General features: G+C 46.9%; 5 protein-coding genes across 14 annotated transcripts; 2 read left to right on the forward strand and 3 right to left on the reverse strand.

The window, feature by feature from the left end:
* Positions 1-6,963: 6,963 nt before the first annotated feature.
* Positions 6,964-38,293, reverse strand: FBXW2 (F-box and WD repeat domain containing 2). 4 transcript variants are annotated; one of them, XM_027550663.1, is made up of 8 exons: positions 38,204-38,293; positions 37,993-38,101; positions 32,112-32,621; positions 24,041-24,235; positions 21,940-22,073; positions 17,825-17,911; positions 17,042-17,211; positions 6,964-12,228 (listed from the first exon to the last, which is right to left on the reverse strand). In XM_027550663.1, exons 3-8 carry the CDS (start codon positions 32,599-32,601, stop codon positions 11,940-11,942), a joined length of 1,365 nt encoding a protein of 454 aa, XP_027406464.1. In that variant the 5' UTR covers positions 32,602-32,621; positions 37,993-38,101; positions 38,204-38,293; the 3' UTR covers positions 6,964-11,939. The 4 variants fall into 4 exon arrangements, with proteins under 4 accessions (XP_027406464.1, XP_027406465.1, XP_027406466.1 ...); XM_027550664.1 differs by lacking the exons at positions 37,993-38,101; positions 38,204-38,293 and adding an exon at positions 37,721-37,985 and having other exon boundaries at positions 6,964-12,422; XM_027550665.1 differs by lacking the exons at positions 37,993-38,101; positions 38,204-38,293 and adding an exon at positions 37,721-37,980 and having other exon boundaries at positions 32,112-32,529.
* Positions 38,294-38,340: 47 nt separating this feature from the next.
* On the forward strand, positions 38,341-43,552 carry LOC113897729 (putative UDP-GlcNAc:betaGal beta-1,3-N-acetylglucosaminyltransferase LOC100288842). The gene is made up of 2 exons (XM_027550666.1): positions 38,341-40,944; positions 42,186-43,552. Exons 1-2 carry the CDS (start codon positions 40,939-40,941, stop codon positions 43,287-43,289), a joined length of 1,110 nt encoding a protein of 369 aa, XP_027406467.1. The 5' UTR covers positions 38,341-40,938; the 3' UTR covers positions 43,290-43,552.
* Positions 43,553-45,038: 1,486 nt separating this feature from the next.
* PSMD5 (proteasome 26S subunit, non-ATPase 5) lies at positions 45,039-67,455 on the reverse strand. The gene is made up of 10 exons (XM_027550669.1): positions 67,222-67,455; positions 60,267-60,411; positions 59,136-59,249; positions 57,468-57,596; positions 55,832-55,941; positions 51,949-52,091; positions 51,012-51,203; positions 49,257-49,366; positions 48,714-48,854; positions 45,039-45,883 (listed from the first exon to the last, which is right to left on the reverse strand). The coding sequence occupies exons 1-10, from the start codon at positions 67,392-67,394 to the stop codon at positions 45,626-45,628; spliced, it is 1,515 nt and encodes a 504-aa protein (XP_027406470.1). The 5' UTR covers positions 67,395-67,455; the 3' UTR covers positions 45,039-45,625.
* A 94-nt stretch (positions 67,456-67,549) lies between these two features.
* Positions 67,550-90,517, forward strand: LOC113897732 (protein CutA homolog). Of its 6 annotated transcripts, XR_003512412.1 has the most exons (8): positions 67,550-69,824; positions 71,137-71,459; positions 75,621-75,769; positions 81,749-81,808; positions 83,987-84,032; positions 84,272-84,321; positions 86,803-87,012; positions 87,591-87,677. XR_003512412.1 is itself a non-coding variant. In XM_027550671.1 (7 exons), the coding sequence occupies exons 2-7, from the start codon at positions 71,391-71,393 to the stop codon at positions 86,867-86,869; spliced, it is 441 nt and encodes a 146-aa protein (XP_027406472.1). In that variant the 5' UTR covers positions 67,550-69,824; positions 71,137-71,390; the 3' UTR covers positions 86,870-90,517. The 6 variants fall into 6 exon arrangements, 2 of the variants coding, with proteins under 2 accessions (XP_027406472.1, XP_027406471.1); XR_003512413.1 differs by lacking the exon at positions 86,803-87,012 and having other exon boundaries at positions 84,272-84,383; XM_027550671.1 differs by having other exon boundaries at positions 86,803-90,517.
* Positions 90,518-91,778: 1,261 nt separating this feature from the next.
* On the reverse strand, positions 91,779-112,784 carry PHF19 (PHD finger protein 19). Of its 2 annotated transcripts, none has more exons than XM_027550668.1 (15): positions 112,649-112,784; positions 110,008-110,208; positions 109,277-109,358; positions 106,068-106,163; positions 105,518-105,618; positions 104,839-104,987; positions 103,103-103,198; positions 102,255-102,323; positions 101,935-102,055; positions 99,397-99,464; positions 98,011-98,172; positions 97,145-97,232; positions 96,175-96,260; positions 95,164-95,259; positions 91,779-94,182 (listed from the first exon to the last, which is right to left on the reverse strand). In XM_027550668.1, the coding sequence occupies exons 2-15, from the start codon at positions 110,191-110,193 to the stop codon at positions 93,840-93,842; spliced, it is 1,743 nt and encodes a 580-aa protein (XP_027406469.1). In that variant the 5' UTR covers positions 110,194-110,208; positions 112,649-112,784; the 3' UTR covers positions 91,779-93,839. The 2 variants fall into 2 exon arrangements, with proteins under 2 accessions (XP_027406469.1, XP_027406468.1); XM_027550667.1 differs by lacking the exon at positions 112,649-112,784 and adding an exon at positions 110,714-111,682 and having other exon boundaries at positions 93,271-94,182.
* Between the last annotated feature and the right edge of the window lie 10,019 nt (positions 112,785-122,803).

Below are 122,803 nucleotides of genomic sequence, written 5' to 3' on the forward strand. Positions count from 1 at the left end.
TTTTTTTTTTTGGCCCCACAGTGAGGCATGTGGGATCTTAGTTCCCCCACCAGAGACGGAACCCATGACCCTTACAGCAGAAGCAGAGGGTCTTAACCACTGGACTGCCAGGTAAGCCCCAAGAGTTTTCTATTACTTTTTATTCTCTACCCAAAAGAATTGTTTTGCAAGAGTCAGATATTATCTCATTGGATTCAGCCCTCCCTTGGAAGAGGTTTTTTTCCTCCATATTATAGCAGACCTAAACCTTTGATCAATTTGGAGGAGAAAGTCAGTTTCGTCAAACAGCTTCAGAACCAGGGGGAAGGGTCCTGGCCCTATTTATAACATCAGACTCAGAAACAGAATCTTGTTCAATCAAGACTCCTTTATTTCATTTCCGGCAGGTTAAATGGGCAAGTTGTTCTCTTCGGTTTAGTGGCAACTTTAAGCAGTAGGCAGCCACAATTTGGGGTTAAAACCTCTCACAGAAACTTTGCAAATACTACTTGGCTAGTTTATTGCAATGGCGTAGAACTGATCTTTCTGAGAAAGGTCCATGTGTATTTTTTATTTTTGGATTACAACTTTCTTTTCTTTTAATTGAAGTATAGTTGATTTACAATGTTGTGTTAGCTTCAGGTATACAGCAAAGTGATTCTCTCTCTCTCACACACACACGTTTTTTTTCAGATTCTTCTCCCTTATAGGCTTTTATAAAATACTGAATCATGGTGTGCACCTTTTAAAATTCTCTTTTTTTACCTTGCTCTTGCATTTCCCAAGTTATTCTTCATAACACTATTTGATAGCTGTGTATTCTAGTGTATGATAAGAGAAATTGTGTACAAAATTAAAGGTTATTTATTTATAAAACAAGGGAAGAGTTTATGTAGTCTGCCCACTGATGTCTTGACATGAAATGCCTTACAGTAACTAAATGTAAAAAGGGAATTCTAGTTTTAGAACTCATTCAGAGTGGCTGTAACTTTAAGTGCAAGAAAGTCCTTGCTGTGTTAGTCACTCAGGTGTGTCCGACTCTTTGCAACCCCATGGACTATAACCCACCAGGCTCCTCTATCCACGGAATTCTCCAGGCAAGAATACTGGAGTGGGTAGCCATTCCTTTCTGCAGGGGATCTTCCCGACCCAGGGATTGAACCCAGGTCTCCTGCATTGCAGGCAGATTCTTTACCATCTGAGCCACCAGGAAGCCCTTAGTCTAATTCAATTTCATTCAAGAGCAACAGAATTTCTGTTCCACTCATCTCCAGATGCTATTCCCAAGAATTCCACTAGGTGGTATGACGGGCCAGCTGATAGGTAACAGCCATGGTTCTCAACCTTTGTAGGTATGGGAACCACCTGCCCAACTCCAGCCTCAGAGTTTCTGATTCATTAGGTCTGCAGTGTGGCCCCCAAATTTGCATTTTTACCAAGTTCCCAGGTAATATGAATGTGCTGGAAGGATATCACACGTTGGGAACACGGGATTATAGGAATCAATGTAGACCAATCCTGGGCCCGTTCACCCACAAGTCCATCCAGGTCCTCCTTCTGAGTTTGTGCCAGTTCTACACCATATGGCAGAGAAGGCAATGGCACCCCACTCCAGTGCTCCTGCCTGGAAAACCCCATGGACGGAGGAGCCTGGAAGGCTGCAGTCCATGGGGTCGCTGAGGGTCGGACACGACTGAGCGACTTCACTTTCACTTTTCACTTTCCTGCATTGGAGAAGGAAATGGCACCCCACTCCAGTGTTCTTGCCTGGAGAATCCCAGGGACGGGGGAGCCTGGTGGGCTGCCGTCTATGGGGTCGCACAGAGTTGGACACGACTGAAGTGACTTAGCAGCAGCAGGCCATATGGGCGCAGAGAAGAGTTAGACACTTCCTGTTGGCAAGACACAGTCTTATGGTGGAGAAAAAAGAAATTGAGAAAACAACGCCTTGTTTTTTCAGCTTAGGTTGGCACAATATTCTTCGTAAGTGTTGTTTTTCTAATTCCGTCTCAGAGTTCAAGCGGGAATTCCCCGGCAGTCCAGTGGTTAGGACTTGGAGTTTTCACTGCAGTGGCCCATGTTCAATCCCTGGTTGGGGAACTAAGATCCCACAAGCTGAGCAGCGCAGCCAGAAAAAGAGAGCGAGTTCAAGCTTTGTGCCCTTAAGGCTTGAATGATCAACCAGCTCGAGTCACCTCACATGGCTAAATCTGCTGAACTAGCAAAACTCAGGACTGGCTGCTCTCCTGCAAAACCTCATAGACGGAAAATTTCCTCTGTGAACTCAGAGGTCTGAAGTGAAAAAGCACGCCCGACAACCGCTCCCTGACTCCGCATCACTGAGTGACACACGAGGACAGCTGCGTCCTTAGAGTCTGGACGTGGTGCACCTGGTTGCCTTCTCAATTAGTTCCTCATTGTAAATTTCAACACATTCATTTGGGGAAACATTTTTTTGATTCATGATTGCCCACATTTTCCTATAAATACTATTAATCACCTGTTATACATGTTCAATAGGAAAAGTTTAAATTAAAGTCAGTGCTAGGACTCCCTGGTGGCCCAGGGGTTAAGACAGCACACGTGCAATGCAGAGGGCCCAGGTTCAATCCCGAGTCGGGGAACTAAGTTCCCATGTGCCATATGGCGTGTTCAAAAAAAAAAAAAGACATTCCTATGTATCCTGTACTGATGACAGGTTGATGGCTGGCCCTCTTCTGAAGTACTGGGACTAGACCTACTTTGACAGGCAGTGCACAGTTTGTGACATAGCATGTAAAAAAAAACCCACTCCAGGACGCTTGCTTGGAAAATTCCATGGACGGAGGAGCCTGGTAGGCTATAGTCCAAGGGATCACAAAGAGTCAGACATGACTGGGCAACTTCATCGGATCATTGGATGTTAATTACTGGGATATAAACAGTGATTGTTGAAAGGTTCACTTGACATCAATCCTTTTTATGGACAGAAAATTTCAATGCATGTCTTGGGTTGAATTCTTACTTCTAAATTAGTGATGCCTAGATCACTGAAATTTTATTTGTGACTATAATGCATCTCAATGTTTCCCAAGTTTTTGAAAATGTAAAAAAAAATAGATGGGTAAAAGAGGAAAATAGAATTCAGAAGAAATACAAATAAGCGCACATAAAAATATCTGGGGACTTTCCTGACAGTCCAGTGGTTAAGACTTTGCCTCTCAATGCAGCAGGTGTGGGTTTGGGCCCTGGTCGATGAGCTAAGACCCCACATGCCTCGTGGTCAAAAAAAACAGAACATAAACAACAGAAGCAGTATTGTACAAAATTCAATAAAGACTTAAAAATATATATATATATCTCTCTCCACATGTTAAAGAAATGACGAAATTAAAGCAACCTTGAGATACCTTCTCTGTACCTCCTGAATTGGCCAAAGTTTAAAGTAACTACTCAGCACTGACAATGCTGTGTTGAAACAGGTACACTCAATCTGGCGAGGTGACAACGCCTTTTAACCCATGTGGAAAGCATATGACAAACGCGAAGCAAAAACCATAGAACTGTTACTTCCTGGAAACAGAAGAGGTTTCTGGGGAGCCAGAAATACTCTTCTTGACTTGGAGAGTGGTTATACAGCTGTTCCCTCTATAATGATTCAATAAATGGTGTGTTTTATGCCCTCTTCCATGTCTGTAACAACAATAATAAAAAAAGACAAGTTTCCTTTGCTTTTACCAATAAGTCATGTATTAGGAACCTGTTCTAAGGAAATCATGCACAAAGGGATTCTCTGTAGAATTATCTAAAAAGCAAAATTGGAAATGACCCAATTATCCACCCAAACAGGAATGGTTTAGCAAATTACATGTAATAAAGGAATATTACAAAGTATTATGATAATTGCAAAGACTCAGAGCACAATTCCGACAGCACAATACAAAATAATGTTTCGTGATTACGTAAATCTACACATATATGCGTAAGATTAAAAGAGTAAAGATCATTATGATAAATGAGTCTGAGCAATTTTCTCCAAAAGTTTCTGTTGGTGGATGAGCTTTGCCACAGAGAAAAGAACACGTCGTTAAAATGCAAAGGAGAGGAACATCACACTGGCAAGGACTCCCCATGTCTAACCACAGAGTGGTCATCAAACGTCCTGCTCTGCTGTACTCAGAGCACTTTGGATGTTTATAGAATATGGCAGAACCACATACCCTACGTTCACAGCAGTACTGCTCACAACAGCCAAGACATGCGAACAACCCAAATGTCCACTGATGGACGAAAGGATAAAGATGTGGCAGACGCCCACAATGGAATATGACACAGCCATACAAAAGAATGCAGCCATCATTTTAGCCACCACATGGATGGGCCTAGAGATTATCATAGTAAGTGAAGAAGTCAGAGAGAGAAAGACAAGTACCCTCTGGTATCACTTATCTGGCAAATGTAAAATACAACACAAAAGAACTTATGTACGAGACAGAAGCACACTCATAAGGAGAACAGACTCATGGCTGCCAGGGGCAGTGGGATGGGAGAAGGATGAACTGGGGGTTTGGGATGAGTAGATGCCAACCATTATACACAGAGGAGACACAAAACAAGGTCTTGTTGCTGAGCACAGGAAACACTCAACATCCTGTGATAAACTGTAATGGAAGAGAATATGGAAAAATGTATATATATGTATAACTGAATTACTTTTCTGTGCAGCAGAAATTAATACAACACTGTAAACCAACTGCACGTTAATAATAAACGAAAAAGAACACGGCAGAGCAGGAAGCCTGAAGAGGGAGGGCTGTGTGTACCTGCTCTTCCACTTAACCTCAGTGCTCCGACATCTTCAAGTTATCTCCCCTTCATAACACATAGCCCCTGAGATAATGCATGAAATTTATTAAAATATTAACCGTATTGAGCATCACGTAAGAACTCAATCTTAAATTGTTGCTGGAGAGCCAAAGCATTCACCTAAATTTTAAAAAATGTACAGATCAAGGGTAAAAGCTAATGGTTTGCCAACTGCAAAAGGTACCACGTGATGAACTGCCAAATGAACTGCACAGCGAAGTACTCAGGAACAAAACACTGAGTCAGGCCCAGTGGGGGGATGCTGGTCAGCAGACTAACCATAGTGGGAGGCCAATGGGACCCTACAGGCTGGCCTGAGGACGGGTGGGAACGGCACAGAGGGCTTCCCCACGAGGACACGGGAAGATCCAAGCTGCACAGACAGGCAAAGAAAGAGCAAGGACTGTGTGAAGAGATGAGCTGGACTCACACTACACTGACAGACCTGGACACCTCTGGCTGATAACAGGGAGTCACAAGGCTGTTGGACGGAGCTACCCAGGAGGCTCAGTGGTAAAGAATTTGTCTGCCAACATGGAAGACCCAGGTTCGATCCCTGGACTGGGAAGATCCCCTGGGGAAGGAAATGGAAACCCACTCCAGTATTCTTGCCTGGAGAACCCCACGGACAGAGGAGCCTGGTGGTGAAAGGTTGTTGTTCAATCACGCAAAGACACCGGGATTCTTGGCCCCTGGAGAACAATTCAATCCGGGGCCAGAGACGAGGCTTGATCGCTCAGAGCTTTTGTGTAATAAAGTTTTATTAAAGTATAACGGAGATAGAAAAAGCTTCTGACATAGGCATCAGAAGGGGGTAGAAAGAGTACCCGCTTGCTAGTGTTAACAATGAAGTTACATAATCCAAAGACTATCTGGAGGTTGTAAAGACCTCATCAGACCTACTCCCATAATTTACATTTTAAGATAACACTGTCCTCAGGCAAGATACATCCTTGCAAAGACCAGGTCTACTCCCATAATCAACATTTTAAGATAACAGAAGGTTGAATCCAAAGACTGTCCTTAGGCAGGATACATTATTGTTATATAATCCTAAGGAATGTGGAGAAAAAAAAAAAGTTTGTCCTTTCTTCCTCCTTGAGAATTCCAGACCCCTCTCTCCTTGGGGACCCCTAGACTCCTTATCAACCTGCCTAGGAACCGACTCTCTCAGTGGTGGCGGTGGACGGTGGGGGTGGGGGAGTCCTGCAAGAGCAGTCGGACATGACTTAGCGACTGTACAAGGCTGCTGGACAGAGGAGACACGGGCTCCAAGGAGTGGTGGGGGAAATGCCCCAGCAGCAGAGTCCATGGTGGCTCGGGAGGGGCACACGAGCGGTGAGGGGGCTGGGCAGGGGCCCAGGTCTGGACTGAAGAAACTGAAGTAGGGAGAGAATGGGAAGAGAAGCAAGAAAAGGTAGGAGAAACCCATGTCTGTGAATGCTGAGCACCAGGCCTCATTCCCCCCACTTACTACTCCTGGAAGCAACCAGCCACCCTTTCAAGCCTCAACCTCCCACCTGTGAAACACAAGGGCCCCGCATGGCCCTGCTGGGGGCTAGGCACGGGGCCATGTATGGGGACGGGCCCAAGCCTCAACCTCCCACCTGTGAAACACAAGGGCTCCACATGGCCCTGCTGGGGGCTAGGCACGGGGCCATGTATGGTGACAGGCCCAAGCCTCAACCTCCCACCTGTGAAACACAAGGGCCCCGCATGGCCCTGCTGGGGGCTAGGCACAGGGCCATGTACGGGGACGGGCCCTAGGCAGTTACATCAAGTAGAAAGGACAAGCCAACCTGGGGATGCACTGATCCTCAGGTGGGCTCAGAGGAGCCAGAGAGGATTCCAAGGTCCGGACCTGCATCAAGACACCGTCCTCCCCATTTCCATCTATTCACGAAGGTCGCCAAAATCCTTCCCTGCACTTTGCTTTTATTTCCACTCTTGGGCCTCGTTCAGAGATCATCACGTTGTTAGACTGACATTCTAGAACGTACAGAAACCGTAGCAGAACAGAGTCGCTTTAGATCATTCGAGGAACAGTTCATTTCAAACACACTTGCTTTTGAAAAGCTTCCTTGGAATTGGCCGGGGCGGGGTGTGGGACAAGCAAGCAGTCTTCATGGCAGAACGCAATTTTTAAGGAAACGCAGCTTTATTTCTTTCAAGTACAAACAGTAACTCAGGCTTGGCGAACCAAATGTTGCCTGGTCAAGGGAACCTGCTTTCATGTATGGAGACAAATGATTGCTAGTTAGCACAATCACTCACGGGTGAAGAATGCTTCTGTGACGCACGAAAGTAACTTCTCATCTTACAGAGACATGTTGCTCCGCAGTCATTCCACTATTTGCTTAAGCAATCCCTTCTGCCCCGCCCGCCCACCCCAGACAGCGCCAAAACAAACTTCACCTCACTCCGCCGAGATCACAACACACATCAAATAAGTGAAACAAAAGTTCCACGCTGCCATAGGTGCTGGGTTGGTGAGAACAGCCTGTTTCAACCTGAGCATTCTCATCAAGAGAACTAAGTCTAAATGAATGAAATGTGTCTGTTCACAATGTCAGTATATGGACACCAACAGCGGTGAGCTTTTTTCATCTGAATTAATAAATTTCCAGGTTTAAATATGCAAAAACACATTTTTATTTGAGTACATTCATGAAGAGTAGAAGTTAGCTGGGTTTCTTAAGCTGCAATCATTAAGTATGTTCACACTAGTCAAGACTGTAATACAAGTTTTACGCAACAGGGGAGACTGGAAACACATTCAAACAACTTGAGAGCAAAACCCCTTTTTGCACCGAGCGTGGTCCTTCAGCCCGATCAGGCTGAAGGAATGGTGCAAAGATAACTGGTAATCCATTTGATGATTTATCCTGAAATCAGTTTCCTAGAGTAAGCATAAGGAGCTGCAGATCAGGACACAAAGGTGCCTGGCAGGCATTTCTGTCAAGAGTGCTAACCTGTCCCCTCCGTCAGACACTCTATCTAGGGACTGCAGAATTCTCAAGAGGGTCTTGGTCATCGTAAACATCTTGGCAAGCACCAGCATAAGCAGGCAGGAAGGCTGTGTCCAGGGGATGGACCTGGGGCCTCTCCCCTGTGCCAACAACCCTATGGGCGGAAGGCAAAGGGGAGAGTGCGCCCTGGCCCAGGCTGCCTCCCGGGACAGCAGTCTGACTACACACTTCCCTACAAACACTGGCAAGCGGTTGGGACACCAGGGCCCGGCAGAGGCCCAGACGAGGAGGCGCGGAGAGCTAGGAGCGGAACGGTGGGGAGACCCGTCTCTAGGCACCCCGGAAGCCGGGGCAATGACCACGGCTTCAGGCCGCTGGCTGGGTTTGGCCAAAGCAACGTGTCAAGCCGGGCTCCACTCTCCTTAGCCACTTCTGCTCAGTTGAAACGCCTCACCTGACAGAAACAATTTCTTCATGACTAACGTAATACTGTTTGCAGAAGTTATTTCTTTTCTCCCTAAGATGTTTTACAAATGCAGAGCAGTAAACACTCTCCTGAGAGCAAATACTAGCATGATCATGTAATCCTCACTCATGTTTTCCTGAGCATTTCCAATGGCCAGAACAGAGCAACTTTGAACTATGAAAAAGGAGGTGCACACCTTAAAACCCAACAGCAGTATTCCACTTCTCCCACTTAAAAGCCATTCAAACATGGGCACTTCCTGTGGGACTTGTTCAAAGTCGAGCCCCTCCCCTGGAGGAAGTCTTTCTTCCTACTTCTCCGATGGGTCTAAGAAGTCCGGTGAAACCCAGCTGTGACATCACTTACAGTCTTCAAATAATGGGGCCTGCTGGGGGAACCAGTTTCCTTTGGAATGGGAACCAAGCCTGCTGAGACCTCACACCCCCTCAGCTCTCTCGGGCCCCATCCTCCCCCCAGAGCCCCAGGTTCTTATGTGTCCCTCCACAGACCCGAGCAGAGAGCCACCCCACCTTCCACCACACTAGGGTCACTGGAGAAATCCAAAGCTCGTGAAGAAAGACGGAGTCTATCTGCTCATGACCTGAGAATGTTTCAGAAAAGAGAATACTCCAGAGAAGAGGCAAAGGCAAAGCCCTAGCGTCTGCGCTACGGAAGCAGACGTCGGTGTGCGGGAAAGAGCGCCCCAACTCTGTGAGAGGAGCCTGAGTCCCCCGTCCACTGCGCTCACCAACTCCCCACCTCGCTTTACTTTTTTCCAAAGGATGAGTCAGTTTTCCATTTTTATAGAAGCTGCTGTTGTTCAGTAGCTAAGTCGTGTCCACCTCTTTGCCACGCCACGGACTGCAGTACACCAGGTTCCTCTGTCCTCCACTATCTCCCAGAGTTTGCTCAAATTCATGTCCACTGAGTTAGTGAGGCTATCAAACTATCTCTTCAGCCCCCTTTTCCTTTTGCCTTCAATCTTTCTCAACATCAGGGTCTTCTCTTAACGAGCTGCCTCTTTGCATTGGGTGGCCAAAGTATTGGAGCCTCAGCTTCAGCATCAGTCTTTCCAATGAATATTCAGGGTTGATTTCCTTTAGGACTGACGGATCTCCTTGCTATCCAAGGGACTTCAAGAGTCTTCTCCCTCACCACAATTCAAAAGCACCAGTTCTCCGGTGCTCAGCCTTATTTCTGGCCCGACTCTCACATCTGTACGTGACTACTGGAAAACCACCGCTTTGACTCTGGTCCGCAATACTATGTGAAGAGGGGTGAAGGCAGGACTCCGAGCGCTGCGCTGCCTTGATGGTAACTTTGGTATTCACCACTGAAGAGTGGAAGGAGACGTGCCATACAAGCTTCAGGGCTGTCATTTCCAAGTTTTCCCCACAGATGACTATGTAACCGCGTGCTCTTTAAAGCAAGTGTATGGGTGTTGGAAGGTGAGGTGGGGCTACGGGTGATCATCAGATCTGTGATCTCTGTTCCACGCTCCAGGTGGATGAAATGAGAAAAGTCATTTCCCCTCACCGTGGCCCAAAGCCTCCTGAGGTTCCTGAGCAATGGAGTCCAGCTTTGAACCTAGTCCCATTTCTTAAAAGGACCAAGCAGCGCTCACCCACAGAAATCAACGTGAGATGGATGTGGGGCGTGAAGATCTTGTTCTTTCACCCGATTTCCTCAGAGTCTCGGCATGGATATTACCTAAATGCACCCTTGGAACCAACTCAATTCTCTAAAACCCTGACTTTGCAGCATTCGGAGGTCCGTTGTCAGGCTCTAGGGTGATAGGATTTGGGAGAGCAGCGTCCCCCCTGTACTTTGAATCATTCTCAGCTCTGCCAGCAACCTTTTTCCTACCTGAAAAATGGGTTAATATCAAAATTAACAAGAAGAAGGAATCCCTCATATTCCCAGGCAGAGCCTCCCACTCAGGTTCCAGCTCTTAAATTCATCTTCTAACTATTAATACTTTCCTGTGGGTCTGTGAATGAAACAACCCCCCCCACCCCCGAATCCTCTGTCACACAATGGGGAACTCCTGAATTCTTCCCAACACTTGTTCCCTCGACTTCCTCCCTAACGTTTGTGACAATTACATTAAAACACTGCCCCTGCTGAATCACAGCCATCGTCTAGTCTGCAGGAACGAGAAGGTGGGGAACGGAGCTGGCAGCCTGAAGACTCGCTGTGTTACTGGCCCACTGTATTTTACTCCAAGCCACTGTCCACATCTTTAAAATTAGGGAATTACAAATACAGTTCTGGATGCCTACCTCCGGCTGAAAAGTCAGAAGACCTGCGCCAACACCGGGCTTATTCCTGCCTGACGCTCAGGGCTCTGCAACTGCCCTGCAGACGCGCGTCCCTCGGTACAGAGCCTTCCTGCCCAGAGCGCTGCGCTCACTCACGCTATCTGCATGGCTCCCCGGGCCTGCACGTCTGCAAACCCTCATCTAGCGCAATTCCTTCCTTTTCAACAGAAAGTTAGCCTGCCTGAGGCTACATGTCAAGATAGAGACAGAGGAGGAAGGAGAGTCAGGGTCAGGGGTCTTTCTCTCTGATCTGGCACCCTGCTTCTTCAGAGAACCCCGACTCCTCTCAGCACTTCTTCCACCAACTGCTTACATTTTTTAAAGTGGACTGTGTTAACATTTTCCACATTCCCTTTTATCCATTCTTTTTTTGCATGTTTGATTTCCTTAGAGATGACAACTTTGTATCAGTGATTTCATTTGCAGATGATCTCCAAATGCCAAGAAACAACGAATTAGCAATCAGACAAAACTGAAGCACCAACTTCTGCACAGCTTGGTAGACACAGGACCAGAGAGAATCCCAGAAATCAAACGACAGCCTAACAACTAGCTATACAGACAGGAAACGGGGCCGAGAACGACACTCCTGGGCTGAGGGTTCCTGGGTAGCACGGCCAGGGTTCGGTCTGCCAGCCTGGCGCCTTCCACTGCACCATGGCACCGCTACGCAGTCATGGCGGTGGCAGGTGACCCGGGGCCAGCCTGTTCCACAGAAACAAAGACTACGGAACTTTGTGCAGCTCAGACATGGCCAATCCTGGCTCTGACAAGAACTAGGGTTTAAAGTGTGTCACAAACCATCAATCTATAGAACTGCATTTGCACTGCAGACACATTCTCTTTAGAACTGGTGTTGGCGGAGAGCATGAACGTCACAGGACTTGGTGGTCTCTACAACACGGGCTATTATAAACGCTGAGCCCGCGTGAGAAAAGTTGCTGTAACAACATCATAGCACCTTTGCTTCAATTTCAAAAGAGAAAAAGGCAATGGTAAAAAGCTTTAATCACAGACTGTGTTTTTATAGGCAACCAATTAGCAGATTAATGAGCCACTTAAATTTCTTTACTCAAAATCAATATTCAAGAAAGATGAACCCCAGATGCAGCCTCTCACACTGACCCACAAACTAAGGACAAATGGACCAGCGGTGCACGCCGCCAGCCTGCTGTGCTGTGTGTCAACAGAACGAGCCCCGCCCCGAGCCCTGGCCCCCGCAAACAGATACATGATTGTGCACTGCGCGATGATACCATGAGGTGAGAACTTTGGTTCATGCAGTCGGCTACCACAGAGGCTGCACCCCAAACCCGCAGCCCCGGCACCCGAAGTCAGCGGGCGGAGCGGCTCACGGTGTCAGCCGTGCTCCTTCCACAACACCAGGTGGATGCTGTGGTCGGGCATGCTGGTGGCGAAGACCAAGCCCGTGTCGTTGTGCCCATCCAGTCCGTTCAGCCAGGATGCTTCGCCTGCCAGGAAGCTGGAGCCCCTCTTGGATTTCCTGTACTCGGGGAGAGGCCAGCGGCTAATCAGGCTCTCTGTCCGCAAGTCCAGGATATACAGGTAGCGGTTGTCAAACAGCAGGGCAAAGATGTCTCCAAAGCCAAGCAAGGCCAGGTTTGCTATCTCAGGAGTCTTGATGACCCTGCAAGGATGAGAGTTAAGAGACGTGAACCAGGCATGAAGGCCACTGTGCATCTGTTATGCTGCTGTAATCTTTTCTGGAGACATTTAAGACCAATACAGGGAATCTCCTGGTGGTCCAGTGGTGAGGGCTCCGCGATGCCACTGCAGGGGGCGCAGGTTCGATACTCAGTCGGGGAAGTGAGATCCTCCATCCTGTGAGCAGTGCAGTCAAAGAAAAAAACGATACAAAATTCAAGCAAATTTAAAACTAAATGAACTTTCTTATAAAAAGGAAAATATGAAGACATAAAACTCACCCTACTTTGGAAAAACGGTGTGGGAAAAAACCCTTTGGAAAAAAGGTGTGGGAAAAAAACCCTTCATAATAACATAACACAGGCATATAAGGAAACAAACATTTATAAAAGCATAAAATGCCCATCTAAGCTGGAAAGGATCTTTCAGATTATCTCATTTAATATTTTCATTTCTAAGATGTGAAAACTGAAGTACAGCCAGGGTAAATACTCTGGCTAAGGCTTTACAACTAGCTAGTTACTAGTCAGAAGGAGAGTCTAACATTCCATTCTTACCGTTGGGTAAAAACTGCTATACATCATCCCCATCCCTTGCTTCCTGAACCCCTCAGATATCAGAATCTGAGGATGCTCGCGTCCCTTGGATAGAACGGCACAGTACGGCTAGCCCTCCACGGCCGTGGATGCAGAGCACACAGATGTGGAGGACAGACTGCACTGGCCGAGGGGAACCCCCCAAGCCCAGAAAGAAGGCAGAAAATCAAGTGATTTGGTGCTGCTCTGCTCTGCAGGCAGCAAACACAGGTTCCGCTCAAAACAGTCAGAGGCTGAAAATATAAAGTTTCCCAAATAATTCAGAAACGTTTAATAATAATAGATTCATAGTAAGTTAGAGAAAACTGGGAGAGCAGGGAGGACAGCTTTAACCTTCTCAGGCTGGCAGTTCATAAAACACTGATGACAAAGGCACAAGCGGGGAGAGACCGTGCTGAAGAGGCACACGAATGAGAACAGCAGCTCTCAGTCTCTGCACGCTCAGTAAGGTGACATGCCAGCGTTCTCTTCAGAAGCGCTGGGAAAAGAGCGACAAGACAGAGCTGTGCAAACTGCTGCGCCCGTCCGCCTGAGGCCAGGTGACATCCCGTCTGCTCTACATCTAAACAAGGACACCCGCAACGAGTGTGCGCGCAGACGTTAACCAGAGGAAACGGAGAGAATCACCACAGTCATCACCTTTCGATAGTGAAGGATCCATGAGAGGCCCCGCACGACGGGCTCCAGCAGGGAGGTCGAAGGGAAAGAGCGTACACAGAATCGGACTCCAGTCTGGGACCAGGGAGGGAGGGGGACTCAGCATGAAGACAAAGTCCCGTTCCTCACACTCCTCAGGCCCAAAACGAAACTTCGCAGCCAAACCGGCTTCTCTGTGTTTCCTTGCTTGCTCCTTCACCCAGACACTCAAGACAGGAAATGCGGCAGTCATCCAACTCTAAACCCACAGATCCAACCACCAAGGTCTACTGGTTTTACCTCCTAAATTTTCCTCTGAGTTATTCACTGCGACCTCAACTGCCACAGCTCTGATCTAGGACATCACCTGTTCCTGCACTACCGCCCAGGGTTTTCAGCTGGTCTCCCCACTCTGCTTTTGGACACTGTCAATCATTTAACCTCACACTTAAATTTACACCTATTACCACCTGATTCGAACTTTCAACCCCTTTCCTGGCTCCCACTGTCCTCCCATCTGCCACGCTGGCCTTTCAGTCACGCAGGTGTACCGGGCTCCGGTGGGTCCTGGGCCTTTCAGCAGGCTGCACGCTCGGTCTACCGTGATCCTCACGGCACACTCACACCCCTAGCACTTAGCTAGATGCATCTCCTCACCCTTAACGGCTTGGCCTGACCCTCCTCCTCAAAGAAGCTTTCCTTTACTTCTCAAACTAGGCAGAGTCTCAGAGTACCCCATTCCATGTTGCTCTTCTCCCAACCATTAAAACATCTGCATGTAGTCAGCTGTTTATTGCTTTTTGGAACTTTCTGAAAATTAAAAAAAATTTTCCATCCTCGGTTGAATCTGTGGGTGCAAAACCCATGGCCAACTGTACTTGAATTTCTTACTTTGCAAAGAATCAAGTTCTTTCAAAAGTTCCTGTTTGTATATCCAAATAGCAAAAACTAACAGAACTTTCGTCTGGAATCTGGACTCCACCTGCCATTCTTACAGGAGAAAAGCAGGTGCAGGATTCAATGAAACCTTTATAGACTCCAAGCATGAGAAAGATTACAACACCTATCTTCCACCCTGCCTCAGCACCCCTCTCTTCCAAACTTTAATTCAAACAAAAATATTAGTAAACTACCAAAGACCTGACTTCCCCATGGTGACTACAGTCGTCTCTGGGGGGACCTGGCTGCAGAGCCCTCTCAGATACCAAATGCATGGGGGCTCAAGTCCTTTGTGCAGAAAGGTGCAGTATCTGCATATAACCTACACATCCGCCCATGTATTTCAATTCACCTCTAGATTGCTTGTACCTAATACAATGTAAATACTATGAAAATAGTTGCTGATGCATGGCAAATTCAAAACTTTGCTCTTTGGAACTTTTTGAAAATTAAAAAAATTTTCCATCCTCAGTTGGTTGAATCTGTGGGTGCAAAACCCATGGCCAACTGTACTTGAATTTCTTACTTTGCAAAGAATCAAGTTCTTTCAAAAGTTCCTTCTCTCTGGCTTGCTGCTACCTTGGGCATATGTCTACTGGATGATCCAGCCATGGACGGATGCACGGATGGAGGTGGGGTGGGTGCTGGGCTAGGGTGAGTTGTGGGATGTTCGGCCAGGCCCCTAACCTCTCTCAGCTTCAGTTCCCCAACCTGTAAAATGAAGAGCTTGGACCAATGTTTTCTAGGATCTGTTCCGTCAGGGTGCAATTATCAATTATTTCTAGAAATTATTCTGATAGCTTGGAAATCTAACTGGTTAGAAAAAAAAAAAAAAAGTAGCAGTGTATGTCTGACTCCAGGAAGAGAGTGATGAGGCTGTAACTTTACGACCAAAGATGGGCTGTCAGCTGCTGGCCGGCAGGATCAGATCCCATTCGAGTTGACCTCTAAACAGTTACACGTAAAAACAATGAAGATAAAGTGTTCAATTTTTGTCTCCAGGCAGTCCTTTCTGAAGCACACTGAGTGAGTGAGTGAGTGAAGTCGCTCAGTTGTGTCCGACTCTTTGCAACCCCATGTACTACAGCCTATCAGGCTCCTTTGTCCATGGGATTTTCCAGGCAAGAGTGCTGGAGTGGATTGCCATTTCCTTTTCCAGGGGATCTTCCAGACTCAGGAATCAAACTCGGGTCTCCCGCATTGCAGGCAGACGCTTTACCATCTGAGCCACCAGGGAAGCACGATATGGAACACTAATTCTGTGAGCTGTCAATAGGCACGCCTCCAAGCAAGGGCACCATGCCAATGTGTGGGAGGTACAGTAGGTTAAACAAATTAAAACAGGTTTCTTTACATAGGACTTCTCAGAAGTATTAATAACACAGACTGTCAGGTCCTGAGCTAGATCCCCATTCAGTTCAGTTGCTCAGTTGTGTCCAACTCTTTGCGACCCCATGAACTGCAGCACGCCAGGCCTCCCTGTCCATCATCAACTCCCAGAGCTTGCTCAAACTCATGTCCATTGAGTCAGTGATGCCATCCAACCATCTCATCCTCTGTCATCCCCTTCTCCTCCTGCCTTCAATCTTTCCCAGCAGCAGGGTCTTTTCAAATGAGTCAGCTCTTTCTATCGTGTTGCCAAAGTACTGGAGCTTGAGCTTCAGCATCAGTCCTTCCAATGAATATTCAGGACTGATTTCATTTAGGACTGATCCTCATTAGAGGCAATTAATTTAATCTCTACAGGTGAGACAACTGAGGCACAGAGAGGTTAAGAAACTTACAGAACTAGGTCTTAAAGCAAGGTTTATTTATCACCAAAGTCAGTTCTCTTCATCACCACACAGCACTGGCTTCCCCCAGCCTCCAATATGCTACCATACACTGCCGTCTCCAGAGGGGTCTATGCAGTGAATCACAAAACTGTCCACAGGCCTCTATTTCGGTGAAGAGAAAGCCCGCAGGCTGTAACATTCTCTAAGTACCTCTGTCTTTCTACTAGTCAAAAGAAGGTCACTTGATTCCTTAATGCACAGTTTCAAATGACCAGGAAGTAGAACTTAAAATATTACAACTAGAGGAAATCTGAAAGATCTTTTCATCCAAACTCTTCCATTTTCCAGAAAAACTGGCAGGAGAATCCAGACATTGTGAAAGGGGAAGTTAACTCAGAGTTAAGAAGTGGGATTGGGCTTGTCTGGTGGTGCAGTGGCAAAGAATCCACCTGCCAATGCAGAAGACTCAAGAGACACGGGTTTGATCCTTGGGTGGGGAAGATCCCTTGGAGGAGGAAATGACAACCCACTTCAGTATTCCTGCCTGGAGAATTCCATGGACAGAGGAGCCTGGTGGGCTACGTACGGTCCATGGGTCTCAAAGAGTCAGATGTGACTAAGCACACAGCACATAAGAGGAATTAGAAGCTAGAGTCTCTACGTTCTAACATATACCTCTTTCTAATTTAATTACTGCCTGTAAAATATTTTTGTTTGAGATTTTCAGCACAGATGATGTGAGTAAACATTTCCCCAAAGCAAGTTATTAACTAGTTTACCCAAATACTGTTTTGTCTTTATTAATAAACTGCAACAGACTATTAACAGTAAAGGCCCAAGGAAATATTACCTGAGAATATCATAACTGGCAAAGTCCCACTGGTAGAGGCCCAGTGCCGAACTACAGACAATGTATTTGCCATCAAAATGAAGTCTTGGCTGCAGGCAGATACTTCTATCCTCAGAGACAGACAGCGTCTTTAAGCACTTACAGTTAATTTCTCTCCCAATTGGCCAAATCTACAGATAAAAGAAAGTTAGGAAAGATGATAGATCGCATCACCAGAGAAAAACCCGTTTTTAAACAATGTGGCTTGTGTCTGCTTAAGTCAGAAACAAAGTGAAGTGAACTGGAGACACCACAGGCTTCACAGCTGAGGCAGGGGCTCAAATTCTTATTTGGCACCTATGTGTTGTGTAATCTTGTGTAAAATATCCAACCTCTTCTGAACCCAAGTTCCTGCAATGAAGACAGTGCCTACCATATGGAACATTTTAGAAGATGAAATAAAAATATATGCCGGAGTGCTCTGCAAACTTTTTGCAAATTGCTTTTATTATTATACAAATAGATGTTTATGTTTTCATACTTCATATCTAAGAATGGAGGAGGGCAGGAGATACATGTCTTAAGAAAATGGTAAGAATGCACTGAAGATATATTTCTGTGGATTTTTCCCCCTTCATTTATAAATCAGAGTTAGAAACTGCCTAGAGCACAAAGAAAATGAATTAATTCTCTTTCCAATGGGTTTAAGAGGGCTTAGACTAAAGACATTCCTGCCTCCCTTGAAATATTTCCCTGTACCACACTCTTTCATGAAGCAAATTAATCAAGGGAAAAAAACCTCACCTTGATCTCATATTTGTCTGCACTTAAGAGGATGTAGTCTCCAGGGCTGTGCAAGAGAGACTTGACTTTGCACTTCTGCAAGACCACCTAGAAATAATACATATCCATGTTATAGAAAGACGCTTTTAGTACTATATACATCCCTTTTAAGTGAAATATGAAAAAGAGCTTCAAATGATATGGTATGTGGGTAATCTATAACTCTATGTTAACTATAACTCAAGTTAACCTTTACTAAGAGTTTTATTATAACTAGATTCTCTAGGCTACCAGCAGGATCCAAAAGTGTCTAATATTGGCAGCATTTACTCTTAGCTTTGGTCTGGAAGCAGACATTGGACTGATTTTTAAAATCAGAAAATGTGACGTCATAAAATGATAAGGAATAGGAAATTAAAAAATCCATACACATAATAGGTACAAATGACCTGTTTTCGTAAGTACGTACGTCATAAAGAGAAAAGACATTCTACTTGCGACCAGAATCTGTCTTATGCTGACTCTGCAACCTTGGGCAGGACCATCTAAATTCTTCATCTCTGTTTCCTCATCTTTAAAAACAGAGGTTGGGGGCACCTATTATCTCAGATAATCTCACTGAAAATGAAATAAAACAATGAAAATGAATGTAATAGAAGCTAAAATCCCATGAGCACTTGGGATAATCTATAAACACCAGGTTCTGGTTATTTTAGCATTAAATCAGCATAAAGTGAGAAGGGAGGCCAGGCTCACTCACTCAGAAGCCTGGGCTGCAGATACAAATGAAATCTGCGGGGAGCTGTCCCATCACCTCATTTAATGTTCACAAGAACACTCAGATGATGAAACTCAGGCCCTGAAGGGAACAGTCACTTGTGTAGACATTACAGTCAGGTCCTAGCTCCAAATCCACTGTTTTTTAACTAACACTAAATTGTCTTATGTGACTTTTCTATTTAAAACTGAATGTGCCCAGTACAGATGTGTCTTTCCAGTTTTTGTCTTAACTGTGGTAAAACACACAGAACATAAAATGCAGAATCGTAACCATTTTCCAGTGTGCAGTTCAGCGGTGTTACTGGTCTTCTCACACAGTCGCCCGCCCCACCCAATCTAAAAGCCACTGGTCACCTTTCTCCTTGGTCCCCGTAAGCTCAGCTGGCTTTGCCTCAAAGACACGGCCTCCGCATGTGTCCTTCTCTGTCCTTGGCGCCATCCAAGTCCAAGCCAGGGGTCTCTTTTGCTTTTGCTGCAAAAGCCTAACTGGCCACCGAGCACCCGCTTGTGCCCCATTTGTGCCCCACTCGAATTCGTTCTTTCACTCAGCAGTTATTTTCTTAAAACATGAATCACACCAGACTCTTGCTCAGAACTCCTCGATGGCTTGCTACTACACTTAGAATCATACAGAATCCTTGATAAGGTCTGGTAAAGCACACCGGACGGCTCCCGCTCCCACACCTCCCCCAACTGCAGCTCGGCTCCGCTGGTCTTCCAGGGCATCAGGTTATCAAAAGCTCTGGGTTCTTTCCCACCGCAGGGCCTGTGCACACACCGCGCCCTCTGAAACACTCCTCTACTCTGTACACAGCTACCTCCAATTTATTCTTCATATTTGGCCCCTTTTCTAAAAGCTTTCCCTCAATCAAACTGAATCAGACAACCTCTTAGACTTTCTCAGAGACCACCACACTCCTCCATAAGCACGTAATGCAATTTGAGATTATGTATTTATTTGTGAAATTACTGATTAATAACTATTTCCCCTACTAGACTAACACTCGTGTTAGGCCTGGGTCTACTTTGCTCACTCATATATACTCAGCCCCTCACAGAACAGCACGGTAGGCTCAAGAAGTGTTTCTCCATGGCATTTCCATTAACATGGCTTTTGATATTCACAGCAATTCTTTTCTCTAAAACTAGAAAATACCACAATATTCTTTGAAAGATGCTGTAAATTTTTGTTTCACTTCTTGCAAGATTTTCTCTTAGCATAATGTCCTTGAGGTCCATCCATGTTATCATAAATCGTAAGATTTCATTTTTTTATGGCTGAATAATATTTCAATATACATATACATCCATCCATCAATGAACAACTCTGGTTGTTTCTGTATCTTGACTATTACAGATAATACTGCAATGAACATGCGGATGCATGCATCTTTCTGAGTTTTCCAATTTCTTTGGATAGATACCCAGAAGGGGAATTGCTGGATCATGTGGAAATTCTATTTCTCATTTTTTGAGGAACCTCCAAACTGTTTTTCACAGTAGCCGCACCAATCTACATTCCCCAAAAGTGAATAAAGTTCCTTTTTTCTCCACAACCTCACCAACAATGTGCTATTTCTTGTCTTTTTGGTAATAGCCATTCCAACTGGTATGAGGTGATGTCTCATTTTGGTTCCGATTCACATTTGCATTATCCTGATGATTATGTTGAACATCTTTTCATTTACTTGTTAGTCGCTGTTTTCATTTATCTATACCTCTTCTTTGGGAAAATGTCTGTTCAGATCTTCTGCCCATTTTTTAATTAGACTGTTTGGTTTTTTGCTCTTAAGTTGTATGATTTATCTATTCTGGATATTAGCCCACGACCTATGATTTGTAAATATTTTCTCCCATTCAGTAGACTGCCTCTTAATTTTGTTGATGGCTTCCTTTGCTGTGCAGCTTTTTAGTATAATGCAATCCCACTTTATTCTTGCTTTTGTTGCCAGATTCAAAAAATCACTGCCAAAACCTATGTCAAGATGTTCACTATGTTTTCTAGGAGTTTTATGATTTCAGGTGTGTTAAGTCTTTAATCAATTTTGAGTTAATTTTTATGTACGGTTTAAGACAGTGCTTCAGTTTCATTCTTTTGATGTGGCTGTTCAGTTTTCCCAGCAAAATTCATGGAAGAGACTGTCCATTCTCCATCATATATTCTTGGCTCCTGTGTCGTAAATGAATTGACCATGGACACAAGGGTTTACTTCTGGGCCCTCAATTCAGTCCCACTGACCTAAGCGTCTGTGCTGCTAACATCACGTTGCTTTAATTACTGTGTCTTTGTCACAGAGTTTGAGAGCATGATGCCTGCAGCTTTGTGCCCTTTCAAGGGTTGTTTTTTTTTCATGGTTCCATATGAATTTTAGGATTATTTGTCTTATTTCCTTGAAACATACCATTGGAATTTTGATGCAGACTGCACTGAATCTATAGGTTGCTTTGGAAAGTATGGACATTTGACTGTTCAAATCTGTGAGCATGAAACAACTCTCCATTTATTTGTCTACTTCAATTTCCTTCATTAATGTCTCACAGTTTTCAATACACAGGTCTTTCTGTTATACACTGACTAAATTTATTCCCAGGGCATTTCATTCTTTTTGACGCAACTGTACATGGGACTGTTTTTTCTTTACTTCTTTTTCTGATAGTTCTTTATCAGTGTACAGAAATGCAACAGATCTTGTATATAGATTTTATATCTTGCAATTTTACATGTTTTAGTTCTAACAGATTTCTGATGCTGTCACCAAAATATTATCATCCATTCGCAAATCCTGAGAGTTTTACCTCTTCCTTTCCAACATGGATGCCTTTTTTTCTTCTGCTTTGGCTACAACCTCCAATTATACGTTGAATAAAAGTGGCTAGAGACCAGCACAATGGTGTTTTAAAGAGACTGCACATTTCCCTCTGTTCCACTTCCAGCAAGAGCTTTCTTTTTCAAAATGAAAACTGCTTTTCTGATTTAAAAAGAAACGTGCTTATCCTAAAGGGAAAAAAGTACTCACAACTTCACAAGAAATAATCACCTTCAACACTTCGGTGCAAAAGCACATTCAGAAACTATCATCATACTCTAGGTAGCTTTTGCTATAACCTGTTTTACTCACTCCCTCTATCCACCTAGTATGTTGTGAGCATCCTCCCATGTCCATAGCCATTCATTCACTAATTTACTGAGCGTCTTTCACATGCTGGTCACTGCTGTACACCATCATGCCTTGGGGTTGCATCTATTCCATCTTATGACTCATCTACACTTATGAGTCACTGTCTACCGTCCTCCAACCCGCCCCCAGCTTCCCCACCCTCGGCAAGAGTGATGTCAGCATCAGAAGTCTTCTCACCTTGGTGACCCACTCTGTGTGCCCGGTGAGTGTGTTCAGGCACGTCCCAGCAGATAAAGCCCACACTTTGACAGTGAAGTCTGCAGAGCCACTCACCAAGATGTCCAGTTCGTCGTTGTAGTCGACACTGAACACTAGTGCACACAACACACACAGTTAAACACGCCTCTGCCTGAGGGTCTCGTATGACAGAGTTCAATTACACTTATTCTTCCCAGTGCCCAAGCGTGTGGTTTCTTAACCAGAACTACTGTAAGAAGGGTGCTTTCTCAACTAGCAATTTTTTGCTAAAAAAAATACCCATCGCAAAATTCTTAGTATTATAGCTTATTATCCTAAGGATGGAAAGTCCCTGGAATATACAATCTCTCATATTTGTACTAGCTTCAGAGTCAGAGACAAACAAGTGTAGGAGATACAGGCATTTCTTCTCAGGACTGAGAAGAAAAACAGGTGGACCTACTGAGATTTGTACTATTTACTGCGTAAGATAAAATGTCAAGCGTACTCATACTCAAGAAAAGCCAGGGTAATGAGAAACACAAAGCGAAGATCTTAAGTTCAGACTGAGCCATTCTCTCAACTGTCTGACTTCTTCAGACCTATATCCCTGGCACCTAAACAGTGCCTGAGTATAACAAGTACTTGTGTTCAAATGCCCGTCAAGCTCTGAAGGGACACCAGGGGCGCAGAGATGAAGACACTGCTCTTTTCTTTAAGGAACTCTGACTAAGTGAGGGATAGAGAAGGAAGTCCAAAAAAAAAGTAAATGTTTACCTCTTGCTAGGGAAACACCAAGGAGAATGACTAACTCTGCCCAGGGGGATCAGGGAGGACTTCAGGGAAGAGGCGATATTGGAGGTGGGCCCTGAAGGATGAGCAGAGTTTATCAAGAAAAGAAAGAGAATACTGCAGGTAGAGGGAGCAGCAAAGGCGCGGAGTTAGGAAAAGCCACAGCAATGTCTTGGGAACAGTAAGGAGGAAATTTTTTAGAACAGGGCTCTCTAAGCTAACCAGGTGTAAACTCACCTGGAACAGGTGCAATCCTTGACAATGTGGAATACTGCACTCAGTTTGCTACATAAGCTCCATATTAAATCATGTATCTTCAAATATTAATTACCACAAACAAGTGGTAGCAGACTGAAGAAAAATGTACAGGATGACAAACAAAATGGGGGGGGGGGCAGATTTGGTGGGGTTTATTGTTGTTGTTTTTTTGCCATAAAACAGCTAAATTTAAAGAATTACCATGCAAGGAATTCAGGACCTAAGGGTGAATAAGACAGGTGGGATCCCTGCCGTTCCAGCGCTGACAGGCTGGTGGGGAACCAGTTACCAGACTCACTTGGATGACAGGTGTTACACAGGTTACTGGAAGCCTACAGCAGAGAGACTCAACCTGTTCAGGGTGTCCAGGAAGGCGCTCATAAATGATGCTCAAGAGCACAGACTGTGACTCTCAGAGGCTAATGCAGTGGGTAATGGGGGCGGGGGAGGAGAAGGGAACTAGACCACGTGATTGCTGCACAAAGCTCCAGGATACGACTCGGCAGAGGAGATGCTCTGGTCACAAGGTTTCATTCAGGTGGCCAGTTTACAGACTAAGGCTGCTGCAACCTCATCAGGAAACACGCGGGGACCTCCTTTTCATCTGGTCTCTCAGCAGTCAGATTATCATCAACCAAGCTCCAACTGGATGTAATCTGTGTAGTCACTACTAAGGATTTCCAGTCCTAACTCTACAAATAAAGGGGACTGAATTTACATTTACTCAATTTGGAGGTATGGAATTTGACCAAAACAAAGGGGGCCGACTGTGCAAACAGGAAATAAATGAAACAGGAGAAAAGAACTGCCTCTCCTCGCCTAAGGGTACAAAGGCATTGCGAGTTAAAAAACGGGCCAAGGAAAAGCAAAGCTCGAGGTAAAACTGTAAGAATAACCTGAGTAAGGGATTAACTGTACTGACTGAAGAAGAAGTAGGGGGAATGACAGATTACATTAAAAAACAAAAACAAAAGAGGGACCACATTCTTGGCCCCTGGCCTTAAGCAACGAAGTTAGAGTAACTGGAAAGCCTTGAAGAAAGGCGACCCACCCGCCCCCGTGTGCCCCCGGAAGTGCTGGGTCCTGGCTCCGGAGCTCCACTCCCAGCAGGCCACAGTGTTGTCAAAGGAGCCTGTCACAAGCTTCTGCTCATCAAACTTCACCGCAGCACAAGTGTGGGTCTGGATGCCATAAACACACTGCCCTGTGCTCACATCCCACAGCTTTGCAGACAAGTCGTCTGACCCTTCAAGAGAAAAACAGGGAGGTTAATAAGAAGACAAACACTAAAGAAGTAACATCAGTCCCCAGAATCGCATCCTTAAAGGAGAACTTTAACCTCCTCCAGCACTCCCACGTTATAGCTAGGGAAAACCAAAGCAGAGAGAGAGGAACACAGCCTGTTCTGCATCTCCAAAACAGTGCTAGCAGCCCTGGGACGGACTCCAAGCCTTAGTCCTTTTCCCCAAACGCTCGAGGTTATAGAGCTGTGTTAAGACTGGCGCACCCCTCGGTGCGTCCCTTGTAAATTTCCCTACATCTCTGGCTATCATGAGCTCTCTGACTTAAGCTTAAAATGATGGGTATTACCTGTTACTGCATGTACACACTTGCCTGCCTGTCCATTATCCAACAACTCTGAACAAACAAACAACGCTGAAATAGTAAAGCTGTAGGCTGGAACATGTCCATTCTAAGGCAAGTCAAAGACAAGGCCCGATCACGGGTTAACTTCTATAAAGGCTAACTGCTAATTTCTTGAGCCATCCTGAAACGTGTGAAGGAGCTTCAAAGAAAACAAGACATAAACTATTCCCAGACGCTCATAACAATTCAGCAAAGAGCCTGTAAAGTCTCTTAAGATTATGCAAGATAAAACACAGGTTTCACTTCTGCCTCTGATGAAAACTGTGTAACAATTCACAACATTACTGCTTAGTAACCAAGTCATGCCTGACTCTTTGTGGCCCAATGGACTGTAGCCCACCAGGCTCCTCTGTCCATGGCATTTCCCAGGCAAGAATACTAGAGTGGGTTGCCATTTCCTCCTCCGGGGGACGTTCCAGACCCAGGGATTGAACCCATGTCTCCTGCGCTGCAGACAGATTCTTTACCACTGAGCCACTGGGGAAATCACATTTAAAATCGTAATGATTACTTCATGTTTCACAATTTACCTTTATAAAAATATTAAGAATTGACAAAGAGAAAGTCATTTTGAAGATACATAAATGTAATTGATGTAATAAGGACATGGTATCTTGGAAAAGCACCAACTGATCAGTTTTCAAAAAACTTAAATGACTAAATAAAGCCATGTACAATTCCACCTTTAAGGACTGATCAAGAGCCACTGTTTCAGCCAATGGAAAAATATCTATCAGTTATGAAAGAGCAGAAATTTCACCCTGGGAAATCCCTATGAGAGCATACTGAAATGAAGCCCCTATTTGTTGTCATTTTACTAATTAGGGATTCAGTTTCCTTTCTATAAAATGAAAGGTGAGACTTGGCTGGTGGCTCTCAATGGCATATGAGGCATCAGAATCCACTGGAGAGCTTTTATCAAGACATACAGGCTAGGCCTTATCTTCAGAGATTCTAACTCAGAACATCTGAGGCGGGAGCCAATAATCATGGAACTTGCCAGGCGAACTTATTAGCAACCACTGAGGACCAATGATCTAAGAATACTATCCGACAGAAAGATAAGACAAGCCACATACACAATGTAAATTGTTCTAATATTTACTTTAAAAAGTACAAAAAAGGGGAAATAATTTAATTTTTAACTCAGTATGCCAAAAAAACACATTATCAACTAATGTAATAAATATAGAAATTTATTAATGAAATAGTTTATATTCTAAATCTTCAAAATCCAGCAAGTACTTCCTGTTTCACATCTCAGTTGAGCTAGCCGTATCTCAGGTGCTCGTGATGGACAGCACAGGTCCAGATAACCTTTAAGGTCCTCTCAGATTTTTGGCAGAGTCAACATTCTGTGATTGTATTTCTAGGAAGCTAAAGCAGGAAAAGAAAACATGTTTGGTCCTAACTGAGCTTGGTTCTGATTTACCGCCAGTGTTTCACAGGGTCGCCTTCATTCATTCAACCCATATTTAGAGAACTTTTATGTCAGGCAGGGATCCTGCTCTTATGGTGCTTGGTCTTCCAAGGAAGACAGAAAGGCTAAACAAGCAGTAACAACTCTAAAGTGGTGGGCAGTACAAAGTCCACCGCAGATACGAGGAGCGGATGAAAGGAGAAAGCGCCCCAGGTGAAGTTCTGCTGGACTTACGGCTGTGCTCCTCAGCATCAAGGTGCTCCACAGACACGCCCTAGGAGAAGGCACGCCTGGCTCCACACTGTATCGACCCTAATGGGTGTTCACATATATTTGTTCACTCTGATTTGCTGTGAAGCCAGGCCTTGGTATAGGACTGTGTGAAGAAGGAGTTTCATGGGTTAAAAAATACCCAAACTTGGGACTTCCCTGGTCCAGTGGTTAAGACTCCGAGCTGCCAATGCCAGCGGCACGGGTTCAATCACTGGTCAGGGAACCAAGACCTCGCACGCCACATGGCTCCACCAAAAATAAATCAATAAGAATAAATACAAAATTAAAAAAAAATTTTCAATATTAACAAGTTGAAATCTAAAGGATGAATACAGTGATCAGCACTCTCTCCCCAATCAAAAAAATAAAACATCAACAGTCTATGCCAGAGCTCAGCCAAACTTTTTCTATAAAAGACTGGACAGTAAATAGATTAGTCTTCTTGAGCCACAGTCTCTGGGGCAATTGCTCCACTCGGCTGGGTCTGGCCCCTGTGGTTTGTGGTTTACCAATCCCTGGAATGTAACTATTTAAGTACCTATTAAATACCTCTATTTATTATATAAATATATGTGAACACGCATTAGGATCGATTCATAAAGAACTCCTTGAACCCATTCTACTAAAAACTATCCAGGAATTACTGACAATGCTTGTCAGAATGCGCTGCCTCAAACAGGGGCGCTGACTGCAGCTCAGTGTGACTGGGAAGCAGTGGGAAAGTAATGTTTTTCATTACATGAAAGGGGAAAAAAAGCCCTCTCAATTCAGAAAACAGGGTGAAAACAATCTTTGACGTAAAAATTACAGACATGGGTAACGTAACAAAGGTAAGCAGAAAAATGAGCTGCAACGCAAATAGAGTAAGGTATCTTATCAAGCGAAGTTTAAATATTTACTGGCAGAATCAGATCTCAGCTCTCCAACCACCCCAGTCATTTGACTCTGTTAACCAACTGAATAAACATTTACTAGTGCCTCTTTAAGACAGGCACCTTTCATTCTCCTTTTTAAAACCCTATTAGCCTTCTGTCTCTGCCTCTCCCCTTTCTCTGGGTACACACTTAAAGGATCCACCCTACACTCTGTGCATTCTTTTTCCTCTCTCCTTTTAAAATTTTACTTGCAGCCACAGCTATGATGTGACTAACTCCTAAATCATTCTCTCTAGCCCTGAGCACTCTCGAAAGCTCTCACCCTGCATTTCCAAGTATTACGGGAATCTCCACTTACACATCCAATTAGATTCAGTTCATCCCACATGGAACTCCATCTATCCTCTTGAATTTATCCTCAGTTTCTAGTCTTTTACTAGTACTATCTTCGCATTTATACATGCAGCTAGAAGACTTCAGTCATTTTTGAAATATCCCTATTCCTTGCCACATACCCAATTCACTGCCAAATCCTGTCATTTCTATTTCAATAGCTGCTCTTCCATTCAACTGCTACTTTTAAAAATCTCTACCCCTAGTATCCTGTATTTAAACTCATCGGAACTGCAATGGACTAGTAATTTAATTCGGAAGCTCGAGATCTGTCTGTTAAAAGTTATCAGAAGAATTAATATCTTCTGGGGGAACACTTTAGAAACGGCAGGGTGGCTTCACTGTCACAGCGAGGACATTACTGGCCTCCACTCGGCAGAGCCCAGGGACGCTGGACACACTGCAGCGTCTGCAGCGCACAAAGAGAGTCAGCCTGTGCTCTGCAGGGCATCCCGAAGGTCCTGCCGGACATTCCTAAGTGTAAGGCTTACTCTTAGTTACCTGAGCCCAATTTTTGCTGTTGTACAAAGCCCACAAGCAGGTTAACCGTGTGCTTAATTTTCTATGAGTGTAACCATCAGATAAACTGAGGAAAGATGTTCTTTCCTGGGGACTCTGCTAAGGGCTGTTCAGCATGTGAAAAGATCAAGTCATGGATGGTATCTGTGACACAAATACAACCTTCTCCATTCACAGCTGCCATGCTCACGACAGCACACAGAGGTGCAGACACCTGGTTACCACCTTCCAGAACAGCCACGGTGGGGCCTGTGTTCAACGCTACTGTAAATTACAGTTCTCTTACTTCTCCTCTGGGTCAGACTTTGGCTATTATATTGATTTCCAAAATGTGTATGTATAGATAAGTTGCTTCCATGACTTTTAATTCATGATAGGGGGATATTGTAAAATCTTGTAAGAAGAGGACCCAAGTCTGACAGAAACAAGAAACACTAGTTTCTTTGAAGTGAAGGCTCTGAACCAGACTTTCTGCTCACAAATCATTCAGAGTTCACAGGAAACTGTCCAAATACATGTTCACAGCATTCCAGCCCAAACCTAGTTCTTCAGATCATATTCTAAGAGTCTTAGAGTCCCCGTTTATGTTCTAAGACTTCGGTATTTCCTCCTCCATGCTTGGACCTCTCCAGGCCTTTAGAATGCTTCTCTTCCTGTTGGGAAACCCTGACTGCATCTCACATCTCCAAAATGTGTACATTCTTCAAGACCCAACATAAACACTACTCTACTTTCTCAAATGAAGAAACCATTCCTTCTTTTGAAAAACTACATAACTTTATTTTCCTCATACAATTCAACTACATCATTTTTGGGGTTGGTCTCTCTTTTAATTAAGATATAACTGACAGACAACAATGTACTAATTCTAGGTGTATAATGTAACAATTTGACATCTGTATATAATCTGAAATATTCACCACAACAAAACTAGTTAAATACAGCATCTGATCACACCTCCTTTATAGCTCTTGTTTTTCTCGTTTGCCTGCAAGTCAGAGGTCACAATATAGCCATTTATAGGTTGAATATGATCTAACCACAATATTTTTAAAATTAGAATAATACTTAGAAAATTAATACTTTTTAAAAAATGAGGCTATTTCACAAAAACCTAGGCTTGGGGCTTCTCCTGAAAAGTCAGACCTGACAATTCTGAGTCTGAATTCCACACAGGAATTATCTACTGCAGCAGAGCAGCAACTCCCCGTGGCAGCGTTTTCTATTAGCCACAGTTCACACACAGACTTTTGCTCAATCAGGTTACCTTCCTGACCACAGCGTGTACATTCTTTGAGGAAAGAACAATTCTAATTCTGCTCGCATGCTTACGCTGCCTGTCACACAGTAGGCATTTTAGAAATAAATATCTACGAACAGCACAAAGCACAATACATTCCTTTCTTCCCATTTCAGAGATGAGCAGAATTTCTGAAAGTCTGAACAGACATACAATCTCATACAATCACACAATCTGTACTGTGCTAATGTTAGCATTATTAACCCTTTTGGTAATCCTGTTCCACTGCTTGCTTAAGGGCTGATCTGAGTCACTAAGTTTACTGCCAAATTCAGAATTTCCCAATTCAACAACGGTGAAAAGACAAGCTCTTAAGTGACAAGGTGATACAAACACATTTAATTCTATTAACAAATATTTCTTGCTAGTAACAGTCTCAGGAATGCTGCTTCAAACAAATGCTTTGAATCATTTTCAACAGCACACTTTTCCATAAGCAAAGCCCGTGAATTTAATCATACTAAAAATAAGACAGCATATAGACTCACCCGGAGAATAATCTTAAAATGTGGGGTTGTGTCCACAGTCATTTGTAGATATTAACTGCCCAGGTAATTAGGGAATTCAGTGAACGTATTCCATTCACTTCTGGGCCAAGTAACTAAGGTTTTATTGCATTTCAAAAGTGAACTTTAACAAGACATTAAAAAAAAAAAAGCTGGAGCTAGTTCTGAAAATGAGTCAACTGCCAGTATTGATCCAAGTGTGAGTAAGTGCCAAATTCAAAGGCAATATGGCATCTTAAAAAAAAAAAAACCTGCCAGTGATTATGAGGCAAAAAGAATATTGAAAAGTCATCACCACAGGTGGCAAAGTATACCAAGGTATAGAAGAACAGATGATATTGTTCCAATAATCAGGCTTTTAATAGGACAGGGAAAATAACATGAGCATGAAGTAATCTCAGGATGACAAAACCATGAAATATCTTAAATGTTTATTTTATAAAACTGACAAAGTGTTGAGCATTTCAGAGAATGTCACCACATAAGAAAATGGACATCCTCAATGAATAAAGAAATTCAATTTTAAAACAGTCTTCAGAAATCGTTTCTCTCTTAACTACTGAAAATATTAAACTGAGTATGGTAGGCCTCTGAGGGAGAGGCAGGTTTACCCTAGACTTTGCTGCGGGCATAGCATCAATTCAGTATATCTGCAAAGGGCACTAAGAGGACCTATGAAATCACTCACACTTCTGGATCTGGTGATTCTGCTCTGAGGCTTCTGCCTCAAATGAATAATCCAAAGGGAAAAAATAACGCAGACAAAACTATCCATAAGAACAGAAACAACCTGAGTACGCACGAGTATGGAAATGGCTAAGTGATGACACATTTACACAAAGAAACAGCACATGACAGCCGTGTGGTGTGGCTAACACTCCAGTGTCTGTCAGAAATCACTATGGAGGAAGCACACGAATGTCCCTGTGCTGTGGTGCTGCGCTCAGCTGCTGAGTTGGTTCTGATTCTTTGTGATCCCACAGACAGCAGCCCGTCAGGCTCCTCTGTCCATGGGATTTTCCAGGCCGGAATACTGGAGTGGGTTGCCACTTCCCACTGCGGGGAATCTTCCTGACCCAGGGATCAATTTGTGTCTCCTGCACTGGCAGGCGGCTTCTTTACCACTGCACCACTGGGAAGCCCAGTACTGTATATCATATATGATGGGAGTGAATAGCACTGTGATCACTGACAAGGTGATCTGGGACCTCGAGCCATTCTAAACTCTGCTTAGTCATTGCATACGACAGCTATCAACATGTACTGCCTGACGCACGGGCACTAACTATATCATCATATGCAGAAACACACGCCCATTATAATTGGAAGATGCACATAATTCTAACTTTAATCATTACATTTATAATAAAAAGTTACTTAACTACTTGTTGTTCTTGTTGTTTAGTCGCTAAGTCGTGTCTGACTCTTTCACGACCCAACGGACCATAGTCCGCCAGGCTCCTCTGTTCATGGGATTTCCCAGGCAAGAATACTGAAGTGGGTGCCATTTCCTTATCCAGGGGATCTTCTCGACTCAGATATCAAACCCACATCTCCTGCACTGGCAGGCGAACTCTACCACTGAGCAACCAGGGAAGCCCTGCTTGCTGAGTTTTAAAATACCCAACTATTTTCATTCCCATGCCCAAACTCTTCTAAATTCTTCTCAGAACCACAGGATCTTAGAGCAAGAGAAATAGCTCCCTTTGTATATTTTAAATACAAGGAAACAAACACAGAGAGGTTTCATAATTCTTTCAAAATGAATTATTTGCTAGGACCACACAGCAATTTTTATACAGCTTTTTTTCCCCCAAAATTACTGTTAATAAGAAAAAAAAAAATAAATTTTTAACCAACATGAAGGACCGTATATGGAAAAAAAGCATAGAAAAACGTAGTCAGAGCTTTCAGACTCATATCACATTTATAAGAATGTCTGGAGCTTTCTTCTCATAAAATTTTATAAAAATAATTGTCTTCTCAGAGTGAAAAAGGATAAAGGGGTGGTGGTGGGGAGAGGAGGAACCAGTCAGGGATGGAGCATCTATCTATGCCATCATAGATATCTCAGATAATTAACGACTGCCGTTCTCAAGCCTGAGGAGTATTTTGTTCTGTCTGTAAGATTACACTCCACGAAACGCAAAAATTAAAAAGAAAAAAAAAAAATAGTCAGGCTCTCTTACCTGTACACAGAAGTCCATCTTTGTAGTAAAGTGCATACACTCTGGCACTGTGTCCAATTAAAGATGAGGTCTCAAAGGCTTCATGGTCCTCCAGTTGCTTCATTCTCAGAATAGCCTTCAAATAAACCTTCTTCCAGTGCAAAGCGTCCTGAACAGAATCATCTATCTGCCAGCCCAGACTTTTACAGGCGGTCTGCCACACCTCCGTGCAGGCACTTATCACCTTATTCCACTGTTTAGAGACGAGGCAGCATGTGAGTAGCGTCTGAGGGTCGAGCCATTTTAACAAATAAAAACTGAGCTCCAGGGGAAGGAGTTTGAGGAAGTCCCGCTTGAGCAGAGTCTCCAGGTTATTGGAGAGGTGTCTGAGCTGGACTGCCCCACTCAGACTAATCAGGTGATCCAGAGTTTCATTTTTCTGCAAGTCCGTCAGAGAAAGAAATGTAACAGAAATGTTATCAAGCCATGTCTCAAAGTCCTTTCTCTCCATAAGGTTATGGAAAAATTTACCTGTGGCACATCAAAATATTGTATTAGTTCTGCTCAAAAAGACGGTTCAAGCAAGACTGCTAACAAATGAAGTATTAAAAATTAGTGCAAAAAACTGTTACAACTTTAGAGCTTAGTTACATTACAACTTTACAGTTAATACATTGTATTTATCGGAAATAATTTCCATGGCACAGAAGAAAACATTTGAGAAAACATACTTTAACAAATCATGACCTCCAAGACATAACTCAGTGAAAGTACTTCTGGTGTGTGCCTCAATCCTCCTGAAGTCTAGCACGAGCTACGCATCTTCACAGTAGAAGATTTACAAAGTATCCATTCTTTGTGAAACAGTGTATTCTGTATAATAGAACCCCATCAAAATCAGCATGACACCATTTTCTTAAATACACTCTATTTGGGCACGAAAATCACAAAAATAAGCACAAGGATGTGACCCCCAGAAAGTCAGTCTCTAGGCCAGCAACTTGAGACATCAGTTACCAGGCTAGGTATAACCTGACCTGTTATAGGAATCACAGAACTGACTACTAGCTTTTGCAATAGATGCTTAGGCAAAAAGGTTTGGGGAAGAAAAATAAGCAGATGCAATAAGTTATATGGCTCAGGTGTTCTGGTTCTTCCACTTCCTTTATGGCATTGCCTGTTAGAACATGAATTACCAAAAGCCTTATCTGGCCTTACATGGTCTGTTTTAACAAGGTTAATATGAGCTGGTGACATCTCTTAACCTCATGTGTCCCCAAGAGCCATGAGGGTCCTGGAGGTGTGCACAAATAAGACAAATTAGTCATCTTGATGCTTACAAGACGCACAAAGAAAGGTACCATTTCTTTCACTTAGCACATGAGGAAGCTGCAGGTCAGAGAAGGTAAGTGATTTGCCTACAGCCAACAGTGCTATTAAAATAGCAACAGAACAGACCGAAAGCCAGTGCTCTCAAGATCAGGACTCTTCCAGACACACCAAGTTGTCTCTTATGAAGCCAGCTACCATCAGGAGAATCACAACCTGGTGATAAGATCTGGGAACACTGAGTCCATCAGATTATACCATCTCCCCCTTTAAAGCTAACTGGAACCCCCCCTCCCCCCCAAAAATAAAAGTATCCATCAATCCACATTATGTCAAGTGTCTACCCACTCTTAACAATGGGGACTAAACTAATGGGAAGAGAAGAAAAAGTAAAGCAAATCTGTGAAAACCATCTTTCCCAAGATCAGCCATGTTGATAGATACTAGTGCTGGGCAGTAAGTACATGGGGCTTTTTTTAAAATTAGATTTTCACGTGTTGGAACATTTCAATGATTAAAAAAAAAACAAACTTTCCTTGTAATCTGACCAGTTTCCCATCATACTGTCATACTAATTTAAAAACCTAATGTCCAAATTAACATGAAAGAGGAAAATAAATTCATTTATCAGTTCAGTCACTTAGTTGTGTCGGACTCTTTGCAACCCCATGGACAGAAGCACACCAGGCTTCCCTGTCCATCACCAACTCCCGGAGCTTGCTCGATCTCATGTCCATTGAGTTGATGAAGCCATCCAACCATCTCATCCTCTGTCGTCCCCTTCTCCTCCTGCTTTCAATCTTTCCCAGCATCAGGGTCTTTTCCAGTGAGTCAGTTCTTCACTTCAGGTGGCCAAAGGACTGGAGCTTCAGCTTCAGCATCAGTCCTTCCAATGAATATTCAGTACTGATGTCCTTTAGGATTGACTGGCTGGAACTCCCTGCAGTCCAAGAGACTCTTAAGAGCCTTTTCCAACACCACAGTTCAAAAGTATGAATTCTTCAGCGCTCAGTTTTCTTTATGGTCCAACTCTCACATCCATACATGACTACTGGAAAAACCAAAGCTTTGACTAGATGGACCTTTGTCAGCAAAGTAACGTCTCTGCTTTTTAACATGCTGTTTAGGTTTGTCGTAGCTTTTCTTCCAAGGAGCAAGTGTCTTTTAATTTCATGGCTGCAGTCACTATCTGCAGTGATTTTGGAGCCCGAGGAAATAACATCACTGTTTCCATTGCTTCCCCATCTATTTGCCATGAAGTGATGGGACGAGATGCCATGATCATTTACCAGGTTTACACAAATAGTCAGATCTCACTGTCCAACTTCATTAATATTAAGGTATGTAAAGATCATTTTCATTAATTTCCCAACATCAAATGTGGCAGGAACATTTGTTATCAGACAAAAAGCAGTTAAAGCAAACAAACCACTTCTAATCACATCATCTGGTGTCTAATGTTATCGAATAGTGAATGGACTTATTTTAATAAGTCTCAGGGTCCACGGACAGGGGAGCCCGGTGGGCTGCCGTCTATGGGGTCGCACAGAGTCAGACACGACTGAAGCGACTTAGCAGCAGCAGCAGCAGGGTTTGGGCTAGGTAGGATTCATTAATTTAAGGATTTACTTGGCTGCCAAAAACTAATGAGTTCATGGCAAGTTATATGAACTTAACACAAGATAACAGTGTCCTGGGAATTTCTTGGTTGCCCAATGGTTAGGACTCTGCATGTTCACTGCCAGAGGGCCTGGGTTTGATCCCTGGTCAGGGAACTAAGGTCCCACAAGTTGCTTGGCACAGCAAAAAAAAAAAAGCCACCAACAAGATTAACAAGCCTCCTTTTTCTGAATCCTAACAACCTTTTATCTGTAATATTTCTGGAAAAGTTTTACTTTAAAAAAATCATTCACAGCAAGACAAGAAAAAAGTTTCTGTGAACAGTCACAAAATGTTGCCAACAGCTAATTAATCCTGGCCAATTAAAAATATAACCAAAACACGTGCCCAGGAATCATGTTTTACCGTGAAGAAGTTGGGGGAGGGGCTTCTTCTATCACATCTGCCCGGCCACACACATCAAGTGTGCCACATACACATCTTAGGAATACTGACATTTGTGTACAATGAACTGTTACTTAAATGGACACAAGGCAAATTTATAATACCCATGAAAACAGTATCATTACCAATAACTAAGAGACATTGTAGAGCACACCCAATCAATGAACCCATGACACCACAGAGATTATGGGATGAGTTTGCCATTGAGCACCTTTAAAAACCCAGGCATTTCTGAGATTTACACATTCTCCTAACAAGAATTTTTCTTCCAACTCTTAAAGACTGCCCTTTAAGCTACTGAACCCTTTATGGGAAGGTCTTATCCAGTTCTTCATCTCTCACTCTCATGAAAAAGGCATCTTTTAAAAATAAAGTAGGACCCATTAGCTTTGCAGAATGCACTATTTTTTTTCTTTTTAAATCAGCTTTTGTTTCTCTAAAAAATGAACTGACTCTGGAGAGAACTTTCTTAAGGTCATAGGTCTAAACTGAACTCTTAGAGAGCCTCTAGGAATATCACGTACTGGCAGCACAAGGCCCCACAGGGAATACTTCAGGAAGTGAGATTTCAATTCAACTGAAGGAGGAGTTTTTAAAACATCAGAGTTTTCCAATAATGGAACAGCTGCCTCCAGGGTGGTGAGCTTCCCATTACTGGGAATAGTCAAGGACAGCTAACTATAGAGGCGGATTGAGGTAAAGGAAAATGCTTTGAAGTCAATCAAATCTTCCGCAGATTCAGCCACTTCCTATGTGATTATGGACATACTCAACTAACTTCTGAGCTTCAGTTCTGTCATCTGTAAAATGGAAGCCAGCTCATCTTGGGCACTGCATGAATCACAAACAGTAGGGACAAGCTTAGAACACAGCCCAGTAGGGTAACTCAAATGGCACTTTTTGTTAGTTTTATCACTATGAGTACCTGGCAGGAAAGCTCCAGTAACATCCCCTTCAACCCCAGCACATTACCAGTTTCTCTTTTTGGTCTGTTCCCCCATCCCCCACCCCCATTTTTCTTAAAATGGATTAAAATATACAGGAAAAAAAGAAAAACCTTAAGTGCTCAAACTTACTGGGAATTTAATTTTATAATTAAGGGCAGTTACTGACATGAGGCTGATTTCCCAGGAGAGGCATTCTCTTTCCACCCTCTCCACACTCCATGGTGTCCCATCCTTCCCCCACAAACCCCAACTTCAGACTAAACATAAAACGTGCCCTTTGGCCCTCAGTATTAACAATCACAAAGCGCCGAAACAGATGGATGTGAAAAGATTCCTAAACTGGGAGACAGGAGACGTGGGTTTAGTCTCTGGTTCTGCTATTAAGTCCCTACGTTCCCTCAGGTAACTCTCACCTTTGCACTGGTTTGAAACACCAGAGTACTACTCATAGATGTTACCTCATGTGATTTTCATGACCTCGTGGAAGGTATGAGAACTGCCCTTAATAAATGAAGAAATTTACGGCCCCCAAAGTGGAGTGACTTTCCCTGGGTCTCACAGGAAGGAGCAGGCATATCTTGCCCAGCCCCAACCCTTCTCAAAGTAGCAAAACAAAACTTATACTTCCAGGTCTTACTAAAGATAGAACACTCCTGACTGAACATGATGAATGCAGTTTACCTCTCCTCTCTCAGGACCTGGCCTAATCAAGAGAGAAAACAAGACATTTGCTATCTTTGGGAGGGAGGCTTCATCCTCCCTCTCTTTTCTTATCAAGCACAACCAGGGTTAAAGAGAACAGAGGCTCTGAGCTTATCTAAATAAACTTACATATACATAAAATATCTTTTGAATACTCAAGAAGCTGGTTAATACTGGTTGTTTCCAGAGAATACTGGAGGGTTGAGGAATAGGAGTGAAGGTCTCTTTATGAATTTAAGACCGTATGAATATCTGATCTGTTTATATACACCTTCAGTTTTAAGATGAATTTTTAAAAGCTTTGAAGGAATACAAATAGGGTTTCTAAAACAGGGCTTTGCAACCCCACTTGTTGCTGGGTGACCCTGGGCGAATCACTTCACCTATCTCAACCCAACTTCCTCACTGGTAAAAGGTAACCACTAACAGCATTATCTCCACGTGTTTTTACAAGGAATAAACGGGCTAATGCACATAAAACGTTTAGCATAGTATCCGCACAGTGGAAGCCTACAAGAATGCTGGTTACCACCATTATTTAACATTAACCTTGCTATCTTTATTGCAAGCAGCTCTCCACATACACACCTGTTTCCATGGCATACCCACAATTATGGCGCAGTCCCGCACATTAGTACAGCGTTTTGTACTTCATAAACCGCCTCTCCACACTGCTTCATCCTTCAAACTCATTGACAGCCCTGGGACATCATGGTTAACTCATTTCGCAGCTAAGGAAACTGAGGCTCCAGGAGGCAATCACTCAATGCTCCCATCTCTAAATCAACTCCAGATCCCTTCAACCCGTTCGCCGCTCCCAGGTCCCCTACTCCCGGAGCCGTGTTCCGCGCGGCACTGACCTGAGCGAGCGCCCCGGGGCCCGGGACCTCGCGCCGGGCTCACACCAACTAGGCGCGCTCGGGCCGCCAGAGCCTCGCAGCGGCCGGGTCCGCTCCGCAGCCATGGCGCCTGCAGCGAGAGAAAGGCAAACAGCCCGAGGCGCGGCGGGTCAGCAGAGGCGCGGGCGCCAAACAACCCCCTCCGCGACCCGGCCCCGCCTAGTACACAGACCTGGACCTGCGGCCGCCGCTCCGGGTCCGCAGCCTCACAGGGGAGCGGCTTCCGGTGCTGCCTGCGTCATCTCCGCGCGTCCCTCCACCCGCGGCGCCCAGCGGACGCGGCTGCACTTCCGGCCCCGCCTTGAAGCGGAAGTGTGAGGGCAGAGGATCGTAGAGGGAAACGGAGCACGCGCCGGACGCCTTAGACCTGTGGCACCGGGCCCGAAGTTTACTTCCAGGCGTTATAAACAAATTGTCCAGTGAAGTTATGTCCGTCACCCAATCTGATCTTGCACCGACTGTGCGACACTTTTTCTCATGCTCGCTTTACGAGGAGAGGGGGAATGTAAGAGACGCGTCCAAAGAACAACCACTCATATGACAGACAGTCGTACGTGCAGTTAGTGGTAGAGCAGAGCGAAGGCTCCATGCGTCCGGAGTACATCTAGGGCACTGAACACGTGGGAAATAAAAAGTTGATTCTTTGTGGTGGTGGAAACTAAGTATGGAATTCAGAAAGTCAGGTCTTAAGAGAGTTGGTTTCGTTTGGTAGACAACAGGAACACAGAACTTCTAAGGCAGCGGGTGACTGATGATAATATTACAGGAAAATTTAGGAAGACATGAGTTGACATGTCAGCTTGGGTGAGCTTTATGAAAGAGAAGGCAGTGCTAAGGTAATCAAGAAAACCAGGCACTTCTATTTGCAGCAAATGATCTCAACCCTAATACCCTAAGAGTTTGCTGAATCAAACTGAAAATTCTAGACGGAGCTGGCCCAGAGATAATATTGTATGAACCTCTCATGGACAATGTAACCAAACTGTCTCAGTTTAAGTCCAGAGGATATCCTGGAGCAAAATTTACGGCTCATTAAAAAATGAAAATTGCAAAATGGAATTTGTATTTAATGAAATCCAAGACCCATGTAATCATTCAATTTTGTATAAGTAAAAAAATTCTCATTTGAATTTTTTTAGGATATATATTCCCCACTTTGTAAAAAATCTCCAAGAATCCACGATTGTTGAGAAAACAGCCAGCTTTAAAATGGCAATGAATTTTTTAAAAAATGCAATGAATTATTCCTAGGCAAATAACTACAAAAACTGCTATGAATGGCAGGCAGGAAGATCAACATGCAAAAAGAGAAACATGAAACATAGCCTGGCATAGGAACAGAAGGTTCAGTGCAACTGTTTGTGACAGGAACATAAAAATATGCTGGATGTTGTTTCTTTAATACACTTGCTGATCAAATGGTATTTGGAGTAATTTCTACACATAGTGACAATAGAAATATTGCAAACATCAAATGCTTAGTTTTTCCAGTTTAGGCTAAAATGGATTACAGGTTGTTTTCTATTTTGAGATAAAGTTGCCTGAGAGAGGTAGATGGATGACATAACTGATTTAAGAACAATCTTACATGGCCTACACTAGGAATTCAAAATCCTTCCTGATGAGACATGTATCAAACTACACCATAAGTTTCTTTGGGTAGAAGAAATGCACCCACCAGGGATGACAAGGACCCACTGATGAAGAAAGGTACCCACCAGGGATGACAAGGATCCACTGATGAAGAAATACACCCCCAGGGGTGACAAGGATCCACTGATGAAGAAATGCACCCTCAGGGGTGACAAGGATCCACTGATGAAGAAATGCATCCCCAGGGGTGACAAGGATCCACTGATGAAGAAATGCACCCTCAGGGGTGACAAGGATCCACTGATGAAGAAATGCATCCCCCAGGGGTGACGAGGACCCACTGATGAAAAAAGGTACCCCCAGGGATGACAAGGACCCACTGATGAAGAAATGCATCCCCCAGGGGTGACGAGGACCCACTGATGAAGAAAGGCACCCCCAGGGATGACAAGGACCCACTGATGAAGAAATGCATCCCCCAGGGGTGACGAGGACCCACTGATGAAGAAAGGCACCCCCAGGGATGACAAGGACCCACCGATGAAGAAAGGCATCCCCAGGGATGACAGGGATCCACTGATGAAGAAAGGTACCCCCAGGGGTGACAGGGATCCACCGATGAAGAAATGCACCCCGAGGGGTGACAAGGATCCACCGATGAAGAAATGCACCCCCAGGGGTGACAAGGACCCACCGATGAAGAAATGCACCCCCAGGGGTGACAAGGACCCACCGATGAAGAAATGCACCCCCAGGGGTGACAAGGACCCACCGATGAAGAAATGCACCCCCAGGGGTGACAAGGACCCACCGATGAAGAAATGCACCCCCAGGGGTGACAAGGACCCACTGATGTTTAACACATCTCCTGCACGCGCATGTACCAGGGAGCAGAAACTACTCTGTTTAGTGTCTTGAGATACATTCCCTGTGTGATGATGCTATGGAGACGTATGTGTGAACTGTTCTTTCAACTCCCACACATACTTCACCAGGAACTCCATATAAAAACAAGGGGTCAGCTTCAAGAGGCACACAAGGTTGGAGGCATTTGAAGAGGTTTGCTTTCTATTCTTTGTTCTGGATTCACTGTAGCTGTAACATGATCAGCGCTTGCTCTCCTATAGAGCTAGATAGAAGGTATTCTGGGACAAAAGCTCAGGTTGATTGATAAGAAACCTTATCCTGAAAGTCTCAGGCACGAGGTACTGTACTTCAACTGCCGTTAGACTGAGTGATCCTGAGATACATTTGGACACACTTTGGCATCTGGGCTCAATAATTTCCGAAGCCCCCAAATTGTTCACAGACAACATGCAGGTAAGTTTCTTATAATCTCTGTAGCATTTTATATCTACTAGAATAAGCTTTTGAGTAGGCTGAAGTTTCTTCTTTGTGTAAATCATCAGATGAACTGAAAAAAAATGGAAAGGAGTTCAGATTATAATTGTGGCAATTTGTTTTGCTTCGTTGTTTTTTTCTTATTAAAAAGACATAGGGAAGTAAAAGATGGACTTCGGGAGTTTCTAGTGGTTAAGAGTGAGCTTTGAAACTGACAGGTCTGAGTTCATATCATGGCCCTATCTCACCCTCTTCTTACTCGCTGAATGATCTTGAGCAAATGCCTTAACCACATGGATGCTCAGTTTAAGTCTGAAGATAACCTATCTGAAAGGGATATTAGCAAGACTGAAAGAGTTAAGGCATGTAAAGTGTGTAGCACAGGGCCTGGCTCACAGCCAGTGCTCAGTAAGACGTTAAGTGTCACTATGGGAGTCTTTATTGATTGAAGCTCTGATGAACAGAGACTAAATTCTTCTAATGTCTCTGGCTCTGTTATATTGCAATACTATATTGTATATGTTCTTCCAGATGGAAAGTTTCCATCTCCTTTAATGAGATGGAATAAGCTTGGCATCAGGTATGTCCTAGATCTCGGAAAAGGTTCTGCGCAGATAGCAGGAATCTGCCCATATTGAAAAAGACATTAGGGGACACTGTCAAAACAGATAATGTCAGAATTCAGTATTCAATTGAAAACTCTTACTAGAAGAATGTAAATGTCTGAACATAGCCATTGGCAGTGGTCAACAAAAGCCGCTACTCCACTGTCAAATAGCCTGGACCTTTGGAATCAGAGAAGAAACTGACCCAAGCACACTGGTTCTGGAATACACTGGTCGTGTATTTCCCGAAAGTTTTTAGCCTAATGACACCAACTGTTACTTGATATTCACGTGTCTACGTCTGATTCCTGTTTCCCCAGTGTCTAACACAGGTGCCTTGAGTATAGTGAGTAGGGTTTCATCCAAGCAAGAAAACAGCCAGCATTTTGTTCCGTTTCCACTTTGTGCTAAATACGGGTATGAGTAGTACTGGAGAAGAGAGAGGCATGATGTCCAGGGGACCAAGATCTAGTGAGAGAGGTAACAGAAACGCTAGTAATAAACACTTAAAATAGTGTACTGTTACGTACTTTCAGGTGTACACACAGTGTTCCGGGAGTGTACACACAGAAATGGGGATGGAGCTTGAACGAATGAATGTGTTCTTCCATTTAGGTGACTTTCTGCAGACTTCGGACTCACCAGTGGTGTTTCATCCTGTTTAATGTTATTCTGTTTCATGCCTTGCTTTTTGGGGCTGATTTTGTGGAAGAATATTTTCTGCATGCTTTGCCTTATGTAGATATGAAAATTCTTGAAATTAAGTATAAGGCAAGAAAATTGAACATGGAGCCCTTGAGAAGCAATCTTCCCAAATACTATATCCTGAGCCAGTCAGAGGTGTGTAAAGGAAAGAGTGTATTTTTGCTCTCTCTTATATTCAGTAGCCCAGAAAATGGAACAAGGCGGGATCTCATCAGGAAAACCTGGGGTAACGTGACCAGTGTCGGAGGGCACCCCATTCTCACACTATTTGCTTTGGGAATGCCTGTTTTGGTAACCACTCAGCAAGAGATAGACAAAGAGCCCCAAAAGAATAATGACATAATTGGAGGCATCCTCTTGGACAGTGTTGAGAACCAGACTCTGAAGATTATTGCCATGACGCAGTGGGCTGTGGCTTTCTGCCCAAATGCCCTGTTTGTCCTGAAGGTTGATGAAGAGATGTTTGTCAATATACCAAGCTTGGTGGACTATCTTCTCAATCTGAAAGAACACGTTGAAGATATCTATGTTGGAAGAGTTATCCATCAGGATACGCCCAACAGAGACCCTAATAGCCAAGAATTTGTCCCTTTCAGTCAGTACCCAGAAAAATACTACCCAGATTACTGCAGCAGGGAGGCCTTTGTTATGTCCCAAGATGCGGCTCGGATGATGTATGTAGTTTTCAAAGAAGTACCCATTATAGCGCCTGCTGATGTGTTCATAGGAATTTGTGCTAAGTCCATTGGCCTTATACCCATCCACAGTTCAAGGTTTTCTGGGAAAAGGCACATCAGATACAACAGATGTTGCTATAAGTTCATTTTCACATCCTCAGAAACCACAGATGCTGAAATGCCCCGGGCATGGAAGGAAATTAACAGTGGAAAAGAATGTACGCTGCTTGAAACCTATTATGGGCTTGTTTCCCGCAAACTTCTGACGTATCTTGACAGCTTTAAACGCTTTCACATGGGTACCATAAAAAATAATGCCATGTCTTATGAAGATTAGGATTTCTTTTTCTTCAAAGTGTGTTTTTTTAAAACTACCTCCAACTGCGTTACAGAAAATGTCCCTCCTTCCTTGTGTTTTTATGTAGTTTCTCTGGATCTTTAATTGTACTCAGCAAGGTGCAAAGTGTTTTATTGATCTGATGTACTACACTGAATTGAGATCTCATTTTAAGAAATTTAAATTGGTGTAACGTGATTCTCTTCAAAATAAAACCTTCTGTCTAGAAAAGAGAGGACATAAAATTGAATTGTAACTCAGAAGTCTTGTTTCATTTTTATAATTAATGGGTTTCTAAAAATCACATTCTATGGAACTGTCATGACTCCAGTGATCACAGCAGTGACTGACCTTTTAGAATGCTCAGTATTAAAGAGAAATAATAAATAAGGAATTTAACAAAATGTTCATCTTGTCTGCAAGCAGGAAACATTTTTCGTAATCTGGATGGTGGGATCACATTTAAAAGTTTTAGCTACCTAGTATTTATTAACTTGGAGAAGGAAATGGCAACCCACTCCAGTATTCTTGCCTGGAGAACCCTGTGGACAGAGGAGCCTGGGGTCACACACAGGTGGACACGACTGAAGCGACTTAGCACGCATGCATGCATTGGAGAAGGAAATGGCAACCCACTCCAGTGTTCTTGTCTGGAGAATCCCAGGGACGGGGGAGCCTGGTGGGCTGCCGTCTCTGGGATCACAGAGAGTCAGACACAACTGAAGTGACTTAGCAGCAGCAGCAGCATATACTAACTATTTCACTACCATAAAGACTTGGCTGTCTTGGTTAAACAATTTCCATCAAGTCCTAATTAGGCAGTGTTCTACAAATGGGATGCAACAAATACACATCTCATGTTATGTAGACACTCTATTGGGCTTCCCTGTGTGGTTCAGTGGTACAGGACCTGCCTGCCAATGCAGGAGACGGGGGTTTGATCCTGGGTTGGGAAGAATCCCTGAAGAAGGAAATAGCAACCCACTCCAGTATTGCTGCCTTGGAAATCCCATGGACAGAGGAGCCTGGCAGTCCACAGGGCTGCCAAGAGTTGGACATGACTTAGCGACTAAACAACAACCATGTACTCTGTTAGTTTCCTAGAGGTGCTAACAGAATGCAACAAACTAGGTGGCTTAAAACAGCAGGAATTTCGTGGTATTAGCAGCAGGAAAATGGCCAGTATGGGAGCGTGGACAAACGGAACTAAGGGACACCAGAGATGGTGGAAGACAGATAACTAATCTGGGACAAGAAAATTCCAGTCACTTGAGAATCATTTTGTAACAGAGCAGGGCTGGTTTATCTATGTCACCATGGCTTGAAAGAAACCTATTTCTACATTCTGAACCATCACACTCCGATAACATATTCACATAAAAACCTCTGGACTGGTGACTGCTTTGCCATTTAGAGAGCAGAACACTATAAAACAGGTGGGAACATTTTTTGTCAATGAAAAACAAGTGCATCCTTTGTTAATCAGCGAGACAGTATCCTGGTTTAGGCAAAGGGAGCCTTCCACTCTGACCCTGGTTATTAGGAGTCAGTTTCCCTCTCTTTGATCAACTCAATATTGACCTGAACCTCATAAATTAAAGGTCTCAACAACGAGGACCACCAATAACTAAGATGATAGTTTGGGGACCTTTCCAGTTTAGCATGTTATCACTCCCTCCCGCCCAAAACCACAACGGAGTAAAATGCATTGATAAACAGCAAAAAGGGCATCAAGGAACACTAGAAACATCTTCAAAAGATGTATTTTTTATTTTTCAAAGGAATAATAGTAACAAAAAATCAAGAGATCTTATTAAAAGAATTTATTCTTAGTATAGGGAACATAATTTTAAGATTGCATATTACTTGTTTTTCAAAGAACATTAAATATCCAAGACTTTGAAAGTAGAATCAGTAGGGAGAAAAGGAACCCTCTCTCCCCAAAAAAAAACCCGAAAAAAGGTGAGGGGGCAGGGATGAAAAGAATTCAGAAGCAATTTGGTTCCATTTTAGTTAAAGTGAATTTTAAAATAAGACAGAGAGTAAGTCCATGAAATTTCTTTGGGAGGAGAACAAAACTTCCATCTTCTTGCAGAGACTAAGGCAGTAAAAGGAATCTGAGAAACATCTGGTTCAATTATGACTAAGTCTGCCTGCTTTCCTGGTTTTACATTGAGTTTCAACGCGGAAAGACAACAAATGTGGGTGATAAAGTTACATTAGACACTCCATGATAGTTCTGGGGGGCGGGAGCAGCTCTGTTTTGAAGAATACAGATGGAGTCAAATGCCTTAGGAGAAATTTTGGTCAATAAAGGGTCTAGGCTCTGGAAGAAGTCATTCTGCTCCTTCCACTGCTGTTGTGGAAATAGGTTTCACGTAGTACGGACCTTCACTCAGGTAAGTTCTGAGCCTCAAGTAATTTGGGTTCCCAAAGATTTCTGCAATTGTCTTGGAATTGGCAAGTGCTTTCACCAGTTCATACTTAGCATCCTTTGAAGCTTTGTCATGCTCCACGGACCGATCCATCACATACTCTACAAAACCTGGACTGTTAAACATAAGCTTCTGAGCCCAGGGTTGGTTTGCAATGGCCTGAAATGGAAGGGGGAAAAGAACACAATTCCTCTGAGCCTTAAGAAGTTAGGTGTGTTAATGGAATGGCACAAACCTTAGAAAAAAATCTGGTAACACAAACATTAAAAATGTTACTTTTTACCTAAGTAAATTCCTCCTAAAACTCTAACTTAAGAAAATACTCAAAATATTTTTTAAAGTTTTGTATACAAACATGCTCATTACAGTGTGAAAGGTACACTATAAATCCCTTATAGTGGGAAGATGGGTTAGTAAATTATGGTATCTAGCAATAAAAAATTAAAAATTAAGTATATATTAAGAATAATGTTTATAAAGATAGGTAAATCTGTTATATGAAAAAAATAGATCCAAATTACACACATGGCATAATTACAACGATGGAAAAATTAAAGACTAGAGAAGAAAAGACTACCCTAAAGAAACTCATTCACGTGCATAAGAGTGTATTTTTGAGAATGTTCATTGTAGCATCATTTGTGATAGATGCTATCTAAATCTTCATTTACTGGAGAATGACACATTGCGGTTACACAATGAAATGCTGATGACTTTCCAACTGCCTCTTTTAGTACAGACAAATCTTAAAAACAATGCTAAAGAGAAAAAGCAAGTTGCAGAATGATATGAAGAGCATGATAGCATTTGTAAAGTTCAAGAATATTTGAAATACTGTATTTTAAGGATATATGCATAAGCAGTAAAAGTATGAAATCACACACACACTTGTAAACCCTGAACTCATGACAGTGCAAACACTGAGAACGAGAGGCAGCGGAAGTGAGTCAGGCCGCGGCAGCAAGGTGTGACCGTGCGTCTCAACGTATCCCCAATACACAGACAGACTCTAACACCAACGCTGACACCAGCACTGAGACGAAGCACACCAAACAGGTGTGCTGTGTGCTTTAAAAACCTGCTACTTCTCAATCTTTTCCAAATTTAAAAGTAAAGAATAAGCAATTTTTATAATTAAAAATGTTTTTTAAAACCTCACTACTATATTTTAACAAGGAGCAATCAAGTTTACAGCCTGTCTCTTCCCTTCAAAAGGTGCTCCGCAGCCCATCAGCATCAGCATCAGCTGGGAACTTGTTAGAAACTGAGGATCTCAGGCTGTGTCCCAGAGCCGCTGGCTGAGACTCTGCATCACAACAAACCTTTCAGTGTGAGAATCATCAGCCTGTTCAACAATATTTGAGGATAGGGGGGTTTGAAATAAAAACAGCTGCCCCAACCAGTAAATCAAAAATTATTTCTACAACTATGGCTGAATAAGTGAAGCATAAGGTAGAAGACTAGGGGAAAATAAAGCAATAAAGAGACTGGGCTTCCCAGGTGGCTCCATCAATGAAGGAGATGTGGGTTAGATCCCTGGGTGGGGAAGATCCCCTAGAAAAAGAAGTGGCAACCCGCTTCAGTTTTCTGGCCTGGAGAATCCCATGGACAGAGGGGCCTGGCGAGTTACAATCCACGGGGTCACAAAAGAGCCAAACGCGACTTAGGGACTAAAACAAGAATACCAGTGCAAGAGCCAAAGTGCCCATCACAGTGGCTACTAACAAGAGTGAAACAGTCTAAAAACGGCATTCTTGAAGCTGGCAGGTATTCTGTGTTCTTCAAGACGCAGACTGTCTCACATCCTAGAGGATGCCTTCCCTGTCTGGCCGCCCCCTCTCCTATTCCTTCCTTCTCCAGGCCAAGCATGCTACCTGAGATGCCATTGATAAGATTACTAAAGGGCGTATTACCACATTTCCACCAGCCCAGGGAACCACAGTAAGTGCTGAAGCTACAAAGTTAAATCAGATATGGTTCCTATTTTTCAATAAACTCTGTTAACAGGTCAACAAATAAACATTTTCAACAAGTGTAATAAATAAAACACAGAGGCATAACCCTCACCACAACTATTACAATTAACTATGTATTTACTGCCCAGGTCCCTCCACAGACAGGGAGCTACACGAAAGGAAGGCCTTGTCTATTTTGTTCACTGTTACATCCCCAGAACCTAACACAGAAGCTCAATAAATATTTGCTGAATAAATTAGGAAATGCAAAGTAGGAAAGTCAGCACTGCTGAAGTCAACCTTATGAGTTTGGGCAAAGCTTGCTGAAAAGATATCTGAGCTAGCCCTTGGAAGAATAAATAGAAGTTAACAAGCAGAGTCAGGGAAGAGTGCTGCCTGCAGAGAATGTGGAGAAGGCGATGGCGCCCACCCCAGCACTCCTGCCTGGAAAACCCGTGGACGGAGGAGCCTGCTGGGCTGCAGTCCATGGGGTCGCTAAGGGTCGGACACGACTGAGTGACTTCACTTTCACTTTTTACTTCATGCATTGGAGAAGGAAATGGCAACCCACTCCAGTGTTCTTGCCTGGAGAATCCCAGGGACGGGGGAGCCTGGTGGGCTGCCGTCTCTGGGGTCGCACAGAGTCGGACACGACTGAAGCGACTTAGCAGCAGCAGCAGCAGAGAACACATGAAGGTCCAGAGATATGATGGGAGCAGTCTCTTTGTCACCAGAGCATCCAGGACCAAAAGGGAATGGCAGGAAATTAGGCTGTGGGAAGACCAGGGCTAGGACAGTAAGGGCTTGCTTGATGGCAGGTAAGGAATCTGGAGTTAATTCTGTGATCCTGAGCACCCCCAAACATTTGCCACAGCACCTAATAGCTTTCACCGAAACCATCTGTTCACACATTTGTCTCCCTCATTAGTCTGCGCTAACAGCAGGGGGCAGAAACTTATGGGCTTACTGTAAGTACTCAAGTGTTGAAGGAGCAGAGTCCCAGAAGGGCCTCTGGAAAAGAAGAGGCTGCCTACCGTGAACACTTTTAAGGCAGCACAGTGTAGTTCAGGAAAGGGTTGATTACTGATGCCACGGAAGAGCTCCAGTGGGTCCCGAGATAAAGAAGAAAACCAGGACTCTGTCATCCTCAGGAGGTCGTCAGTCTGCTGCTCAGGCTACATGAAACAAAAGGAAAATCTCAAGACATTAGGAGGTGAGGAGACCTGGGTTCAGATCACACCCTGCCATTAACCAGCTGTGTGGTCTCTGCCAAGTCTGGAGCACTCTTCCCCAAACACAGCCCTGACTTCCCCAGATTTGTTTTGGCTTGCTTTTTAATTTTGTTTTGATGGGGTTGATTAAGCAATCTCTAGGGTCCTCTCCAGCTCTAATACTCTATGATTCCACTTTAACTTAAAAAATGTCACTAGTCATATAATGAAGGATATCTTCTTTCACTAAGAGTGAGAAAGATGGCATTTATTTGGTCGAAATTTAGAGTAAGTTAACTAGTATTATACAGATTCATTCTCCCCCAAATATTCCACTGTCCTTTGTTAATTTCCCAAACCACTTACTGGTAAGTAAAAAAGAGATGACAACGCATCCAAACATCTAATCTTGAGCTCTGTTGAGGCATTCTTCGCTTGATATCCTATTTTCATAAGCAAGCGTTCAAAGCGAGTTCCTGTGAAGAAAAACAAGATACTTTTTATTGTGGTAAAATACATGTAACATAAAATTTATCACTTTATCCATTTTTAAAAGGATACATTCACATTGTTGTGCAACCATTATCCCACCCACCTCTAGAGCTTTATTATCACCTCAAACTGCACTCATTAAATAACAACTTCCCTTTCCCCGCTGCCCCATGTCCCCTGGTAACCACTATTCCACTTTCTGTCTCTGTGATCTGACTATTCCAGGTACGCTGTGTAAGTGGAATCACACAGAATTTGTCTTTTGTGCTGGCTTATTTCACTCAGCACTGTATCTTCAAGGTTCCCCGTGCTGCAGTAGGTGTCAGAACTGCATTCCTCTTAAAGACTGAATGACTCTCCTTTGGATGTGTATGCACCACATCTGTTTATCTGCTCATTCATCAGTGCCTTGTTTCTACCCTTTGTGGTTACTGTGAGCAATGCTATTAATAAGCACAGGTGTATCTATTTAAGTCCCTGCTCTCAATTCTTTTGGGTGTATATACCTAGAAGTGGCATCGCTGGGTCATATGGTAATTCCAGGTTTAGTTTTCTGAGGAACCACCATAGTTTCCACAGCAGCTGCACCATTCTATATTCCCACCAGATGTGCACACGCTTCCCATTTTTCACATCCTTGGTATTTTGTCAATACTCATTTTGTTTAAAAAAACAACAATACAATAGCCATCCTAATGGGTGTTAAGTGAACAATGAGATCTCATAATGCAATAAAAGTACAGAGATCTGGGATCAATGGACCTGGATTTGAGTAGCAGCTGCCCCACAATCTGAATGATCTGAAAAACTTTTCTCAACTTCTCTGAGTTTCAGCTACTTTATCTGTAAAATGAGAGTGACAGCAGTGTGTTCTCTGCACTATTGTAGCAGGATTGTATGTTACAGGTACAAGCACCTAGAAAAGGACATATAACATGGATACTAGCTATGAAACACAACAGCACATGTACTAATAATTTTTAACATCTATTTCACAAGGGCTTTAACAGTGTTGTGCATCTTTTGTGTGTGTGGAATTCACACTACCTGCAAGATACCCATTTCACAAGGGCTTTAACAGTGTTGTGCATCTTTTGTGTGTGTGGAATTCACAGTACCTGCAAGACACCCAGGGATGTGCCAAGAAAGTATCACTCTTGGCATAAAATCTTGTAACATATTTTTGTTTACCTTCCTTGACATATAAATATTAAACAAACGTGTCTTTTCATTAAATATGAACAACCCTGAGAAATATTAACAGCTGTTATGCTGTTTTTATATATGAGGAAAATGAAGCCACGAGCAGTGAAGTGAGTACGAGAAGCTGAAAAAGCTACGTCAATGTTAGAACTGGGACATAAAGCCAAGTCTTTCTGACTCCAGACTACAGTCTCTGTACCATGAATACTACTTAAGAAGATGTAGAAGGGAAACAGTATTTGATCCAGCCAAGCTAAAAAAAAAATTCAGTAATAATTATGAGACTTTTTAGGGGTTAGTCGCAGGTCATGGTAAGAAGACTGTCCTATAAAAGCAGCTTCTACAACGAACTTAAGCATAGCAGCAAATAATTCTTATTTTTAAAAAAAGAGCGCCTTAAAGAAAACCAAAACAAGTCATACCAACCTGTTTTCTGTAAAACTTGTTTTCCTTCAACATTGGATCCCAGAATTCCAATCGTGTCCACTGCTACACCAATCATGGTGGGGTCTTGACTTTCTGTCATTTCAAAGACCTTTTCCATAAAGATAGGATAACGCTCACAGATCTGTTGAGGACTATCCATTATGGCCAGGTTTCCAAAGAACTTCACAAACCCTGAAGATATTTAGAAGAATGTATTTTAATAGAGAAAGAAGACAACACAGATTGTGGGCCCCACATTTTCTCAGGACAGTAACAACCTTCAGGCCAGAAAGCGGAGAAAGGTTATGGTGCTGTGCTGCCCAGAAATCAGACAGGCCACAAGAAGATACTGAAGGATCTGTGGGGTCCTGACGGAACAGAGACTCAGGGTGTCAGCTGATCTGAGTCGGAACACTGAAGCACTGTCATCGGAAAAAAGGAGAAGAGAGAACGAGGACCCGTGGAATCAGAGGAAGGCAAGTCTGGAGTCATTTTCAGGAAGAAAATTTTAAACAGAGATGTTCATCAATGAAATAAGCAAGGCTCTCTAAAATAAACCTTCAATTTCTGAACGTGCTCAAGAAAAAGTAACCAACCATGTCCTACAATAGAATGACTAGAACAATTCTATATTAAAGACTTCAACTCAAGCTTTGACAAATCTGTGAAACATACTCTAAATGTCATTCTGGTAGTTTTATTTATGACTCTTTTGGCTGAGGGTCAAGGGAAACATCCTAATGCTCTAAATAGCAACATTTCTAGAAAATCAGAATCAGCAGCATGTGGCTCCCAGAGCAATAAATTCCACTTCATTAAGGGCCCGTGGGCATCATTTAGAGGAAACTGGCTCTAAAGAAAACAATTCTTGGCTTCCCCTGTCAAAGATTAATTCTGAATCAAAACACAGGCTGTCATTTCCACAAGTATTTCTTACCTGGCAAATAGAAGCTAGAGAAAGGGTCTGCATCTGCCCCAACAATTATGTTAGAAATCTGATCAATGACTCCTTCTTGAGCAAGGTACTGTCGTCCATGATGAGTACAGGCCAGCGATGTCACCATTTCTATACAGGTGGCTCTGAAATGCCAAGGTTTTGCATGTGACTGACAGTTTATAAACTGTTTTCATACAGGTTATTTAATTCTTCCCACCAAACGTGAAAGGTCAATGATCCTGGATCTCCTTTTCAGATGAGGACAGAAGGATGAGAAAATTGTAACTTGTCCAGAATCACAATCATACTGTTTTTCCAAGACAGTTATGACTCAAACCGAGCTCTTCTGATTCAAGGCCCACAGCTGCTGCTTGTTTCCATTATGACACAACCCTCCTCAAAGAGTTTCTAAACCTGTGTTTTATTTTAAAATGTCAAACATGACTTTTTTTTAACACAATTACCTCTACCACATATTTAAAAAATAATTCTTTGGTATCATTTAAAGCCTAACCATGAACGAATTTCCTCAATTAACTAAAACAAGTACTTTTATAGCTGATCCTAAGGTATATTAACTGACTACTTGCAAGTTTTTTTCCTATGTCACTAACTCTGATACTAAGTTAAAGAAACTTAACAAAATAATTTCCTTATTGTGAAAGCTCTGAAACAATGTAACTCCAATGCTTTGAGACAGGGTTAACTGAGGACTGGCTTATACATGTGAGTTTAACAAATTCAGTCACGTTTAAAGAACAGAGGACAATCAGAAAATCATTTAAGAAAAGGAAAACAAAGTCCTGTGTACACAAAGGTAACTATAGTACTCTTATAATAGCAAAATATTTGAAACAAACCAAGTGTTTAAGAGTGAGGAGGTACTGGTAAACTGTGGACTATCCAAGGAAACACTTGGCAGATACCAAAGGGGACTCAGGGAGGAGTAGGGAGCTGGGAATAGAGACTGGAATTAACATTTCTCAATATAGAGCCTGTATCAGCCATTGTACTGGTCTCTATGGTTAATTCACTTAATCCTCATTTTCAGAGTTGTCATTGACATTTAATGTTGTAAATGACAACATTTACAGAGTTGTCATCAAGTTCAGTTCAGTTCACTCAGTCGTGTCCGACTCTTTGCGACCCCATGGACTGCAGCACGCCAGGCCTTCCTGTCCATCACCAACTCCTGGAGTCTACCCAAACTCATGTCCATTGAGTCGGTGATGCCATCCAACCATCTCATCCTCTGTCGTCCCCTTCTCCTCCTGCCCTCAATCTTTCCCAGCATCAGTCTTTTCAAATGAGTCAGCTCTTCGCATGAGGCAGCCAAGGTATTGGAGTTTCAGCTTCAACATCAGTCCTTCCAATGAACACTCAGGACTGATCTCCTTTAGGATGGACTGGTTGGATCTCCTTGCAGTCCAAGGGACTCTCAAGAGTCTTCTCCAACACCACAGTTCAAAAGCATCAATTCTTCGGTAATCAGCTTTCTTTATAGTCCAACTCTCACATCCATACATGACCACTGGAAAAACCATAGCCTTGACTACTAGACAAACCTTTGTTGACAAAGTAATATCTCTGCTTTTTAATATGCTGTCTAGGTTGTTTATAACTTTTCTTCCAAGGAGTAAGCGTCTTTTAATTTCATGGCTGCAGTCACCATCTGCAGTGATTCTGGAACCCAAACAAAGATTCAGCCACTGTTTCCACTGTTTCCCCATTTATTTGCCATGAAGTGATGGGACCAGATGCCATGATCTTCGTTTTCTGAATGTTGAGCTTTAAGCCAACTTTTTCACTCTCCTCTTTCACTTTCATCAAGAGGCTCTTTAGTTCTTCTTCACTTTCTGCCATGAGGGTAGTGTCATCTGCATATCTGAGGTTATTGATATTTCTCCCGGCAATCTCGATTCCAGCTTGTGCTTCCTCCAGCCCAGCATTTCTCATGATGCAGTCTGAATATAAGTTAAATAAGCAGGGTGACAATATACAGCCTTGACGTACTCCTTTTCCTATTTGGAACCAATCTGTTGTTCCATGTCCAGTTTTAACTGTTGCTTCCTGACCTGCATACAGGTTTCTCAAGAGTCAGGTCAGGTGGTCTGGTATTCCCATCTCTTTCAGAATTTTTCACAGTTTATTGTGATCCACACAGTCAAAGGCTTTGGCATAGTCAATAAGGCAGAAATAGATATTTTTCTGGAACTCTCTTGCTTTTTCGATGATCCATCAGATGTTGGCAATTTGATCTCTGGTTCCTCTTCCTTTTTTGAAACCAGCTTGTTCTTTGCAAGGAATGATGCTAAGGCTGAAACTCCAGTACTTTGGCCACCTCATGCAAAGAGTTGACTCAATGGAAAAGACTCTGATGCTGGGAGGGATTGGGGGCAGGAGGAGAAGGGGACAAAAGAGGATGAGATGGCTGGATGGCATCACCGACTTGATGGATGTTGAGTTTGAGTGAACTCCGGGAGTTGGTGATGGACAGGGAGGCCTGGCGTGCTGCAATTCATGGGGTCGCAAAGAGTCGGACATGACTGAGCGACTGAACTGAACATCTGGAAGTTCATAGTTCACGTATTGCTGAAGCCTGGCTTGGAGAATTTTGGGGCATTACTTTGCTAGCGTGTGAGATGAGTGCAATTGTGCGGTAGTTTGAGCATTCTTTGGCATTGCCTTTCTTTGGGATTGGAATGAAAACTGACCTTTTCCAGTCCTGTGGCCACTGCTGAGTTTTCCAAATTTGCTGGCATACATGTTGTTGTCATCAAGGAGATGAGGAAAACTCAGGTCCAGAAAGGTTATAATAATCTAAGGTCGAACAGCTACTAAGTAGTAGAGATGCATGCAAACCAAGTCTCTCCCTCATTTTTAAGAGTCCCAAGTTTTATTCTGTCATGCTGTAGTGCTATTACTTAACAATATCAAAACATATGCGTGTCGGGAATTCTCTGTTAGTCCAGTAGTTAAGAGTCAGCACTTTCACAGCCTAGGGCCTGGGTTCAATCCCTGGTCAGGGAACTAAGATTCCACAAGCTGCACAGCATGGCCAAAAGAGACAAACAAACAAACAAAATATATATATATGCACATGGATTCCCTGGTGGCTCAGACAGTAAAGAATCTACCTGCAATGCAAAAAATCTGGGTTCGATCCCTGGGTCGGGAAGATCCCTGGAGAAAGATGTGGCTACCCACTCCAATATTCTTGTCTGGAGAATTCAATGGATAGAGAAGCCTAGTGGACTATAGTCCATGGGGTTACCAAGAATCAGACACAACTGAGTGACTTTCACTTTACTTTCCCTGGTGGTACAGTGGTTAAGAATTCACCCATCAATGTAGGAGACTCAGGTTCAGTCCCTGGATCGGGAAGATCCCATGGAGAAGGAAATGGCAACCCACGCCAGTGTTCTTGCCTGGGAAATTCCATGGACAGAGGAGCCTGGAAGGCTATAGTCCATGGGGTCACAAAAGAGTGGGACACAACTTAGTGACTGAACCACCATATATGCGTGCGCGCTCGTGCACACACACACACACACACACCCATGTGCATGCTAACATGTTAAGCAATACAAAATGACAGTTGCCATGTGGTTGGCACCTTCTAAAGCACACACAGGCCTAAGGACAGGGAATAGTCATTCAAAAGGAGCTAAACTGTCATGAAGGGCTTTGCTAAGTTCCAGTATGTTGTGATTGCGTAAGGTCAGCCGTGTTCTAAACGCCCCTCCTTCAGGACATACATCAGTCAGGAGACTGCAACCTGAGCATAGGATCCAGGCAGGGGAGGTCATGCTAAGTCCTGAGGTTGTCTCCTGGCCCTCCAGAAGAGGACATTCTGCTTTAAGAACTTCCTCCATCAACATACCTGACCAGCACATCCTCACCAGTCAGTTCTCGGAGGAGCTGGGTTACCAACCCACTGGTGGTACAGCAGTTCAGAGACTCTGGTGACACAGAAGAGATCTCCACAATCAGCTGAGAGAAAGAACAGAAAAGGCAGAAAGGTGAAAAGAGCACCAAACTTGTTTGTTAGATGGCATTTAAGTTAAATGCAGGGCTAGGAAGTATATTATACACTGGCACAAATTACATCTATACTTAATACAACTGAATTTTTAAAAATCCGTAATTTGTCTCCACAAGTAGGACAACTTTGTTGAACTCATAAGAAATTACTCTGGCACAGAAACACTCCATATACCTGGGCATATCTTGACTTTTTCAAAAGAAACCATTAATTGGGACAAAAGCCCCTGTCGGCAACAACAAACAGATTGTAAAAATCATTCATTCGTTCATGTATTCTATCCGTCAGTAATTCCCTTACTCATTCAATAAGCATGTTCTGAGCACTCAGCGAGAGATCTAGGACACCAAGGGTTTTAAGCAGAGGAACGACAGAATCGGATTTCGACTCTTAAAAGGTCATTCTGACTATACGTGGCAACAGACTAGCAGTGACAAAACAAACCGGCAGACCTGTTTGGGTGAAAATCCAGTGCTCCAGGTGACAGACACTGAGAGCTTAAGACCGGGGCTGTGGCAGCTACACCAACGAAGAGAAGTGCATGGGTTTGACTAAAACTGACGCAGTGTGATGACTGAATGGATATGTGGTATGGAGGAGATGGCCTCAGAGAATGAGCTGGAGGTCCAACATCCAGCTGTGTGGACTGTCAGACAGGGTCGATTTGTTGCTGCTGTGTCTCTGAGGTGAATGGACAGAATCAGGGCTTTGTTTTGAACATGGGCACAGCCTAGCTTGCCTTCACAAACCCCAACAATTAAAAGTTCAATAGAGGTTAAGGACTCAGGACACCAAGAAGAAATGGCTATATAAAAAGAAGGAAAACTAAGATTCTTACCTGTTAAGACATGCAAAGACTGTTCTGAAGAGGGAGTTAGACTATAGAAGGTTCATTTTGAATACACAGTCTACTAACTGAATGGTCTTGGGTAAATGACTCCATTAATAGCGAGATTAATGATAATGAAGTATAGAGTTTACTGTGAGAATTGAAGACAATATAGATGAGAGGATTTAGCACACTGCTCAGTGCAAAGCTTCTTCTTATTACCACTAGTACACTAATTTTTTCAAAGTGTAATTTCAAAGGTATCTCCTCTATCACATCAATAGTACTTAGTGAAAGTGAAAGATGCTCAGTCGTGTTCGACTCTTTGTGACCCATGGACTATACAGTCCATGGAATTCTCCAGGCCAGAATACTGGAGTGGGTAGCCTTTCCCTTCTCCAGGGGATCTTCCCAACCCAGGGATAGAACCCAGGTCTCCAACATTGCAGGCGATGTAAATATTTTTTATGTGACTGTCTCACACACTAGGCTGGGAGTTCACCTCTACATTGCTAGCGCCCAGTATAGGACCTAACACAGACTATAGACTCAATAAATACATGTCAAATGAGCCACCTTGCCTTTTTATGTCAGCCCTACCGCATTCTGAACTACAGGCACCAGAGAGTGTGCTTTTAGTCTTACCTCATACACTCTATACCGAACAATGTCATTTGTTTTCATGACACTTTTCAAATCATCCAGCAGATTACTTTCAAATAAAGCCTCCAGTCCAGCTTGGGTCAGTGATATTCTTGACAGGGATTTAATGGCCTTATAAGGAAAGAAAATATCTCTTAAGTAGTCAAAATGCCAAACTGTATTTTCTACTTCCTAAGATTGAAGTGAAAATTAGTGTATGGAATGCACTTTATCCAAGGAGCATTCACTACATTTTACGTATAATTACTTATCATTGGAAAAGATACACTGTATTTTCAATAGAAAATAGAAACAGTTTCTTGTCAAGCAACCCAAATAACTTATGTAAGCTCTCTGATGGATAATTTAGACATGTGTATTCTAGAAATAAAAGGGGTTTACTAGCTTTTTTTTTTTTGACAACCATTTATTTATTTGATCCCATCGATACGAGGTTGCAAATTCAGTTACACAAATCATTAATTCTAAACCTTCACCTCTCAGAAGTGAAGTGAAGTCGCTCAGTCGTGTCTGACTCTTTGCGACCCCATGGACAGTAGCCTATCAGGCTCCATCGTCCATGGGATTTTCCAGGCAAGAGTACTGGAGTGGGCTGCCATTTTCTTCTCCAGGGGATCTTCCCAACCCAGGGATCGAACCTGGGTCTCCTGCATTGCAGACAGATGCTTTACCGTCTGAGCCAGGTGCTAGGTGGATGCTTAATATTTTTTTTGGCCAAGCTGTGTGGCTTGCAAGGTCTTAGTTTCCTGACCAGGGATTGAACCTGTGTCCCCTGTATTTTAAGGCAAATTGTTCACCACTGGACCACCAGGGAAGTTCCTTTAATATAGTTATGTATTTAGTTATTTATTTTTATTTGGTCATGCTGGGTCTTCAGTGCTGCTTGAGGGTTTTTCTCTAGTTGGGGCAAATGCGGACAGCTCTTTTGGTGCATGGACTTCTCATTGCGGTGGCTTCTCTTGTTGCAGAGCACAGGCTCTAGGCACACAAACTTCAGTAGTTGCAGTGTGTTGGCTTAGTTGCTCCGTGGCATCCTTTAGTATAGTTTTAAATTTACTTGTTTTGAACTTAAAGATGTTTAAATTGTGGTGAAATACACTAGAGGAAATTGACCAATTTAACCATTTTAAGTAAACAATTCTTTGTCACTAAGGACAGTCACAGTGCTGGACAGCCATTCTTGTTGTGTAATCACCAAGTTGTGTCTGACTCTTCTGCAACCCCCTGGACCGTAGCCCGCCAGCTTCCTCTGTCCACGGGGTTTCCCAGGCAAGAATACTGGAGTGGACTGCCTTGACCTCCTCCAGGAGGTCTTCCTGATCCAAGGATCCAAACTGTGTCTGCTGCTGGGCAGCAGACTCTGCCACTGAGCCTCCTGGGAGGCCCTGTGCAACCATTCCCACTGCCCTTTCCAGAACTGGTCCATTTCCCAGTGAGAAACCATGTCCATAGAACAATTAACTCTCCATGCCCCACTCCCAGCTCGGGTAACACCTTCTGTTTGTGGTATCTCATATAAGGTATTGCCTATTCTTGGTACCTCATAAAAGTGGAATCAAGTAAAAAAAAAAAAATAAATAAACCTTCACCTCTCAATCCAGAAGGCCTTTCTGTTTTTTAGGACATCGTCACTGCATGTAGCTGACTCACCGTTTTAGCTACTGACAGATTCTCTCCACCAATACAATAAACAATTTGTTTCAGTAATTCAGCATTATTTAGAATCTCAGTAACAGCATCAGAATTTTCAACAATCCTTCCAACCTGAAAGGAAAAAAACAATCAGAAATACTCTTCCAAGGCTGGGCAACATGGAAACACATGACAGTCAAATTTCCTTAGTGTACAGTTATTTTAGGAGTTACTGACTATAGCCATGAGTCATTAAAAATTCCAAATGACTCAGATTCATTAAAGTCAAACACACAGATGGCACAGTCACATCTTTGAAAGAAAAAAGCAAAACAGGCGAGTTGAGGTTTGAGACGCCTCAGTGAGTGAACACAGTACAAATCCGAGTTCTGTCGGCTTTCAGTGGTTAATCGAGAGAGCAGATTAAATAACTTCTTTGAGCCTAACTTTTTGTCTGTCAAATAGGAATGCAACACTTAGCTGCAGGATCATAATAAGGATTAAATGAAACTTAAATAGGTAAAGCCAGAGTGTCTGCAAGGAAATGGTTAATGGGTAACTTGATACCTTCCCCTTTTCCTGAATAAATACTTTAGAGGAAAAAAGAACAAACAGTAACTGAACATCTCTTGGATAACTAACTGCTCAGCTTCTGTCCCTTCAAGATAATCCTCAGCAGCAGCTCTTCACCCAAACAGCAGCAAGTTTGGTTACTAGGCTGGTAAGAGTTACTGTCAGTTTGTTGGAATAGTGACCTTTATAATAGTACTTCATTCATGCCACTGTAGTAAGACTTACCATGGCAATCTTTTTTTTAAGACTTGGGGCTCCTTGGAGGAGAGAAACAGGCTTTATTTAATAGCTTTTGTATCAGGCATTTTACCATATACTAACATCTTATGGTAAAACGTCTGACAAAAGCAACTCCATATTTGACGAAAAACTGATTCAGATGGTGCTTACTGGAACCTCTTCAGCTTGCATTCCCCATTTATAATCAGCTACACACACTAGACTAGACAATTCTTACAGACAGAGAGAGCATGCATTTTCTTCACCTCTCTGCCTCTGGCACCCAGCACAGAGCCTGGCCCAGGGCAGATGGTCACTAAATGTTGATTCCATTACGTGCTAGTGAAATATTCATACCTGGGACAGAGTGAGGATTTTTACAGAATCATTAGGGTGAGTCAGTCCTCTCTGCAGGTCAACCCTGAGGTTCCGGGCCACATGAACGGGCTCCAAAGCTTGCAGCAATCTCTCCAGAATGGATACACACAAAGTAGTCTGTTCCCTAAAGGAGACACCATAGATCTCATCAGTTCCTGTCCTACCAGGTAGGAAGTAACAACCTCATGCTAAAGGAAATCAGTCCTGAATATTCATTGGAAGGACTGATGCTGAAGCTCCAATCCTTTGGCCACCTGATGTGAAGACCTGACTCACTGGAAAACACCCTGATGCTGGGAAAGATTGCAGGTAGGAGAAGGGGATGACAGAGGATGAGATAGTTGGATGGAATTACCGACTCAATAGACATGAGTTTGAGCAAGCTCCGGGAGTTGGTGATGGACAGGGAAGCCTGGTGTGCTGCAGTCCATGGGGTCGCAAAGAGTCGGACACGACTGAGCGACTGAACTGAACAACCTTAATATCTGACACCACGCTTAATAAGGCTCTCCTCCGCACAGAGACAAGACCACTTCTACTAATTTATTCAACATTTACTAAGTATCTATTATGTACTATGTTTGTGCTAGGGATATATCAGATCAGATCAGATCAGTCGCTCAGTCGTGTCCGACTCTTTGCGACCCCATGAATCACAGCACGCCAGGCCTCCCTGTCCCTCACCAGTGAACTCCCGGAGTTCACTGAGACTCACATCCATCAAGTCAGTGATGCCATCCAGCCATCTCATCCTCTATCGTCCCCTTCTCCTCTTGCCCCCAATCCCTCCCAGCATCAGAGTCTTTTCCAATGAGTCAACCCTTTGCATGAGGTGGCCAAAGTACTGGAGTTTCAGCTTTAGCATCATTCCCTCCAAAGAAATCCCAGGGCTGATCTCCTTCAGAATGGACTGGTTGGATCTCCTTGCAGTCCAAGGGACTCTCAAGAGTCTTCTCCAACACCACAGTTCAAAAGCATCAATTCTTTGGCGCTCAGCCTTCTTCACAGTCCAACTCTCACATCCATACATGACCACAGGAAAAACCATAGCCTTGACTAGACGGACCTTTGTTGGCAAAGTAATGTCTCTGCTTTTGAATATGCTATCTAAGTTGGTCATAACTTTCCTTCCAAGGAGGAAGCGTCTTTTAATTTCATGGCTGCAGTCACCATCTGCAGTGATTTTGGAGCCCAGAAAAATAAAGTCTGATACTGTTTCCACTGTTTCCCCATCTATTTCCCATGAAGTGATGGGACCGGATGCCATTATCTTCGTTTTCTGAATGTTGAGCTTTAAGCCAACTTTTTCACTCTCTACTTTCACTTTCATCAAGAGGCTTTTTAGTTCCTCTTCACTTTCTGCCATAAGGGATATATATATACTCTCTAAGGCTAAGATATATTCTCTGATCTCAAGGAGATCATTTAATGGAAGACACAGAAAAATAGGCAACTATAATCCAGGTAGATAAAGGCTAAAGGTTAGGGCTGGAAGCTGAGGGAGCTCAGCAAAGAAGATGGGGTTCAGGGAAGACCTCCCAGAGGGTAACACCTAAATGAAACTTAAGAAAACATGGGAGTTATCTAAGAGAAGTGTTCCAGGCAAAGGGGGTGTGAGCACAAAGGAACACACAAAGGAATGAGACAGTGTTATGCATTCAAGGAACCACAGGTCACTTGGTATGATGGGGTGGGAGAGAAGTGGGGAGAAGGATGAATGACAAAAAGTGAAACAGGAAAGATGCACAGAAGCTGGGCTCTGATAGGTCTTTCACGGGCTGCTATGGAATTTAGCCTTTTCCTAGAAAGCAACGGAAAGCCATTAAGTGGTTTTAAGGCAGAGAAGGAACACAATGAGATCTGACTTGTAGAAATCACTGCATCAGTTTTAGAGAAAAACTTTCAGTTAGAAGTTATTTGATGGTGAGAGGTGATAAAGGAGCAAAAACGAGGAAGTAACAGTGAGAAAGGAGAAGAGGGAAAAGATTCAAGAGCTATTAAGGAGGCAAATTAAGCAGAACTTGATGACCACCAGATGCAGATAGAGGTGTTTCACGAGTAATTTCCTTGTCTCTTAATAGGCCGTACAAATAAATGGGCACTCATGTACTATTAACAGGAGTATACAGTTAAACTGTGCCTGTGTAAAAGGGAATTAAGCAATATAGTAATACACGGCTCCACAGATGGCACAGAATCTGCCTGCCAATGCATGGGACACAAGAGACACGGGTTCAGTCCCCGGGTTGGGAAGATCCCCTGGAGAAGGAAAAGGCGACCTGCTCCAATTTTTTTGCCTGGAAAATTCCACGGACAGGGGAGCCTAGAGGGCTAGAGTCCTTGGGGTCGCAAAGAGTCAGACATGACTGAGCACAGCAACACACAGCAATTCAAAGCAAATGAACATATCCTTTCAACTTGGTGACTGCACTTTGCACAATCAAGCCCAAGAGAGTAGGTAATTTTTTTATTCTCAAGATAAGTCAAAACGTATGTCCACACAAAAACCGTACACCAATGTTCATAGACCCTGCTTGCCAGGGGCTGGAGGAGGGATATGAGGGGGAAATAGAGTGATTGCCAATGGCTACAGGTTTCTATGATTAAGCCTCTGACTGTGTGGATCACATAAGAATGGAAAATTCTTAGAGAGATGGGACTACCAGAGCACCTTACCTGTGGTCAGTTAGAACCGGACATGGAACAACCGACTCGTTCAAAACTGGGAAAGGAGTATGACAAGGCTGTATACTGTCACTCTGCTTATTTAACTTATATGCAGAGTTCAGTTCAGTTGCTCAGTTGTGTCTGACTCTTTGGGACCCCATGGACTGCAGCACACTAGGCTTCCCTGTCCATCACCAACTCCCGGAGCTTTCTCAAACTCATGTCCATTGAGTCCGTGATGTCATCCAACCACCTCATCCTCTGTTGTCCCCTTTTCCTCATGCCTTCAATCTTTCCCAGCATCAGGATCTTTTTCGATGAGTCAGTTCTTTGCATAAGGTGGCCAAAGTATTAGAGTTTCAGCTTCAGCATCAGTTCTTCCAATGAATATTCAGGACTGATTTCCTTTAGGACAGACTGGTTGGATCTGCTTGCAGTCCAAGGGACTCTCAAGAGTCTTCTCCAACACCACAGTTCAAAAGCATCAATTCTTCGGTGCTCAGGTTTCTTTGTAGTCCAACTCTCACATCCATACATGACCACTGGAAAAACCATGGCCTTGACTAGATGGACCTTTGTTGGCAAAGTAATGTCTCTGCTTTTGAATATGCTATCTAGGTTGGTCATAACTTTCCTTCCAAGGAGTAAGCATCTTTTAATTTCATGGCTACAGTCACCATCTGCAGTGATTTTGGAGCCCCCAAAAATAGTCTGTCACTATTTGCATTGTTTCCCCATTATTTGCCATGAAGTGATGGGACCGGATGCCATGATCTTAGTTTCTGAATGCTGAGCTTTAAGTCAGCTTTTTCACTCTCCTCTCTCACTTTCATCAATAGGCTCTTTAGTTCCTCTTTGCTTTCTGCCATAAGGGTGGTGTCATCTGCATATTAAGGTTATTGATATTTCTCCCAGCAATCTTGATTCCAGCTTATGCTTCTTCCAGCCCAGCGTTTCTCATGATGTACTCTGCATATAAGTTAAAAAAGCAGGGTGACAATATACAGCCTTGACGTACTCCTTTTCCTATTTGGAACCAGTCTGTTGTTCCATGTCCAGTTTTAACTGTTGCTTCCTGACCTGCATATAGATTTCTCAGGAGGCAGGTCAGGTGGTCTGGTATTCCCATCTCTTGAAGAATTTTCCACAGTTTGTTTTGATCCACACAGTCAAAGGCTTTGGCATAGTCAATAAGGCAGAAGTAGATGTTTTTCTGGAACTCTCTTGCTTTTTCAATGATCCAGCAGATGTTTGCAATTTGATCTCTGGTTCCTCTGTCTTTTCTAAATGCAGCTTGAACATCTGGAAGTTCATGGTTCATGTACTGTTGAAGCCTGGCTTAGAGAATTTTGAGCATTACTTTGATAGAGTATGAGATGAGTACATGCAGAGTATATCATGAGGAATGCCTGGCTGGATGAAGCACCAGCTGGAATCAAGATTGATGGGAGAAATATCAATAATCTCAGATATACAGATGACACTACCCTTATGGCAGAAAGTGAAAAGGAACTAAAAAACCTGTTGATGAAAATGAAAGAGGAGAGTGAAAAGGTTGGCTTAAAACTCAACATTAAAAAAACTAAGATCATGGCATCCGGTCCCATCACTTCCTGGCAAATAGAGGGGGAACAATGGAAACAGTGACAGACTTTATTTTCTTGGGCTCCAAAATCACTGCAGATGGTGACTGCAGCCATGAAATTAAAAGACGCTTGCTCCTTGGAAGAAAAGCTATGACAAACCTAGACAGCATATTAAAAATCAGAGACATTAGTTTGCCGACAAAAGTCGATCTGATCAAAGCTATGGTTTTTCTAGCAGTCATGTATGAATGTGAGAGTTGGACTATAAAAAAAGCTGAACACGGAAGAACTGATGCTTTTGATGTGTGGTGTTGGAGAATACTCTTGAGAGTTCCGTGGACTGCAAGGAGATCCAACCAGTCCATCCTAAAGGAAATGAGTCCTAAATATTCATTGGAAGGACTGATGCTGAAGCTGCACTCTTTTGGCTATCTGATATGAAGAACTGACTCACTGGAAAAGACCCTGTTAATGGGAAAGATTGAAAGTGGGAGAAGGGGACAACAGAGGATGAGATGGTTGGATGGCATCACCAACTCAATGGACATGAGTCTGAGCAAGCCCCGGGAGTTGGTGATGGACAGGGAAGTCTAGTGTGCTGCAGTCCATGGGTCAGACATGACTGAGCAACTGAACTGAACTGAGAAAAGATCCTGAAGCAATATATAGCCCAGAGAAACAGAAAAATATCTAGAGATTGCCAAGTCAATATACAGAGAATTATTCCCACCAGTTGCACTTGGTATCTACTACCCAATTTCCAGTGACACTGTTTTCTACAGTACTGTTCCTTCCAGCAAACTACCTTCCCCGAAGACCTTATTCTTCAAACTCCACTTCATTTCAGTCCCATTTGCATTCCTGGTGTTAACTTACAGTGTGACCAGTGAAAGTCTCTTCATCTATGATATAAAGTGGCTGGACTAGTTGGGCTGTCTAAAAGTTATGCATCTTTTATTTGGCACATATCATATTATGTGCTGCACCCTAGGAGGGATGCAGAGATGAACAAAATATGGGCCCTGTCGTCAAAGAATTTACAAACTAGAATGAAACACATATGGAATTACAACATAAGGCAAAAATATCAAGTATCCTTAAGAGAAATAATCATAATGTCCTTAAGGAGATCTGAGGTCTGTCACTATAACTGGAGTGACCAAGAAAGACTTTTTGGAGGGGAAGGCACTTCATCTGGGCCCTAAAAGATGGACAGATTTGGAGAGAAGGAAAGAAGGTATTTCCGTTAGTACGACTGGCATAAACAAAGTTAGAAAAGTGCCAAGTCATGCTTAAGGAAACGTAATTAGCGCCACACGGTAGCTGCAGCAGGTGAAATATGTGTAGAGTGGAGAAAAGTGATGAGGCTGGAAAAGCAGGGTGAAAATAAACTGTAGGGGTCCAGATGCAAGACTGAGAAGTCCTACTTTTACACCAAAGGCACTGGGAAACCATGGAAAAGCTGGGAGTCAAACAACCTGAGAAGTTCACCGTGGTTGCAACATTGGAAGAACACACCAGAGAAGTAAACTCAGGGATACTGAGAAACCAAACTAAGGCAACAGGTCTAGCAAGAGGGAGAACACGAGGGCCTGAAATAAAACGGACATATAAGAGGGATTTAATAAGCAGGTCTAAATAATGTTGACTAACAGAATTAATGGAAGCATAACACAAATGAAAAAGAGAGACCTCTTAGAAGGTCAGAGCCAAAAAAGTCCTCTGAAATCATCCAGTCTTGACTCAGTGATTCATTCTTTTTTCAAGAAAGAAGGTCACTTTTAAATTTCTGGATCACAAACATTTTAAGTCTTTTAGGTTATCAGATGATCAAATACAAAGCATTTAAAAATCAAATACTACAGATGTACATAAAATTAAAAGTAAAATGCCTTCCTACCATGCTAAGTTCCATTTCCATATTAATAGCTTCTGATGTACCTTTCAGATATTTCTAATGTTACACTGGCCAGTGTTCATGTGGGTGTGAGAGGGTTGTAATTCTTTTTTAAAAATTACATATAATGGATTTATAAACTCCAACAATTTTTTCATTCAGCAATATATATTAGGGATCTATGTCCATGTATATAGAGAGATAGATGTATCTACTCAATTTTTCTAACAGCTGCATACTGCTCCATGTCATATGTCATAATTTAAGAATCTCCTTTTAATAAATATTCAGGTTGTTCCTAGTTGTTTGCTTTTTGCTGTCAACTTCTGTTGTGAATAAACCTGTAGATACAGTACATTTTGTGTGTGAGTATACCTGCACGTTAATTTCTGTAACAAGAATTACTGGATCAAGGGTACGTGAATTTAAAATATCGACAGAGCCTACCAAGCCGCCAGGATAGGACCTCTGCTAAAGAGGAGAGAAAAAGTCAAGGACTTGGATACGCGTTGGAGGAGCCCTCCCTATAGATAGGCACCCTGCCTTTCGCCTCCTATTTCAAGGATGAAGGCAGCGAGTCCAAACGACGCTCAGGGGCACACCTCAGAGCCTGGACTGGAACCCCGTCTCTTGCCTCTCAGCGCTGGATCCTTCCTCTCTGAAATTTCATCTATTTTCAGCCTTCACTGAGACTGGGAAAAGCCTCCCCCGTCACCACCCCCCATCCCCGGCTCCATACTTAGGGGTGTCATTCTCCCCCGCTCAAGCTGCAGGGTCCTCTCACCGATGGTTCTCGTTGAGGAGGGAGAAGAGCGGACCAAGGCGCAGTTCCGCCGCTTGTTCGCGGAGCTCGCTGAGCGGCACCGACTGCAGCAGCGACTGCAGAGCGCGCAGCTCCTCCAGCGGCGCCTCCAGCCGCGAAACCTCCCTCAGCAGCGCCAGCGCCTGGGCCGCCATGATGCCCCCTCCCGCCAGGGTTCTCCAGTCAGCCCGCCCCGCTCCTGGTTCGCGGGGCGCTTCTTCGAGCCTCGCGAGATCTGCCGGGCGCAGCCTCCCTTCCCTTGAGTTTTGGCTGAGCCCAAATCGCCCCGGCCGCACCAATAGCATTGCTCAGCTGCCGGGCCGCGCGCGTTCGGGAGCTGCCAAGCCTCGCGATACCGGGGCTCACTGGGGTCGCTGCTGGTTACGGGGTGGCAGCTGTGCGTCATCATGGGTGCCACTCAGTGGGCCCGAGTGTCTGGTCTGGTTGCTTCTGTCGCACTGAGAGCGAAGGCTGGGTCAGTGTGCGGCAAGCGGAGTGGTGAGAATGAGAACGAACCAAAGGTTAAACGGCCTTGTCATCGGCCCCCTGGCTCTAAAACCAGGCTGTGGTGGAGGCTTAGGCCGCCAGGGCGGAGCGGAGGCGGTGAACATCCTGCTTCCCGGCCAAACACGTATTAAGAGGAGGCGAAGGGTCAGGCCTCTGGAAGATGAAAATTCTCGAGAAGCTGTAAGAAGGCGTGAGTAACACCGACGTGGGGCCGTGCACACCCTTACGCAAAACGAGAAGGCCGTCGGGGCCAGCATGGAGAGTTTTTCGCGCGTCTGCTCCTAGGTGCTGTGCATTCCCAAGGATGTAAACATCGAGAAGATGGAAACTTCAGTTAATCTTTTGGGTCTAGGATTGGGGGCGGGGTGGGGGGCGGCGATCGCTAAAGGCTGTCTGCAGCCAGGCCAAACAGGTTTACTTGCAACTGTGGAAACCACTGGCAAGGACAACCCAGATGAGTTTTCATGCGAGCAAGGGGTGGTTTGAGTTTAGAAATTACTATAGACTGCGAAATTCGAGTTTGATGGAAGATCCGTTAAATACCCAGTCACCACCCACGTATTCCAAGCAACTCTAGAAACTGATCAGAGCTAGAGGCTTTAACCTCAATAGGTCTTCACCATCAAGGAAATGAGCCTGCTTTGGAAGTGCTTGCCTTTGTGTACTTTTGGGGGAAAAGACAGAAATCCGGGAAACTTAGAGGACGCCAAGGACAGGATTTCCCTTACATTTCGTGCCAGTGCCGCAGGTGACAAAGACCCCAAATTCCACTTGTTTTATGAAAAAAGATATGCTTTCTTGTTTTTCTGGCCATCACTAATCTTATCGTTAACAGCTACCCTCATTTTGGATTGGCTCCATAATTGTTTTATTCTTTGAGCCTGGATTTGTTTAACTCCCCCAAATCTTGCCTTCAGAGTACGCTAATAGTGTTCCCAATCACCCAGACTCATTATTCCTTGCTCATCCCAACGTTGTTACTATGTTTCTCTGTCTGGAACGCACTAGCTATCTTTAGCCTTTGGATCAGAGTGTAATTGAAGCATTCATGGGGTACACCAAGCATATGTTTGACCATTTTGCCCATGGTATTGGGAAAAAAAACAAAAAACCTTTGCTCACTTTAAAAGAAACGTGGCAACAATTCAGCATTGCTGGCACTTTGGTAATAAAAGAGGTGATGGATGATAAACCAGATGCTCTTGATAAAGCTTGGTGGAAGCTTTGCTATGTATGCATGTTTCCCTGGAGCTAAAGAAGAAGCTGAAAAAAAATTCATAGTCTGCAAATTGGATGGGCTTTAAATTCATCAATATGAAACTTAAGTCTCAAGCTTTGGCAGTAACAGAGAGTCTGTATCTTGAGATGATAGATACACGTCTGTACCTTGAGAGGAAGAAGGCAAATCTTTGGAACCAAAGATAAAGATGAACCTAAGGAAACAATGCTGTCCTACACCAGGTGTCAGACTGCATCCGTGCTGCGATTGATATGGATTCTTTCCTGGATCGAGGTTTGGCCTTTAAAAAAGAGACTTCAATAAATTGTATACCTATAGAAGAGGTGCTGAAGAACTTTCAAAATAAAGTAGAGTTGCTGAAGAAAGAGAAGGAAGATACAGACAGTATTGCGGATGAAAGAGACGGGTACAGACTCTGACTCTGAAGAGTCTGAGTTCACCTCTGAATCCAGTAAGGAGGAGGAAAGAAAGAGAGAAGGCAAGATGCCTCCAGAAGAGCCTGTGATCTCAGGCAGGGGCACTGAGGCTCTTACTAGATCTGAACGATCTGCCAAGTTCATAAATGCAGAATTGGACGTTTGGAATCTGACCTTGGAATTGACTCTGAAGAGAGTAGAGGTGCCTGAGTTGCATGCAGAAAGAAGAGAATCCAGAGGTGGTTTCTTCCAGATAGCAGTTCATCCCTTGCCATCCTTTGCCCCAGCATCACCTTCATCATGACCATCCTTGTCATCACCAGCCACACATCCGTATCATTTAGTCATTCAACAAATATTTATTGAACATAATCTGTGCAGGAACCTGTGCTAAATTCTGGGACATCATCTCAGGATCTAAGGTAAAATGGTCATTAACAGTGACCTTTCCTATTAATATAACGGATTTAAAAGATCACAGTCTTGATTTATGTTAGTGGACTTTGAATATAAAGGGTTTTTTTAAGGACCACTCAGCCTCATTTTTTATAATCCTGTTTCTTTCATACATGCTAAGTTCTTCAATCACAACTGGAGATTTTCTGAGTTAACCTTGTTTGGTAGTGGCATGAGAAGGCTCTTGAAATGCTGACGTGGTCTTACATTTTATAAAACACTCTTACATTTGTCTTCTGTTAATCTTCACTTTAGATCTATGAAAGAGGTATTAGCTCTTTCTTTACCAAAAAAAAAGCCCCCAAAGCTCAGAGAGGTTAAGTAATTTGCCTGAGTCTACACAGCCATCATAAATGGTAGAACTAGGGCTACAGCTGGCTTTGTCAGGCACTTTGCTAGAAAGTGCTGTCAGGCCTTTTAAGATAATAGTCCCAAGGAATAAGGCAGACGGGTAAACAGGCAGTTAAACACAGAAGCTGGGAACTGGCAGCTTGCCCGACAGTTTGGGAACCAGGTAGGTTTTGTTTTGTCTGCCCAGTTCAAAACAATTCCTAATTGGTTTTCAGCATTCCCCTCCCCACCTGCTTTGTTTAGGGTACTATTTACATAGAATACAATTTACCAATTTAAGTGTACAGTTTGTTGAATTTTTTAATGTTTGTGTAATCACCACTACAGTCAAGATGAAAAGTAGCTTTCCTCGGCTTAAAAATTTACTTAGGGTCTTACCAGCAGTGTGGTCATTTAAAAATTAAGAAGTTTCACATTAAGAAGCTGGATTAAAAACTTGGAAACCCGGACAGCAGTGGACTCTGCGTCCCCAAAGGGTAACAGTCATGAGCTTCCTGCTTTTGAGTTTGTTTTAGCAGCTGACGTTGAATGCTGCCTCGGAAGTGTGGACAGAGTGCCTTAGGGGAAGTGGGACCCTGGGATTAACCTTGGTAAAGGCTGCACTGATCAGCTGGCCTTGAAAGATGGGTGGGTTTACAGGGAGAGCGGTCAGCAGCAGGAGTGTTTGTTTTAAACCAGGGAGGATTAAAATGCTGTTGGGGGACATGAAGTCAGCCACATGTGGGCTTCATTTATTTGGGTTTGTTTTTATTTTTTTTTTGGTGGGATGGGCCTCAGTGGAAGAGTTCTGTGTATTTGTGTTTGTGGGCTATGGTTTCTGAAGGTTTTATATATCTAAGAAGCTTTAATCTGTACACCTCAGGGAATTTTATGGTTTTTGGTATATGTGAGAATGGGGAGGGAAAATTAGTATTTTTTTTTTTGCAGGGGTTGGAGGTTTGCACAGGCTGTTTGGGTTATATGTTTCTAGAGAGTTGCCCAGTGAAAAATGAGTCGCTCTTTCCCCGCCCCCTCCACCCTCTCCTTCCAGCCAGCCTGGCTGGGACCTGGCCGGGCAGTGGGGCAGGCAGCAGGTGGTAAGAGGAGAGGGGCTCAGGCCCTTGGAGCCCATCCGTCCGCCAGCGACTTTCCCTCAGGCTGCAGTTCCCATAGCCTGTGCTGGCTCAGTCACCAGCGACGCCATGGACAGGCTGGGCTCACGGTGCCCTCTGCCAGGCTCCACTCGGCCCTCTATCTTTATATGCCTCTTGGTGAGTGTCCCACAGTATGATGCTGTGAATCCTCTCGTCTCTAAACCTCCAGCCTGGGGACTGAGGGAAGAAGGGGCATTTGTGTTGTGTACTCCTGGGATTTTGAGCTGGGGGCAGGCAGGTAGGGGTGGATGGTGAAATCCCTGGGGGCACCACCCAGTGTCCTGGAGATTGTGGTGTGATTCTGAAGCTTACCAGCACCCCTTTCTGCCCTGCCTTTGAGGAGGAGTGACTGGGCTGTACTGCCCGGGAGGGTGGGGTGGTGAGGGGTGTTTGCTGGTGCGTTCTCATCTAAAGGTCCCATGCTAGTTTCTTTTCCTCTTGCCAGTGCAGTTACCGCGTCGTTTTTCTGGGGGCTTTGCTGTCTCATCTCTGAAGTATCTTAACACGTGCAGGTTGGCAGTGGCTGCAGAGAGTCTGTTGGTGGTGCTGCTGGTAGCTGCCTTTTGGGGCAGGGCCAGGTGATGGAAAGGAGAACTGTCGAAGCCCCGGGGTCTAGCCCAGCTCCACTGCTCAGCTTTCTGGTGATTTCTTCCCCTCTCTGGCCCTTAATTAACTGGCACACGTCAGTGATGCTTAATATTTTGGGGGACTATAGATTTTCTTTGGGGGGGGTGTGTGAAAATTCTGGATTTGCACCCAAGGAAAGTGTATAGATAAACACAATGTTAATTTCAGAGTATTTACAAATTCCTTAAAACTAGGTATGTTATAAATTTAGAAATACTATGGGGTTTCTGAGGCCCCTTCTGCCTTAGCACAGATTGTAAAGTCAACTGTGAACTCTTCAGGACTTCCCCAATGGTCCATTGGTTAGGACTCCACTTCTACTGCAGGGGAGTTGGGTGTGATCCCTGATTGGGGAACTAAGGTCCCGAATGCCTCAGGGTGTGACCATAAAACTAAAACAAAACCATAACCTCTTAAAGGTTAGGCAGATACTCCAGTACCAAAAAAAAAAAAAGGAAAAAGGCAGAATGAAGTAATTGAAAGGATACATAAAATATTTTGAAACAGTGTAAACTTAGAAAAGATGTAAATATGAAAATGTTATAAACTTACAGTAATAAATATGTTTCTATTAGGAAATATGTTGATATATGTATTTTGCATTCATGTAATATCACTTTCTAATGTACTGTAGTCCACCTTTGATTCCAAACTGACCTTTCATATCTTCTGATTCTTTGTTGAGATGGTCCGCAAACACTTCTCAAGTCCATACGTCTTATCAGGGCTTGTGAAGTGCTGAGGATACAGAAATGAATGAGCTCACATCCAATGAGGGAGACATATGTAAACCACTGTATTTCAGTGTGATCGATGGTACAGTAGAAAGATGTTCAGCAGCAATTCTGGCCTCTACCAATGGCATTTCCTCCCCAGTCATGACATCAAAATTGTCCCTAGATGTGACCAGATGTCCCCTGGGGCAGGGGCAAAATTGCCTCAAGCTGAGAGCCACTAGATTAAGTGAAGCTGAAATAACCCCGCTGTGTCACTTCCTAGTGATGCTCCTTGCAGTTCAGAGAGCCCAGAATGGGAGGCAGGAGTTTAGATTTAAGTCTTGGTTCAGTCACAGAACTGCCTCAGTTACCTTATCTGTTAAATGAAGGCTTGTCTTAGGTAATACCCAAGTGCCCAGACTACCTCTGAGTGTCTCTTTCACTGTGAGTTCACACAAAAGTTTCAATGCATTTTAGGTGAGTTTGTATTTAATCCTGTGAGCTCTGTGTTCCACTGATACCTGCTGGCTGAAATGCCCTAGATCTCCCCTAGGAATGGCTTTTTAGGTTGGGGGACAGACCATTGCTCCTTTTGTTTAGAGTCCGTGCTGAAAGCCACCTTACAGTCGTGTATCTGACCCCTTAGAGTGTTCTAGTATGTCCGATTCACTGCCAAAAGCTCTGTGGATGACCTAAAAGCCCTACTTACAAGACTGTTTAGTCTCCATCTCAGCATCTTGCTGGTGTGCGCATTCACCAGTCTGCAGGTTATTTCTTGAGAAGCTGCTGTGTACCGTGAACTGTCCTGGGGACACAGTGATGAGCAAAGTGTGGTTCCTTTCTTTATTGGACTAGTGGTCAAAAACTGGTTTTCCTATCTTGTTTGAGCCCATGGCAACTCTGAGGTAGGCAGCACAAATGTTGTAACCTCCAATTTCTAGGTAACCCTTATAGAAGAGAGAGGAAGTAACTTGTTGAGCTGCAGAGAGCTGTACTAACACTAGGTTTTAAATCCTGCTGTTTAGTGCCTTTGTGTTTTTATATCCTATATAATCTAATTGAGTTGTCATTAACAACTTCCTTGAAAACCCTGGTTGTTTTTTCTTGTGTGGTCACTGGTTTAGTTCTGAGGACTAGTATGTTGGACTGGAGGTGTTGGGGGAGGTCGTGGGAGGGAATGAGAAGCCCACCCCAGACTGAAGCTAAAGACATAAAAACGCCACGCAGGCCCTGCCAAGAAGTAGGAGGCAGGCAGGGCCAGGCGATAACGTAGGAGTGGGAGGACAGAGGTTTGTTTGAGCGAGACATGAGCCCGGGCTGGCAGGCGGGAGAAGCGTGTTCTTGTCCAGTCTTGCCTGATTCACGGTGGGGCTCCTTGCAAGTTGCCTCCATCCCTATTAATGACTCTTTTGTATCCCCCAAGCAAAGAACCCTGGAAGATGTCCTCCAATTCTTTTAATTTCCTCTTATTTTAGATGTTTTATCATTAAAGTAGCAAGAAAAATTGTATCTTGACTGTCTTTTCCTCTCCTGTTATCACTGTCATTTTCTTAGCTCAGGATCTTAATATTTTCCTGCAACATTGTACTGGCCTTTGAATCACTCTGATCACTCCCATCCTCCTTCCCATTACACTACTCAGCCTGCTCATGTTATTGCTCTTCTACTTAAAAAACCTCCAAAAGCACCCTCACTTGAGTACAAACCCCACACTCCTTAGCCTGACCCTTTATAACTCTAGCCAGACCCCTTTTCCTCCCAGTTCCATGCCCACTGACTAAGACCCATGCAGTCTGGATAATTCATCTGTCCCCAAATACCTCTTGAGTTTGTACATACTAACCGTATCTTCTTTTTCAGTCCTACCTCCTATTTCAGCTCCAAGTTGGATGGTCCCTTCTCTTCAAAGCCTCTCCTGCCCCCAAGAGGCGGAGCCTTCCTTTTGGGCCTCCCCCGCCACCGGTTGTCTGTCAGAGTAGCACAGGCCCCATTGCTGTAAAATTAGGCTTCCTTTTCCACTGGACTCTCCACAGTACCTGGCATGTACACAGTTGGATGGCGGTGACATTAACTCCCTAACAGTTACATCTGGAGAAGGCAATGGCACCCCACTCCAGTACTCTTGCCTGGAAAATCCCATGGATGGAGGAGCCTGGTGGGCTGCAGTCCATGGGGTCGTGAAGAGTCGGACATGACTGAGCGACTTCCCTTTCCCTTTTCACTTTCCTGCATTGGAGAAAGAAATGGCAACCCACTCCAGTGTTCTTGCCTGGAGAATCCCAGGGACGGGGAGCCTGGTGGGCTTCCGTCTGTGGGGTCGCACAGAGTCGGAGACGACTGAAGCGACTTAGCAGCAGCAGCAGCAACAGTTACATCAACAGATACAGGAGTTTATTGTCAGTCATAATCTCCACAGGATGACAGCAGGTCCGTGGATGCCAGGTGGTATTACCTGTAGTAGCAGTTTTTTGCAATGGGAATGGATTTCAAGTTATCCAGGCTTCACTCCTATTCTTGGCTTCACCAACTAAAAGCTGTGTGATTTGTGTATGTGTGTGGCCATGCTGCATGGCTTTTTTGGTCTCACAGGGTCTTAGTTCCCCAACCAGGGATCAAACCTGGGCCCTGGAAGTGAAAGCGCAGAATCCTGACCACTGGATCACCAGGGGATTCCCAAAGCTGTGTGACTTTGAGCAAGTGTCTTAATTTTTAAGCCTTTTTTTTTTTTTAAACCATTTGAAAAATGCAGAGGAAAATAATCTAGGCATGAAAACATTAAGCACTAAAGCTCAATGCAGATCCTAGGAATTATTTTGTGGGTGGGAAATGGGGATAAAATCACATTGCCCCGCGCTGGTTCCAGTCTGCCTGAGATTGCCGGTGGTGAGCTGGCCACGCCTCTGCTGATCTGTGCTTTTCTTTTCCTGCTGTGCAGATCCTGACAGCCTCTCTCCTGACATACCCCGTGCTCAGGACCCTCAGCCTGCAGTTCCTTTCCGTTCTCACTGGCAGCTATGTGTCCGGCACGTACTCCATTGTTTTTGTCAACTGTCCCAACGAGCAGATCGCCAGAGATATTGCCAGGTACGGGGAAGGGGCTTACGTACTGCCCCAGGGGGCTCAGGAGCCACCAGGAGGCTCCAGAGGGGCCACTTCGGGACTCTGCTTTTGCTTTTGACAACCCCATCTGTCCAGGGCTGAACTGCACAGCTGTCTAATTGGGGCGACTGGAGAGGCACGCGTGAATGGCACTTGGATGGATCCTGCTTCTGGGCCTGAAAATGTTGAGTGCTGCCTGGGGGCAGATAAGGGACCTGAGACCCAGAGTGCGAGGTGCCTTGCTCAGATGGAAGCCTGCAGGTTGGGCATTTAACAGTTCTAATTCCTGACCCAGCTGTCTTTATTTTTGGAGATAGTTTTTGCTCAGTCCCAGAGATGTGGACCGAGACAGCAGGAGGAGGAGACCAATTCCAGGTGTTTGGCGAATTACTGAAAGCAGTGGTGGAGAGAGTATGGGTACAGAGTTGAAATCTTGGCTCGGTCTCTTGCTGACTGTGTGACCTCAGGCAGGTTGCTCCTCTTCTCTAAACCTTAGTTTTTGAATTATCATTGTTGAGAGGATTAAATGATATGATATCTGTTCAGTCCTTACTCCAGGAACTCAAATGTAACAGATGCTCAGTAAGGGTTGTATCTGATTTCCACCCCCTCCCCCTCACCCCGTTTGCTTTTTGGCTGCACTGTGCAGCCTGCGGCATATTGGTTCCCGGAATGGGGGTTGAGCCCAGAGCCACGGCAGTGAGAGTCGAGTCCTGACCACTGAGCTACTGGGGAAGTTGCCCCTCCTTTATAACTGCAGCTCTGAAGAGGGTTAGTGGGGCTGAGGGGCAAAAAACTTGACTCCTGGCTCCTTTTCTTGCTCGCAATTCTGCATTCGTGAAGTTTGGTGGTAGTTATAGTGTTCTGTGTGATGAATCTGGTCTTTGGGGGCACACCGCTTCCAAATTGATGGTCACAGGTTAACTTTGGATTTGATTACATCTTTCCTGCCCCTAACCAGAATGTCTGTTTTTTCCCTTATTAACGTTGCTTTTGGAGAACAGCTCTTGTCTGAATGAGCATGTGATTACTCCAGAAATAGGACCTCAGCTTTTAGCAGCTAGGAATTAAAATCCCTTCTGTGCTTCTGGTATACCCAGGGCCTGTGCTGAACTCACTGGACCCCTGGACCAGCCACTCTGGGTCCTGTCAGGAGCAACTTCAGGTGACATCTGCGAGGTGTTGGGTATTGGGAAGAAAAGGGCTCTAAGGCGTGGATTCTAAATAGCGGAAAGGCCATTTGAGGGGAATGGATTGGTTTCAGCTTGGAGAGAGGTCTCTGCTGTCTTGCATCCAGGGTTGCTGATGAAAAGCAGCAATGGATCTCACTCCTCTGTAGGGGATGTGTTTTCTCTCTGCTAGTTTTTAGGAGTGTATCTTAATGTTCAGTTGTTTACTTTTTAAATATACTCTCTCTACTCTCTATTCTTTCTGCGTCCTTTTCCTGGAACTTCTGTTAGATAGATAGATGTTGAATTTGTTTTCTGTGACTGACTTTATAGTTTTCTTTAGACTGAATTCTATAGTTTCCTTTTCAAGATTTCGAATTGTTTTTAGTAACCAAGTGCTCTTGTTTTGTAATTGTCTGATCTTGTTTTATAGATGCAATAATCTTGTCTTATCTTTCTGCAGATAGTAATTATACTTCAATTTTTTGCAGCTTTATTGAGATATATTGTCATATAACATTGTGTAGGTTTAAGATATACAACATGATGATTTTATATTTGTATATATTGCGAAATGATTATGACAATAAGGTTAGTTAAAACAGCTATCACTTGGTTACTTTTTTTGGTGTGATAAGAACTCTTAAGATCTACTCTTAGCAATTTTCAAGTATACATAATTGTACTTATTTTAAAATCTTGGTTTTGATTGTTTTATTGATTTGTCTTTCTCAAGTAAATTCTTCTTCATTGTTGAATTTGTTTCTCGTGGTGTTTGACTTTCTGCAGATGCTTTCCTCTCTCATCTTCCTGGTGATGCTGACGGGGAAGTGCAGGAGCAGCTGCAGGAGTCGCCCGTGGGCAGCACTAGGCAGGCGGACATTCTGCAGTCTGAATCAGTTCCTAAGAATAATTTATCACCTCAAGAAGTATTTTTAGAAGGGTCAACCTGTATGTTTCAAACTTTGACTATGTTAATGAAAAATTATAATTTTATAATCTTCAAAATTATCCAGGTTGCTGGAGGCCAACTAAACCAGATCACTACCAGTTTTTAAAAGACCCGAAGGCTCTTGAACAAGGCAGTCCCCTCTCGCGTTCCCATGCATCTAAGTGCTGCCTGTGTTCTTCAGGGCTCCCATGCCTGTCTCAGCGCTGCCTGTACTCTTCAGGGCTCCCATGCATGTCTCAGCACTGCCTGTACTCTTCAGGGCTCCCATGCCTGTCTCAGCGCTGCCTGTACTCTTCAGGGCTCCCGTGCATGTCTCAGCACTGCCTGTACTCTTCAGGGCTCCCATGCATGTCTCAGCGCTGCCTTACTCTTCAGGGCTCCCATGCATGTCTCAGCGCTGCCTGTGTTCTTCAGGGCTCCCATGCATGTCTCGGCACTGCCTGTGTTCTTCAAGGCTCCCATGCCTGTCTTGGCGCTGCTTGTACTCTTCAGGGCTCCCATGCCTGTCTCGGTGCTGCCTGTGTTCTTCAGGGCTCCCATGCATGTCTCAGTGCTGCCTGTACTCTTCAGGGCTCCCATGCATGTCTCAGCGCTGCCTGTGTTCTTCAGGGCTCCCATGCATGTCTCGGCGCTGCCTATATTCTTCAGGGCTTCCATGCATGTCTCAGCGCTGCCTGTACTCTTCAGGGCTCCCATGCATGTCTCAGTGCTGCCTGTACTCTTCAGGGCTCCCATGCATGTCTCAGCGCTGCCTGTACTCTTCAGGGCTCCCATGCATGTCTCAGCACTGCCTGTACTCTTCAGGGCTCCCATGCATGTCTCAGCACTGCCTTACTCTTCAGGGCTCCCATGCATGTCTCAGCGCTGCTTGTACTCTTCAGGGCTCCCATGCCTGTCTCGGTGCTGCCTGTGTTCTTCAGGGCTCCCATGCATGTCTCAGTGCTGCCTGTACTCTTCAGGGCTCCCGTGCATGTCTCAGCGCTGCCTGTGTTCTTCAGGGCTCCCGTGCATGTCTCAGCACTGCCTGTGTTCTTCAGGGCTCCCATGCATGTCTCAGTGCTGCCTGTACTCTTCAGGGCTCCCATGCATGTCTCAGCACTGCCTATATTCTTCAGGGCTCCCATGCATGTCTCAGCGCTGCCTGTACTCTTCAGGGCTCCCATGCCTGTCTCAGCGCTGCCTGTGTTCTTCAGGGCTTCCTTAGCTGCCGGCGTATACAGTGTCCTTGCTGTGCTCCGGCATGGCTACATCAGAAATGTTCTCTGCTGTCTCTGGCACGGGGTGTAAAAGGAAGATTGCAGTGTGTGTGTGTAGCCCACCAGCTGGACTGGAAGTCCCAAGTGGAGTCTCCCTTCAGCCGTTCTGTTCACTGATGATCCAACTGGAGGAGAAGAGAGGCAAATAGATTTCGTTTCCAGGGTTTATAGGAGAGAGTAATAGGTGTGTGGTAGGGAGGGCCCCACAGATGTTAGCTGGCAGGTAGCTCGGCTCTGCCCACAGAACTGGTGCTGGGACCAGGCCTTTCGGCTCCAGTCTGGGGCTCGCTCTTCTCAGTGTTCTTTAGAGGTGCCTCTTAGGTCTGGTTCAGTTCCATTCTGGCTCCTGGTAATGTTCTTAGAGCTCTTCGGTGACAGACACCCTCTAAACTGGAAACGTCTCTAGCTGGGGCCAGGGCGGAAACCTGAGTGCTGGACTAGGAGAGCTGGACGCTGTGTCCTCTTTGCCGACAGCACCACAGATGACCTTAGACACGTCTTCCTTCGCTGGGCCTTGGTCTCTTACATAGGGAAAGGGGATTAGATCAGACCAGGGTCACAGGCACGGGTGTCGACAGGCAGGCTGCTTCAGCCTGCGTGAAGTGGGCTGGGGTGTCATGAAGAAGAATGGCAGTAGTTAGCAAGCCTTGTGTGCCCCAGGTGTGGGAGGAGGGAGAGTGGAAACTGACTGACCCGAGGAGCTCCCGCCATGCCTGGAGGTAGCAGCCCCTGCTCAGCTCTGGCTGAAAGTGACCTTGTAGGACTACGGGTCCAAAATGTTCTAAGATTCATTTTTTGGTGAGAAGCTAGATAATGTGTATTTTTGAATGTAAAGTACCCTAATAGTAAATATTGGTAACAAAGTCAAGATTTTTTTTTAATGCCGTGAGAGCCAAACCATGTGTTTGGTCCACGAGCCTCTAGTCTGCGATCTTTGCAGTTTCTGAAGACCCTTGAAGGCCTGCCTTCCGCTTTACTCAGACGAGCACGGGGGCTTGAGCTCCCACTCTGTGACTCACCGCTGGACTTCGGTGTGTGTTTTACCCATCAGCTTGTACATTTGTTTTCTCTCTCTCGTGTTTTTTTTTCTTTTTCGCCATAGGAGCATTTTGAATAACATAGTCCTCCAGAACGTTACAGTCTTTTTCCCAAGTACAAGTTGCTGTGATTAGTCACCAAGGAGTTCACACTGCCAAAGAGATTGGAGGCCCGTGAAGCAATGGATTATTTTTTTTTCTAAAGGTTTAACTCATTCCTTGTGTTTGCATGTCACTTTCAGAACTAGTGCAATGTGATTTCTCAGCAGATGACTTGATTGAGTGAGCAAGACTTGTAGCAGTTGCTTAAACAAATTTGGGCCGTGTGCCTCTCCTTAGAGTCAGGGATTTATTTACCACCTGGAACTTTCCAAGGGCATGAGGGTGGTGATAATACCACATTAATGTGGAGCCTTAAATAGAACACTGTTCAGCCGGGAACTTGGGAGGAGAGAAAGTAGGTCAGTTCTCTTGGCAGCGGTCAAAGAAAGGAGGGATCAGGGCTCAGGCCTCAGACTCGTTGTATTTGGCAGTGGCCACACACTTCAGAGAACTGAGACGGCCTCCGTGGCTGACGGCACACCCGAGGCGGGTTTGTCTGGCCTGCCTGATCCCCAGGGCTTAGGGTTTGAGCCTTGGGGACACTTCCCTGCATGGGCGACGCAGTGGTGCTTGTCTCTGTGACACTGCACACTGGTTCAGGCACATTGTACCGTGTTCACCAGGGCCCTGCACAGGAATCAGACTCTCAGAACAAGAATTCCAGTCTGTGGTCTGTCAAAACAAAATCCCCAGTGCTTAGAGGTCTGCAAAGGTGGAGATGGTGCTCTTAGGACTGTGGTAGGAAGCATCACAAAAATGAAAAGTGTAAAGAGCCTGTGTTTGCCAGTCGCAGGACAGGATGCCCTTTTTTTGCTTTTTTTTTTGCTTTTCCTTCGAGTTGTATCAGTTCCACGTGGTCATCAGACACCTCTGATCTGTAGATATCATGTGAGAGCCTAGCACATATCCAAGAGAGAAGAGGAAAAGAAGTTGACATGATAAAAGGAGTATTTGGTGGTGAAAAGGGTTGGAACCCATCGACTGAATCACTCCTGGTTGTATAGCAGGAGAGTCAAGCTGAGTGAGGCGGTCGCGCCTGTCTTGGATAGGTGCTCAAATACTGATCTCTGGAATGAAAGGAGCTTGCATAAGGTCACACAGCCATCCTGCTGCAGGGTTGGATTGGAATCCAGGTCTTTCTGTTCTCCTTCCAGGGCTAACAGATTCCCATTCCCCAAGCCGACTGGGCCTGTCCTTGAAACAGCCTTTGCATAGCTGCTTCCCTACTTCTCCCCCTCAGGGAAGGACTTATAAACAGTTCTGTCTGCAGAGGGTCTGTGCGTGGCAGTTATGGAACGTACTGGTTTGACTTGGGAGGGGCACTCTAAATGGTTATCTGTTTAGACTTAGGTTTCTTGGGAAACTCCCAGGAACTCCTGTATCCTCTCCCATCTCTTCAGATGCTGGACACTTGCCCCAGTAACCGGCATGCTCTCTCTTTGCTTTAGGGCTATCCTGGATAAGAAGCTGGCTGCCTCTGTGAACATCCTGCCTAAGGCCTCCTCACTGTGAGTTCTGCTCTGGCCAGTGGAGGGGTGTGAGAGTGCTCTGTCAGGTCCTGCCTGGTGGAAATTCGGGCACTGAACTAATGGGAAACTGTAAAAGAACAACGCAAAGGCATTTACTTAATCAGTACTTCACTGTCGGTCTGTATTCAAAGGAAATCAACCAGTGGGTTTATGCCATTCAGCCAAAGCAAAAACAGGCTATGTTTAGAGAAGGCAGAAAAAAAATCTACAGTCTAGGAACAGTGAGTCTTGTTTCCTCATTCTTTGTTTAAATCAGTCAATCAATTAGCTTGCTGTTAGCAAAGAAGTCAGACTGGGTAAGCCAGTCTGAGTAAGCCAGCTAAGGATATCAGAGATTATAATTCCTATTGCTTTTGGATTCTCTGAAAAACTTTGAGTTTGGCATGTGTGACAGGCTGTTTCTTTGTATTGTCTGCCTTTCATTTGATCGGCTCTTTTACTTAAGCCAGGCCCACACCATTTCCCTCATCAAAATGCATCACCATGGGTGGGGGGTAGGAAACAGGTTCAGGAGGGAGGGAGGGGACATGAAACCATTTACATCGATGTTTGGCAGAAACCAACACAATACTGTAAAGCACTTATCTTCAAATTAAAAGTAAATAAAATGATAAAAAACGATATTTCAGCGTCCTAGTACTACCCGTGCAGGATTTGTCTTGTGCCTTAACTCTCTCTGGTCAGCTTGCTTCTTGCCTCCTTCCTGCCCTGATGAGAGAGGGAGAGGTGCCTGTTCTACAGGTGAGGACAGAGAAGCGCTGGAGCATGAGAGCTGCCCCTGTCCAGCAGTGACACGCCGCGTGCGCCCGTCACCTGTCGCCGTGAAAGCTGCCCCTGCCCAGCAGTGACATGCCGCGTGCGCCCGTCACCTGTCGCCGTGGCTCCCAAGTCTGGCTGTACTTTAGATGCCTGAGCTCCATTCTGGATCTGTTTAGTCTCCCTGAGATGGGGCTTGAGTCTCTGAATTTTTAAGAGGTCGTATTAAGTGATTCACATAAAGCCAGTCTGGGAGCTAGTGCTGGGAAGCTAGACTGGAACTTCAGCCTGCCACTGTCCTCATGCTCGTCCTTCCTCGTGACTCACGCTCTCACCACAGCTCTGTGGGGTGAGGTCAGGGGCCGGAGCCTTCTTAGACCCGCCCTGGGTCAGCACAGATATTCTCAGGCCAGTTTCTCTCCCTCCCATGATGCTGTTCTGCTCTTTTTCTGAACATTGTCACTGACTCTGTTTTGAACTTTGAGACCTGCTCTGTATTTTATGAAGCTTGCTTCTTCCCTGAATAAGTCCTGTGCTTTCCCATTGATCACTCGGTGGGCGCTCAGCTTCGAGAGCCAGTGATACAAGTAGCACCAGCCCAGAGGATGGGGAGGTGCACAGAAGCCAGCAGTGTGGGGTGAGCACTGAATGAGCTGGAAACGCCCACTTTGGAGGGGAACATACAGGAGTTTCTGCAGGGCTGTCACGTGGAAGTTGGGGAAGACAATTGGGTGGCAGATGTCGGCTGCTGCTGCTGCTGCTAAGTCGCTTCAGTCATGTCCGACTCTGTGCAACCCCATAGACAGCAGCCCACCAGGCTCCCCCATCCCTGGAATTCTCCAGGCAAGAGTACTGGAGTGGGGTGCCATTGCCTTCTCCGGGCAAATGTGGGCACACCATGAGAAAAACCATCTCATGTGAAAACCGTTAAGGTAGATGGGCTTCCTCAAGAGACATGAGCCTCTTACTTCCAGAAAAGTTGAGTCAGGAGCTGGAGGCATGCATTAGAATGTTTAGACTAGATGGCCTGTAGGGCCTTGGCCAACTCCAGGCTTTTTCATATGAGCTTGGAAAGATTTTAAAGTTTCCACTTTAGCAAGTCAGCAAATTGGGCCAGGTTTATTTCACTGGGCTCATCTTGTAAGTGGACTTCCCTGGTAATTCAGCTGGTAAAGAATTCACCTGCAATGCAGAAGACCCTGGTTTGATTCCTGGATTGGGAAGATTCCCCTGGAGGCGGGCATGGCAACCCACTCCAGTGTTCTTGCCTGGAGAATGCCCATGGACAGAGGAGGCTGTGGGCTACAGTCCATGGGGTCGCAAAGAGTCAGACACAACTGAGTGACTAAGCACAGCACATATTATAAGCTTGATACTTGTTTTTTTTGTTCTTTTCTCCAGATACTATTGGAATGGAGAAATAGAAGAAGCCACTGAGGTCCTGTTGGTGAGTGAAGCTGGAGGGATGGGGCCTTAATTGGGAAAGAGTGAGAGCAAAGTTCCAATTAAATATTAGCAAAGATAACTGACTGAGGTTCTTGCCCCACACAAGATGCCCTATGCCCATTTGTCAGTGACTGGGCTGGGGACCTGGGGGAGTGCTGTTTCCTAAAAAGCCAGAGGAATGGAGGGCTGTGGGGCTGGAGCTGAGATCCTAAACCAGTGTTTTTTTTTTTTCTTTTACAGTTAATAAAGACAAAGACTTCCAAGATCCATATGCTTTCCAGCTACATCAGGTAGTAGCGCCATCTCCCCCTAGCCAGGGGCCTGCTGGCTACTAAGTGAATGAGCTTGCGAAGTAGGTGACCTTGAGCCTGGTCACCAGCCTCCCATGTGACCTTGGCTATGACCCTGTCCCATAGACTCTATTTATAAAATGAGTTGTTGTTCTTTTTTAAATTAGTTTATTTTTAAAAATATTTACTTGTCTGCACCAGGTCTTCCCTGATATTAGGGCTTCCCTGATACCTCAGTTAGTAAAGAATCCGCCTGTAATGCAGTTCAATTCTGGTCAGGAAGATCTGCTGGAGAAGGGATAGGCCACCCACTCCAGTATTCTTGGGCTTCCCTGGTGGCTCAGCTGGTAAAGAATCTGCCTGCAATGCGGGAGACCTGGGTTTGATCCCTGGGTTGGGAAGATCCCCTGCAGAAGGGAAAGGCTACCCACTCCAGTATTCTGGCCTGGAGAATTCCATGGACTGTGTAGTCCATGGGGTCACAAAGAGTCAGACAAGACTGAGCACCTTTGATCCACTTCACCAGGTCTTCATTGCAGCATGCGGAATCTTCAGTTGACGTCTGTGAGATCTAGTTCCCTGACCAGGGATGGAAACCAGGCCCCTGCATTCGAAGTGCAGAGTCTTAGCCACTGGACCACCAGGGAGGTTCCTGTAAAATGAATTATTACTTTCAAACCAGTGGTTCTAAAAATTTTGGTCTCAGGATCCCTTTACACTTTTAAAAATTACTGAGGACCCAAAAGAGCTTCACTTATGTTGGTTCTCTCAAAGTTTACTGGATTAGAAGTTAAAGCTGAGAAATGTTTAAGATATATAGTTTTAGTTCACTGAAAATAACAGTAATAGAATAACAACATATGAACGGAAGTAAATGCAGGCGCACCTTGGAGACATTGCAGGTGTGGTTCCAGACCACCTCAGTGAAGCGAGTGATGTCACTTCCTGATTTCCCAGGGTGTGTGAAAGTTACACGTTTACCCTACATTGCAGTATAAGTGTGTAACAATACCATTGTGTCTAAAGAAAACAAAGTACGTACCTTAATTTAAAAATACAAAACAAAAAACAGTTATAGTAACATCAAAGATCACCCCTGTCAGATCACCATAAGAAATAGAATTATCATGAAAAAGTTTGGAATTTTGCAAGAATTAGCAAAACGTGACACAGAAGCATACAGTGAGCAAAGCTGGTGTCACTAGACTTGTCCAGTGTGGGGTTACCACACACCGTCAGTTTGTAAAACACGCAGTATCTGCAGTGAAGTGTAGTGCAGTGAAACAGTATGCTGGCAATGCCTTCTTATGGGAAGTAACCATATTTTCCAAAAGTAAAGAAAGTGCGAAGAATGGCATCTTTCTACATTTTTGCAAAATCTGGCTTAATAAGAGAACTGGATCTCCTCAAAAGCATCTCTTAAGTTCTGAGACACTTTCAAGTTATGAAAGTGATATATTCAAATTTTCAAAACTTCTGATTTTTGCTTAAAAACATGAATTTTTTCTTAGTGTTCATGGGGTCGCAGAGTTGGGCAGGACTGAGCGACTGAACTGAACACTGCACAGCACTATGCAGCGTGTGGTCTGCTGTGCAGCAGAGGGGCGCAGTTGTACGTATGGTCTTCTCTTCCATGTTCTTTCCCATCATGGTTTATCACCAGATACTGGATGGAGCTCCCTGTGCCGCACAGCAGGGCCTTGTGGTTTGCCCACCCTGCAGATAACACTTTACATCTGCTAATCCCAGACTCCCAACCCTTCCCTCCCCTACCCCTAAAACATGAATTTTTTTTAAGTGAATTTTTTGATTGGCAATAAACGATGTAAATTGTCTTCATTTGAGTGATGGCCAAATATTTGTTCATATTTGAGAAAATGTGTACCTAATACTCAAACCTGAGTCACCTTAATTTGTGAAATTGACAGACAAATGATGGTTACTCAAGCTGGAAAGTAAAAATGGTGTACTGTGGGAAGAAGGTCTGGTTTAGCTTGTGACTCAAATCAGGCAAGTTTAAGACAGCACTGAGCTCAGGTGTGACAGCAGAAGCACTGTATGTATAGTTCCCATTTTGTCACACAGAATATTACAAAGACACACTCAAGAGTCAAACTTTAATAAAAATAGGAATTTTTGCCACATTATCAGAAATGTTCTTAGGTGAATTTGACTTTAAAAAAAATGCATGAAAAAGTAAAAAAATGCATGTATATATGCGACGGTGAAGAATATCGTGACGGCCAGTAGAGTGTGGGGCTGCTGTCCTGATGCATGCTAAGGTGTGACCAGTTTTACCCATCATTGCTTTTGCACCATCAGTGCAAATGTCAACATAGTGAAAAGATAAATAACAATATTGTTGTGAAAATAGTTTTGGCCCCTTGGACCTCCTGAAAGAGGCTTGAAAGTTCCCCAGGGGTCAGAGGACCACTGGTCTGGGTCTCCATGAAATAAATTAGGAAAATTCATTCTTCTCAGGCACTGGATAAAATTACGCGACCTGCTCCTACTGTTCAAGCAACTGCGTGCACATGTTGTGATTTAGTAAGCAGCCTCTCATGAGAGCTTTTCAGTGCCTGAAGTCAGGAGAGCAGAGGACTGTTGCCCCAGCTCAACAGGTGGGACTGAGGCCGTGTCTTTTGCTTTGTCAGTTTGCAAAGTGAAGAGAGCACGTGTGCTCAGGACTAGGTGAGAGAGACGAGGAGAAGGGAGAGACTGCTGTGGGTTTGGATGGTCAAGGAAGATCCCTGGGGAGAGGTCATTGGTTGCAATGAGCCTTGAGGAGTAGAGAGGCTTTCAATTTAGCAGCAGGAATAGAAGGGGAACAGAGAGGTGCAGGGGCAGGCGCGGTAAGGAGTGAAGGGTAGTGATAAATAAAGACAGCAGCTGACTGTTGCCAGATGCTCACAGTGCCTGTCGGTGTGGCTGCTAAGTGCCGTGTATACCTCGCTCATTTAATCCCCAGCAATCCAGTACTATTTTCACCCTCCTCTTGTGGGTGCTTCAGCGAAATGAAGAGATACGTCCGTGCTTACATGGCTAGTAAGTGGCAGACTTAGAATTTGAACCCATGTCTGTGAGACTCTAATGCCATCTGGCCTAATTTTACTTGGTGACAGATGGGTCAGAGGCTTAGGAGTGGTGGGCCGTGGGGCCGGACAGGTGGGCTGCAGGCCGACTGTGGAGGGGCTCAAGGGAGGCTGGCCAGTTGGGTTTTATGGCACAGGCTTATATGCCACTCACGGGACTCTGCTTTCTTTCCAAAGGTTGGTGCATCCTTTTGAAATCCCAGAGCTCTTCAGTCTTCCCATGGACCAAGGAGATGTGCACTATTTAAAGTGGCTGGAGGAGGGCATGGAGGAGGAGTGAGTGGGGGCTTTCATGCCTCCTGCTGGGTGCCCCTAAGAGCCATCATTATCTGTTCTCCAGCTGAAGGGCGGCTTCTGTCTCGCATCTCTGGATTCCATGCATTTCTCAGCACAGAGGAGCTAAGTAACTTGCGGAGGGTGAAGGTCCAAGACCCCTGAGGCTAGAAGAGGATGCTGTGCCAGTCAGGCCAAGCAAGGACCCGGTGGCACTTGTCTCTGAGTGCCTCATGCATAAAGGTGGCCAGGAGTGGCAAGGTCACAGTGAGGGTGCGGCTGGTCTTCCCTGTTCATTGAGCCTAAACTGAGTACCACGTATGTTATCACTCTCCTGCTTCTGGTGAGGAATCACCTGGCGGCCTGTCACCCAGGAGTGTGTGGGGTGAAGGTCACCTTCTAGGGGAGCTGGAAGCACTCTATCCACAGGATGAATCGCTAATGGTGGAATGTCAGGGACAAGCAGGATTATTTCCTCTAGCTGAAGGTGGTGGTTGTTATTCCCGAGTCCTGAGGAAGTGGGCCTGGGAAAGGGCTTCATGAATGCAGGTAGGACTGGGAGGGGAGGGCTTAGACACAGCCCCAAGGATTGAGAGTTGGTCTTGACTCTTTCCTAGCCCGAAGGTGACAGACCTCAGAAAGCTAGGGTCCCTTGCTCAACAGAGACATGGGTTCTGAGCCTACCACACTGACCTTCTGATGTGAGCATGGAAGCCGAGCATCCTAAAGTGGGAAGAACCCGCGGGAGCTGCCAGACCAGAACCCCAGGGGTTCACAGGAGGGACCCTGAGGTCTGCTCATACTTCAGCCAGCACACCCATGCTTTTATTATTAATTTTTATGTATTGAGCTAAGTTTTTGCTGTTACAAGTTTGTAAACCAGTAGCCTAAGCCAGTCTTATAGATTTTGTAATGTTCAAGACCCCTGAGGCTGGAAGAGGATGTGGGGCCAGTCAGGCCAAGCAAGGACCCAGTGGCATCTGTAAAGCCAGTTTTATAGATGACTGAAGGGAATTGAACTGGCCTGAGGCCCAGAAAAGGGGCCGCTTGTGTTACAGAGGGGAGAGCCAAGGCTGCTCATTCCGTCGGCTGCTCCGTCGTCAGCCCCCGGGGGTGAGAAGAGAGCCTGACCTAGGCCCCCTCCCGGCTCTGCCACAGGGTGACCCCCCTCTCAGGGCCCTTCAGAGCCTTGCCCCAGCTCACTTTGCCACCGCCACCTCCACCTTTCCTCTTCTGCCTGGCACCCGTGGGTGCCAGGCTGGTGCCCTGTGTTGGGGCTGTCGCCTCTGCCCGAGCACCCTCTGCGCCAGTGCTGGAGAAGTGTGGCTGCTCTTCTGCGGGCCTGGTGTCCAGTTGGAGGGAGTCGCCCCTGCCCTGGGGTCCTGTTCCCTCTGCGCATCCGGGTCCGTCTCCTCCTGGATTGTGCGTTGCACCAGGTGAGGGGCATGCGCACGGCGACTTGGTCTCCTGCACATGGTTTGGTATATATTTCCCAAATTGATGTTTCCAGGATTTGAATAACTAAAGCTTTCTCTACTTTCCACAGTTACTTTCTCATTTACCAGGCTGGCAAAATCCAATTATTTTTTCCTTGAACTTTCTTAAAGTGGGATTAATTCCCAAGGAGATTTTCCTGTCTCTGACTATCATTGGTTCATTTTCTGTGCCGAGTGTGCTTTGAAAACTGTTTCTTGGCCTGCCTTTGCCTCAGTGTCACAGCTGACTATAGGAAATAGAGAACACCAGCTCTCTCTGCAGGTACTGTCCTAGGTCTTAACATTTATCCTTGTAACCCAGCTTACCCTCATCTTGCAGTTGAAACCTGAGATTGGAGAGTAGAGACGCTTAAAATAAGTGGCAAAATGGGCTCTGAAACCAAGTGTCTGACTCTAAACCTGAAGCTCTTACGGTCTCTTTTATTTTTTTTTTTTAATTTTATTTTTAAACTTTACATAATTGTATTAGTTTTGCCAAATATCAAAATGAATCCATCACAGGTATACATGTGCTCCCCATCCTGTACCCTCCTCCCTCCTCCCTCCCCATACCATCCCTCTGGGTCGTCCCAGTGCACTAGCCCCATGCATCAAGTATCGTGTATCAAACCTGGAATGGCATCTCGTTTCATACATGATATTTTACATGTTTCAATGCCATTTAAAGAGGCTGGCTATATCTCTTTGTAGGCCAGAGAACCTGCTATAGCCGTCTCTAAGGAAGAGCTGTTCATTCCTAAAACATCTGCCTTAACAGTGTGGTGGGTTGGTATGTTGTGTGGTTTCCTCCCCACAGATCTGGAGGCCAGTGATGTCGTCTTCATTCTGTAGATGAGGGAACAGCCTGAGAGGCTTGCCCAGCTCTACCACATTGCCCTTGATGTGCTGTGGGGGCGGGGGCTAGACTTGAGGGTTTCCACCCGGGAATTCCTTCCTAGCACTTCTCAGGAAACACGATTTATGACTCCAGAACCCTGGGAGAATCAGTTGAGGGAACGAGAAGAAGTAGTAAAGTATCCGTGAATACTGAAGCTTAAAAGCATAAAGCTGTTACTGGTTTGAAGGAACCCATCTCCGTCAGATAAAAACTAGAGCAAGAAACGGTTGCTTATAGAGTTGAGTGTACAGTTACCTAGCCAGAACAGGAGTATAGAAGAGGAGTGGTTTCCATCTCGTTTTGCCTGGGATTGTCTAGCCCTGTCCACTGCAAACCCTGAGCTACTCCTGCAAATAAGATAAATGTGTACACGTAGTATGCTTTATACAAATCCTGTGAGTGGTGTTCTAAGAAATAAGCTTTGGAAGCAAAATAAATTCTTAATTTGGCAATTCTGATACTCGTCTGTACTCTTAACCTTGTTAGGCTATTTGAATGTTAACATTTGAATACTATCCAGTACGTTCTCTGGTGTTTTCCAAGGTTTAAATATTCCCTAGAGACTGAAGTTCTTTGTAAACACTATTAAGTTTAATAATCCTATTTGTTAAACAGAGTTTTTTTTCAGATTTCTGTAATAACAGGAAAAGTATGAAGAATGTTTGACATATTTTAAGAGTAAGTTATGATTTAGGGAATTTGTGAGAATTCTAATTTCTTGCTCCAAAATGCTAAAGGCACACAGAAGTGTGTTGCGAGTTTGTAAGCACTCACATAAACCACGCAGAAACGGGCACCCTCCAGCCTGGGGCGAACCCGCGACCTCAGAGGGGTCTCCAGGGCCCTTCATGTGCAGCCTGGGCGAGAGCCCGAGTCTCTGGGTGCCTGGGGCCGCCCACCTGTCCCTCCACTCCACTGATCTCCGAGACTCAGCCCCCCGCCCTGGCCTCAAGCGCGGGTTGTTCCCAGGGCAGTCGAAGGCCGCAGGAGGGGCAGGAAAGAGTGGGAGCTACAGTTAACAAGGGTGTCCCTGGCAGGTCAGACCGTAAAGAACTGGCCAGCAGTTTTTAAGGTCAGCCATTAACACTCAGGGTTTAACAGGCTACAGTAACTTTGGAAATAGAGTTCAGTTAGGCCCATGGCCTTCACCTGCCTGTAGCTTTTTCCTATCCCCCGCTTTTTCTCTTTCCAAACTACCCGACTTACAGAAGTTTATGTAAGGTGGCAATCTGTAGTGTTTATGAGGTTGTCCCCTCAGCATCTAAGGGGCTGAACACCAGCAGGGATTCTCCCAGGCAGGTGAAGCGGTGGGTGGGGGGTGCGGGAAGGGGACTGAAGCAAAGGAGCCCGACGGGGCGGGGCCAGGAGCACACTTCAGATTCCTGCAATCGTGTGCTTAGTGAAGCTTTACAACGCCTGTACCAAAGCATCCTCACGGGGTCACATTCGAGGTTCAGGCCCCAGCTTTTATCTCCGTGGCTCTCAGCTGATGTTTCCTGCCCCCATGGGCAGGGTCCTCAGAGCAGAAAAAAGGTTCTCTGTCCTGGTGGTAAAGGTAAGAACACTGCTAAGAGAATGTGGTGGCAGGTGCCGGAGCGGCAGGGTGACTGGGGAGGGGATAGGGTCCCACCATTCCCCGTCACCTTCCTGATACTTCACTAAAGCAATGACAGGTCGTTTTTCAGAGGGAGCCTTTAAAATGTAAATCAGACACATTAATTATAATTTTAATATAACAAATGTTATTAAAAGCAGCAATTCAAAACCATAAATCTTTCTGAAGGTGCACAGGGTTATAAGGTCAGTTGGCAGTAATGCAGCTATCGCCAGGTAGGAATGAAAGGCTGGGGCGTGGAGTCAGGGTGGCCTTTTGCCAGGCCTCACGCTGACCTCCCAGTGGGGAAGACCCTGTGTCCCTCCTCCCCGTCTTCCGGGCCAGAGCTTCTGGAGCTTGGGGAGAGGCGGCACAGGGGCACCAACAGGCCGTGTTCGTCCCGCACCTTCTCAGAAGCCTGGGAGCAGAGCTGGGAGGTTGCTGTGCTCTGGGGCCAGGCAGGAAGCCAGGGACTGGTTCTCAGTCCCACCCCATGGCTGAGCGGGGGCTGGCTTCTCAGCTTCCCTTCCACCCGGCCCCCGTCAGGGAGCGTCAGTAGCACCAGCAGTGGGGCTGAGACGGGGGCAAGCTGGGCCCAACCAGCCATCCCTGCCTGGACCAGGCTGGGAAGCAGAGGAAGTGGGGGCTGCACCGCAGGTGAAGGCCCGCTTGAAAGGCACTGCTGGGGCCAGGATCTGAAGCAAGGGGCATCTGAGCGCTCTCAGCGACCCCCACCCCAAAGCCCACAGATGGGGGGTGGCCTAATAATGGAAAGACCAGCTCCAGGCTTGCAGCTGCCCCCTTCGCCTTGCTGCTGGCAGCCTCCAAAACCCAGCCAAGCCGGAGGCCACGGCAGCAGTTGGCAAGGCTGGCCCCCATCTGGCACACCCCTCGCCCCAGTCAAGGCACTTCTTTCCAATCAAGTGAGTCAGTTTCTAATGCCTCCGGAAGCAGCAAAAATGAGGGGTCTCCTTCCCCTCCCATTTTTGATCTCGCTCCAGATGGGTCTGAGTTTTAATGTCGGTTCTAAGAACTCTACTCCCACTGACAAAAGGCTTCCCTTTTTTTGAGGGGATGTAATGACTCAGGCCCTTAAAAAAAAAAAAAAGTCCCAACCTGCCCCCAAAAGTGATTGTCAGTTTCAGAGCTGGGTAGGGGGTACGGAAGAAGGTGTGAGTCCCCCTGCTTCCCTCTCGGGCCCAGGCTGGTTCACCGGCCCGAGCTGGACGTTCACATTTCATTGCAGCACGTGGCGCCCATAAGAGGGCCCAGGAAAAGCCAAGGGCAGGAGCCAGGCTGGCACCCAAAGGGATGTGTGGCTATGTGTGTGGTGTGTGTACCCCTGGAGGCTGGGACCATGTGTGTGCCTGGAGGTGAGAGCGCACACACAGATGGAAGCGCGTGCATGTGTGCGCGTGCGTGTGTGTGCACGTGCCCTCGGGCTGTGTGGCGTAGGAGGCAGTCCGAGATGTAGCAAGCAGGACACGGCTACCTCTCCTCATGCCTTCCGCCTGCAAGGCCAGGCCCCGCTCCACGGCAACAGAGAGGGAACGTGACCCGAGAAGGGAAAACGGGGTTCTCGGAAGCCGACACCCCCTGCCTTCTGAAGCAGAGACCCAGCCTCCTCCTCCTCCTTGGATCCTGAGAGTCGCAGGGTCTCTGCCCTGCAGGCTTCCCAGAGGCGTTCTCCCACCCTCACCACCTCCTCCCTGGGACAGGAGGAGGGGTGGGAACGTGAGAGAGGAGCTCCACAAGGCCTCTTCTTACCCACCTTCACCCCATCTTTCTCAAACACTTCCGTCCTCCTCGTGTGGTCCCCGGGATGGGTCAGGTGTGAAGGATGTCCAGGGGAGGGCTGGGTGTGCAAATGCACACACCCAAAAGGGGAAAGGGAGGGGGACACACAGGGGAGCCAGGAGGGATGCTAACTTGGAGGGACAGGTGAACAGCTGGAGGGAGCATGTGGAGACAGCCGGCGGGACCGCAGAGACACGGGCGAAGGGGCGGTGAGCCTGAGGGCCCAGAGCAGACGGGGCAGCAGAGGCACAGGCGGGCAGGCAGAGCTCAGCCGGGCCCTCAACTCTGTCTTGTCCCTCCCTCCTGCAGCCTGGGGAGGACCGGGGAGCCTGTGGCTTCCACCGCCTCTCCTTTGGTTTCCAGGGCTCCGGGCCTCCTTGGGGGGCTGGTCAGTAAGGGGTGGTCCCTTCCCACTCCACCAGGTACTGCACCTTGCCCTCTGGTGTGACCCTCCGAGCCAGCACCTGGTACTTCTCCCCACAAGCTAGACGCCCCGCCGCGCCAAAATAGTTGGTGATGGACGACTTGAGGTGGGACAAGGACGAGTCGTCCTCACTGATGCTCTCAAACGTGTGGCTGTCGACGCCCTCGTCTGGCCGCTCGGGGCCTGAGGCCCCCTCTGCGCTGCTGTCCGAGGCGCAGCGTCCGCCCGGCTCGGCTGCCCGGCGCTTGGCCCGCAGTGGCACGTACGCTTTGGCTGCCAGCTTCCTCTTGCGGCTGCCCACCGTCCGTCTGCGTGGGGAGGGGGCGAGGCGGGGAGGATGGAAATGAGATGGGATCACCCCCACCAGTCCCTGTCCCTGAGCTCCACCGGCCCCAGGCCCCAGGTAGCTCACTGAATCCTCATGGCAGCCCTGAGGAGACCCCAGAGGGGGAAAGTGCCAGCCGGGAGTGGCAGAGCCGGGACCCAACCCTAGCTGCATCCATCTCCAGAGCCTCGCTCTTTTATACTGAGCTCAGCGCTGCCTGAATCCAAGAAACAAACGTGTCTCCACTCCCCCCACCCCCACAGGGCAGAGGGGAGAGAAACTAAAGAAGAGTACACATTCACACTTAGAGACCCAGATCCAAAGCACCAGTAAGAACCTAAGAAGCGAGAAGGACATGAAACCACGGAGGCGGCAGCAGAGAATGACACCCAGAGGTGTTTGGAGACGACGGACTTCAACGGGCATGCTTGTAATTCCCCTCTTGCAAGGGTCACGAGTGCCCTGAACACCGTTAAAGGAGCCTCGGTTGAGAGCGGGTCCGTGCGCTTTGCAGCACCCCCCTGCCCTTTGCTGCTGAGGACCTGCTGTGGTGAAGCACGTGGTACCCTTCGTGAGGCTCCTGGGGACTCCTGTCCCCTCTCCCAGTCCTCACACTTTGCAGGAGAACATTTCCCCTCTCTGTCAGGCTCTGCTCCTTAAAGAAAGACCCCCAGCAGGCAGACACGGTTCAGACAGCCAAGAACCACGGCCAGGGACCTCACAGGCAGAGGCACAGATGTCACAGAATCCTGGCACATGACGGTCAGAGCCCGAGAACGGCAGAACCCGGATCTGAGACTGCCCAGCAAGAGGTGCCACACACACGGCAGCGGGTGAAGAGGAGTGGGAAAAAGCAGGGGGTCTCAGACCCCGACGCCCACACGGACAGAAGGCCAGGTCCCGACACAGGAGCGCAGGGTGAGGCCCTCGTCACAGGTGGGGGTAGGGGCGCCGGGGCGCTCACCTGGAGTCGTAGGAGAGGCTGGTGGAAGCAGAGCCAGAGGTGCTGGCGGCATCGGTGGAGTCCACGTCCGAGAAGAAGGTCTGGCCTGAGCTGGCGCTGAGGGGGAGGAGGGGTGAGCCTACGGCCAGCCCTCAGTGCCCCAGGGCTTTCCTGGGCATCTCTGGCCCCTCTGCCCGGCACCCTTCCTCTCAGCCGAGCCCCTTCGCCCCGAGCTGCCCGACACCACAGCGGCAGGTGCGCCTCCTCCCCCATCCACTGGCTGCCCACCAAGCCTTCAAAGCCCCGGAGGCCACAGAGGCCTTCCCTGACCACCTCCCCGGTCGGCGACACAGCACTATGACAACGAGAGACGATAAAGAGGGTTCTGAGTCTCCTAACAGCCAAGCAGCAGCCACGGAGGAGGCTCAGGGAGGTTAGAGAACTTTGCCAAAGTCACACAGCTGGCAGCTGGCAAGTAGGGGCTGGGGCCCAGGCCTCATTGACCGAAGTCCTTGCCCCCTCCTTCGTGCCTACAGGAGAGCCCGAGATAACCTTCAATAGTCAGGAGAATAAAACTGCTGGATGCGGCCCCACCCATAGGGGCACCGAGGACGAGGTGCCGTGGGGCAGAGGGAGCATCCGCCAGGGCCCGGGGAGGGTCAGGGGCGGCTCCGCAGAGGACCGTGAATGTGGGGTGACCACAGCAAGTCTGGTGCCAGGTGTGAAGCAGTGGGGAGAGGGGGGCAGGAGGTGTAGGGAGGGCTGGGCTCTGGGGGCTATCCCCGGGAGCCCCACAGGCCTCCGGGGGTGGGGGCGAGGTGTGAGGCTGAAAGCCCTGATGCAGAAAGACCCTTCCGGCAGCCTTCTGCAGTGCAGAGCCTTTAACTCAGCGACCCCAGGAGAGTGTCTCCATCCTCCAAGGCTCTGTGTTTCGCCCCCTGCAGGGCTGGGGGAACAGGGGGCATCTGTCTCCCTGCTCAGTTCTATTCCCGTCTCCAGAGCAGCCCTCTCTGCCGGGCCCCTCACTGTTACCTTTTTAAACTCTGGATCTCGTCCAGTGTGAAGTCAAATATGCTGGCCAGGTGGTGATTGGTGCTCCAGGCGGAGGTGAAGTCGCTCTGTGGACACACGGGGCGGGGTCAGCCGGGAGCAACACGCCCCGCCCCCAGCACACTTCTCCCCGCGGCCACGCCTGTCACTTCCTCTCTCTTCCGGTCCTGCCCGGGGAGGCGGGGCACGCCGGTGCCAGTCCTGACTGTCTCTAGGTGACTGCCCGACCGGCCCATCTGTGGGCTTCGGTTCCCTCCACTCAGAGGTGGGTAAGGACCCCTACCGAGCTTGACTCCCAGAGGTGTCAGCATGGCAGAAGGGAATGAGGATTCTGAAAGTCACTCAGGCGTGTCCGACTCTCTGTGACCCCACGTACTACACGTTCCATGGAATTCTCCAGGCCAGAATACTGGTGTGGGTAGCCTTTCCCTTCTCCAGGGGATCTTTCCCAGCCCAGGGATCAAACCCAGGTCTCCCACATGGCAGGCGGATTCTTTACCAGCTGAGCCACCAGGGAAGCCCGAGGATCGTGAAAGCGCCTTATAAACGGCCCGGGGAGATGTGAGGCACTGCTCATATTACTGCCCACAGCGAGGGCCCCGGCGTGGATGCAAGAGAGCTCCAGAGCCCTGGTTCCGGGCCGGGCTCTGCCACCGCCTGGGGTGTGACCTCAGCAGAGTCACTGCTCTCTGGGGCCTCAGTTTCCCCACCTGGACAGCGGGGCAAGGCTGCGACCCACCCTGGCCCAGCCCCGCTCTGGGTTCTCAGGAGAACTTGGGGAGACAAAGGAGGAGCACCTCCTTGTGTAACCAGCTGTCAGAGGAACCGGTTTTCTCCTTTCAGGGACGTGGGTGAGTCCCTGGGTCTGGGAGACCCGGTTTTCTGTGCCAGGATCCCTAGTGGGTGTGGCCCCTACGTGTGAAAGTGGAGAGTGAGAAAACGAGCAACTAACACTGGGGATAGCGTCTTCCAGCAAAAACTTTGATCTTTTTCTTCTATAAACTCGCCTTTTCTGCTGCTGGAATTCATGAGGCAACAAACTGTGGAGACAGAAAAAGGAGAGAGTAGCCCGGTCAGAGCCCGAAGGCCCAGGGGATGGGTGGGGTCAGCGTGGGGACAGGCTGTCCTTCCGGGGGAGCCCTGGGGAACTGGGGGCTGCAGGCTGGGAGGTGGAGGCGGGTATGGTGGCACCGCTCCTCACCCAGGCGTCCAGGAGCTCTGCCCGCCACCCCCCAATGCCCGGGAAGCAGGGCTGGTCTCAGCCAGGAGCGCTGCTGCTGCTAAGTCACTGCAGTCGTGTCCGACTCTCGGTGACTTCATGGACCACAGCCCGCCAGGCTCCTCTATCCATGAGGATTCTCTAGGCAAGAATACTGGAGTAGGTTGCCATGCCCTCCTCCAGGGGATCTTTCCCGATCCGGGAATCAAACCCACATCTCTTCTGTCCCCGTGTTGGCAGGCAGGTTCTTTCCCACCAGCGCCACCTGGGAAGAAGCCAGGAGCGCTAGGGACCCCTCCCCCACTCTCACTGCCCCTCGCCTCGCTGGCTTGGCCCTAAGCCAGCAAGACTGGGTCCCGGCTTCCCCTCCGAGCAAGGCCAGCGAGAGGCTGTGGTGGAGGCAGTGGGGCCTGGGTCAGGCCCCGGCCTAGCCACGGACTGGCCCCCGAGGGCGCCTCCGGCTGGGACTAACTGGCCGGAGTCCTGCCCTCGCTCCCTCCGATGTCACCGCAAAGCCCGTCGGAGGGGGCTGGCGCTGGAGCGGGGCGCAGAAAGCCCAAGGCCGGCCGCGGCCCCGCCCTGGGGTCCCGAGCACTGACCTGGGCTTGCTCTTCCCTCTCCTCCGCAGCTCGGAGGCGGCGCCGTGCTCGGGGGGCGCCAGGCCCTTGTCGGGCAGCAGCTTCCCGGGCGGGTTGGGTGGGACACGGATGCGCAGGCGGAAGATGCACTTCTTCTTCTTGATCTCCTTGCCGCAGAGGAACCTGGGGGTGGGCAGGGAGAGGAGAAAGCTCTGGAGCCTGTCCGTCCATCCTCCTGGGGAGGAGAGCCAAGTGTTAAAAACCTCCCTCTCTGCCTTCCCGGACCCAGCGCTAAAATCCAGAGCGGCCCGTGGAGACACTGAGTCCGCAAGGCCTGCGGGATCGGGGGCTCAGGTGGCTCCTCCCTGTCCTTCCTCATCTCGGGCGTCGCGCTCCTCTCCCCTTCTCTGCCTCAACCAGCCCCCGAGAGCTCGGCCTGCAGGACAGCCTCACCCCGCCCCCAGGGGACCCTTATGGTGGCAACACAGGGTTCCACAGCCCTGGAATCCGGAGAGCTCCTGCAGGCAGTGCCCTCACCCTTCTGTGACGGGCTGAGCTGCGTGGGGGCCTCAGAGGGGCCTCGCTGCAGTTTACCCCCAGGAGACTGCCCATGGAGAAGGCAAGAGGCCCCTTGTGCTCAGGTGTAGGTAGGGCTGTGTCCAGGCCCCAGAGTCGAAGAAGATGGAAGACAGAGTGGATAACCCTCTCTAGAGAGGCCTGGGGAGGTCTCACAGCAGTCAGGGACCGTGTCTTATTCGCTGTGGCCTCAGCACCTACACAGGGCTGACACAGTTCAACAGACAGTCGCTGATGGAGCAAATGGACGAAAGGGACTGAAGAGCGTCTGGGGTGAGGAGTGCGAGAAAAGCACTGGGGAGGGAAGCAAAGGGTTCAGAGTGGGTGGCACTCAGGAAATCACGCACAGGGCCCGTGGCGGAAGGTGTGGGCAGGATCTGATCATACCGGGCCCAGACTGCCAAGCTCAGGAGCTTGGGCACTCCCTGTGGTGGGGACATGTGTGTCCCAAGAGGAACTCAATAGTCCAGGTGGGAAGACACAGGCTGGGGACAGTTAGGAGGCTGCAGCCCACCCGAGACGATGAACCAAGGCCTCAGGGCCTGGCCCAGAACCCCAGATGGCTAGAGCAGGGGGGCAGCCCCCTATGGAGCTGAACCCAGCAGGAAAAAGGGTCAGGCTGCTGGAGTGCTCAGGGGAGGCATCCCAAAGATGAGTGCTCCCTGGACCTTGAAGGATGGGTGATGCAGTCACAGAGAAGCAGGGGGAGACCCAGATGGGAGCACAGCTGGTACGAGGGTAATGCGGCAGGAGGACACTTGAAATACCGCCTATCAGTTCCCACCCCCCACCCCCAACCCCACGCAGCACTCCGTCCTTCCCTGTACGCACCGGCTCTTGTAACTATTCAGTGCATTGAGGAGATGTGGGCCTCGGTCCGTCACAGGGGTGCTGGTGAGCTACAGGGGAGCAGGACAGTCAGACCCGGCACCTGGCCTCCGAGAAGTCCTCAGTCCCCATCCCCTCCCTTCCCCTCAAGCTCTGGATGCTCTGAGTCCTCCAGGTGAGGACCACCGACTTGTTCCATGATCTCAGACAAGTCTTTTCACCTCTCTGACCTCACACCCCCATCTGTAAACGAGGAGAATAACTCCTGTCGTAAATGTACCAAGAGCTTTAAAAATGTCCCTGCCCTTGACCCAATAATGGTGCTTCATGGATCCTATCGTACAGACACGACACACCAACAAAGTTCTATATACAAAAAAGTTCACTGCAGCATGTTCCTAACGATGGGCAAATATGAAAAATGTGGGGAAAAAACTATGTGCCCAGCAGGAGGGAGACAAGTAAATAAACTATGGAGGGAACCAATGCAGCCGTGGGAAATGTTGACAAAAACTCCTGTGATATGGAAAAGTATTTATGATATAATGCACGCTGAAAAACGTGACTTAAATTTGTATATGAGTCTGTTTTATATACAGGCTTCTTTATGTCTTAGATTCTACGCATAAGCGGCGTGTTTGTCTTTCTCTGCCTGACTTCGCTTAGTACGATGTTCTCTGGATCCGTCCATGCTGCACTGCACACGGGAATATTTCCATTCTTGACATTTGCACATCTTCTTACACCAACCATCCGCTGGTGGGCACTCGGGTTGTCCCTCTGCCTTGGCCATTGTGAACAGCGCTGCTATGACCACTGGGGCACATGTATCTTTTAAACTTAGCGTTTTCATGTTTTCTGAATATATGCCCAGGACTGGGATTGCTGGATCATATGGTGGCTCTGTTTTTAGTTTTTAAAGGAACTTCCACACTGGTTTTCATAGTGGCTGCACCAATTTGCCTTCCCACAAACTTATGGTTGGGCTTCCCAGGTGGCACTATTGATAAAGAAACCTCCTGCCAACGCAGGAGGCATAAGAGTTCGATCCCTGGTTGGGAATATCCCTTGGAGGAGGGCCTGGCAGCCCACTCCAGTCTCCTTGCCTGGAGAACCCCCTGCCATGAAGAATCCCTTCTTCATGGACAGAGAAGTCTGGTGGGCTACAGTCCATAGGGTTGCAAAGAGTCAGACACAACTGCAGGACTTAGCATGCATGCACACAAACTCACAGTTACCAAAGAGGAAAGGATGGGGGAGGGATAAATTAGGGACATTGGATTAACAGATACATATTAGTATATATAAAACAGATAAGCAACAAGGATTTACTGTGCAGCACAGGGAACTATATTCAATACCTTGTAACAACCTAAAATGGAAAATAATCCGGAAATACATACATAAATTATAACAATCACTTTGCTGTCTATACCTGAAACTAATACAATATTTTAAATCAACTCTACTTCAATAAAAAACTGCAAATACCGTATAACCTCATGTAAAAAGAAAAACAGACACAGAAGAAAGAACTGAACGATGTGTGCCTGTGCGCATTACTAATAGATGTCTCTGAGGGGCATGATGCAGGCATATGGTTTTAAGTATACGTTCTTATACTTTTTGGTACTTTGAGAATTTTCTACCAGGCACATGTAGGACTTTTTTATGTATATAGATCAGAAAAAAAACTTGTTAAAAAAATATCAGCTCTACCTATCTTTTAGGGCTTGACATTAATAATATGTATGTCATTAATAAATTATCAAACTGTAAATGAAGATGTAATTACACGAGGAACTTCTGCCAAGAATAAAGATTACTTTAAAAATCCCCGTTTCATGAAAGGATTTGGGCAGTCAGTGAAGACGCCTCCCTCTGGATATGGTGGAGGGGGTCTGAGGGTGTCACAGAAGGCGGCATGGCCCTGCCAGGGAAGTGGTTGGAGAGGCCCTGGCTCAGCTCCAAAGCTGTGCTGTCACCAGCAAGCGGCTCTCCACCTCTGAAATCCTGGAAGTCTCTGGTCTGTTACTGCACTTGGTGACTCCCAGCTCGCGGGACCCCTGATGAATACCCCTGAGAATTCAGAGTACTCAGAGTACTCTGAATATGCTGCTATTCAGAGTACGGCCAGCAGGGGGCAGGCCCACTTCACTTTCCATCCTAGCCAGGCAATTTGGAGTGGGTCACTGCAGAGAGGCCTTCTCCAGCCAGACTTGACCCCCAGCTCCCTACAGATGAGTCGGTGAGGCCCTAAGCCACCTACTACCAAAGCCTGGGTCAGGAAGCCCCTTGCAGGGCCCAGGCTCAGAAGCCTGGACCCAGGGATACAGCAGTTCAAAGACTGGACCTTGGTACCCGCTCAGCAGCCCTCACAGTTCTCACAGCACAGCAGTTCTCGAAAAGCTGTGCTCAGAGACCCAGACTCTGGTTCTGCACTGTGTGACCCTGGGCACAGCCTTCACCCCTCTGGACTCAGGGCACCCCACTGTGGAGAGGATTCCCGCCATCCTCATCATGGCCCACGGCTGTGCATACCTTCCCAAGCTGCAGGAGCTCCCAGTGATGGTTAACGAAGGCCAGAATCTCCTCAAAGTCGAAGTACTTCTTCTTGCTCTGCACGCCCAGGTTGTAGAGGGCCAGGTGAACCACATCGACCCTGGGCAAGGGTGCACGGAGGTGGGGCCGGCGTGAGGCGGCAGCCTGAGCAGCCAGGGTCGCAACGCCCTGGACCCAGGCTGAAGGGCGGGGGCAAGGCTGGGACCTGGGGGCTGGAGGCAGAACTGTTCCCAGAGGGACGCAGAGGGGAGACACTGAGAGGGGCCAGGAGGGGCCTGGGCCAAGCCCCACCCTCTCACCATCGCAGGGGCAGCCTCTCAATGTACTCTGGGCCCTGGTTGCACACGGAGCAGAAGAACAGGTAGAACCTGTGGGGGTGAAAAGGGGCCCAGTGGTAGGAGGGGCTCTGCCATCCCACCCTAGTCCTGCACCCTCGCCCCCGACCTACTGTTCACGGTCAGCACTGTCTTCATCTCCTCCGAGGAGGGGACAAAGATGGGACAGAACAGGGACCAAGAACTGTTCCCCCACCCCTTCCAACCGCTACCTCAAACCCTTTCCCAAACAGCATTGCCCTGGACTGTGGCTGAGCTCAGAGGGAGCCACACACGGCTGGGCTGCAGGGGCCACCTCTTCCCCTCTGCCTGAGAGAGAGACAGAGACAGATACACACGCGTGCACACGTGCACGCACGCACACCTACTTTAGTCGCAAACCTCATGAGGCACCAACCAAGACACGCACAGTATCTGGTTTGACACACATACACCTTCCACTAGCTTAGCCCCCTTGTTAGAGGCCAGATCAAGTCATCCATCCCCGCTGTGGCTCCTCCAACAATCCTGGGCAGGGGTGGGGCAGGCCTGTGTCTCTCCCACTTCCCAGACCCTTGAAGAGACTGGGGCTTGGGGAAGGCAGGGCTTTGTCTAAGGTCCCCCGCAAGTCAGTGGAGACTGGGGATGTGGTTCAGCTGGTCCCTCTACGGGGAAGACCTCCCAACCCTGAGCAGCCTCTGTAGACAGGAGGCTACACTGTCCCAGAGCCCAGGGTTCTGAGGTCTGGCAGGCAATCTGAAGGAGTTGCTGTAGCCTCTGCCCCCACCCCCCGCTACAACCCCGAGGCTGAGTCGGACCAGACAAGCACCTACCGGTCACCGAACATCATGGGCTCATTGAGACACTGGGTGCAGGCCTCGTGGAACCACTGCCTGCAGCGGTAACACTGCAGCATCCGCAGGTACCATCTGGAGAGCCAGAGGAGCCAGGGTCAGCCAGGCCCGCACTCCCAGCCAGGAATCGGCCTCAGCAACCTTCCCCAACACAAACTTGCCCTCCAGCGGGGGAAAGGGAAGAGAACTCACAGTTACCAAGCCCTGGGCTGTGCCAGGGGAGGCCTGAGCAGCAGGACATAACATGGTATCATTTGCTCTACCCAGTTGGTCAAACACGGGCCTCTGTTCCCATTTTACAGATAGCTTGTTCAAGGTTTCTCAGGAGGCAAGGGGTGGAGAGTGACTCAGATCCTAGCCTCCTGACTCCAGAGCCCATGCTCTTTGTTACCCACTGGAGCCCTCTTCTCGGGTCTGTGCCCCACACGTTGCTTCCCAAGCACCACTGATGGGGAAAGGTTTGCCCAGGGCATTTCATGGGAAAATAAAGGCTCCTGTGAGCCCCTCACCTGAGGCTGTATCCATCCTGTTAAAACCATTCAATAACTACTCACTGAATAAGAATGAAAACCAAAAAAGGTATTTTCTTAACTAACACACTTGACAGGTGTGGTCCATGGACCACCTGCGTCAGAATCACCTGGAGTCTAGGTTAAAATGCAGAAGATTCCTGGACCTGTTCCAGGTCTACTCAGTCTTGGGGCAGCCCCAGGGAGATGCATATTTGACAATCGCCCGAGCAACTCTGCCCTGTAAGCATTGAGAACCACCACCTCAGTGCTGCAAAGGTCTCTATAAGTATGTCTCCACCTGTAATCCCAAAGGCCACAACACCCACAGAAGGTGATGGGCCAAGGTTATTAATCTCACTTGAGAGATGAAGCACTTCATGTGATTTGCCCAAATCACCCAGCTAGGTCGTAAGCACGGCCTTCAGACCCCCAGGGCTTGTCAGCAGAACTGGGGGCTGAGACTCAGGACTTCAGGGCGCCCTGTGGGCTGTTCCCTGCGAGCAGAGGTTCCATCTCTCACTCCTGTGGTTCTTCCCACAAGGTTGGTGCAGTCAACCCAAGGGAACCGGCTCAATCGCCCACAGCTACACGCAGGCCCAGGCCACAAGGAAGAATCAAAGAAAGGCTCCTGTTCTATAGTCAGGGTGAGAACACCCTCCAAAGTTCCTCACACATGCCCAGCCCTGCTTGCACACCTCCAGGGAAAAGGACCTTCATCTCTCACCAGCAACCTGTTTCACTGCTTCTGATGATGGAAAGGTTTATCCAAACGTCCATGCACCAACAGGAAGAGCTCACATTTATTAAGTGCTTGCCAAGTGCCAGGCACTGTGTGAGCCTTTACATGAATGATCTAAATCACGCTCTACTCACAACCCCCAAGCCACGGGACAGCTGTCATGAGAATGGAGCTCAGGGACAGCATAGCTGTAAGGGGCTGGGAGAACGTGGACACTCGGGACCAGGCTGTTAACCGCTGTGCGACACTTCCTTCTCTTCCATGGAGCCCCAAGAAAACCTCCACCCCCAGCGCCCCCCCTCCCCCTAGTGCTAGCCTCTGGCTCTCCAGAGCCTGTGGGAGGCTGCGGGCTCCTCTCTGGGGGTCCGGCTACCCCAGACAGCCTCGCCCCTGCCTCCCTGGAGCCCCGCCCACCAGGGAGACCACGCCCATCGGGGAGGCCCCGCCCCGCCCCGCCGCCTTACTCTCCAGGACCGCCGCAGTAGCAGTAGCACTGCTGCTGGTTGGTGCGGTGGGGGGAGTCCCACTCGAGCTCCTCGGGCTGGTAGGACAGCACCATCTTCACGGCCTGCAGCGTCCTGGCGATGGCGCCCTTCTTCAGCGCGCCGCCTTTCTGCGGGGAGATGAGGGCCCGAGTCACCCCCCGGGGGTCCCGGTTGGGCCACACGTGGATCCCCATCAAAGCTATCAAGGTTGATGCCGGACCAGGTGGGACAAGCGTTTCCAATGTAGTCAGAAACGCACGGAGCCTTTTCTCATCGATCTCAGATCCAGCCTCTCTCTATCCCCAGGGATCTGCATTTTCAGTAGTATTAACAGGAATAAGCACAATAAAAGTCACCAGAGCCAATATGTATCGACAGTGGGCACTTACATGGGTTTTTCTGTTATTAGCAAAGCGCTATTTGTTGGGGGCCTCCTACACCTGACACCAAACCTGTATCCATTTAGCAGCGGACGAAACAGGCTCAGGGAGGCTAAGGAACCGGGCCAAGGGCACACAGCCGGTAAGTGGCAGCCGCTGTCGGCCTCCAAAGCCAGGCGCTAGGACCAGGAGTCAGGCCTGAGTCCAGAGAGTCTCTGGGCTTCCAGACTGGACGGGTGCGGGGGGGCGGGGCAAGGTGGGAAGAATGGAGGGCTCACCCGCACAGCCAGCGCGAAGATGCAGCGTCGGCAGAACCAAGGTGTGAGCAGGGGCCGGTCGGCACTGCCCGCTATGGGGATGTGGCACTGCTGGTGGTAACCTAGGAGCGGGGCAAAGGAGGGCGGTGAGTGCCCACGAGGGAGCAGCGGCCCCAGGCTGGGGAGGGCGGCAGCAAGGGCTGGGAGCCGTGTGCCTGCCAGCTGCCAGGGTACTTACTGGCTGGCACAGCAGCCAAGCTGGGGTCCAAGCAGGCCACCCAAAGCTGGCATGGGCCCCGTGCGGGAAGCACACAGGGTCTGACTTCAGCCTCTGTGCTCCATCTCTGCTACCCATCCTCTCCACCTGCAAAGCGCCTAATTTCCCTCACTTTCCAGAAGCCCCAGCTCTCCCCCAGGATCACCTCCCTGGGCCCCCATTCCCAGAGACTGGCTGCCTTGTCACTCTGCCCCACCAAGAGAAAGAGGAAGCCAGCTGAGGCCCCGAGGATCGGATGTGGAGTGAGTCCCGAGCCAGCGGGAGCCGGGGACCCCCAGGTCTGGTCACACTTACCCAGGCCGCACTTCCCACAGATGAGGATCTCGTTCAGGGGCCCTGATGTCTTCCCCAGGCAGATGTTGCACTTGGGCTCCTCCCCTGGAACACCAGCTGAAAGAAAGGCACCCTGCGTGGTCAGCTTGGGTTCATGGGAATGACCCACGGTCTTAAAACCAGGCGCCGCGCCTCTGGGTCTGAGTGTTGGGCTCCAGAGGCCGACTCACTGAGCCTCTCCAACCATGCTGAGCTGCCTGTGACCAGCACCCCATTCTAAAGATGGGGAAAACTGAGGCTCAGAGCGGTTAAGTCCCTTGCTCAGCTAGAAAGCAGAAGGGGGATTCAAATCCACCACTGTTTGACATCAACTTGTTTGATTTTTGTTTTGTTTTGGCCACACCTCAAGGCATGCAGGATCTTAGTTCCCCAGCCAGGGATTGAACCCACACCCCCTGCATTGAAAGCCCAGAGTGTTAACCACTGGACCACTAAAGTGAAGTCGCTCAGTCGTGTACGACTCTTTGCGACCCCATGGACTGTAGCCTATCAGACTCCTCCGTCCATGGGATTTTCCAGGCAAGAGTGCTGGAGTGGATTGCCATTTCCTTCTCCAGGGGATCTTCCTAACTCAGGAATCGAACCCAGGTTTCCTGCATTGCAGGCAGACGCTTTACTGTCTGAGGCACCAGGGGATGCTCCTAACTAGACCACTAGGGAAGTCCCAAATAATTTTTCTTTTTTTTAGTATTTATTTATTTGGATATGCAGGGTCTTAGTTGCAGCATGTAGGATTTTTTAATACTCATTGTGGCAAAGGTTCTCTTTTAGTTGAGGCATGTCAGATCTAGTTCCCCGACCAGGGATTGAACCTGGGCCCCCTGCATTGGGAGCACAGAGTCTTAGCCACCGGACCGCCAGGGAAGTCCCCCAAATCATTTGTTCTTTTGACAATACCCTTCTGCCTCTCCTGCTTAATTTAACTTGACTTGTTAAAGTTTTTATGTTAAATAACTTTTAAACATTTTTTATTATTGCATAATAATAAAGTTATAACGAAACTCCATGTTCTTATCAACAGTCACGAATTCACAGCCAGTCTTGTTTTGACTATATTCCCACCCACTACCCCTCCTGTTTTGTTGTGAATCAAGCCCCAAATACCCAATCATTTCCATAAATATTTCAGTAGGCATCTCTGAAAGATTATACTCTCCTAAAGAAAAAAAAAAAACTAGTACCTTTATGGAACCCAAATATTAAAAATAATTTCTTAGTATCATCAACAAATTCAGCGTTCACATTTCAAATTGTCTCAATGGTCCATAACAATTTTAAGTTTGTTCAATTGCTGTTGAAGAATAAACATGTGTTTGTGTGTGAAGGGTTTGAATGAATAAAGTATGTTTTCATGTGTGTTTCAGTCTCATTTCCCTCAGCAGATGGAAAGTTCCGTAAGGACACAAAAGGTATCTGTTCATCTATGTCCCCAGGACCTCACGTGGGTGTGGCACATCACATGTGTTCATGACCTGTTTGTTGAATAAATGGTCTCTTGCCTCTTATTCCTGAATATGATCCCAGGAAAATATAGCAGTTACTTAAAAAATGAAAAGTTTGAATCTTAGGAATTCATGTAAACTCGCATTCATATGATTAGAAAAGGAAATAACAGGTTGGCTTATTATAGTAACTGTGTTACTCTCCATTCCTTTACTACTTATTAGATACTAAATGACCTTTTGCCAGTTGACAGCAGTTATATTTCTTAAGAGCATCAAGAGCACCGTGGTCTCAGCAAGTCTCCACTGGCTTAATGAAGCCGTGGGTCGGCACCTACAGCAAGCTCAGCCTTGTGCTCTCACCGGGTGGACGCAGAGGGCCCGACCTCCGTGAGGAGCAGTGATCTGAGGTCCACGCAGCTCCTCCGCTGAGCACTGCCGCACCTTCTTGGTGCCCGGCACACTCACGGTTTGCTAAGGTGAACTGTCTTTCCTCATCAGCTGGCTCCTTCTGCTTTCGATAAGCAGGCAGCCCAGGAGAGGAGCCCCTCATTGCTTTGGATCTTGAAACAGTACATTTAGGGTGAGAAGGGCCTGGAGAAGCATCAGTCTGCATTAGCCACAACATCTTGGAGAAAAAGGCACCCTGGAAACTCTTCTAACTGGCTGGGTCCTGTGGTCTTTGCTTGGCAAGCTCCTGAAATCATCTCTCAAGGTAACAGATTCTTCAGAAACTGACTCCCTGTAACTCCACACCACTGGTGGTGCTGTAGTTGCTAAGTCGTGTCCGACTCTGAGACCCCATGGGCTGCAGCCTGCCAGGCTCCTCTGTCCATGGGATTTCCCAGGCAAGAATACTGGAGCAGGTTGCCGTTCCCTTCTCCAGGGGATCGTCCTGACCTAGGGATCAAACTCGTATGGCCTGTGTCTCCTGCATTGCAGATGGATTCCTTACTGCTGAGCCATCGGGGAAGCCTGGTCCAAGGCGGGCTCCAAACCCTGTCTCTTCCTCACATACCACCATGTCAGTCCTCCTGTTAGAGCATAAATGGTAAAAAGGTCTGTTCTCACACGGTAACTCATTGGGAGTGGCTGCCTGGTGCTCCATGTTGAAAATGAGTGCTCTGATTGATCAGTGATGTCTGTCACACACGTGGCAGGGGAGAACGGTGGCAAGAATGCCCCCAGTTCGTCATCTCTGTAAGACAGTGTCAGCCGTCTGAGGGCAGGGATGATACCCAACCCAGCTCCCTTTCAGCCCTGGAAACGGGCCCAGCTCCATCCCGCTACATCATCATCACGCTGCCTGCTCCAGGCTTGGTGGGTCTCTCCCCCACGGAGAGAGCTGCTTCCTCGTTTTTTAACATGCTGATAGAGGACACTGTGCTTACACCGAAAGGTTTCAATTCCGATTGCCTGGGCCCCTTCTGTTCCTAGCCCCAGAGGGACCCAGAGCTTTGGGCAGCCGGGAAATACACACAGGCCTGGGACACAACCCTGCTCCCACCCCTCCTCAAGCTGCCTTCTCCATCTGCCTGCCTCCCTCGTGAGGGATGAATGCTCAAGAGGATGACAGGTGTCATAAATGAGTTCTCGTGTAAACGTACAACTGGTAATCTCCAAGGACACGGCCAGATGCCGGAAGTTACGAGACAGAAGGAGAGCAGGAAGAAAATGGAGGCAGAAGAGGAGAGTGGGGCAGGGGTGAGGAGTCACAGCAATACTCACCATGCTGTATGTCCTTCCATAAGACCCAGTATTTGGAATTATCTTCAAAAGTTACGAGGCAGCTCTGCTTAGAACTGCTGACCTGGAGCAGAGAAAGGGAGGAGCAGGGTGAGACGGTAGCTGGGGAAAAGCCACTTGAACATGGTCTTCCTCTCCCATCTCTGCCCCCACAGGGCAGAGAGATCAGACTCCCTCCTTGTGCTCCAAGAATCCGCCTGCAATGCAGGAGACCTGGGTTCGATCCCTGGGTTGGGAAGAGCCCCTGAAGGAGGGCATGGCAACCCACTCCAGTATTCTGGCCTAGAGAATTCCACGGACTGGAATAGTCCATGGGGTCACAAAGAGTCACTCTGTGCTCCAAAAAGTAGAGCCAGGCCAGAAGGAGAACGGCGGTCCTGAAGGCTGTGCACGCCCACTCCCTGGAATTGGGCAGTGAGGGGCTAGGTGACGGCAACTTGGTGGGAATACCGAGGCCAGATGATCTCTCCAACCTGATTTTGTTTTGTTTTGTAGGCTCACAGAGCACTTGTCTAAAGATGTCCTTAGGTGCCCTAAGGATGGCACCTGCTTTTGCAGGCTCCACCTCCTTCCACTTTCAGCTTTGGAGCAGGAGGGCACAGCAGGAATCTGCCAGCAATCTCCCATCCTCCACCCCTGGTCTGAGGCTGGCACCAGGAATGAGCAGAGAGATGCTGAGCCTGGGGAACTGGGGCCAGGGAGGAAGGGTTTACCCTCTTGATCTTTCCGAGATAATACAGTCCATCTGTCCACCGGCACAGCACATACTGGCCCTCCGTCAGCTTGGACATCAGGTCTTTGAAGTTGTTCTTGGCTTTTGCCAGGGCCCCCTTGTTAGGGAGGTGGCTGGTGGCACCATAGGAGTCCCGAGTCCCTGGGTCCAGAGCTCGATTCTCCATCAGCTTCCACTGACACTGGAAGAGAAAGGAACAGGGTTTTTACTCCTTACTTCAGGAGACAGGGGAGAGAGGAAAGCAGCTACCATTTATGTAACCTGTGCTGTGCCAGATGCTTTTATCATCTCACTGGATTCTCGTGACAACCTGTGAGGTTGTCACTGTTATTCCCATTTTACAGGTCAGGAAACTGAAGTCTGGCAAGGGGAAGCGGCTCTGGGTTCAGAGGCAGAGCCATGGTCCTTAACCAGGTGAGCCGATTCGCTACTCTGCACTTGCTCCACCCCTACCACGCAACCTTGTACAGAGAACGGCTCTTTCAGCCAACCACAGAGCAAAATCCCCCTGCCCAGGTGTGTATGAGGCAGATCTGAACCATACCCCGTGGCTTTGGAGCCAGAGGTTTTATCCCTAAAGCAAACACACCCTGTGTTTTCTGAGTGGAGGGCCTTCTCCAGCACAGCAGTGGGGGGGTTTTCAGACCCCTGCTCCCTCCCCTGAGAGCTGGCTGGAGAAAACTCACCTAGAAAGGAAAACTCCTGGTGGCTTATGAACTGGTATAGACTTGGCCATCTGGGTCTTCTGTAATCTCCTTTTCTGTTCTCAGTTATGGGATGATTTAATGGAAACCAATTCTGGGACATTTAAACTCACTTATGCTTTTACTCAGATGCAAATTGGCTTCAAGCAGTGAAGTCATCGCCATGCCAGCCTCTCTACATCTGTCTCTCACCGTCCTGTGAAACCCACTGCTCCTGCTGCTCTCCCACTTCCTGCTAGCAGTACTGCTCTGGTCCCCAGAACACCCCAGCATCTTTGACTTCTCCAACCGATGAGGTGCCTGCCACAAGCAGCCAACTTCAAGCACAGTGATTTTTGGCTTCCTCTTGTCCATCTCCCTGGCCTGGTCTGAGTTCAGGCCTCATCTTGCCTGGGCCATTCATTCAATAACTGTTTCATGCTCACTCAGCTGCTGGGCACCTGGGATGCAGAATGGTACCACCTAGGCACAGCCCTAAACAGGCCACTCCCTGTCTTCCTGCCTCCCCACCAGACTCCTCACCAGGGCCAACAATTCCCATCTTCTTCTCCCAGAAACCTTCTGTGGTTCCCCAAAGCCTTCAGTGGCATTCAAAGTCCCCCACCCCAAGGCCCCCTCCTCCTCAATCTGGGCTCACCTGGTTCCAGGCGGCTCCACACTCTCCACTAAGCACAGCCCCCTCTGCTCCCTGCACCCACTATTCCAGTCCCCTCCTTCTCTGCCCAGGCGCTGGGCACCTGGTGTTATGATTACCTGTAGATTACAGGGAGACAGTCGTGTGTTTTTCCGTGTGAGTGCGTGTGTGCTCCTGTGAGACGGTGTTTGATGTCTACAGCTTTGTGGCAGTGAGTATAGGAAACAGAGCACATGTGTGTGCATGTCAAGGGCCCCGGGGCACGCAGGGCATTGCTGGGGTCTTCGCTCTCCAGATGGTGGCGCGGCCGCATCCTCTTCCCTCCACCCGCCCCCCCCACCCCCCAATTCGTCCCTCCTCTCCAGGGCACAGCGCACAGGCGCTGGGCAGGGTGTGCGGTCCAAATCTCTGCCTTCTCCCTGCCACCTGGCTGCCGAGCGCTGCAAGGTCCTGCCCCGCCGGGCCTGGCCCGGGCCCGCGGCAGGTTCACAAACTGACACTTCCTCCCCCGCCGCGCCGTTGGGAGCAGGCCCAGTCGCCGCACCCCCCTCCCTGACCGGGCGGGGGCCCTCGGGTGGCGGGCCCCCCCTCCACCCGCGCCTCCATCCTCCCGGAGCGGGCCCCCGTGGGCTGTGATTGGCTGATTCAAACCCATCTGCAAAGAAATGCCTGTTTGCGGGTTCCCGTCGGCGTCCAGTTCAAATCCGCGGCACCCGGAGCGCGGGGCCGGGCGGGGGCAGGAAGCGAGGATGATTCATGCGCCGGGGCCTCTCCCAGGGCGGCCGTTGGCTTTTTAAAAAGGGTGTTCGGGAGGGGAAAACGCTTGCAGAAGGACCCCCCTTCGGGTTCAAGCGCTCTGATCTTCAATCGCTCCGACGCCAGGCCTCCCCCCATCCCCATCCTGCTGCAGCCTGACTTCGGACGTGAGCAAAATCCCAAGCGGCCCCGTCGGTCTCCAGGCCCGTCCCCCCACCGAACAGGAAAAGTAAAGATTTGGGGCACGGGAAGAGCGACCTGTCACACACGACCCCCCCCAAAGGCTCGGGAACCCGGGCGGGGCTCCCGCCGCCCCACAGACACCGTTCACCCCTCTCCACCACCCCGCGCCCCCCCAGGCGTGCATCTCCCCAGGACTCCAAACCCCGCTCCCGGCCCCGAGGCGTTTGACCCGCCAAAGTCCAGGGAAACTTCCAAAAGAGGGATGACTGCAGGGAGAGGCGAGAGTGGCGAGGAGTCCCCGGCCGGGGCCGGCCGCGGCCGGCCGCCTGCAGCGCTGAACTTACCGCGAGGCTGCGTGTCCGCCGGTCCCACTTGGAGTCTGGCCACCAGGCGCATCGGCGGCGGAGGCGGCTGCGCTCGGCCCGCGGCTGCCCGGCCGAGTGTCCGCCCGTGGGGCCGGGGTCGGGGTCTCGGCGGGGGCGGGGCGGGGCGGGGGCGCCGGGGGGAGGAGGGGGGCCGGAGGAGGAGGAGGGAGGGGCCCGGGCGCTCAGGAAGGGGCCCCCCGGGCGCGGGGCGCCATCTTTTTCGCGTTTTCCCGCGAATTATTGACGTCCCGCTTATGTAATTAGCGGGGGCCGCGCCGGCCTCGCCATTGGAGCCCGCGGTCGCGGGGCCCCGCCGCACCGCCCGCCCGCCGGCTCGCCCGCTCCCGCCCCCGGGCCGCCCCCGCGCCGCGCCCCGGCCCCCGCCCCCGCCCCCGCGGGCGCGCATCCTCCGCCACCGCGCGCCCGGCGCAGACACGCGGCGCGGGCGCACACGGACGCGGGGCCCCGGCACGGCCCCTCGGCGGAGGCGCGCGCGCGGCGCCCGGGGCCGGCACACACTTGTTGAGGAAACCCAGCTCTGCGCGCCGGGCGCAGACGTCAGCCGGCGGGGACACACAGCGGGGAGGTGCGGAGGCGCAGGGACGCGCTCCCCGGACAGACCTGGAACAGCCCAAACGGGATTAGCACAACAGAAACACACAGACGTCCGGCGCTTGCAGCGGAGACGGCCTGCGTACAGACACAGCGCACGGCACAAACGCAAGCTGACCACACACGATCTACACGACACAGCACACATTAGAGAGTCTCGACACAGATACGCAAGAGTGTACACAGCGTAGACACACAGCAAAACAGACATATAAAGCAGACAGGCACAGAGTCACAGCACAGTAACACACACCAGCAACAGATTGCACACAAACGCGAAGCGGAGAAACACAACACAGAGATACAACTGGAACCCCCCCCCCCCCACACACACACACACACAACATTTAAATGAGTGGCACACGGCGAAAGAGCATACAGAGTCATAGGAATAGCGGGTTGAGGCTGGGGGCATGGCTCCAGTCATTATCGGCCCTGGCCCTGGGGAGGATGGGCAGAAATGTCCGCATCCGGACTCACTCTCTGGGGAGGACCTCGGGGTACGGTCTCTCTGGCTGACCGGGTCTACCCCTGTTATGCATAAGGCACTCACGTCATAGGCCAGCTCCACGGGGCGTGGGACCCTGAGCAAAGCATTTCAACTCAAACTTCAGTCTCCTCATCTAGAGTTGTTGGGAAGGTTGGGGTTAATGTATGCAAACCCCTCAGCAGCCAGTGAGTGTGCAATAAGTGACGATTGTAACTTTGTCAAGAAATCATGTACTCACTGAGTGCCCCCCCTCCTCCCGCAGGAGTGAGAGTAGAACTGGGGGCAGCGGGACTCACGATCTCAAGGGGGAGTCAGGGGTTGGCCCAGGCAGCAACAGCACGGATGTGAACAGGAGGGGCATGCTTCGTGGAGCTGGCCGTGGAATCGGAGGAGTCCTGGCTTCAAGTCCAGCTCTGTCTCTGAGCCAAAGGGAGATGCTGGGTGAACTAGTGCCCTGGTAAACCACCTTCCCTATCTGTTCAAAGAGGGTAAATGACTACCCTGTCCCACAGGACCACTGCAGAGATGAGGCCAAAACAGCACAATAAAAAGCTGTGCTTTTGTAAATGAAAAAGTAGTGGGCAAAATGCAAAGTTGTTTAAACATGACAAAAGGAGAAATAATAAATGCCACTAGAAAGGTATAGTTTCACCTGTGATTCAGAGGCAAATCCAGCTTTGAGTTGAGAAGAGAGGAGAAGGATTGCGGAAAAGGTGGCATTCAGATGGAATGTGGAGATAGGAGGGAGGCATTCCAGGCTGGGGGCGTGGTGTGTGCTGGAGGCCTGGAGTTGGGTGTCCTTCAGGTTGGAGTTCAGGGCAAGCCTGGAGGAGGAGGAGCTGAGTGTCCTGGGCTGAGTTTGGTTTTCAGCCCACAGGCGAATCAGGGCCACTGAGCAAGGCCCTGTGGCATATTCTAGAGTTGTGCATATTCTAGAGAGAGCCACAGGGAGTTTAGAACAGAGAAGGACCATGAACAGTCTGCTTTGGGAGGATCTGGCAGAAGTAGGTTGAAAGTATGGACAAACGAAAGAAACAGAAGTAATCACTTTAAAAAAATGGGTTAAGGGTATCAACAGGCAATTCACAGAAGAGGAAACCTAGGTGGCCAAAAATATGAAAAGATGTTCAGCTTCACTGGTCATGGGAGAGATGCAAATGCTAAGAGCTGGGAGACACCATTTCGCATTCACCAAACTGGCAAGCAGTCTCTCAGTGGGGGCAAAGGGATGAAGGGAGTAAGGATGTGGCACCCTGGGAACCCTGTACCATCTTGATGGAGAAGCGAAAGGATACAGCTTCTCTGGAGAAGAAGTTTGGCAAATTCTATTAAAGTTGAAGATGCTCTTATCTACCGTTCAGTGACTTCCCTCCCCTCACTCAGCGTGTAGTTGTAAAAACTGAGGAATTGATGAATTGTCCATCAACAGATAGATAGACTGTGACCTATTTGTGCAATGGAATAATCTACGGGAGGGAAAAGAAACTCAGGCTATTGCCTCAACATAGGTACAGTCTAGAAAAGTGGTAGAGTAGTGTGATACAAAAAGGTTTTTTTTAATTGAAAACTATGCTGCATATGTATTTTTAGGGATATAGTCAGATAGTAAACGTTAAAACATGCATAGGAAATCAAAGATACTAAATTTAGAACAGCAGTTACCCCTGGGTAGGGAGGGATGGGAATGAGATCAGAGAGAGGAACACAGAGGATTTAATCTGTACTGTTCTATTTTTCAGAAAAAAAAAAAAATCTGAAGCATGTATGGCAAGGTGTCAAGACTTGGCAAAGTTGGGTGACTTGTCTGTAGTTCTTTGCATTGATCCTTCTTCTCAGGTCTAAAACTTTTTTCCTCTATTTTCTGTATGTTGGAAATATTTGGTAATTTTAAAGATGGGATGTGCAGAGAGATTACAGCAAAGAAGGTTTGGTCTCAGCACTGACCTGTCGCATGTGCTGGGCCCTCAGAGCTCACAGAGTCCTGACATGTCTGGTCCCACAGTTTGGTGACGCAGGCATGGCAGGCGTTGGATCTGTCCACTGGCGAGGGGACAGAGGCTTGGAGAGATGGGGTGACTTCCGCAAGGCCACACACAGGAGGGAGGAGTCCTCTAACCGTCAGCTGTGTCTCAGGGGAGACCGGCAAAGGCCGAAGAATGTCAGGAAGAGGTCCCCCACCTTGCAAAAATCAATCTTCTTCCAACTGCTGGCCATTTCTGTTTTTGCTTTCAATTAAGGAACCTCAGAAAATATAAAAAAGCCCAAGGGAGAAAATGAAAGTGACGTGTGCTTTTCACTGTCTTATTTTTTTAATTTATTTATCGTTTTTGGCTATGTTGAGCCTTTGTTGCGACGTGTGGGCTTCTGTAGTTGAGGCACCCAGGCTTAGTTGCCCGGAGGCATGTGGGGTCTTGGTGTCCGGACCAGGGATTGAACCCCCGTCCCCTGCATTGGTAGGTGGATTCTTTACCGCTGGACCACCAGTCAGGTCCCTGCACTGTCTTACATTTTAATTCAGCTTTATTGAGGTATATATCACAGACTCAACGGGCATGAGTTAGAGCAAGCTCCGGGAGATGGTGAAGGACAGGAAAGCCTGGCGTGCTGCAGTCCATGGGGTCGCGAAGAGTCGGACATGCCTGAACAACAACAACAAATAATTCACATAAAATAAATTCACCTACTTTAAATGTGCAACAGTCTCTTCATTCTAGAGGACATGATTGGTTTGGAAATATTTGAGTACTAGCCCACTTAGCGTGTATGGCAGTGCTCTTACAAAGAAGAAAAATGCTTTTCATGAATTCGAATAATTATGATTCTAATAAAAGTTTTGGAAATAATTAAGATACAGGTGTTTCCATCGTTGAGAGTGAGTGGCCAGCGGGGCGGGCCTGTGTTTTATTGCCTGAATTTAGGGGTCAGTTTATAATGGCCTCGGCAGGGAGGTGCTGAGAGCTTTCAAATTATGATAGAAAGGATGATTGTTAACATAATTTAAATTCTTTTTTTTTTTTAAGAAAGAAATAGTTGACAGGGTTAGACTGTGGCCTGTGGAAATGCTTGTGGCCTTGGTTGGCTGCCAGGCCATAAACAGCTTTACCTGTGGCTTTTGTGGGGGAAATGAGAGACATCAAGTGTCTGTCCTCTCCATGAGCCCAGGAGCGCCTCCGCTGGGATGCAGGAGATCCTGGTGGCCCCACCCCGTGCCTCCCAAGCTTGCAGTGGAACCAGGGGTGGGTCCCTTCTCTTCTCTGGATTGATCTCCCTGTCTGTTAAAGAACAGCTTTATTCACATTTGCAACATTCAGCAGCCCATGAGGCGCAAGCATGCCAAGTATTCCTAGGGGCAGAGGGAGATGTGCCACAGAGATGGATAAATCCCAGTCTTTGGCTTTCAGAAGCCCAGATCCAGCCATAGGGTTGGTGGACAGACACATCAACAGGTCACTGTGGCTTTGCTTGGTCTTGGTTGGTGGTGTTCGATCGCTCAGTCAGGTCCGACTCTGCGACCCCATGGACTGCAGCACACCAGGCTTCCCTGTCCTTCACCAGGCCTCCCAGAGTTTGCTCAAACTCATGTCTACTGAGTTGATGATGCCATCCAACCATCTCATCCTCAGTCAACGCCTTCTCTTCATGGCTTCAATCTTTCCCAGCATCAGGGTTTTTTCCAATGAGTTGGCTCTTCTCATCAGATGGTCAAAGTATTGGAGCTTTATTATCAGTCTTTCCAATGAATGTATCTAACCAACCAACACTCAGTATTGTCAGAAATTTTATTTTTTTCCAATAAAAACTTTGTACTTTTACTTCTCATTATGTTTTCATTTTTATTTCTATAAAAATACTGTTAAAATGAATTTTTTCATATAAAAATTATTAAAAAAAAAAAAGAACAAAATGGGCTCTTGACAAGGAGTGGTCAGTCCTGAGTAAATACCAATGAGCTCTAAGGTGCCTCTGACTACAAAAGTATTTGATTTTATGAACTTAATCTAAGCTTTGTTTCTCCCTCACCCTGAGTAAGTCACTTCTCCAGTCTCTGCTTTAGATTTTCTCACTGGTCAGAACATAATATTTAGAATAAACGAAGAGTTTCTACTCATTCTCTGCAAATGATCTTATATAAAGATCTGATCCATGAAACACCACACTGATTATTTAAGAGTTGTTTGGTCTTCTCTTTTTCACGAATTGGCTTAGTCACTAAGTTTTGTCCAATCCTTTGCAATCCCATGGACTGTAGCCCACCGGACTCCTGTGTCCATGAGACTTCCCAGGCAAGAATACTGAAGTGGGTTGCCATTTCCTTCCCCGTTTTTATGAATTAGGTCCATCTATTACTCCCACCGACAGAGGAGCCTGGAACACTGTTGCCCATAGGCTCGAGTCAGACTCGAGTACATTTCATTCAAGCAGAACTTCTGATTGGTATGATACAAGAATGTGGTTATAAAAGACAGGATTAACTAGATAAGTACATGGAATTCTAGTCCACAGCTAGGGTGCTTGTTCTTTTGTTAATCTACGCCATTGTACAGCAGATACTTCTGTGGGGGGAGTAAAGATATCTTTCAAATTATCAAACATTAAAATACAGATAAGCATTTATTAGTGAATTCCAATAATTACAAGGCCTCTTTTCTGGAATCAAGCAATCCATGAATCTGTCAACTTGGTGGCTGAGCACCCAGCTCCACGAAGAGCAGATGGGAAACAGACAGGACCTGGTCCCCGGGAGTCAAACCCCTTGCTGGGCATTTCATGAAGGAGACAAAATATAACCACCTGAGTAGTATAGACATTTAGATAATATTAATTCTTCCAGGACATAAACACAGGAGGACTTTCCATATATTCGCGTCTTTCAGTATATTCGCTCATCAGTATTTCGTAGTTTTCCATGTACCAGTATTTTACCTCTCTGGTAAAGTTTGATTTTAAATAGTTTATTCTTTTTGATGCCATAATTGGGATTGTTTCCTTGATTTCCTGTTTGGATAGTTTATTGTTAATGTATAGGAATAAAACTGATTTTTTTGTGTGTTGAAAAAAACAATTGTAACTATATATGCAGACGGATAGGGCTTCCCTGGTAACTCAGCAGGTAAAGAATCTGCCTGTAATACAGGAAATCCTGATTGGATTCCTGGGTCAGGAAGCTCGCCTGGAGAAGGGATAGGCTACCCACTCCAGTATTCTTGGGCTTCCCTGGTGGCTCAGACAGTAAAGAATCCACCTGCAATGCAGTAGACCTGGGTTCAATCCCTGGGTTGGGAAGATCCCCTGCAGGAGGGCATGGCAACCCACTCCAGTATTCTTGCCTGGAGAGTCCCATGGGCAGAGGAGCCCGGCAGACTGCAGTCCATGGGGTCCCAAAGAATCAGACACGGCTAAGCACAGCGCATGCAGATGGATGTTAACTAGACTTACTGTGGCGAACGTTTCACAATATATACAAATACCAAGTCATTATGTTATACTCATGAAACTAATACAATTTTATGTCAACTACATCTCAATTTCTAAAAAAAACCACTTCCTTTTGTGAACACAAGTGTAACAAATGTAATAAACTGTTCTCCCCCCACCTTTATTCACTTTGTAATTTATAACAATGTTTTCTAGAAACATTTTGGGAATCTTTCTATATCAGTTTGTAGATATCTACATCATTAACAAAAAGCAAAAAGGAACTAAAACTATTGCAATGTATTTCACTGTATATATTGTTACATTTGTCTGATTATATTCCACTGTATGGATTATTACAGTTTAACTAGTCTCCATTTCATAGACATTTGGGTGATATTTAAATAATTGTCTAAAACAAAATAACTCCTTAAATATTATCTTGTGAAGGGGTAAATTTCACCTTGATGTTATTATTTTAGTAACTTTGTGGTTTCTAAATTAATGGTTTACAATTTAAAATGATTTTTTCCACAACACAGGACTTTTCAAGTCATGTTCCCAACTCCTCATGTTCAGATGGGCAGATTGGTATGGGGAGAGAAGGTGAGGCTTGCTCAAGGTCATCCAGGAGAAGACTTGCTTAAGGTCAAGTGGTAAATCAGTCAATGAGCCATAATTTGATCAAAGTTTCTGCCTCCCTGCTGAAGAGATTTATGTCTTGTTGCTTTTGTCAGATTTCCAGCGGTCCTCTCGAGTTTTCCTACTGCCAAAATTTATTTTTAAACCCTTCTGGTTGAGTGTTCTGTGATATGCGACATTCTTGCGAATTTTTGAGGGTGTCCCTGCCTGGGTGGGGGCATGTGTAGGTGACAATCAGCTTGGAGAGGCCGTGTGTCTATTATGGTCTAAAGGGCACCTTTGTTCTTTTGCTGTCCTCACAAGAAACTCTCATTCACTCTGTGATCTGTTCTGCTCCCCAATCTTTGGGCCTAAGCGGGGACCACCTGGATCTGTGTTTTATAGCTGCCCCTTTCAAGATTACAGTTCAAGATCCCATATACCTCCTGCCATGGACAGGAAACACCTGGGCCAGAGCCGCGTGGATGCAGACCAATTTGTGTGGGAGACGCCCTGAGTAAGGAGCCTGTGAGCCAAGAGCTGTTCATTTCACTTTAATTTTTAAAGAAACCTGATTTTTTAAAGTGTATTTTTTTTTTTGGCTGTACTGGGTCTTTGATGCTGTGCGGGCTGCTCTCTAGCTGCCATGCTCAGGCTTCTCACTGCGGTGCCCTCTCTCGTTGGGGAGCACAGGCTTCAATCGTCGTGGGCTCAGTAGGTGTGGCTCCCAGGCTCCAGAGCACAGACTCCATAGGTGCGGTGCACGGGCTTAGTTGCTCCGCAGCATATGGGATCTTCCCGGATCAGGGATCGAACCCGTGTCTTCTGCAATGGCAGGTGGATTCTTTACCACTGAGCCACCAGGGAAACCCAAGAGCTCTTCATTTCAGACGTGGTTCAGACCACTGCGGTCTGGATCCCACCTGTGACGGTTCAAAAGGCCCAGGGTGTGTTTTGGGGGCCAGGGTGGGGAGCAGCTAGAGAAAGGGGGGAGGGAATCCAGAGCAGAGGGCATCCAGGAAAGAGGCCCTAGGACCTAAGTTGGTGCAGATGGCAGGCACAGGTTGTTTGAACAGGCAGCTGAAATAGAGATGCCGAGGCAGCCAGACATAAAGTGGCCCGGTGGCGGGGATGGGGGGCGGCAGGGGGACAGGAGTGGGAGACGCAGGGACGGGTCTCTGCAGCAAGGGGCTCTGTGTGGCTGAAGGGGAAGCAGAGAGAACACAGACTCAAGCCAGGAGGCACCTGTGCACAAACCCTTCACCACCGACTCAGCTTTGGCAAGGAACCCTTGGTAAGCCCGAGGAGCCGTGTCCTCTTCTGCACCCAGGAGACGACCCGATGCCACCCTGAGTGTCTCTCACTCCAACTGCTGGTCCTGTCTGCAGTCATCCTTCTCTGACAGTCCCAGGAGGTACCAACCTGGGATGACCCTTCCAGGGGGGTTAATTCTGGCACACAAGTGATCAAACTCAAGTCTAGGTGCGGCTGTAAAGGGATTTTGTAGGTGCAGTTAACATCGAAAGTCAGGGAAGGCACTGCCCTGGCAATCCAGTGCTTAAGGCTTCCCCTTCCAATGCAGCGGGTGTGGGTTCACTCCCTGATCAGGGAACAAAGATCCCACATGCTTCATGGCTAAAAACCCAAAACAGAAACAACAGAAGCAATATTGTAACAAATTCCACAAAGACTTTACAAAGTGTTCATACATAAAAGGAGAAGGCAATGGCAACCCACTCCAGTACTCTTGCCTGGAAAATCCCATGGTCGGGGGAGCCTGGTGGGCTACATACAGTCCATGGGGTCACACAGAGTCGGACACCACTGACGCGACTTAGCAGCAGCAGCATACATTAAAAAAAAAGTCAGTGAAGATGACCCTAACAGTGTGTTGGGGGGCCTCGTTCTAATCGTTTGGAGGTCTGAAGAGCAAATACTGAGGTTTCCCGCAGAAAAAATGCTGTGTCAAGACCACAGCATCAACTCTTGTCTGCATTTGAGTCTATCCACCTGCCTTATGGATTCTAGACTTGGCAGTCCCACTATCCCATGAGCCAGTTTCTTAAAACTAAGGTATTTCTTTTTAAAACTGTATATACATATTTATTTTATATCTATCATTGTATCTATCTGTGCTCCCCTGGTGGCTCGGTGGTAAATAACCCGCCTGCCAATGCAGTAGATGTGGTTTTGATCCCTGAGTTGGGAAGATTCCCCTGGAGGAGGGCATGGCAACCCACTCCAGTATTCTTGCCTGGAAAATCCCATGGACAGAGGAGCCTGGCAGGTCCATGGGGTCACGTAAGAGTTGGACACAACTTAGCAACTAAAGAACAACAACAAGATGTATCTCTCAATCATCCATCTATGAATCTATCTTTGTATCTATATATGTATGTATCTATATGGGCTTCCCTGGTAGCTCAGCTGGTAAAGAATCTACCTGCGATGCAAGAGACCCCAGTTTGATTCCTCGGTCAGGAAGATCTGCTGGAGAGGAAATAGGCTACCCACTCCAGTATTCTTGAGCTTCCCTCGTGGCTCAGATGGTAAGAAAATCTGCCTGCAATGCAGGAGACCTGGGTTCAATCCCCGGGTTGGGAAGATCCCCTGGAGGAGGGCGTGGCAACCCACTCCAGTATTCTTGCCTGGACAATCCCCATGGACAGAGGAGCCTGGTGGGCTGCAGTCCATGAGGTCACAAAGAGTCAGATATGACTGAACGACTAAGCACAGCACAGCATGTATCTATATATATATATATATATATATGCATCTATGCATCAATAGCTATTTATCCCCATCAGTTCTGTTTTTCTGGAGAATCCTGACTGATGAACCCTCTTTCAGAGCCTTGAGAACAGAGATCAGGCCCTTCCCAGCCCATGTCCTAAGCATCTCCTGGCACATACTCAGGTCCCCTTATTCCCCTCTCTCCTGCCCTTCTGTGTATTCCAGCCCATTGCTCCTTCAGCATTTCATACCCATGGGTTTTC

This window comes from Bos indicus x Bos taurus, chromosome 8 (genome assembly GCF_003369695.1).
Source record: "Bos indicus x Bos taurus breed Angus x Brahman F1 hybrid chromosome 8, Bos_hybrid_MaternalHap_v2.0, whole genome shotgun sequence".
In the NCBI taxonomy this organism is placed as follows: domain Eukaryota; kingdom Metazoa; phylum Chordata; class Mammalia; order Artiodactyla; family Bovidae; genus Bos; species Bos indicus x Bos taurus.

What these genes read in the sequence shown, in the direction of transcription:
- LOC113897732 (XM_027550670.1), top strand. Translation starts at nt 71,391, where the DNA reads ATGGACAGGCTGGGCTCACGGTGCCCTCTGCCAGGCTCCACTCGGCCC. An exon ending in CTATCTTTATATGCCTCTTG is followed by an intron (nt 71,460 to 75,620) that starts GTGAGTGTCCCA and finishes CCTGCTGTGCAG; the next exon opens with ATCCTGACAGCCTCTCTCCT. An exon ending in AAGCCACTGAGGTCCTGTTG is followed by an intron (nt 84,033 to 84,271) that starts GTGAGTGAAGCT and finishes TTTCTTTTACAG; the next exon opens with TTAATAAAGACAAAGACTTC.
- PSMD5 (XM_027550669.1), bottom strand. Translation starts at nt 67,394, where the DNA reads ATGGCGGCCCAGGCGCTGGCGCTGCTGAGGGAGGTTTCGCGGCTGGAG. An exon ending in ATCTGTCAGTAGCTAAAACG is followed by an intron (nt 57,597 to 59,135) that starts GTGAGTCAGCTA and finishes TTTCCTTATAAG; the next exon opens with GCCATTAAATCCCTGTCAAG. An exon ending in CTGCCTTAAAAGTGTTCACG is followed by an intron (nt 45,884 to 48,713) that starts GTAGGCAGCCTC and finishes CTTCCATTTCAG; the next exon opens with GCCATTGCAAACCAACCCTG.
- FBXW2 (XM_027550662.1), bottom strand. An exon ending in AGATGGACTTCTGTGTACAG is followed by an intron (nt 24,236 to 32,111) that starts GTAAGAGAGCCT and finishes TTTCTCTTGAAG; the next exon opens with GGTCAGACGACTTGTCTGCA. An exon ending in CCGGGGGCACACGGGGGCGG is followed by an intron (nt 22,074 to 24,040) that starts GTGGGTCGCCTT and finishes TGTGTGCACTAG; the next exon opens with TGTTCAGTGTCGACTACAAC.
- PHF19 (XM_027550668.1), bottom strand. Translation starts at nt 110,193, where the DNA reads ATGGAGAATCGAGCTCTGGACCCAGGGACTCGGGACTCCTATGGTGCC. An exon ending in ATGGAAGGACATACAGCATG is followed by an intron (nt 106,164 to 109,276) that starts GTGAGTATTGCT and finishes CCTTTCTTTCAG; the next exon opens with CTGGTGTTCCAGGGGAGGAG. An exon ending in CCCATGATGTTCGGTGACCG is followed by an intron (nt 102,324 to 103,102) that starts GTAGGTGCTTGT and finishes TCACCCCCACAG; the next exon opens with GTTCTACCTGTTCTTCTGCT.